General features: G+C 36.0%; 1 protein-coding gene across 8 annotated transcripts; it reads right to left on the bottom strand.

Moving 5' to 3' along the window:
• Positions 1–28,328: 28,328 nt before the first annotated feature.
• On the bottom strand, positions 28,329–122,471 carry LOC143359185 (potassium voltage-gated channel subfamily KQT member 1-like). Of its 8 annotated transcripts, none has more exons than XM_076796933.1 (14): positions 120,478–122,471; positions 103,787–104,342; positions 80,691–80,781; positions 76,041–76,167; positions 73,038–73,213; positions 72,377–72,517; positions 68,543–68,653; positions 68,121–68,327; positions 60,809–60,829; positions 52,008–52,258; positions 47,472–47,582; positions 36,626–36,782; positions 32,419–32,541; positions 28,329–28,667 (listed from the first exon to the last, which is right to left on the bottom strand). In XM_076796933.1, the coding sequence occupies exons 1-14, from the start codon at positions 120,794–120,796 to the stop codon at positions 28,566–28,568; spliced, it is 2,493 nt and encodes an 830-aa protein (XP_076653048.1). In that variant the 5' UTR covers positions 120,797–122,471; the 3' UTR covers positions 28,329–28,565. The 8 variants fall into 8 exon arrangements, with proteins under 8 accessions (XP_076653048.1, XP_076653051.1, XP_076653050.1 ...); XM_076796936.1 differs by having other exon boundaries at positions 47,472–47,564; XM_076796935.1 differs by having other exon boundaries at positions 52,008–52,243.
• Between the last annotated feature and the right edge of the window lie 10,495 nt (positions 122,472–132,966).

Raw genomic sequence — 132,966 nt, 5'->3', positions numbered from 1 at the left:
CGTATATAGAATATTTAAGGAACGATGGTTCGCGGCGTATCGCTCCACTAATTGCGGACAATGGGTACGATCTCGTTTCAATTTTATCTTGTCTCAGTCTACCATTTTCAACCGAGCAGTTTACAAACTTGAATATCTAATTGACTCTCGCTAATCAGTGACAACTTCACTGAACAATATTAATCGTAATATTAATACTGAATTAACAAGTATGCATTTTCATTGGGTTTTCTATAAATATCGGAATAAAGTAATATTTCTCTCTCTGGCTAGAACATTTACTGAACCACTTTTGTTGGTACCTGTGTTGCCTCGTATTTGAAAAATTCTACACACGCCATCAAAATTTTCAGAATAACGATTACTATATAAAATTAAATATACAGTATAAAACATTTAGTTCGAATTGTACGTTGCTCCGATATAAGAAAAATTCGACTCTATATGTAAAATTAGGGGTAGTTTAATCGGGACGTTCGAATCGTGCCATTTTTCTCTACTTTTATTTATAAACTAACAAAGATTCAAGTATTCAGGTGTAGCATGTATAAAATTAAGATGGGTTTAAGTCAGTTTACCAGCATGGGTTTCGTTTATAAAATTCAAATTTTTGAATTTTGATTTTATTGTATGATATAATTTCTGCTTAGTAAAATTATTTACTTTCGTAATTTAATGCAAGGAAATATTAAAAACAATTTAGCCGAAGAAAGTCATAGATTCACTGAATATTGCGGTGTGTGTATTAAACAACAAAGTGTAGAAAATTAATTAGACTGTCTGCGAGGGTGGTGGCCAACCGCAAAAATTGAATTATTATTAATTATATATACAGAGTGGTGTAATATTGTACACAGCCAAAAGTTTCGTTGATTTCTTAAGAAAAATATTGCAGAGAGACGAAATAATAATTGTGTCTGACTATTAACGTGAAGCAATAGTCAAATATGAGACAGTGTTGTCTCAACAATAATATGGACAGATATTGTTCCGTTAAAGACATATTATAAAAACATTTCCTTATTTTTGTGTACACGACTCATAGTGTACGGTAGAAAATTTTCTTTTCTTCTTGGGGAAAATAATTAGAGAGCGTCGAAGTAAAAATTGTGTTGACGTTGCCGATTCCACTGGTTTTCAAACACCCAGTATATTGAATGATGGTACTCGATTATGAAATTTTTGTGCCGGCAACGTCTAACGCAGGGCGATCCTTCCCAGGCCCTTGGTGGTGGCCAAAATTCCTCTTTTTTTCATCGAGCTCCACAGCGAGACCGTATTAGGAAACCTGCAGTCATTGTGCGCGGCGCGCTGAACGACGACGACGCCGACGCCGACGACACGTGCTCGCTTGGGAAAATCATCCACGATACTTCTGCGCCCTTCATCCGAGAGCAACGGTCCAGAGAAATATCTATTACAAGCTTGGATCGCGATCTATAATCTATTTCTCGGGATCCATCGCAGACACTTCTGAAATAGCATTATTACAAATTGAAATATTATTTCAAATAACACGTTATTTTATCACGTAATTGCTTCCATGCCTGTGGTCACTTTTGAAATAACATTACTTGAAGTATCATCTCAAATAACATGTTACTTTATTTCATAATAGTTTGAAATAATTATTGCAGACAATTGTGAAATTTAAAATTATGTCAGCTACCCGGATTGTCAGGTTTGAGTTCGGTTTATACCGACACCCTTTGTTGCATATTTTGAGAATTATTGCGTAACTTGAAGTAAAGAAATAATATGCTATTTGAAATTGTGAATATCTCAAATGAATTAACACTATTTTCATTTTTAGATAAACAGTATTGAAAATTACGGTGCGAATTCAATTATTTCAGATAGTTATTTCCTATTTCCATCTCAAATGAAATTTACTCGGGTCTGTACGAGACACATTTAAAAACGAAATCATAATTCTTGATCAAGAACACTTTCATAAAAAATGACTACATGTTTTGGAAAACCAAATAACTTGGTTTTTTAAGCCATCGCACATTTTGAGAAAAAATCTTTTGATTATAATAAGCTACTATGACGAATTAAGTGTAATAAATTATTATACTCCAAAGATTTTTACTACTAATAACTTGACTATTAATATATTGTCTAATTTGAGTAGACTCTGGATCTCTGCGCAAAGTAAAAAGTTTGTGCATCAATTGCAAGATACAGGGGCTAAATATAAATGAATATCTTCCACTAATAATTTTATTGCAATGAAAATAATATATCAATACTAATAAAATTTATTAAGTATCATATTTTTGTCACAAATGCATACAATCCGAAGCCTACTTGTATGTAACATACCCTGAAATAATTCGTTCAACAAATGCGCCGTATTGGTCGAAAATGTCAGGGGTAGTGTACCGCCATTTAGACAAAAGGGAACGTAGCGAACGCAGAGACACCTTACTCCAATTCGACGCCGTCGCGGCGCAGCAGCATCGAGAGACGTCTCGCTATCATAAGTCCCCTGACACTGCGCCAGCCTTACGACCCTAAGCCGGCAGGCTACTATACGCAGGTTTAAAAATAAATGTCTGCCGCGGTATTCCGCTCGCAGCGGAGTAATAAAGAATTCGCGAGGCTGTTGCTTCCTCGGACATTACATCCAGGCAAGATATCCTGCCAGGACAGGGTACGCGCGAGACAAATTGAAGTTTTTCGCAGGCGAACCTGTCCGTAGAGCCCAAACCTGTCTTCCTTCGAGGCAGCAGCCTATCCGATCCTGCTCGCTCCGAGACGCACGCTGCTGCACGTTGCATGCTGCACACGCTGCACACGTTGGCACACGTTGCACGGTTCGCGCGATTCGCGTTCTCGCTATCTTCCTCGCGTCTCGCCAGCGGCGGACGCACCTTAAATCGCCGATTTACTGGACGCGCGAACTCCTTATCTTTCCTGCCGTATAAGGGACTCGCCGAGCCGAACCGCGACGCGGACAAAGGAACGCTCGCTCGACACCGGCCCGCTTCCGACTGGAATTTCGGTGGAAATTATTCGCCACCCGGAAACTGACGGGCCCGTGCTATAAATTCGGCCCGATTTACACACCGATATGTAACTCAGCAGTTGCTGCTACAATATGCGGCAGTTTTCGAACCCTTGGCCAACCGGCTGCGCGTTTCGACGGCACTGAACTTGAATTATGACCAGGAGGTTTCACTTTCTGCAACTGTTACACCAACGGTGTATTGGTTCGGCTCGATTTTACTATTGAGTTGTGCCATAGTCACCGGCACAATGATAGGGTACCACAGGCTTCTGTGTGTTTCCATATGATATCGGAAGAGGACATTTTAGTAGATCGATTATACTGTGCACGTACCTGTAAATATTTTTATCGAGGATATATTTGTTCTAAGAAAATGATTTTAATAAATTGATTTTACTGGGTGTCGCAGCTAACTCTCCCAGCCCTAATAACTTTATTATTTATACAGATACAAAAAAGACGTGGGTTTCGTGGGTGAAGGTCATCTCAAGGTCATATTTTCCGATCATGTCTTAAAATCGTGGAAATACACTGCGCCGATATTGTACACACTGTTACTCTATTCTACATATATGTATATTTACATATCGATCAGACGTATCAGCTGATTCCTAACGAAGCGTCAAATGAGAGAATTTTATTCTTCTGTGAATCGATTGTCCACGGTATGCGGGACAGCCTGCATATGCGACAACTATAACGCTCCCGTCATTGTCGCAAAATGACAGTTTGACCCAGAGGTATACGGCGATGGCAGTCATAGGTGTCTTTTTTATTTTTATAATCTAGCCCACTTAGATGAATATGAAACTAATTCTTTTTATTGTAAGAATAAATGAATAATTGAAGACAATATTTCACCCCATATTTTGATGTTATTACAATTGTAGGTTAAGTGACCGTGATTGCCCCATTCTTCCCCACATTCACCGTACATTTGAAGTTCGAGGAACGCTAAGTGTGCAAGGATGCGCAAGGATTGTCTAGCAAAGTGTCCGGAGCATCTCTGAATGGTGACAGTCGAGGGTCCCGAGTACGGCTGGCTCGATTAAGATGCACCATGTCGTCGTGTGCTCGCGCAATTCACGTAATTCGCGCAATTAACCCCTTAAAACCGCATTCCCGGTGGTTCGCCGGTATCTCGGGGCGTTCGTTCATCGCGGTTTCGCTTAGGAACTGGTTCATGAATGAACGCGGTCCGTGGTCGGCGTGTCGACAAAAAGCCCGCTTCCCCGTTTTTTTCCCAGGGTGTTCGTCCGCCGGGTCCAGAAGAGAGGAGACAGCACGTAGAAACTGGTACCGGCACAATGCCGGCTGAATACGCTATCGGATTCCCTCTATCTGGCCGCTATTTCAGCCTCCGATCGTCAAGGGACAAGAAACAGACGCCACCGGAAATCATCATTCTCCCCGGGTACGTTTAATCGAAGGAAAACCGGAATACGCCGCGAGTTGACTGACAACATGAGCGACCTGTCCTCCGCAGGATTCCGCGCTCATATTTTTCTCATCGGACAACCGTCCGCCGTGCTCTCTCCCCATCCCCCAAACCTCCTACAAACAATTGACACATTCGTGACCCTGTCCCATCAGTCATCTTCATTCGCGACAGTGTCCTAAACTACGTCAAATTCGATTTTGTTTTACTAACCCATTGGCAGAAATTATTAATATGTACGCATAAATCAATGTTTGGGAAGTGTGTTAGCTAGGGTGGGGGTCATTCAACAGAGATATATAGATATCAATATATTGTATCGTTTTGGCACATTCGAAGAAGGGATGATCCCTGAAAATTTAGAATGACATAGTACTTGCAAAAATATTGAACACATATTTCTTTCATCGACCATCTTCTATATTGTAGGAATCAAAAATAGTCTCAAAGTTAGGGGTGAGAATCATATTTGGTCCAATATTTCAGAAACTAATGAAGCTACAGGGGTGACTTGAAAGGGAAAATTGTGTATTCTATAATCAGAAATCCAACTGAATAATCCTATTTTGACAAAATGACACTTGTTTACGAATACAAATATTCAAATGTGGATAAATTTATACGTGTATTTATGCGTTTACTATATTGAAGTACATCTAGTAATTTTAGAATTCGCAGTATATACCTAAGTAAATGGCCGCGACTGTCTACATATACTATATTGTGTATCTATATCTCATGAGATTATATCTCATGATGACAAACGTGATCTTAGAACAAATTAGTTCATTATATTGGCCCACTGTATTAATTTGACCACAAAAGAAGAATTGATTTTTACAAATAATGTTTCTGGACAAGGTAGTGTAAATGAATAAAGTTTGGCAATAAGTATCACTGTGAGATGCAAGGGGGTATAGTCAGTATGTAGTGGCTGTTGACTCCGCCAGCTGGGCCAACTTCTTGTCCATCGTCGACAGCTGCAGCGAAAACGAAAAATCTGAATCGGAATCGACGAGGGCAAGAACTCCCGATCTTTGGAGGGGATGCGAAGAATTGGAGGGCCAAGTAGGGAAAGAAGGAAGGAAAGATGCAACAGTGGTCGATGAACAGCATCTTGGAACCGGATACAACTGAAGTGAAGGGCTTAGCCTTTTAAAGTCAAACCCATTTCTTTATACTAACACCGATGCCACCACCAAACAGTGAATTATAAGCCATTTATTTTCCATTTCTCAGAACTACTCTGTGCTCCGTTTATCGCAAAAAAAAACGAGGAGAGACAATTTAATACGACAGCTACCGAGTACTAAAAATGATTGGTATTGCCTTGTAGAACTGACAATATTGAATTCGTTCAGATTTCACGAAATTTTTGTTACTAAATATTCTTGCATAGAGAAATCTGTTAAATAATATATTTAAAAGCGTCTTTATAATTTGAATAATTATGGTAGTTTTAATGTCGAAACTTTTTAAGACATTGGCTGTCCAATTACCACCCTGAAAAATCCCATATAAACAAACCAATTTAATTAAGAAAATTACTGGGGAACTATTTATAGAAAAGCAGTAACAATTATTTGACAAAATAATTTCCTAGATTTCAAGCCTAGTTTTAAAACGAAATTACATCTTTAGACACGTCTGCATAAGCAAACAATATTTTAACATTTCTGTAATATCACCAGTAACCCTGCTATGAATATGTGTGTATACAAACAAATCGCCGAAATTTTTTTTTATTATTTAGGTAAACTTGCATCTTACAAAGTCACAACAAAAATTATATGATTTGAATACAAAGTTTATATAAATTGTTCACATATTACGCTTTCTACCTTACCTTCAGCTGAACACCACTTCACAGGATTCTGAATTACCAACTCAGTAGAAAATGCCCTAGTACCACGGACGAGATATAGGAGTAGATCACCCAATGTATTTTTTTGTCTCACGTCCGCGGGGCTCTAGAGCCCCCTTACCATTTTTGTGTCACATCCTACCGTATCGGTCGCAACTAATATTGTGGAACTAATATCAGAGACGAGATGTAGGAATAGGCCAGTTCAGTCATCTCATCTTTTGCTGTTTCGTGTCGCACGACATGAAATACCGTGAGAATGTTCATGGTTTAAAAGGTATTCTGTACCTTGAATTCTATTACCTACCTTTTCTAAGAAATTAGGTGGCAACATGGTCAAAGGAGTACTTCTCGACATCATTGGAAAAAAAAGTTATTGTAAACTTTACACAGCCAGAAATAATTTAATGCGTGCGAATATTCATGGCTTAAAAGTTACTCTCTATCTCGAGTTCTATAATTTATTTTTGCTAAATAAATAGATGACGAGAGAAACTGTTATAAACATTAAACAGCCAGAAATAACAAATTTATCAACAATTACTATCACGGCGATCGAGATCTACCGAAATTAATTAGGGTGGGAGAGTTGCGCACCGCGCAACTGAACTCGGCGGCCGCGCTCAGTCAGTCAGTCGAGGTGCGCACTCAAAAGGGAGTGGGAGTGCTGCGGGACCAGAAGGCCGAAGGACCTTGAAGCTGCCCTGGCCCACCCTGACCACCCCGGCCCACTCTTGCCTACCTTCCACTTGACCAGGGATCATCCAGAGCTGCACTGGACATTACTGGCCGACCTTGGTCTACCTTTAGCTAGTTTAAGGTGGACCAACGGTCATTCAAAACTTCCCTGGTCCACCTTAAGCTAGCTCGGGGTGGGCTTCTTAGGAACGGCAAGATTCTTGGAAGTCGTCTTCGCTCACCTTGGTCAACTTTCAGCAGCTCTTTGTAAGTAACAATTCAAATATACACTTTCTGTTTTGGAATTCGTGTTCATTCAACGAACGCCGTCAATTATTATTTCTGGGTTTCTAATTCGAATTTGCGTCGGGACTTTTCAAAAGGTTCTCTCCTCGAAATTATATTATATTATATTTTTGACATAAAATTGGTATTCCTCCGAACGGAGGTCCCTCAGGGACTCACTCACGGATGGGGCCGTGGGTGAGTACGGGTATTGGCGAACCCGGGGCGACCCTAGCCTTTAGATCGTTGCGTCCCAATTTCGTTTGATTTATTTTCGATTGGAATTGTTCATCTTTCCAATTGAAATTTACTTCTGAACTTTCAAAAGTTCTTATTCTAAAATTTATATATCTGATTTAAAAATGGTATTCCTCCGAACGGAGGTCCCTCAGGGACTCACTCACGGATGGGGCCGTGGGTGAGTACGGGTATTGGCGAACCCGGGGCGACCCGAAGCGCCATTTCAGTAGTTTGAAGTTCTGACTTCAACTGCTCTTGTTGAATTCTTGTCGGTTAGGCCGCACTCGTGTGCGGGGTTAGCTTGGCTCTCGTGAGCTGGTAGTTTCGCACTCTTGTGCATGTTAGGTAGGCCGTACTCGTGTACGGGGTTAGCTTGGCTCTCGTGAGCTGGTCTTAGGTTGGCTCTCGTGAGCGGGTTAGATTCGCACCCGTGTGCAAGGTCGGTTGGCCATACTCCTGTACGTCGTATCTTTGTCATTTATTATAGGTATATTGGGCTAAGGTTCTCATGGATCTAGTTACAACATTTATTGTTCGTCAGAGTAGAGGGCGTCAGAAATCTAGATGTTGTTAACGATGTCGGTATTGCAGGTCGTGAGACGCAAAACTCCATATGGTGATTGATCTACTGCTATACCTCGTCTGCGGACTCCAAAACGTATTATACACGCGTAGTAAAAATGAAGTATATGGAATATTCAGTTCATGCTAATACATTAGTTAAAAGTCAGACGTTCGAAAATTTTTCGAAATCACTTAGTACATATTAACGACAAGCCAGACGGTCGAAAATTTTCCGAAATTTTTCGAAAAATTGAACTTTGTATTAGGAGAATATGACATCGAAAGAGGTGGCACGAATTTCAGTAATTTAAGTCAACGAAAAGTCAGGCGGTCGAAAATTTTTCGAAATCACGTAGTGCAATTCAACGACAAGCCAGACGGTCGAAATTTTTCGAAAAATTGAACTTTGTATTAGGAGAATATGATAGTAAAAGAAGTGGCACGAAGTTAATAACCATTTTTACATTTCTTTTTATCGAGAAAGTCTGAGAAGGAATATGAGTCTCTGTAGTTTGCTTTAAGGAACATACGCCGTAGTAGGGTATCAGGATAGAAAAACACTAGAGAATAGTAGACATAGTATATTCAACTTTAACTAATATCTCATAATAATAATAGTAGTAATAATAATAATAATCATCATCATGTACGCATGTATAGTCGTATAGTCGTATAGACAATGCTGGCGCGAATGTACAATATGTGACAGTTTGAATAATTACGCACGATTCGTTAAAGTAATGTTATGCAGCACTTATTCATATATGTATACAGTATAATATATTATATGCGCAACGCATACATCGTACTTCGGTTCATCCTTCGTTCCATTATTTTATAAACATATTCCACATTCAAACAATTAATTCCTTCGAACCAGTCGTTTTGCAACACACTCGTCACTCTGTTCTTCTTCTTTGTATTTTTTCTTATAACGAGAGGATGGACCGCGAGAAAATGTACAGTTTACAAGCTCGACTAATTAGTTAATACATTCGGGACGGCTGTGGTGCAGAATTTCTATGTTTTCGGTAATTAAATTGCGAATATGTTGTACACAGGCAAATATATGTTTCGTCGAATTGAAATTAAATTAAAAACAGTGTTGAACACCGTTAAGTAGCAACATCTAACAATGATGATTCTAATGGAGATGCTCGAAGACAGATTTAGAAATCTGGAAAGCAGAAATCAAAGGAAATATTCATTTCTCCAACATATTCATAAAAATCATGGCTCGATGTTACTTTTCTTTTCTTTTAAACACTGAAAGTACTAAGCTCTTACTATACTGCGGATTTTATGCATTTATAGCACATTTGATTTTCTAAAAATCAGCGTAATAAAATATCCCAAAAGAATCACTTTTATTGTTATTTTCATTGACCTATATTACATTAATTCGACTTCTATGAATTAGTCCATAAAAATGAATATTTACAATATGAGTATAAACTTACTATAAATAATTACTTACCACTAGTATGTGGATCTTTAATAGTACAATTTGTAATTTATTTGTGAATGTTCAAACCATAAGTACACGTGTATACTGACAAAACTAAACAGTATTCTTGCTTTATTTTAATCACAGTAATCGTGGATAAAAGACTCCATTGCAATTTCTACAGAACGATTTTTAGAAGATTAATATTTCATTCATATTTTCACAAAATATTCTATAAAAATCGGTACAAACTTCACACTTTTATAATCGATTTATAACTAATAATAATCGTTGCAAGGTATAACCAATAATGATAATGAAGATAATAAAGGTTTGTTAATTTTGTTAAAACGATCTATCTACCACGCCGTCCTGAATGTATTAATCAGGATCTAATAGTGTCGCTTAAATCTCTGAGAGCCGCGCTAGTCACGTTTGTTCACTGGAAGGACACTTTACAAAAACCTTTTTCCTGCTACTAGTAATTAATTATTAAGTCGCAAACGATCGACGAGCATACTACGTGTCGCTCCGTACCTCATTATAGTTCATCAGCGGTAGTTACGTTTTTGTACTGGCTGTGTTTCGGGTATATGTTTATAGATCTCCCGTAGATCTTCGAGGTGTCGCTTAACTAAGGATTTCGCTCGATCTACTTAATTATTCCATCACTTGGTACCCCAAAAAACAAAAAAAAAAGAACAAAAAACAAACATTGCGTTGACAGACGTCTCGCGTCATCGATCATGCTGCTGCTCGAACGAACTATAAATGATTCGGGTTTTTTCTCTCCTTTGCATGATGTGGTGCACTTCATTCGGATAATCGAAAATGTATGTTCGCGCGGTTCAATCTATTGTAAAGGTTAGCCTACGGAATAAACATACTACGCATCGAGTCCTTCAAATACGCTCTCAGGCATGCTCTATTTTAGCGGTTCATTAACATCATGATTCTTCTGCCTCTTTCGAATTAGAATTGTTACAGGTTCTTTTCATTGAATCGTGTATTTTTAAACGGAAACTTTTATTTTTATATTGAGTACCAAAAAACATTGCTTTTTACTGGAATTGTTACAACAATTGTAATATTTGCTCTCCTATTTTTTAATTTAATAACGATATAAACAATTTCTGAGATGGTACATTTTTGTTTATAAACTGTAAAATGAATTCTTAGTTTACACATTAATATTTTAAAATGAAAAGAGAGATTATTTTGATCATGTTTTTACGCGGTTAAAACTTTTCAGCAACATTCCTCCATTAATTACATTTTAAAACCTTATCCAACTGGTCGACATTTTTGGAATTCTGATTATTTTGATCATTTTTTTAGACGGTTAAAAATTTTCAATAACATTCTTCCATTAATTACATTTTAAAAACTTATCCAATTCGTCGAGTTTTTTGAACTTCTGATTTTTTTTTACAATATTCCCAAACGAATGTTTTAATTAGAAATCGATGAGAATATTTGGTTCCCAATTAATTCTCAATGCGGTAATGATTTTCATACTTGAAACCTGTTTCAAGCCAAAATAATTCAATGAATACATGGACCTAGAATATTTATAAAAAGGGCAGAGTGAAATCGAAGAAAATTGCAATGAAAAATCCTCTGAAACACACACGATTCAATCGCACCAAGCAGAAAACATGACTTTCGCGTATGTTCTAAACATTCGCCTAAACGTTCTGACAAACTTGCAAGCCACACTCGACGAAGAGTATTTCGATTCAGAAGTAAACGCGCCTCTACCCGTACTCGCTTATTTACACATGTCTACTCCAGTGTATACAGTAATAAATACTATGATATATTAAGTATGCACCTAATGCTTGCGCACTCGAAACTGCATAGATATACAATATCAATAACGCGAGAATTAATTCGTTTTAGACACTAGAACAGTCCGAAGCTCGTCCTTGACTTCGTAACAAAGAAAGAAGTTGATGCTTCCTTTCGAATATGTATAATAATATAATCAGCAAGCATAAAAATTGTCGTCGACTATATCTACGTTCTAATAACAACGTGTACAGTTTGGTATCATAATTCGATAATGCTAAAAGGCGGACCTGCCGCTATTTACAGAATTATTAACAGGTTCGGCGTAAATCTCCAGTGTCAATGTTAATTATCATAGAAAATAGTCGTAGAGAAGGCAAAAGAGGTTATAGAATCACGGAGGATACTCACGGAGGCGAAACTTCGTGTCTCGAAGTTAACTCTTCAAGTACTCACACGCCAGAAGCAGCATTGCCGGACCAAGACTTGTATCCCCACTCTAACTTCCCCTTCTACCGCGCTATTCCCCACGCTTCCGCCGCGGCGAGGTCACGTGACGCGTTTCGTCTCTGCCGCGCATGCGTCGCAACGTCACGTGACTAATCCGGTACTGGTAGAGAGAGGGTAACTTTTTCCCCTTAATCCGTGCTCCCTCCCCTCGTCTGGCGACAATGGCCATATTCTAGATCCAGCGTGAACATAGCTTCAAACTTGAAGAGAACATTCTGCTACACTTCTGGCACGACAGAAATAATTTTTCCGATGTTTAGTTCAGGGAATTGTGCTATTTGTATAAACACCATTTTCGAAGATTGCCGAAATTTCGCCTCTATTGTTCATACTCCGTGATAGAGCCGACGCTAACTTCGCGTCGCTACTCCTAACCGCTATATTGCTGCTAAATCATTTCTTACGCTACGTCAACGTACAGTCGCTCACAGCGAAAATTATACGCAACGTCTCGACGGATATTTAATAAATAAAAACCAAACTAAGATACGGCGAAAATTAACCTTACATTCAGTTCACACTCGTAAGTTTGAATTTCCCGCGTTTATTCGAACAAATATGTAATTTGTGTTTGATGCGATATTTTGTTGATTATTTGTTTTTTTTTCAATTTTATTTGAGACGCGCATAGTTTTGTTTCTGCTACATTTTCATCATGGAAAAGAATTTCTATTTCTTCATTTTCTGTACAGGTTATTTAAAAAAATTTTTAATTAGAAGTTGGTAATTCAATGTTAATTAATCACCCTGTCACTTAACTTGGTAAAAATATCCGTCGATACACACTGCACGATTTTCATTGTGAATGACTGTATGCACAGTCTTGCTCCGATATAAGGCGAAGTCTAGGGACCGGATTCCGCCGTATATCGGATCAGGTATGCTACTCAGCTTGACGTTGTTCTCGAGTGGGAGGAGAGAGAATGTGCGAGAGACGAGTAGCGCTATCTTTCGTTGGAAAAGGATAGAACATGACGTACCCTCTAGCTCTGACGCCAACAATAAGCGGTGTCGAGCGGACAACTTCAAAAGAAGCGGGGTAGCGATTTCCTTATTTCGAAAGAAACACCGTCGCCTTATATCGGAACAAGACTGTACGTTACATCGATTGCTTTATCACGGATCCTCCGCCTGTACGATAGTTATACAATGTGAAAGCAATCACTCGCCTAAATTCTATCGAACGGCTACAAATGAAACTTGTCTGCGTCACGCAAATGATTATCAACGAATCGCATGACACTGCGCGTTCGTTGTTCCACTAGGGCTCGTATAAAAATCCTACGTCAGACTGAACACGCGAAGTTCTTAGCTAGTAGATATACTTAGCGGTATATATATAAATATACATATACATATACATATATATATTTTTTTTAATTTCTATATGTATATGCATACATTAATTTATATATATATATATATATATATTTTAATTTCTATATGTATATGCATATATTAATTTCTATATATGTGTGTGTGTGTATATATATATATATATATATATATATATATATATATATTAATTTCTATATGTATATGCATATATTAATTTCTATATATGTGTGTATATATATATATATATATATATATATATATTAATTTATATATATGTATATGCGTATATTAATTTATACATATGTATATGTATATATATATCTCGAGAATACTAACGGTAAGGTGAAGAGTATTGCTGAATTTGTTGCTCGATTCAACGTGAAATCGTGTATCACGAATCATCCCCATATATTATCGTCCCGTATATTTCTAAGTCGTATAAAATTTCAGTGTTTGCGGTCCCGAGGTCGCTGAAAGTTGTTCCGAGATCGATTTGCGACATAACCAACGGGACAACGGTTTAACGATTTGTTATAGTCTGTTTTTCGAAAGAAGGGATGTAGCGTCATAATAGCTGTCCACCTTGGTCCCGTTGCGTAGTATGTGATTGAGAGGAGTGGGGTGGACAACTATTATGGCTGCCCGTGAATCTCAGGTCTTTTCTTTTGAAAAAGGCTATGAAACGGAAGTACAACTCACGAGAATTTTCTAAATTGAAAGTTCTGATGGGTAAAACTTGATTTAGTTACTGTGAATATTGTAAATTTTTGAGTTTGTTGTTTTAACTTGAAAGTAATTGTTTTGAATGGTCCTTCTCGTGGCGATGTCACAAATCACATGTCAATTCGAATAAAATGGTCCAAGTATGGTTAAACGAAGGGTGTATATTAAAAGTGTATTGCGTTATTTTATAACTAAAGACGTCGATATGCATTTCGAGATCATACAAAGTGTATATAATTCACAGGTACGTATGTTCTGAAATTTTTTGAAAGATATTTCAATTTGTTCATTGTAGCATGTTACAAGTTTGACGAGATTCTGCTGGTTTGTGTTTTAAAATAAGGTTACGCGTCGTCTGAACAAATTTCAAAGTTGTATGAAATAATGAAAACCATATCAATTTAAATAACTTAATAAGTCGCTTATCGTTTAAGAAAAGCTATGCAGATTGTTGACCTTTGTAACGTGTTTCAAGGTCGTTGAGGTCGATGAAGCTGTCTTAATTTTATAATCATAATTACAACGCATTTCGAAATCAGTAGAGTCTACTGAAAAAATGTCATTATTTTACATAATAATTATTCGAGAAGAAGAAATTCAAAATCAATTTTGGAAAGTTTATATGGAGGTGTACGTTCTCGAACATAATTCATAAGTAACGAGTGATTGTGTGGGGGGAATCTCGTCAATCATTCCAATTATGGGCAAAAATTCATGTTTTGCAAGTTCATTCTCGGGCAGCGCGATTTAGCGAAGCTGTCTGCGCACATTAATCATGTAGATGGGACGCATTTGTAATAATTGGGGCTTAAGCGCCAACACCAAAGTACAAATTGCAAGTGCTATGTTAACTGATCGATCGATGGAACTGACGACTGTGAGTCACATGTGCAATCTTTTCGCATGATCATCTACAATGCTTTAGTTCTTCTAAAATGTTCTTAAAAATTCTGATATCGAGTACTAGACTGTGGATTTTATGTGTTTATGAAACAAAAAATAGTATTGTATAAAAATATTGAGTTAATATTTTGCAGTTTATAATATAAGCTATTTTTAAACAATTGCGATTAATCCGGATTTATTAATTAATACATCGAAAAAAAATTCGTGCAAATGTATTATTCTATTCCTTGTCAATTTGTAATTTTTATTCATGCGAAACGACCTTTCCACTGATCGCAATATAAAATAACGAAAACTTCAAAAGTATTCCCAAATATTGTTACAAACAGGGAGAAGATAAATTTTTTATTTATATTTCATGCAAACATTTTTCATTTTGCATAATGATCTGGAGCCTACTAATTCCATTTCTTTGAAAATTGTCCAAATTTTCTATTTTATAATTTTTTATAATTTTTGTACGCTATAAATACATAAGAATCCACAGTCTTCTAGTTATATGTACAGAAAATATTGACCGCACGAACATTTCATGAGTTGTAAAGTAAATAAACCAACACTGAGTAGGTAATTTTTCGATTGAAAATGAAGCAATATACACTGACACGTGTTCTTTTGAAAGCTGATAGCTCACCATTTTGTTTCTAGTGGTAGAACCCCTTCTCTTTACACAAAACAAATAAATTCGCAATCTGTGTTACAATATATAACAATAAAACTTATTTACACTTTTCAAAAACAAACAAACTGACTGATTATTTATTAAGAAATATTAACGATTTAGGGGTAGCATTAATTATTTCCGTGGTCGTTTTCCGTCGTTTATTGTTAAAGATTTAGTAGCATTTTCGACGAACTAGTTAGTAGTAGTGGATAGTAGAGGCAACTACGGTGATATGATTGTTTTGTACAACAAATCTTAATATTTTCTTCGATTCCTAACATCGTTTAGGCGTTTCTGCCAGTTCCCGTCTGTACAAAATCTCAATTTTCATTTTTTCATTTCCTAAAAATTTACACATGTAGTTTAAACAAATCCCATAAAAACAAGTTTGATAGTTTCCATGGTAAAAAAATTCTCAAAGAAGTAGGAGAGACCGAATATGGTTGTGACTACGAAGTTTCATCAAGATAGGATGTACAGTCTCTACTCGATACATGTCCAAAACGCGGGTCTGGCTAGGGACAATTATCGACTAGAAGATACTATTCTTTCACTCCTCGGCGATCGAGGCCACGTGAGCTTCGGGGTGTACCCCGCGGCAGTGGGGATAGTTCTGGGACAATTATCGGCTAGATATTTGCGACATGTATCGAGTAGATACTGGATTATTCTTGAATAATCTCCAAGTTGGAAATTTCGAAGTTTTTGTATGAAACTGATTTCCTCGAAGTTAGAAATCCGAAAGATAGTTAAAATTTGTTGTATAGTATTATCGGAACCGTTTCTCAGATAAACAATTTAAAATCTCAGTAGGAAAGTGAGAAACATTCGCTTAACAAACCAGCATGCCTTAGAATATCAATAAATACTCTTAACTGAAGCGGCAGTTGTCGCAAGTTTCTTTAAAAGTCGTTCATCTGCGGAGAAAATTCCAAAGAATTTGTTTACACTTGTAAATTGATATTTGTTTATACCAAGGAATTTGTTATACCCGTTTCAAGTTCGTATCGATATCTCGTTCTATCGATGCAGGTCTCGTTTGATTCATATTGCTTCGAAGGTAAGACTGTGTTCAAAATACACTGTTCATTGCTTTTTTAGTTTAGATGTACTATATTGGTACCATTTCTTTAAAATGTGAATGATGACGTTGACATTGTTCGTCGTGTTTCAAATTTCGAATAGAATAAGGATATTCGAATTTATATATTTTTAGGGCAATATTTCATAAGCAAACGGCAAACATACATCCATCAATTTTATGTGTCATATTTAAAACTGCGATATCTGTATTCATTGTCGTTTAAATGTCGAAATTTATTCTAACATTTGACAGTAATTTTTTGTTGTTTCGCTGCTCGTTTCCTATAAAACGATTTCTGTGAAAATAAATTATATAAATCGTGATGATAACATTGATGCAATAAAATAAAAAACATAACGAAATATATATTCATAAATTAAATATATTCAACAAAAATATAATAAACTAAATGTATCAATAAGCAAAAACATATTTATAAATTAAATAAATTAACTGAATCCGTATTGATAAATTAAATATATTGAATGAATACATATTAATAAGCTAAATAAATTAAGTGAATACATATTGATAAATTAAATGTATTGAATTAATACATATTGAGAAATTAAATATATTAAATAAAGACAAAGGGTAAATATATATTAAATAGTATTGACTTGCTTTCTAGTGGAACGATAAATCTATACAACTCGATTTAATCAGATTAAAATGGTATCGTTTGCACCGTATTATAATTACCACAATATCCATTTGCAATATTATGAGAATACGAAGAGGAGGCATCAAAGTACATTATAGCATATTTTTTACTCAGCGGTAATCGCGAATAAAAATTTGAATAATTGTTTAGACATCAAATTAGAAACTATTATTGCAAATAAATCTTTAACTAGTAAATTTAAATATTAAGTTTAAAATTTTCAGAAATCAAAAACTAATATAACTAAAAGATGTGTCAACTCGTGTGGACCCGGTCTCGTCTAAATACATATCTTTGTATACTCATTATTATATATGCATGTATGTACATAATATACATATATGTATACGCAGTATTGTTAAATAAGAACATTATTCGTATTTTTGGCCGATTCGCGAACACTACTTGCTTTTGAAGAGTATCACGAACGTATTTTGCAATTTTTATAATTCAATAATATTATAATAATATTATTTAATTCTTTTTCTAATAATTGCAGAATACAGTCGCGCATGTATGCTTAGTACATATACACACCTTTATACATATTCGTACAATTCTTTTTTAATATAATTTTTGTTCTTGGAACAACTGTTTTCTACACGCGGGTGGATTGTTTGTCAATAAATAATTATAAGGAAAGAAAAATATTCTAATTCCAGACACACTTCCACTATTAACAGTTTCACCATTTTACCATTTTGTTTTTATACCTCTCTTTCAATATAAAAATGAGTTTGACTACATTTGATCATGTAGTTTTGTTATTACATAATTCCGTAACATTAGTTCAATTCATTTTACCCATACGAGTTTATAAAATAAATAAAAATAAGAAAAATTAAGTTTGGGAGGTTTATTTATGAACAAGACTTCGTTTTTTAAACTTAGTTGACCAATTGTTTATAGGTATTTCAGTATAATTTAGCTTAAAGGGAAAAATATTAACTTTTCTTTCATAAGATTATGCTTTTTATAATCTTAATTTTGTAATCAAATATAGTTTTGTTGCCAAGGTTCATTGTTTAAGATGCGAATCGTAAATTGGATGTTTTGTTTTATATATTAATTATTTATGAGGGTCAGTTTCGATATAGCAAATTGCCAGAGCTAGATACACGAAAGTATTCGGTCATTTGTGATTTTAAACGGATTTTACATAGAATTGTGGTCTTACAAATGAAAAAGTAAATAAAACTCTATTTTTATTGAAATTAGTTTGTCTTGTATACAAATTAATAAATGCTGACCATAAAATTTGCCTTACTTTTTATTCCTAAGTTTACAGTTCAATGCAAAATTCGTTTAACACCTGGCTGTATACTTGTGTAACCAACTCTCGGTACATTTAGTGATAAATATTTATACATCATTAAATAAAATGTTAGTATTCATTTGTTACACCCGTATCCGTGTACATTGATTGTCTCTACTTATGGTCGGTAATGAAACATCATCGACTAATATGTAACAAGTATAAAGAAAGTTTTAACATTTTAAGATTTTAATATTTTTAAAATATTGTTATTTTCAAGACTTTTTCAATTGCGATTTTCTTTCTATTTAGTTGTTGACTGATAATTTCGAAATGACTGACATAGAATTTCACAATTGTGGAAAAAGGTCGCTGTATTTTTATTTAACCATCATTTGAACTGGCCAATTTAATTGACGCTATAAAATAACGCTGATGCCTCTAATTTCTATGTATAATCCCTCCAACATAATACTATATTGCAATACTACAATATTAATATAAATAATACTACAATATTATAATATAAACAATAACAAAATAATATTATATTGCAATACTATAATATTAATATAATTAATACTATAATATTATAAACAGTAATATTATCATTATCAAATATTATAAAATGTTTTATAATATTATATTACAATACAAACTGCAATGACTATTTTTCAATAAGTGTCGAAACAACCAATAAGAGTAGGTTCGCACATAATCGAGGGAGAACGGTGTAGCGTGAACACGAAAGCGAGAGAAATTGCGCGAAGCATTGCAATATGTCGACATCTTGCCGGAGGGATTAATTTTTAGTTTTTGGACCAATAATTGTTCCTGCTGTATTTGTTCGTGTTACCATAAAAACAATTTCGTCCGTGCAATTTTCGACAATACTATATCGAATAGGTACAACGAAATACAAGTTACAATGAGACCATCAGAATTCTATCAACTATCAATTTAATTCAATTAAAGAAATTTCATCAACTATACCTTATAAAAAAAAAAGGAATCGAGACAACATTCCTTTAATTCATTGTATTTTAAAGGGGAAACAAATTTTATTGAACTCTCTTTTGGATTATAGAGACTTTTACCATATTTTGAAGATCAAAATTTTCATTAAACATTCAATTGTGAAATAATATTTTTACGGTTTTTGATTTGTCACGAGTAGAAATTTTAATTTAAAAATCGAAAATTATTTAAAATGTGTATCTGAGCATTGGACGCATGTCATATTTTTTCTGAATTTTTCAGAAACGATGAAACAAGTAACATCGATAGTATCAAAAAACCGATTTTTTCAATTTTACCCCATAACTATCATTCGAACGAAGATATAGGGTTATTCGCGGATTACTATGGATGTATCTGCAGTTTATCGACGACTGTTTTTCGTTTTTCATCTATCAGCAAGCCGAATCAACGGGAAATGTTCCGAATGCACGGATGAACGATCACTATAGCGTCGAGCGGCCATGCTTTATACTTTATGGGATTAAACAATTCGTGCCGTACCTTCGGAGCCTGTATTATACTACCTATACGGTGTAACACGACGTATAGTTTACCTACGAAGTATAGTCCGCGTTATTTACAACGCTGCCTTACGCTAGTTTCTACTTATTATAGTGAAGTTAGTCGAGTGAGAGGCACCATAGAATTGTTTATAGTATATCGTACGTTTGTACATGCTCAAGCACGTTTTATAGAGTATTTTTCGTCCCCGATAGCGGTCGAATTTTGAAAATACCGCTACTTCTACGAAACAAGCGTCCGCCGCCATCAGGGTTTCACTGTAGAAATTCGAAATCAATTTTCAATCCTCTCATTACCTTCGAATAGAATTTAAATAATTGTATTAAAATGTAAATTATTATATCGTACTGGTAATAGCAAAAATTGGTAACTTTACAATCCACATTTGCAACTATATCTATTCCTGAATAAATTTTAAACAAAACATAATTTTATTCTTAATTCAAAACATAATTTATTCTTATTTAAATTACCATATCGTGAAGTGGTTTAAAATTCAAATATATGAGGTTATTTTTTCAATCTCTATTTGCAACCAAATTTTCCTTAAATCAGCGTCAACTGAAAATAATTGAAATTAGTATATACTGCGTTAACATATAAATAATTGTAACACATGAAAATAATATGAAATAATAATGTCATTCGCAATAAAAGAAAATGAAACATTTTAATTATTATATGATAAAAATGACTCGAAACGAACACAACGATAGTAATCGAAAACGGTAGAACAAAAGCAATTTATTTCAACTAAACGAAACACACATTCATTTCGTTACATAAACAAATAACAGCAAACACAACAAAACGTAACATTTTGTTTATTCGGTCGAGAGAGCGCAATGGGTTCTGGGAACTCCGGAATGTAAAAGTATCCAGTTTAAAAAAATACTCTTAAAAGTCGCTTCGCTTAAGAAAACAGTCTCTACTGTCTGCTAATTAATTATTTACTTTATACGTTACTTGTTATGCTATATATATATATGTATGTATGTATGTACGTATGTATATATTTATATATATATATTTACAGAGTTGCATTACGATAGACTCTAATCACAATATAGATTATTTCAGTGCAATAGTTCGCTCGATCGTTATTCTAAAAGAGACTGGTCCTCCTCGCGCGTACATCGATCATGCTCTCGATCGAGCAGTCGAGATCAGAGTGTATGCAACGCATGCCTTACAAACAAAGATGTTCGTGCATTTCGAGAGCTCACGTGCGTCGCCAAGTAAACGAAAATATTCTGTACACCCGTTACATCGGTAACAGTAGAGCAACGTTACCGGATCGAAGGATATCCGGGATAATAGTAGGGGGAATGCTATAGTTAGAGCCTAGTGACGTCACCGAGCTATAGCGTAGTCTAACCCAGTTAGTGACGTCACGATTCGTACGGAGGGTGGGGATCCTATCAGGATCCTACAGTACGGGTCGTGACGTCACTCGGTACCCCCACTATTGGTAACTGCTTAACCATTCGAGCGTAAAACATTGCTTTTGTTGGTCGCGACAAGTGTTTCTCGTCAAATGTAAACAGTATTTCTCCTCCATTATCGCATTTTTCGTTGCTACGCCTTACTTATTTTCCTATTTTTTTCTTTTTAATTTTTATTACCGTTGAAACTTTCTTAAACTTTGGAATTTTTTTCAAGTTTTTATTACTTGTTAATCTGGTTTTATTACTTGTTAGTTTCGTTAATCTCGTTTAACTGTCTTACGCAAGAATTTTCGGGAAATAGATATCCTTCTGTAAAACGACCGAAGACATTTCTGTATTTCATGTAATTATTCGTTTAATTATTGCATTTGAAACAGTTTTTGTGATTGAACTTTTATCTAATTAAAAATTCTTTTTTTACTATACAATCTCTCATTCGTAGGTGAAAAAATATGCTGTCACATTCAAATAAAAATTCAGAACTATTTAATTGTTTCTGTACAATGATTCTATTTAGTTTGTTGCATTTAAAACATTTTGAAACAGCAAAATATTAGCTAAATTCAAAAATCTGTTTTTACTGCACACATTTTTGATAGGAAAATATTTCTTCTTTTTAAATTAATGTTGCAGATCATTTTTGTATCTTTTATAACGATCCCTATAATTGTTGTACTAAAATGAAGATTGAGAAACACGTACCTACATTATTTGTAATAATCCCCTTAGTTGCTGTATTTGAAAGAAATTTTTAAAGCTGCCGATATTACTTGCGATTCAAAGAACAGCAGAGGAAATACTGTTTGCAGATACCGTTGCCTCAAACTTTCGTTTCATCGCCTCGTCAGTTCTTTATAAAAAAAATATGAACTATGTGGGACAGAAATATTCGTCTCTGTTTTGTGGAACGTGGATGTAGAGCACACACTCTCGCGAACGTAGGAAAATACGATTTGAATATTTTCTGTGTGGTTGTCCACCACGTGGTACACTCGGTAAATATGGGCTGCATCTTATTGTTAGAATTAGGATGAACGGCAATTATTTTGGAGTTTCCTTTCCTCGCCGATTTCAGTGACCTTGAAACATGTTGTCGAGGTCAGCAATGTAAACAATTTTTTCCTATATGTATTCCCGTCATTCCAGAGACGTTCCCATTGTTATTTTATCAGTGATATAGATTCTGCATTTTATAACAGATATGTTATTAAAAAAATTTCTTTTGAATTGCAAGATATGGGGGTATGTGTACTAAAAGACACTGTAACTAAGTAAGTAACAGGAACATGTGTAGAAATAAGTTGTTCAGACTGATGACCTTGACAACGTATTTCAAGGTCACTAACATTGGTAAGGAGGAGAAACTTCGAAAGAATTACCGAATAAAGATATTTTCTTTTCGCGCTTGAATGGTTGACAAGGAAAGTAATGTAGAAAAAAACTGGTATTTCTGTTCTGCTACACATTCACACGTCCACGCAAAATCGCATAGAATTAGCACGACGAAACTCTGACTTATGGTGTCCATTAGAGTAGGGTAGTTTACGTGCCGTACCCGATAGCCTACGTAGAAAATATAAATATATCCCTATGCAGAATAAATCTGATTTCCATTTTCTTCCCTTCTTTTTTGGTACCGTGGGTATATACACCGCCGTTACTCCCCATTTCCATCACTATTTAGGTTGTAAAAAAGCAGCTGAATTAGGTTACATTCTGTCTGTAATCGTTTGTCCGATTTTTGTCAAATATGTCCCAATATGAGTTATTGTAGGATCTCAAGAAATCAAAAATGGCTAATATTATTTCTTCTGAAGCTTTTACGACCAAATTAAAATTTTACTTTATGCAACTTTACTTTTGTTATACTCGCATTTATAATAATTACAATAAATATTTAAGTCTTTTAAACTTGTATTTTAATTAAGCATCTTAGGAAATGAAGCTTTGACATAAAACATATGATTTAGTGATTCTATTTTTTCTAAATAAAATAAAAAACGTAAAATTTTATTTAAAAAATGATTGACACATTTTCGCATGCGATCATCGTGGAAATTGAAAATGTAATAAATCTCCTTTTTTATTGTCTTAGCAAACGAGATTTCTTTATATAGATCGGACAAACGATTTAAAAGTTGTTTAACTTTACAGTCAGTTACTTTTTACACAATTTGTATTTATAGGGTATTCGTGAAATCGTCTCGAGTTTTCTTAAAACAATGAAAAATGAAGTACTTTTTCCAATGGTCGTTAAGATACGAAGTTTTTTTTTGTGACCAATCATGAAATTATTGGTTTTTACCTTTATTAAAATCGTTGACTTTTCCACTTATGTGCGATTGTTAAATTATGTAAAGAAAAATCGAACATTAACAAATTGACTAGAAATGTTACAAAAAAGCATTGCAAAAGGTATTAGAAAAATAAAAAAGCTAGTAATTACAATGGAGATTATTCAAATGGTGAATGATTAATAATAATATAGAAATCATTGGATTCATTAAAGCATGAACCAATAAATAAAAACGAAATGTAATCTTACAATACTGAAGTCATTTGTACAATTCATCACAAACTAATAAACTTGATACAAATAAAGTGAACATAATTTTTAATTGATCGCTGTTGTCTTTTTGAAATCAACGATTCAAAAACTCAGTTGCCCATTTTACGAACACCCTATACGCTTTCAAAATTCATCTTTCAGCGTGAATAGACATGTTTACCCTCAAACAGTTTAACACTTGCAATCCCTCAAAAATGTCACCGTACACTCTCCGAAATAGAATGGCTTTTGTAAAATTGGACCAAACAACTTGACCTTTTTCGAGAAGTTGAAAATATTAATTTTCTACATCTAGATGATATGTAAAAAAATTTTGTTTTTTAAAATTATTTTTTATCCGAGTTTGCAACGAAGGTTTAACAAATACGTTTTGTAAATCTATCGATAAGTCAGTTACATTCACGCGGGAAATTTCATCGAATCTCGAAAAGCTAGAAACAGTGAAAAATCGCAGTGTTTAACGAGTATAATAAATCTAAAGATTTTTTCGATGCCTTTGTTTCTGCAACAATCGATTTCGATGTAATTTCCAGCATGTGTGCAACTGACATAACCATACGAAATGCATTTTTTCGGTGCATGTCCATTGCAAACAGAGACAAATAAGTTGCAGAAAGCATTATTACTTTCTTCGTGATTTCAATTAATTGCAATTACCATAAAATTTAAATAAATTAATCCATTAAAAGATTCGAGTCGTCTAGTTCAATTTCAAATACGTTACTCTATTTTAAGCTGTGTACAGAAACTTTTTTGATTGATTGCATATTATATTATGTAACATACATGTTTTTAACAATGTGACGTATTCATTCCCGGCTGGAAAATGTTTAAATTTCACATTTAAAACAGTTTCGTAATTGCTTCAATGAAAAGGCACTAAATTAACATCTACGTTTAATACAACTTTTCTTTTCTCGCTGCTCTTCGAAAAAAAATTGGAAACGGTCCACGCCGAAGGACAAATCGCCTAATTGCTCGTGTTGAAAATCGACAAATGTACGTTACTTACATTTGGTTCGTTCGATTCAACCGGGGAGCTTTTCTCGCAGCCAGTGTGAAGGAAACAAGCGTTCGAAGTGAGGAGGGATTATGCGAGCTCAACCCTTGCGTGGACGCCCTTTGTTATTCTGAACATTTGTTTACATTTCTGGGAGAATGCCGCAGCACCTTCACTTACACGGAACTTTTACATCAATCTCTAAAATAAAAACTCTTCACGAAATATAAATATCATTATTATTTAAGTGATTAAAATTGAATGGAAAATCGTCTCGTCCTTGAGATTAGGGGAAAAGTCGACTATCAGTTCGTGACGAATTTTTTTGGTATTAATTAACACTAGGTTTACGGAGCACTAAAAGTGACTATTTTGCACTACTTTATAAAAATACCAAGAACGTGCTACCCACATTTTGTTTCAAATAATATATACCCAAAGAAATATAAATTTGCTAAATAATTTCTCATGCATTCTTAGAATCTTAATAATTTTAAATTAAAAATATTAGAACCCGTCATTTTGACGGGTCCCGTAAACCTAGTGTTAACTAGGCGTTTGTTGTGGCAAAAACAGGACGACTTTACATTTACATTAATAATTCGAACTTTGTGTTTGCACTGGTGTGCTGATTGTAAAATGGTCCTCGGACAATTTTGACAGTAATTTTGAATTTTTCTTGTTTCTATCCCGGAATCACATTAATGTATACTGGAGTATGAAATATTGTCGAAACTATTGATTATTTGAAAAAAGACAATCAACAAAAATATATACGATTCAATAAATCGTAACATACAATTTCAGAAATGTTTCAATCTTGTGCAACGCATTCTATATTTCACCTTTATTGGTTCGTCCGCTTTAAAATTGTTTGAAAGAACGCTGAGAATTTTCCATCAAACATCGCAGCCAATTTTATGAACAATTTCGAATTCGGTCGCTCACGCAAGGGTAGAAAAGCCTGTCTTTTCGAGGTTTATGGTACGAGGGCAATCTTATTTAAGCATAGTTACTCGGCAAGTTTCGCGTTTGTGCTAGTAAATTGAAAAAATCGTACGAGTAGAGAAGTCAATCAAGTAACTCGACACCGGTTTTGTACAGCGTACCTCGCTAAATCTTAAAGTTCGTGATTAATTTAAGGCTTAATAATTGATCGTTATTACCAGCAGAGACTAGAAACGAATAGAATTCAATGATACAGTACAATATTATGTATATATATCTTTTATGCAATTATCCTCTCTGTATACGTATTATTAGTAAGCCTAATTTAGAGATAGTTATATCTGATCTAGGAAGTTTCTCTTTATTCGCTTATTGTTCCTCTATTATTCCTAGTTGGCCCGATAGATGTTCCCAATACGTTTGTGTCCGATCCTCCGTTCGCTGCCTCCGTCGCAGCCTCCCGCTGCCATAACACGATCATAATCGAATGAAACACGTTCCCCTCGAGCCGTCGTCGTCGGTCCGAAAAAAAAAATCGAATCTCTCGTCGCAGGAAAATGATTTATCTTCTTCCCTCGCGCAGAGTGTACCCAGGCTCCCCCGAACGTCGCTTCCGCTCGAAGAGAACAACACGACAATCGTTCCTGTGCGTTTAGCGCGATCGTTTTGTGAATCGTCTCCCAGGATCACCATATTCTTCACGGAAGTATCCACCGATGCCGGCTCGCCAAGCCACATAATCATCTCAATCGTCACATTTCCGGGGACTTTCGAGCTGCTCTCGATGCGGTATGGTCGAAGGGACAGCAGAGCTTCTTCTGAATTTCATTTCCCAGCGTCTCTCAATTCGTCCCTACCATTTTCTACTTTTCTGTCTTCCATTATTCACTGCTTCGATTCTTTATGGGACTAAAGAAGGATTGGTTATTATTTTTTTAATGAAACTGGTCCATTTCCAATTTTCTTTTATCACTTTGATTTCGTTTTCTAGTTTCCATGCTTCCCTCATCCTCCATCTTAGCTTTTAGCTTCCGTCGAGGTTTTCCTTAGAGATTGTGTGTGTCTTTTTTAATCAGTGAAAATAGGTTCTCATCGGTTTTGTATCGTTTCCCGTTTTTCTCGACTGTTCTTCCAAAGTGGAATTAATTCGATGCAGGATTGTTGTTTGATTAACAGCTTCTCCGCGTTGTTAACATTCTTCCAGGGTGCGGATAAAGCTGCGAGCGAAGCCCTGGAGATGTTGGCAGCTCGCGTTCTTCGCTCGGCCGTTTTGTTTCGTTTTGGTCCACGGCGAATTCTTCGGGGAACTGTGTCTCGCGAATTTAGATTGTCTGGTTTCGATATCGACGCTTTTGGTAGTCTCTTTGCTGCCATGGAAGAATATTAACGATACTGTCCCCGTTCTATTTTCTTCCTCGTGAAAAATTGAAATTGAATCGTACTTGTCCCAACGAGTATCACTTTCGCTTACGTTTTCTTCCTTGTCGCATGTTAACAATATTCTCCGTTTTATTCGTTTTCTTCCTCGCCAAAAATTCCAATAATGAAATTGGGTCGACCAGCACTGTCTCCGTCGGTTACGTCTTTTTTCATCCCACTGGAGAGAATATATTAATTTCAACCACCGTCGTCCCTGATCACTTTCGTCAAAAATTGGAATCGAATTAATTCCCAGCAGCGAAACTTGGAAGATGTCCAATCAATATCGCACATTCGACCAACAATAATCTTTCATATTTTCTTCCTCCTCAGAGACAAAAATAGATTCCCCCTCCCCCAGTGTCCCCCATCACCGTCCCTTTTGTTTACTTTCATTTTCTTCCACAAGTTCGACTAAAATCGATCAATTCCACGAATATCACTCGCGGTACCACCCTCCCGCCCCCATTCTTTCTTACCCCTTACAAAGCTATAGAAAATCACTGATTGCACTCACTCTGCTGTCTTCTATGTACAGTTTTCCCGAAATCCGAGAATTCCGACCCAATCTCCGCACCTTTCGTCCGAAACTCCACTTCCACGTTTCTATGCCCCGGTTCCTCCGATCCGTAGTTTTCGCAAATAGAATCCTCGGTGTCATGAATAATGGCGTCTCTCGCACCTCCGCGCGAGCCGCTTTCTTCCGACCACACACGACATCTCGAGAGCCTCGATATCCACTTTTTCGCATCGATATATATATAGTGTGTGTGTGTATATATATATATATATCCAGAAATTCTTCGTCCCGAATCCAGTTTTCCGGCGATCCTCCGCCATTTCCGGCACTCGATTCCATTCACAGGCTGCCGTCGGTCCCCTGGTGTCTCTGTTCGCAGCCGAGATAGAGCCGTCCGGATTGTCCAGTTCCCTCGAATTGTATTTTTATTTGTTTCGTCAGAAGCACTTTTGAGGTTCGGGCTCCCGAGAGGGAAAGAGAGAGAAAGAAAGAAAGAGGGAGAAGAGAGAAGAGCGAGAATAAAGGAGGGAGCGGTTCAGAAGCTCTCGCTGAGCATGTTCGGAGCGACGCTGGTTATGGTAACACGGGGTAAAGTCCACGGGATTGTCGGTGATCGCGAAACAGATGGCACGAGCACGCCGGGGGCTTTCTGTTACACGTCGTCTTCTATACTTCTCAGGGGTATTTGTTGCTTTTGTGCCACCGCGTTCAGCACGTAGCCCAGGTGGTCCAATTTCTTGTCCATCACGGACAACTGCGGACAGAAATGGTTCCCATGTCAGAATCAATCTTTCCACGACGAGAAACCCACCCCTTCAACCCCCGGGAGGAGGCGCGTTTTTTTCGGGAGTCCGGGGCAAAAAGGTCAATACATTGCGGGGCTCAGTGCGTGAAAATGAAAAGTTTCGCGTGTCAGATCGAGACAGACTCTCATCGGGAAACACCCTCGGCGAGCGAAACTGTTTGAACGCTTGTTATTTTACCTTCAAGGCGCCGTTTGTAAATTTTTCGAGTGCTCACAAACAAATGAAAATTTATTCCCTAAAATGATCGCTGTCACTTTCTATGCACGTGATCCCTTTCGATGAGCACACTCCGAGACAAAACGATAGCACACGCTAAAATTCAAAAATTAATTCGCGGCCCTCTCTTTGCCAATTTTTTGATTGGTTACAAACAATTAAAGTTTGTTCCCTAAAATGATCTCTGTCACTTTCTATGCGTGCGATCAATAAATACATTCCGAGACAAAACGACAGAGCACACAGTAAAATTCAAAAATTAATTCGCGGCCCTCTCTTCGCCAATTTTTTGATTGGTTACAAACAATTAAAGTTTGTTCCCTAAAATGATCTCTGTCACTTTCTATGCGTGCGATCAATAAATACATTCCGAGACAAAACGACAGAGCACACACTAAAATTCAAAAATTAATTCACGGCCCTCTCTTTGCCAATTTTTTGATTGGTTACAAACAATTAAAGTTTGTTCCCTAAAATGATCTCTGTCACTTTCTATGCGTGCGATCAATAAATACATTCCGAGACAAAACGACAGAGCACACAGTAAAATTCAAAAATTAATTCGCGGCCCTCTCTTTGCCAATTTTTTGATTGGTTACAAACAATTAAAGTTTGTTCCCTAAAATGATCTCTGTCACTTTCTATGCGTGCGATCAATAAATACATTCCGAGACAAAACGACAGAGCACACACTAAAATTCAAAAATTAATTCACGGCCCTCTCTTCGCCAATTTTTTGATTGGTTACAAACAATTAAAGTTTGTTCCCTAAAATGATCTCTGTCACTTTCTATGCGTGCGATCAATAAAGACAAAACGACAGAGCATACACTAAAATTAAAAAATTAATTCGTGACCGTTTGCACATTTTTGGAGTGCTTACAGACAATTGAAATTTATTTTCTAAACTGATCTCTGTCATTTTCTATGCATGTAATTCCTTTTATAAGCACACTCCGAGACAAAACGACAGCACACACTAAAGTTCGAAAATTAATTCGCGACCCTTTGCAAATTTTTTGATTGGTTACAAACAATTAAAATTTATTCCCCAAAATTCTGATAGTGAGAATTTAATTTGTACGTCTAATACAATAAAAATATGTTTCAAGTATGGTGTGTTTTGTCATTATTTATATCTTGGTGAAAACATTTCCATTTACAGATAACATTTGCATTCTAAAATGGGGACATTCCGTATGCGGCAACATAATTAGCTATAATGTAACCATTTGGAAGCACGATAATGAAAGTTTAAATTGTACAATCTGGTTTTACATTGTAAATGAAATCACTATTTTTGGCTGTATGTATTTTTAATGAGAGTTTTTGAGAGATTATAGGAGTAACGAGTGAGATGGGAAATATATGATGGGAATAATAACCAATAGGTTTAAATCAATATCTAATATAATCATATTAAACAGTTTTAATTAAGTAGGGAAGGATTGTCAATAGAAAGGGTTGCTCGATACGACCTTTTTGAAGCTGATGAGATTATACTGCACGGTTCTGGTAAAACCGACTATAGATAAATTACAGAAATAGTCGTCATCTGTATGACCTCGTAACAAACTTTAAACATATTTTTATCAAAAAATACACGGCGGATTAAATTGGAAATTTTTAAAGTTCATTTCCTAAAATTACATTTTGACAATATCTTTAAAATTGATATTTTTACAGAACACGAGAAATAAAAATTTTTTAGTAAAATTTAGAGTTTCTATGTTAACTTAGGAAAATGCCATACAAAAATTGGCGAAAGTCCCATAAAAAAATAATGAAAAATAATCGGTATGCCCTCCCAGTGGAGGGGATAGGCGAACTGACTAAAATCGTGTAGCTCCGTTCGGCTTATATCAAGACTTTACTGTATCAAGATATACACTGCAGAAGAATGATTTGCAAATAAAAAGGGTCAGTGGATTCTGAAAATTAAAATACTGAAAAAAAGTTAATATAAACATAAGTCGTACTTGACCTCGTTTTCGGGTTATGGCAAGTTTTATGCTGGCATAATTTTGTAGAAAGCTGGAACTGTACAGGATGGCTCAAAGTTATCAAACCATTTAAAATGCAAATTTCTTGATAAATGTGAATTTTTGAAAATAAAAGGGTTGTTCCATTTCGAAATGGTCTAGTGACTGTTGGGCCACCTTGCAGCCGAGCTAACTCTACCTATCTATTTGCAAACAGAATTCAATATCTGACGTCGGACCTGATATTCTAATTCTGTAAACACTTCCTCTTTTAGTCCTCGGGATTCTATTCAGATGCAAAGAAGTTATGTTGAACACCGCTTGTGGAGCTAAGCAGATACAGTGTGTTACCGAAGAAATTCGCTATAACTTGAAAATAAGGTCAAGTAGGCTATATGATTGTATGAACTTTTTTATTGTTTTTATTTTGCAGAATACGCGATACCTTGCACTACCGTCGTCTTCTTTAGGGTGTCGTGAATTATTTATTCGCACTAATACGATGTATTGCATTATCGACGTGTATGTTTATTAATTACAGTATTAGTGGGCTAGAACGTCGATAATGGTTCACCAATTAATCGTGCAGCCTGGAATAATGTATGAAATGGCAATCCACATGCGAATATGGCAAAGATGGCTGAATTTCCAATATGACATTTACATGAACTAAATATTGTATGTTATATACACACTGCAAGGAACTGTTCTCAAATTATTCAATAATTTCATGGAACCTTTCTAGCTTAATTTGTTGAAATTTTCGTGGAGTTTTGCTGTAGTTGCAAAAGACTTCCATCTAATAATAATTAAAATTTTTTTTAACTAATTGCTATACAATATACCAAAAAATTGAGCACACACAAATGTCTTATTTGTTCGATCAACAACAAACATATAATTTTTTCGCATATCAAAGTTTTTATACACAATGTGAGGTCCTAACAAGTAATTAGAAAAACTCAAATAATGCATTTACGTCACTTTAAGTTTTGTTAATGAAACGACATAAATATATTGCTTGAATTTTTTTAACTCTTAGCACTCGAATGGCGATTGTAAGGCACCACTAAAAATTGCTGTATCATTATTAAAAATATTTGTTACGTTATTAAATTTGTTTGTATTTAATGAATTACTGAATTACTAAAATTGTGCCATTTTCGTATGTATGACGTGACAAAAAATATACAGAAGCGAAATATTCTAGGTCGGAAGAAATGTTTCGTTTTGGAGTTAAAATAGCTTCGAGTGTAAAGGGTCAATACAAAATTACACAAATTTAACAAAAATGAATTACAAAGTAATACGGTTAATTACAAAAATTGTTTGTTTCTTGTTAACGGAACAAATAAGGCTTTCGTAGCTTGCGTTCAATTTTACGAGTGACTGTAACGTGTGCAATCAGTTCAAGGAGTTGCGAATGAAACAGTGGACCATGATTTCTAAGACGTCCATTTCGAATTTGAGAACAGGTGATGCAGGATAAGGGGTAACTCACTTGCTGCTCAACCCTGTACAGGCGCGCGCCTATCGTCATCTGCTTCACGTTGCCTGCCCGGTCGATTCCTGCCAGATAGCTGCCCGGCTTGCCCAGAGTTTGGTCCAATCTCCTTTGCAACTCCTGCGAAAAGGACACCAGTTACCCTGTCAGTTAAATGTTTCGGGACAAACAGATTTTAATATAAAATTATAAAATTTAATATATTCATTAATCATCCTACAGAGGAGTGGATATTACAGATGTCACTGTAATGGAAATAAGAAACTGTGTCAATAAATGTATAGGCTACGGGACCCAATCGCTATAGGGGTACCAATTATCGTGCCTATATTACTCATACTTATTTTTGAAGCACAACGAATATTTCAAAAGTGATGTATAACATATATATTTGAACTGGTTTTAAAGAAAAAATTTAATATCTCTTTTTTAATATTTGTTATGCTTTAAAAATAAGTATAATTATATTACATTAGCTGGGAATTTTTAAATGAATTTTTTAATAGCAATAGCAATTTCAATAACGATCCACACACTCTGATAATTTCGTTCGTGATTAATGTTTGAAACGAGATCTTTAAGCTCGCTTATATGTATAGCATAGTGATTCAGTATCCCATTAATACATAGGTTTCCGGTTAGTCAACTGTTAATAATAAATAAATCCTTTGAACAATACACATATACATCAGCAATATGAATTCAGGTCTGGTATTGATTTTGCGATTACGTGCAGCATTCGCAATAAAACTGCTGTTATATTATTATAATCAGAGATAATTACTGCTTATTTGAAGTACGAATACTAAATAAAAAACAGATAAATATTAAAAAAAAGACAAACAAGTTAATTTCAAAATGAAATTGAATTTTATCATTGATGTTTGGAAAAAGGAAGTTGACCTTCAAATAACCTTGAATGTAGCCAACAACTAAATTGATATTTGGAAGAAGGAAGTTGACCTTCAAATAACCTTGAACGTGGCCTGCAAATAATATATCGATGGGAGAGTTGAGTGTTACAAGAAATATCGGCATTAATTTATTAATGTTATAACCAAATCTTACCTAATCCTTGAAATTAAATAACAATTAGTAATTTAATAATCCTGATATCGAGGGCCAGAAAATATAATTTATAATTTTCTAAACAACGTTTTTCAAGAATTTGGAAACTACGTAATACCTGAATATTCTGATATTTCAGAATTTTGAAATTTTAATTAACAAGTTTTTCTCTGTATGTATTTGAAAATCGGCCACGTGCATGTAGGCTTTTGCGACTCCCTGTAGATTTGGGAACAAAGGAAACTATTGTATGACGTATCATTTCTCATCAGAGAAATGGAGATCGCGCGTCGACAATTATTATGTCACTGCCAATCGAGGACCGTATAAAGCTGATGTCAGCGCACGAGACAATGGGGTTGTCAATACGTGGCAAGGACCGGGTTAGTCGATTGGGTGTCGATATAATGCAATGCCAATCCGAAGCGTATCGAGCAGCATCCTCTGCGCTTTATGCTTTTTCATATTTTCAGAAAACTGACCGTGTGCGAGCAACCAACAACCAATAACCGTATGAGTAAATAATAACTAGACTAAATAAAATTTTTCAAGCGAATTGCAGAGAATAGAAATGAAATAAAAACATAACCCTTCTTCTGATAATTTTAATATAGATAATTTTAATTTAGTAACATACTTTTTGTTTGATGTCTACAGTTTTGTATTTATACCTCTTATTTTTGTCCTAAATGCATACAATCCGCAGTCCAATCTCAGAAATGAATAAAATTTGAATAATGATATACAGGGTGTCCCCCTTAAAACAAACCATATAATTATTTTATCTAGCCGTACGAGTAATATGTTTTATGTGATTTAAATTTGTGAACAATGATATACAGGGTGTTCCCTTTAAAACAAACCATATAATTATTTTATGTAGTCGTACGAGTAATGTGTTTTATGTCACTTAAATTTGTTTTATGTGCTAAATGAAATTTTTATTCAATTTACTCTTATATACATATAAGATGTTTTTGTGTTATTTGGGAGTCTAATCATACTTTCGAAATGTTTAGGGCAGTATTATTTCGAGCCATTAGGATTACAAACAGAAAGGAACAATTTTTAAATTATTTGACTTTCTTTGACTGTATATAGGGACTTTATTTCTGCGATTTTTAACGTGTGTGTGGGCTAAGAATCTCCTCGTTTCCGGTCTCCGGCGCGGTATTCAACATCTACACGTGGAAACGTAAACATTAATATTCGTATTAGCATAGGGACCGCCAAGATTTTCAAGCGCCTCAAAGCAACCGGTTTTTCCCTTAATCAAAACTCCATCCTGCCAGCTTGCGCCAGCAAACGCATCTCGAACATGCATTCCGTAACAGTTTCGTGGCCGCAAATTTCCCCGGCAGTTTGCATCACTTCAAGCAAAATGTATTTTTAACTGTTCGCGACTTCAGCGATTTCTCAAATTCCAATGACCTCTTATTGCGAAAATCTCAATTTTTAATTCGCGTCAAATTGACGTAACAGCAGAAGGCTGGACGGGTCTTAAAAAATTAACGAACTGGGAAATTCGATTACTTTAAATGGAAACTCTATGAAACCGTTTCTACAGGGTGACCCAAAAATATACTTCCTCGAAAGGGGCGAGCCCTGAGGTCATTTGGAGTAATTTTTTCCTTTACGAAAATGTCGTCCGATTTTCAGCTTATTTTTGCCGCCATATGTAATCTATAAAAATGCTATAATATTTCCGTAATAATATATCTTACTCGAACAACAAGTTATTTATATTAAGAAACCATTCAACTTTAATAAGAATTATTATTTCTTGAGTTATTTAAATGCTTCGTAGATATTTGAGAAGGCCGATTTAAATGGCAACACCCTGTATAACTAGGTTTTCTGAGCACTGCATGTTATTCGAATTATGTTTCGACAATCCTGAAATCAACATCCGTACATTTCTGAGAAGAACTATGAGCAAATTAGTCGCAGTTTTTCGTTTTGCGCTGCATTGTTACCGATGCAATCCAATTGCACGCCGTCGATGCACGTCAACCGCACGGTACTGTAAAAAGCGCTCGTTTATCTATATTCGGCGTTCGCAGCGCTGCATGGAAATCGTTCACGTAGGCCGGGGCCGATTGTAAAATACTCAACAGATTCGAGCGAGGAAAACGCAGTGCGCAGAACGCTCGTAAATATTAGATTCTGCTCGGCTATTCTCTGTGATCAACTGCTTCCACCGATGTACCGAGAGATAGAGTTACGGAGGACGTATGAAAAAATCAGGTTTCAATCCCTCCGCAAAAGATACTGAAACTGCTCCTTTGCAGACTGTGCGCTAATAGCCGTCTAACATGGCGACTAGACCGCGGATCCTTATACAAGATCAACATTTTCTGCAACAATTGCAAGAGGACGGTATTCTGGTTTCCGAAGCCGTTTTTTCACCAACATTTACAAATTTTTTTCAGATGAACCGTTACACGTTTTCTGTCAGGATTTTGCACACATATTTACGGGTATTTCAAGTTTATAAGTTATTTTTTTAAAGTAAAAAGAATCGAAATTATGTGTGTTGTATGCAGGGTGTTTGACTACAGGTGGTAGAAAATTTAAAGGGTGGATCTCCCTGACAATACAAGACGAAAATAAACAATAAAAAAATTGCGATTTCGGCTTCATTTTTTAGTTATCATCAATCAACAAAGCCGCCTAACATGCGGCAACCCTACCAACAAAGGTGTACGTTGCTTGTATACGTTAGGTATACGTTACATACATTACGTACACCGCCGTTGATCGGGTTGCCGCATTTCAGGCGGATTTTGAATTGATAACAACTAAAAAATGAAGCCGAAATCGCAATTTTTTCATTATTCATTTTCGTCTTATATGGTCATGGGGAACATCTTAAATTTTTTCCCACGTGTAGTCGAAAACCCTGTATACAACACATATAAAATTTCGATTCTTTTTACTTTAAAAAAATAACTTATAAACTTGAAATACCCTTAACTATGTGTGCAAAATCCTGACAGAAAACGTGTAACGGTTCTACTGAAAAAAATTAGTAAATGTTAACCACGGTTAACCACCATGTGCTGAGAGAGCTAACCGTCACGTGTGAAATTCAGGGTCAAGATAGACCCGTTCGCGTACCGATACGAGTACTCACTTTGATTCGCACCATCATGTTCAGGTGACCCTGGCTATACTGCTCGATGACATCGCGCACGTCGTACGGTTTGCGAGCTTGCTGGAACTTCCTCCTCGCAACGAAGTACTTGATCTTCCTGATCGCTCTTATGGCGTTTCGATGTGCTTCGGTCAATCTGGAAAAAATCAGGGAAATTCGATTTTCCAACCGGATCTGTATTCAAAGCTCTCGATCGTCCTCGAGAGAGCTCTCGATCGTCCTCGAGAGAGCTCGCGATTTCTCCAGGCACGTCTCGGAATGAGCGTTAGCCTAGAATAGCTGTCATTATTGCCGCGGTCGCAGTTTTCTCGTCGTTGATTTATGATCAAGATAATTTATTTTCCCGTGGATCAACTTCAGGAGGTCGCGATGGATGTAGCAGACGTTCAAGCCACAGCTTTTGTAGTTCGATCAATAATTCGGGAAGCGTTACAAACTGACAATGAGTGATCGACTTTGCTTGTTTCCTTTGCTGTTTAGACGTTGATACGGCACGGGGAACATTCTGTTTGTACAGGGTGATTCAGTTAAGCGTGCCATCTAAATTACATCTCAACTATTTGATATATGAAAAAATGATTGAAACGATAGTTGTATGGTTTCAAGAGTAGCATATAATGTAATAATTAGTTTTATTTTATTTTGATTTCTTATCGATATATAAGGGTCACCTTGAATTTCTATATCATGAAGTGTAAATTTTAATCTCGTCACTGAACAAGAAATCGAATCCTGAATAAAAAAACTCTAAGGGAAATAGGACGAAAAACTAATAGTTACTGAGATATTCCCTGTAAATGATTTTTAACGCACGGTATTGTCTCCGTAACTGTCGCGAAGGTCTCTACCGTAACTGTCAAGATTTGATCCCCACCACTCGAGGGATCCCCTATGGAATCAGTCAAGCGGCAAACATCGACTCGAGATTCACACTAAATTATACTGTTTTTTTAAACAAACTTATTCTAGTTCAAATATTGACAATTTCTCGAGAATCGGAAATTTAGTGTTCGAATACTTTTTGGATCCACTGTATATTTGGATGCGACCAAAGTCAGTTTCGTATACATTAGGGTTAGGGTTAGGTAACTTTATTTTTCGAAGATCAAGGTCATTTCAAGGTCGTATTATTATAGATATCTGAATGTTGTTCGATCAGTTACACGATGCAATAAAAAAAAAATGATGTAGTTATGTATAAAAAAACACCGATGACCTTGATAACTTCGAAAAAATGACCTTCAGCAAAAATATTCTTACCACATATTTGGTCCACTGACACCATGCACATTACGTAACAAATATTTTTTGCATTACAATAACCTAAAGAGATATTTAGGTGGCCTTACTTGAAAGGACCACACTGTATAACAAATTCCGAAAACGATCGTTGTCTTATTCGTTTTTGTTAGAAAGGATCCCTGAAAATGATCATTTCGTTCTAGATCGGTGCCTCTGCTTAACAACAGAAAATTCGAGATTTAAATCGTAATTCTAAATTGGGGTGGTTTGCAAAAATATTCTGTCGGCTACTTTGAGAAACGATTTCGCGTCCTATCCTCGGCAAAATGGCGACGGGGGTGGGAGAGGTGGGGGGCTAGACGTATGCAAATGAAAAGGAAACGCAGAAAGGGGGTTCTCGCGTATCAAACGCGCGAGGGATGAGTCGCGAATTCAACCGCGAAGGGGTGAGGAATAGGGGTGGGGGTGTGGTAAATCTAGCCACAACTGTCTTTGTGTTAAGGGTTCGAGTGTTGCGCGCCGCAAAGAATGTAGGCCGTCCGCCGAGCGGAGTAATGCACCGGTGAAAAAAGCACTTACGTTTCTGTACTTTTCAAGAAAAAAAGCCTTTCACCGAGAGCCGCCGCCTACACCGCGAACTATCGCGTTCCATTCCTCTTCCGAGTCCCGCGGAGTACAATGACAAACGTTGCGATTCGTTTTCGAAAATATACGTATCAGTTACCAACCCCCGATAGAAACCGTTTTAACAAAATGCCGATTCTTCTATTCCCTTTTGTTATCCAATGATCTTACATTAGCTGGCCGAAAAGTTTTCAAAATTTCTCTTATTCTTGGCAAACTTTGTTTAAACATTTCGCTTCCTTATTGCACTGAAAATTGTCTAATTGGTGCCGATGATTCCGGATTGTATACATTTGCGACTAAACTGGGTAGGTGCAATTTGAAACGAGTAAAACGTTACGAGAGTTTAGTTATTGAGTTATTGAAAATGTAAATTTATTTATATGTACGCTTTTGAGAGGAGGAATATTCATTCACTTAATTCTTTCGTATTTTCTGAAGCAAAAAATGTGAAAATTAAAAAAAAATGTATTGTTTATACTTATTTATTGCTTTTACTGCTATCAGTAAACGGATTATCACATTACGCAAGCTGATACTACAAGATAGTAACACAAAGGAAATGTTCGTCCTGTAGGAACGATGACGTAGAAATTTAGGGATGTTGATTAATTGATCGGTTCCTAAGGGCGAAACACGATGATTCCCAGTGGTGGAATCGCACGACAGTTTGGCCTAATTAAGCTGCGGTCGTTCTATGTCTATAATTTCGTGCATACTGCATCGTATTTCAATTTCCAGGCCTATCTCCTTGCGACTATCACTTATTTTCATCCCCCCTCCCCTCGTAAAATGTTTTTGCAAATAAGCGCCTTAAAAATCGATACCGAGGTCAAAGCAGCAGTTCATTTATTTTTTTGCAAGCGAGGCCTAAGATTTTTAGATTGATAGAATATAAAATGTCTTGTTGAACACGAGGACTGCTTTCTTAAATAAATTAATTCCGTAATGAATCTTTACGCGAATAACTCCGAGCAGCCAGTATTGTGTTTTGAATCGAATTGTAACTTCAAGTAATTTAACCTCTTAACTTAACAATTATTTTGTAAAAGTGTGTATTATATTATATTATAATACTCGAGTATTCTCGGGCTTTTAAGTTGAGGTTAAAAGAAAAAGAAAATGCTATGAAACAAGAGTTTATACGTGATAGTAAAATCTAATTTGTAACAGAAAGTTCGGAAAATTATGCATAGGTAGAAACAATGACAATATCGGCTCGGTCTGTGCTGTCTACTCATTGTCAGTCTTCCCGAAACATAAAATCGATTAAATCCCCGGTAGGCAGCCGCTGTTGCGGTTTACGACAATATTGTTCCCCGATTGAGGTGGTGCTTAACAGTGCACTGAAACTGGTGCATGCACCCAACCTTCGCCCGGTTAGGGTCCTCAGTGTACTTACCGTCTTGACGCTGTCAAAACGGTATAAGCTGTCTCGAATTTTCCAAATAATTTTCCAAAGTGTTACCAAAATTTTCCATAACCGTATATTCAGAATTTTTTGTTTTTATCCTGTACTCCCTAACACGATGACTTAAATTTTATACGTGTCACACTTACAAGTCTCGTCCACTTCATTTATGAAAGCAATCAGCATTATCAACGACATTTTTTCAGTCATTTGATAATGAAGACCTTACACTATAATCTAGTTAATTTCAGTATTAATCAATTGATACTTAGTAGCATTTTCTGACCATTATTTTTTAAATAATTCCGTAGCTCCAGCTTTCGTTCGACATAAGACGACGATGTTTCCTTCGCAATAAGAAAATCTCTATCCCCTCCTCTTCTTTTCAAGTTGTCCACTCTTTATGGTCTGCCGGACAACTTTATGGAACCCGGCAAACTCTCAACCCACTCAGGAACAATGTCAAGTCGAATAAGCACCCTCATCCGTAATACGTCGAACGCCGTCCCGAACCGTCGTCTTATATCGAAAGAAAACTGTAGATAACCCCCATGCACTCCAACGGGTTAATCTTTTCATTATTTTTGCCTGGAAACGTTGTTCCATTAAACATTATTACAATAAAAATATTTATCCCAAAAAATTGTTGAACGGATGTACCGTACACCACTGAATTCGCGTCAAGGTCACCTACCACGTAGGAAAAGTTGTACAGTGAATTCGCGATATATGTCGCCGAGGCCTGGATGATAAAGGTCGCGGAATTATCCCCACTACGTATATCGGTGCGAGATCAGGAGACCACTACTAATCCAATAACAAAACTTCTTTATTTTTCATTATCTTTTCATGGGACTTACACCAATATATTTGTGGAATTTTTCTGATTAAAATGATACTAAATATGATATTTACTTGTGTAATGAACGATGAAAGTTACTTCCCATTGAAATTATATTGACAGAAAATTAGTGACTCCTGGAACATAAGCGATATCAAGACCCATGCTGCTGACATATAACGCGCATTAACTGTATAGTGTTATTTAAAAAAATTGATGTGATTTTTGGTAGAAAAATTCTGTTTTTACTATTTTTATATGCACAATTTGTTTAATGTCGACTAAAGACGATTCTTTGTTTCGAGGATTTCATTCTCGCATCACCAGAAATGCCTGAAAAATTGTGACGAGTCTGTATAATATTATAGCACAATAATGAAATACTTTTCAGGAAAATTTTTCAATTGCTTTTCAATTCTGTGCTCGTAATTTGTCGCGTGGTTCGCCCGTGACGCGCGAGAACCATATTCGAACGCTTCCTTTGACCGGACTAGGAGTATTTCTGGCATTTTGTGCAGCAACAAAGAGGAGAAATCTGATCGAATTACGGAAATGTTATAGATCGAGTGCCGTCTAACGTTAACGAGATCCGGCCGTTGAATCGAATATATGTATACGTTGCGCCCGGGGCAGGGTCTACTGCAGACCGTACACGCTGCTGGACGAAAATTCTCCGGTAATATCGATTCCGCATGCAAAATGAAAGTAATTTGCATGAAGATATAGGCTCCGCGCGCGGCTTTCCTTCGCCCTGATTTTGTTCCTCTCGCTATCTACACCGAACGTAAGCGTGAAATAGCTCGCCGATACTCCTCTCGATGCCGGCCGAGCTTAGAACTTCTTCCCTTTATCTCGTTCTCCGCTTTTATTTTCCTCTCTTCTGATTTTGCTTGTTGCTGGATTTCCTCGAGAACGTTTCAACCAGCACGCGATCTTCTCTACGCGCATTTGCATATCGGGCGAAAGGAATTTTTGAATTTATTCTTATTAGGTTTGTCAAGCACGAAATCAAAACGAAATCAAAATTGATACTCTTAAACGATAATTCGAAATAGACAGACTTCTCTTACCGACAGAGTTACCCTTTCTTTATATTGAAATTTTTATAAAATGTTCAATTTCCCTATTTTTCTCATTTTTGACCTTGCATGACCTTGGAAGTGATTCTGTTGCATATGAGCGAATTCGTCGTGAAGGTCATCTCCGTTTCTCTAAATATAAAAAATTGATATAGGTTATCGTGTTGTCGGTGAAGTATACTGTAAGTTCTTCCTCTTCTAATTCTTTTTTAACACTTATTGTTTAAGAGAAAAATGCTGGTCCAGTTCACCGCGAACACCCCGTACAGTGGTGTTTTAAATCCGGAAGAAAGTCTGCAAACGAAGCGCAGATAATGGCACATTCCAGTGAAATGCCACTCTAAGTTGCCTTTGGGAACACAAAGAGTTAAGCACAATGATCTCAAGAGCTTCCAATGGTTTTTTGCGACGGTTTTTTCTGGTGTGGCTGAGAACGGAAGATGGACGGTTAACTAATCCTATTTAAATGGTATACACGAGCCACAACTCGTAAAATAGTGGTCTCGAGTTTTCCCTGGTTAATGTCGTGTTTTTATTGTTGTCGGTACTGTGGAAATAAAACGTACAGGGTGTTCGGATAAGGTGGGAGAAAATTTAAGGGGTGGTTCTCCTCAACGATATAAGACGAAAATTGACAGTAAACAATTGCGATTTGCGACAGTCACGTGAACAAATATGTGCATTTTTGTGAATACTTGACTTGAAAGGATTTCATTCAATATTTATGGCCACAATGGATATATGGAAACCATTTTAGAGCGATCCCTAGTAAATTATTTATGTTAGCCTGATTGTAAATTGAAAAAGCATTAATCCCTTCTACTCGATAATTCCATAGGGCGGATATTAGAAATGCCCTTAACGAGTTCAATGTCGTCCATCTATTAACCCTTTGCACTCGAGTGGTGACTCTGAAGCACCACTATGTAGAAACTGTTGTGGCATTATTTCAAAGAAATTGCAAAAAATGTTACAAAATATTTGTTACATTACAAAATTTGTATTTAATAAAGTGCTAAACATTTAAATATTATATGTGGAAATCGGATCAGTTTCGTACGAACAAAATGAAAATATTCTAAGACGGAAGAAAAATTTAGTTTTAGAATGAAAATAGCGCCGAGTGCAAAGGGTTAATTTGGGAATCTTTGAAACATTTTCACCTCGCTGGGGCCCCAAATGAGAACCAAGGTAAGCATGTTTTTACTCACTTGATACGTGACTGTCGCGCGCCTCTATGACGTACACAACGGACACCTTTGTTGGTCGGGTTGCCGCATGTTAGGCGGATTTTTAATTGTCGATAACTAAAAAATGAAGCCGAAATCGCAATTTTTTATTCTTCATTTTCGTCTTATATTGTCATGGAGAACCACCCCTTAAGTTTTCTCCCACCTGTAGTCGACCGCCCTGTATACCATCACCAATACTCGTCGATCCGGATCGACTAACTTTATCCTGAGACAACTTTTTAGAGGAAGAATTAATTTGCTAAGATAATATGTAAATAATTTCAAAAAATTAATGGTTCCGATTTTTAAGTTTCAAAATTTAATTCTAATCTGTAAAAAGGACCTTGTAAATATCCGTTGCAGACGCCGATAAAATACTTAAAAATCGTGACCTTTAAAAACAATTATTTAAGCCATTATCTTGTAAATTAATATCGTTCTAATAGCTCAAAAAAAGAAAATAACAAGTCGTTTGGTTCAATTTTTAAAAAAGTTATTCGTTTTCAAAGGGTTTAGGAACACTTTTTACACCCACCGTATGAACTAGATGTAACATTATATAAACATTGGTGACTCTGTAACAATGCGCTTTCTTAGAGACTTTCGATAATTCGATATGTACGGCTAGACTTGTGCGACAGATCGTATGCAAATTTTCCGTAGCAAATCCTCTGGAGGTTATTGTTACAGAGTGAAGCAGTAGTGGGACGTGTCTAGTACGGCTCGAACCTGTCAGCTTCCAAATTGATATCAGGCAGGCTGCATCAAGTCGGGAAGCGAATAGTGTTGATTAAATCTCTTATGATCTGCTGGCGTGGGAGGAAGAACTATTCCACGTGAACAATTGCAATGCGCACGGCTATTGAATCGGGACTCGGATAACTACGAGACGTTACTGTTCTGTTGCGTCACAGATACCCTAACCAATATACAGTGGGTCTAAGAAGCATTCAAACATTAAACATACCCGATTCTCGAAAAATTGCCTGTACTTAAACTGTAATAATTTCTTAAAAAATGATCGTACGACAATAAATTTCCACTCAAATTTAACAATACAATTTTTTTTCAGGATGTAGCGGGCGAGAAACTGGCAACTCGTTTTTTCCTAAAATATTGTGCCTCCAAACCTCTGAAAAAACTTTGAAAATTTTTTTAGTGACTGAAACCACCAGAGATTTAAACATTTAAAACAAAAATCCGATTCTCCTTTAAAATGACACCTTCAAAATTGATGTACGATTTTTTTTTAGTCGTTTTATCGAGTTTGGAATGAGAGGTGTGCCTTTTATCTATTTTGTAAATTCATAAAGTTCTGCAGACATTAATTTTTCTTAATAAACATCTCAGCAAACACATTTCCTCATATTTCATAAATACACAGATCTTATAAATGCATCAATATCCACAGGTTAATGATTATGGTTTCGTCACAGTATGATTGAATAAATTAAATGAATTCGAATAAATTGATGGACGTAGCAGTGAAAGAAAAATATACGTAATGGTAGGTAGTCGCAGAGTGTCACTGCAGAAGGAAATGCACTTCAGAGTTCATTCGATGAAAATGTTTCCATTCCAGGAATAACAATTCTCTGGGATACGTTTAATTAATATCCGATGTTTACAATATGCTTGATAAATTCACTTTAACTGGGGCGGATAGTATCGTTGAACCGATCGGAGATACGAGGGAAAGCGATAAGGTGAAATTGAATCGCTCTCTCGGCACTCCCCCCACCGTCCATGCACATTATCAATATTGTTAATCGACTGCGAATCTTTACGCAAAAAATTCTGAGTCGAGTGCAAGAAGCAGGAATTAAATCTCTTTTTGTTTAAATACATATTGCCAGAGTTGTCTTCGGTAACATAATTCAATAAATTCTATAATTATTTACAAGGTAATAATTATGTTTCTTTTAAATATACCAGATTTATTATACGCGGTAGACCAATGACTATGACTACCTCGAATATTCCCATTATTTGTAATAATACGAAGGAATGCTATATACAAAACTTGCATGCTATAGAGGAAGAAATATTGTGACACAAACATCAAGTCAAAATATATTGACCTTCGTGTGACCTAAATCTAGTAGTTAACGAGATACTATCGAAATCGTTTTGCATATGTACTTACCAAAGACGAAAAATACTTACGAAAAATGAGACGAATTCGATAGTAAAAGGTTTATTAAAAAAAGTTGAAATGTTTTCTTCGCTTGCATTAGTGTGTCTCACACCTCCCCCTTCCCCGCGGTAGGGATAAAATTTTGACAGTTACGGTAGAGACCTTTGCGACCGTTACGGAGATAATACTGTAGTAGGTACGTATTGACGTTAACTATTAGGTTCAGGGTTTTTTGTCGTTAGAATATAAAACACACAGAGTTAATGAAATAAAACTTACAAGCCGTCTCCACCGAAATCACGCATGATACCTTAAATCGTTTTTAATTAAGTGGAACAAGTTTGCCGAATGGTAAGCAAACAATTTATAATGTCTTTCGATCGATTGCTAGGTCATGCAGAGGGTGTTAACAAATCATTTATTCATATGACGGTTACGTATACAGCACAGTTAGCATATTAATATAATATTACATATTTTAATATAAATTAATATTATGTAAAATATTCAATATACGATATTATGCGTATCATATATCAAAGATAAAACAAGAAAATTGTGTGTACGTTAATATTTTATTAAAATGCAACTATTTGTATAATACCTTCATTCTGTTTCCTAAAGTATTATTGAAAGATTTTCTGGTCTAACGCACCTTCACATTATTAATTTAAGCTGTTTCATTTCATTGATTAAATACTGTTTGCGAATAGTAGTGATGCAATGTCATTATGGTTTCCAAAGTTTATTTAACTCGCAGTTTTTGAAGTGTAGTCTTCAACCATTTAACCAACATTTAAAAGAATTATTGTTGAGTTCAATTAGGGTTGAAATGTGTTGAAGAAAGTCGAACTGCTGAAAATAAAAATGTTTTCCAAAAAATGGAATCTCAAAAAATCACACTGTTTATGTATGTTAATAAACGCGTATGTTAATATATGACAGAAATACATATACCCCTTATTTCAGCTTTCATAAAATTAAGTATGAAAATGAAAATTTGCATAACGATCCGCAATCTATATGTTTTTATTAGATATTAATTGCTTATGTAATTAACATTTCCATTTCAATAGTTCATTGAGATTAAAAAAAAATGAATTTTCATAATGGATACTTTAGATGAATATACTATAACAAATGGACAAGAAACCATAGTTTCCTTCCGGCATATTTGTAACTTCAATCTTTTTGTTAAACAATAGTCGATTTTACGATTCTACAAACTCGTTTCTGGAAATAAATACTTTCGAAAATATATCTGTCTAAAACCTTTAGGAGCTAATTAGTGTTTTTATAATTTTCTATCGAGCAGTGCAAATTAGAATATTTATACATATTAATAGGCACTCTATATGCAAATGCGACGAATTTAATAATAATTATGAAATAGCAGGGAACGAACAATTTCGAAAACACCAACAACTTTCGCATTATCGTTATCATCGGATAATATCGTTATCAATTGAAGTTCACGCAGTGCGGAATGCATTTTTGTCTTTATACATGCGTAAAGTTACAAATCGATCAAAGAATTAATTTCCAAGCTGTGTTGCATACCAATTTAAGAAAAGTAATTTCGGGAAAAATGCTCAAAAAGTAAGAGTTCTATGAAAGGTACATCTGTTTTTTGTTAGTCCGATATTCTAGTCAAAATTTCAAAAATTTGCTTCTTCGACTGATTTTAATATGCAAAATGCCCATAATTTAAGATACCAACACAAACTACCATATACAGTGTTTACTCGATATATGTCCAAAACACGGGACTAGTCAGGGGACGTATATCGGTCAGGAGATGCTTTGATCCACGCCGAACGTAGAAAAGGACAGCGAAGCTCTGGAAGCGACAGAGGTCACTCGAGTTTCTTGACCCCTGACGGAGTAAACCCTGCGGAAGTGGGGATAGTTCTGGGACTTTTATCGGCTAGGCATTTGGGACATATATAGAGTAAACATTGTAGTTCATCCAACTATTTTTGCTGATTTTTTAGATCTGTAACCAACCTTCCATTTTCCTATACGCGTGACCATATTTGTTGTACAAATTGTTTCTACACGTATCCTTCGGAGACACATTCATAGCGTACAAACATAGGATTGGCACGTGCAGTGTTCTTGATTCACGCAAAAGAATTCGATTTTCCCAAGCTGTTATGGAGGGGTTGCTACCCTTAATCTCTTATTTACTGAAGCCATTCCGAGACGCCCTTGGGAATTTCCCGGTTGAAAACGGTAGATAGGGAAATGTCTACTTACGTGGTGACCCTCTGAGGCTCCTCCATATCAATGTCAATTTCGTCACTGGTCGCCTCCGTGACGGAGCTCGTCTGCGAGGTGAAGAGGCTTCCCCTGCCAACCGGAAACACGCTACTCACACTACCAAACTCAACAACCAGTTCCTTCGATGTTCAAAGCCGCTCTAGAGAAAGTGCTCTTCAGCCGGCTGACGTTTCCTGTCAGCCCAAGTTCCCCGATCGACTATTATTTCCCGGCGAAATTGTCAGAGGTTTTCCGCCCCGCGGCTCGCACGCGTACAGTAGAACCTCGCTCGTTGCAACGGTCGGGACCGAAGGTGCGTGCAAAAATCGAGGTTGCGCAACGATACAGCTAACCAATTTCGCGATCGGCTTTACAATTGCCCCACCACCCCCTCCCTCCTCCCCCAAGCTTTTGGTACCTATTATACGTCATTCTATTCGAAGGGCTTCAAAAGTCGAGTTTGTGCAACGAAAGAGGTAGGGTATTTGTCTCAATTACTATGCCATTATGCTAACTCGATAAATTAATGGATTAATTAATGAAGTACTTGATTTTACTCGCATCTGTTCAAAATTTACATTGATTCTCGAACCCTTTCTCTTTTTTGGAATATTTATTTCAAGTTAAAAATTTTATTATTTCTCGATAATGAATTACCGTGTCCCAAAAATGTTGCACTTGAGTGATTCCCGAGGTCATTCGAAGCAACTTTTTCCTTTGCGAAAATATTCTCCGCTGCTTCGTTAGCGAGTTATTAACGAAAAACACGGACCAATCAGGGCGCGACAGAAGCAGACGGACTCCGCCCTGAGCGGCAGGTCCTGCTGAGCGTGGCGTTGGCATTGGCCGAGCCGGAATCCGTCCACTGTAGCCGCGCCCTGATTGGTCCGTGCTTTTCGTTAATAACTCGTTAACGAAGCAGCGGAGAACATTTTTTCAAAGGAAAAAGTTCCTTCAAATGACCTTAGGAACTACCTCTTTCAAGGAAATACAACATTTTTGGGACACCCTGTATTCTTGAAGTATTAACGAACGAACAGAATTTTGGAGAACGATAGCTGCAACGTTTTGCATGTTTTTGATCACGAAATTTCGCGACAGTCGGCTGTGGACGTTTTCTTTAGAGCGATCTAACAAATTGAACATCGAAATGGAGGAAGTATGGGGAATTGAGTAATCTGGTACTCGAAATCGCAAATTTAAACTATCGAAACTATTTTGTCTGAAAACTGGGTCACCAAAATCAAGTCATATATTTATTTTCCCCAACTACTAACGTTTCGGTTCAATTGGAACCATTTTATATTCTTAAATACTGCACTAAAATTATATTACATCAGCAATAATAATTCCTATAAATCATTGACACAAGTAAATTGGTACAATTAAATAAACTGAATATTATCTTCCATGGTCGTACATATCGATCGGAACTTTTATAAAGTCTTACAAATTCTAATGTTTTAATTTTACAAATGGAGTCTCCCAATCTTCTAACGAAGGTTAATCAACCATGAAAATTGTTGCCTCATTAACCTCAGAAAGACTAAGGGTTGTTACCAATTGCAAAATATGAAACATTAATTATTTCTCTTGAAAGATTATTTATTGCTACTTATGTCTTCCAAAATAGTATAAAAAAATCATTTTGATATTATGATCATAATATGATAAATATTATAGCATTTATACCAATATCAACATTACGAGAAATAACCACAGAGAGAAATAATTAATATTACCATGAATATTAAATACTTAATACTAATATTACAAGAAACGTATTGTTTCTATAATTGAATATTATTATTCTCCTCTTATACGATTTAACCCAAAATTTAAACAGCCATCCAGTTTATGTGAAACTGGTGAAAAACAGCAACACTACCGCCTGGCAAACAGTATTTAATCAATTACCTTAAATGTTAATCATAATTGTTTTCGCATATCGGTTGCAGAAAACGTTTCTGCTGATGGAGAAAGAAACAGAACGAAAGACTCGTTTGTGTTTGAATAAAGTGTTACGAGAAAATTGAACGTAAATTTGGTTTCATTTGTTTAGTTATGTCGATGGAACATTAAAATTAAATGTTGGTAGAAAAGTATCTGTGTTCGCTTGCAAAATAGAAAATGGGAATGTGAAGCAGTGGTTGGTGGAAGTGTTCAGTCCTTTAGAAACGTGGAAGAAAGTTTTGTGATAATAACTGTTACGGGTCTTGATTGATAACAAAATTAATATTTATAGATTGTTTAGAACTGTAAATGTTTTACTACTCTTTCCAATTTCACCATATGCCACAAGAACATTAGATAATGATTGACATTTCTATGAAACGTTAATATGTTACACAAGATTTTAAAAATATTAAAAATTTATTGTATATTCCACAATTCCAATGTCTCAGTTAAATTCATAGTTTAAATTAATTCTACATCTATTTGTGATAAAGTTGCATAGTTGTTAAAGGGTTGCTAATGATCAATAGAAAAGTAGATGCAGTCTAATAAACATTATCTCACAGTTAATATATTTACAAAACTATTTATTGAACTCCTGTGTATTTTCTTGGAACAGTGTCTTGTTGCTATATGTATTTCCCTTTAATATATACACGACAATATTTTCTATGTATAAATACGTAGTTGTTAGGCTATTGTGAAAATAATGTCAATTTTTAACAAGTTTTCATACTTGTATATATCCGATTTAAAACTATTCTGACGTTGTATAATTTTGTTTTCTCTTTATTAAATTCTTTAATTCAACATCAACAAATATTTGTATTATTTTTAAAAAAGCCCCCTTTGATAAAGGGTCTTGCGGGCTTTTAAAGGGCTTTTTTGATGTATAAGGACTGTGCTACGGTATTGGAATTAATTTACATTCTAATTTATTAATATTACGAGCTCGTACTCTATTGTGCATATTATAAGAGCAAAGAACCCGAGTGGCTGCTAACTGATGATATCTATTGTCTTTATTTTTATCAATTTCTAACAATTATGTTAGAATAAAAATTAAAAAGAAAATAAATTAAATAAAAAAAAACAAAAAAACTAAACATGAACAATAAAATACAAAAAATAAAAAAACAATAAAATTCTTTCTCTCGAGCATTTTCTTTACTAAAAAGACACCTATTTCCAATGTTTCGCCTAAACCGAAGCACAGTCATTGTTAGCAGTTACTATTCATATTTTGAGTGCAAAGAATAAAAAATGTAAAAGTGTTAATAAATTGTTTACAAGGTATTAAAAGAATGTTTGATTTGAAGTTATGGTGTAATTAAAGCTAATTGCCAGTGTTATTAAAAAAGAAACGACATTACCTTCCAAAAGATCTAACAAGTGATTAATGCAATCGAATGAACTCGATGTTAATGAAGATCGATTGAATACTTTTTGCCAGGGACAGTATAGTGCAGATTCAACGTTTTGCTTGCAAGTGCTGTTTTCGGCGAGCGATCAGCAAAAAGGAGCTGTCATTGTGGCAACCGTGTCGCCAAGAACAATAGTCACGTGGCGAGAAACGCTGGTTTATGTTCCTCAACAAACATGGATTGAAATATTAAAATTGCAATTTTTCATAAATATTACATAGAAAACAATAAGCGTTCGAATATTAACGTGAAAATGTGACAAATTTCTCTTTAAACTGTATTGTATAATTAAATATTATTGTTAGAAAGAAATTACCTTTGTAGTTCTTTTCAATCAACGCGAAATGGCTCGTTTGCATAATAAGCGACACGATACATCATCCCGTCTTACACAAAGCGACAAATACAGAATATACAGGGTATTTCACCTAACTTGACCACCTTAAATATATCGCTAATTATGTATGATAGATTTTGTATGAAATTTTGTAGATATTTTGTATGAAATTGAAATACTGAAGTTACCGACAAACATTTCATAAATTCCCCGCTAAAGTTCACGTGAAGGTCAACATATTGCACCTCGTTGGATTCGTTCTTTTATAAGTTATAAGACTGTGGTGATGAAAATATGTAGTCCCGTTTACAAAGAATACGGTGACCTTGAAATCTCGAAAAAAATGACCTTGAGAAAACAATTCGGCCCACCACCGTATTGCCGCCTTCGAACAGACTATTTTCTCCCCCTGACATTTTTTCTATCATACAAAATAAGCGATATATTTAAGGTGATCAAGTTAGGTGAAATACCCTGTAGAATGGCACACAGTAATGTCTCGATAAATGTGAAAACTCAAGAACCAAAGTGTCACGTTTACAGTGTACTACACACTTATGAACAGCGTGTTCCCTTGCTGTTAGATTCGATAGTGAAACAGTGCGAGTTCGGTGACACGGTGACTTTATCAATTTTCCGAGAGTGACTTTTGCTTTCGGCGACACCGTCGCAACGGAACGATCAGCGACGTTGCTCTCGCTCGCGGGATCTGGTCGTGCACGTCCGTTACAGTTTGTTACGGCCGTAACGGCCGTTACTTGAACTAACGAACATGGATCATACCGGAATGGAACGGGGAATCAATGTCCGACTCACCGGTTGTCGCGTCTGGCGCGGTTCGGCGTGCCAGCCTTCGGCTCCTCCATGTAGAAGATAACGTCACCCTCGTTCTCCATTCGTTGATTGTCATTTTGGCCCCCGGCGTCGCCTATAGCTCCGCTGGAGACGCCGCCGGATATCGTGACCGGGGGCAGCGACTGTTGCTGCTGTTGCTGCACGTCCATCCGGTTCCTCGACTTCCGCCTCTTCAGCACGCTCGCCTTCTTTGCCACCTGGATCATCAGAGACTGAACCCCCGGTGCCCTCCCATTACAACACACGTCGAACACAACATGCACTATCCCTACTAGCGAGCGCCAGCTCGGCTCCGTATACGGATCCATCTGAAAAGCTCCCCAACAAACGTCGATCGTGTCGCCGACCGACACACCCGCTGCGCCGGGAACTTAGGCTCGTTCGCTGTCTCGACCTCTCTCGATAGAGACGTGCCAGAACCGTGGGTTAAAAACAGTTATAATATCGGTTTCGAGTCTTGAAACAGTTACGGAGATCCGATGTAATGTTACCACTGGATTGAGCATTTTGTGCGTGACAAATATGAGCAGGCGTAATTTAAAATAGTGAAAACGTTAGAATAATATTGAAATACTATTTTCAACCTGATGTACGTATTAAGAAAGAAAATTGAGAATAGTGTTATTAAGATGTCGATTATGGTTACGGTTCTATAACTGTTATTCTTCGGTTCTGCATTCTGGTTCGGGTTTGAACGGAAGAATAACAGTTATAGAACAGTAACCGTATCTTCGTGACAGCTACAACTAGGTAACAGTTATTTCGCATAAAGACCTATCCAGTTATAATTGTTATGGATGTATCCGTTACGGTTCTATAATTATTATTTTTCGGTTCTCCATTTTGGTTCAGGTTTGAACCGAAAAAGAACAGTTATAGAACAGTAACCGTATCTTCATAACAGTTATAAATAAGTAACTGTTATTTTTCATAAAGAACTGTCTAGTTGTAACTGTTGTGCTGATATCCGTTACGGTTCTATAATTATTATTTTTTGGTTCTCCATTTTGGTCCAGGTTTGATCCGAAAAAGAACAGTTATAGAACAGTAACCGTATCTTCATAACAGTTATAAATAAGTAACTGTTATTTTTCATAAAGAACTGTCTAGTTGTAACTGTTGTGCTGATATCCGTTACGGTTCTATAATTATTATTTTTTGGTTCTCCATTTTGGTCCAGGTTTGATCCGAAAAATAACAGTTATAGAACAGTAACCGTATCTTCGTAACAGTTATAACTAAGTAACTGTTATTTTTCATAAAGAACTGTCTAGTTATAACTGTTGTGCTGATATCCGTTACGGTTCTATGACTATTATTTTTCGGATCTGCATTTTGGTTCAGGTTTGAACCGAAAAAGAACAGTTATAGAACAGTAACCGTATCTTCGTAACAGTTATAACTAAGTAACTGTTATTTTTCATAAAGAACTGTCTAGTTGTTACTGTTGTGCTGATATCCGTTACGGTTCTATGACTATTATTTTTCGGATCTGCATTTTGGTTCAGGTTTGAACTGAAAAATAACAGTTATAGAACCAATATAATGTGGGTTCTCAGGAACCGTAACCGTAAAATGCCAGAACCGATATCTTCATAACAGTTATAACTAGACTTCGGATGTTCATGCAATTTCCAATTTTTGTAGGAAAATTTTAAGAAAGTGAAATCAATTAAAATCTTGTTTCCAATGTTAGTAGCCTTCGTAGATGTAAAGTTAATAAAAATCATATTGAATTCTATCAAATTTTATATTCTAGTATTTTTTTTAATTTTCAGAAGCCATAAATGCATAAAAATTCACAGTCTAGTTATAATGTTACTTCGGTTCTTCATGACTGCTTCAATCAGAACCAACATTATATGATAGTTTGAAACAGTTGTTTTCAGAATTTGGCCGGACCCGATTATTTCGGGTATCTAATACTCGGGTCAGGTCGGGTAGGGTCGGGTCGAGTTCCCGAAATTACAGCGAATTTCGATTAATTGGGACTCGTAGACTCTCGGCCCATTCTCATCTGCTCCGCAATACGTCGAAAGCGGTCCCGAGCTATCGTCTTATACGAAAGAGAACTGTACTACGCAATGTATCTCGTGATATAAAAATGGCGGGATTGCCGGAGCAAATTTTATGAATATTAAACATTTTCAATTCGCCCAAACCCAATTCGAGTAAAATAATTCCCGACCCGATCCGAGCATCAGGTACCTAAAATTTTTGGGTTGTCGCACACCTGTATCTTTCTGTTCTTCCGACAGTATCGCTTATTCAAACGACTCACAGGAGAACGACTGAGGATATACCTGGACGTACCACTTGTCTCCGTTGTTTTTGATCTTGAGGAAAAATTGTTTCCTACGGAATCACACTATATGAAAGGGCTCATGCGACAATGGCAACGAATTTCCTTTTAGTATTATTTTTCACGAGATATCAAAATTATCAGTACTACCTTTAAATTAAATATTTCTTCGTTGTCCAAGAAGACAGGTGTTTTGTTCCACTTCAGTGAGAGTAAGGGAATTAATATTCCAAGGTCATTCGTATTTTTCTTAAATCAAATATCTGTTTGCGGGCCATGAAAGTGATTAGGAAATTTTTTAACGAATTCGGATACAGGCTGCATATGACAATTCCATTTTAATCGCGTCGTGTTCTACTCGTTGCGAGAACGAAAAGTGCAAACGTAATCCTCTATCGCAATCAAACCGTTCTATTGAAAAACGACATAAAAATTTCGCTAACGACCCAACGTCGTTGGTACAGAGTGAGCGGAAAAATCATAGCGGAAAAATCATAGTGGTAAAATGACAATGTGTTTTTTTTTGTTGGAGTATTTTCAATAATTCGAAAATAATAGAAAAATATTATTAGATCCTTCTGAAGACCTTACAGTTTTCTATGTCACTTGTACATTTTCAGAAATCTATTAAAAATAACTCTGACCAAAAATTCTTTTCACCATTCCCTGCGTCCGTCGAAACGGTACAACTTTTGCTTCAATAACCTCTTGTATACAAACAGTAAATAACGGTGGATATTCAGTCGGGACACCTCGTATAGAGAGCAAAGGATTAATTGGAAAGAAGACATTGAAAGTTCCGTAATTTCGCAGAATATTTCGCGGACCTCTGAACGCCGTGTTTCCAATAAAAAAAAAGGCGAGGAGATCTATTTGTTTAAAAATGACGGTGAAACAAAGGCCCGTGACGCGTTCGCTTTTTTTCGCGTGCACGCAGGTATACTGTCTGTCTACGTCGAAACCGAAACGAGTTGCGCGAACGAACGAACGAACGAACGAACGAACAAACGAACGACGAAACTGGGTCACAGCATCAGTTTTCAAACCTGCTACCCGCGCCTGCTAACATAAACTTCGCATTAACGTCATACCCGGGATTACCGCATTAAGCGCTTGAAGGAAGATATTAGACGAAAACGCGAAACGAATATGGATCATAAATCCGGAGAATTCTCCGTAACGAAACGGCGCGACGCGACGTCAAGAGGTTTTCCAGGCGACTCTTGCGCCGGAGGAGCGATCAGAAGCTCTGGATATTCGGTTGAATTGAAAGGCGATTGAATTTCGAGAGATTATATATATCACGATGCCTGAAAAAAGGTTCCCGTGTGCATGTGTGCGCGCGGAATTATGATTTCTCGTGTATTTGCTGGCACTGTCGGGTTCGATGGAGATCTAGCCATTTTCAGTTGAATGTAATGAAACTAGTTTCGCGATCGGGAATGGTTAGTTCTTTTAGTTTAAAATTAGGTTTTGTTAGGGGTAGGAATGCGGTTACTTCTGGCAAATTGGAAATTCTGAATGGCAACTCTTTTTTTTTCGAGAATTCAAAATGTTTTCTAGATCTATGATAATGTTTTCGTTGAGTATTTCAAGTTTTTGATATTATCATTTGGTCACTGACCACTGCATCTTTTTCCATTAGATCAGTAACTGTTACTTTCATAGTCCCTATTAGGTCACTGACCATAGTTTTTGTTTTCACAAGGTCAGTGACTGTTTACTTTTACAAAATTTTATCCGGCTCTGTACTCTATAGGAAAGTGGGACATTGTGGTAATCAGAAACAGATTCTGATGGCACAATGTGGTCAGTGACCTAATAAGGTTTGCAAAATGAATGGTTAGTAACTTAACAGGGATTGTGAAGACTGTAGTCAGTAAGAATAATGGAAACTGCGGTCAGTGACCTAGTAAGAATAATGGAAACTGTGCTCAGTGACCTAGCAAGAATAATGGAAACTGTGGTCAGTGACCTAGCAAGAATAACGGAAACTGTGGTCAGTGACCCAGTACAGGTTTGCAGAAACTATGGTCAGTGATCCAGTATAGGTTTGCAAAAAGTATGGTCAGTGATCCAGTATAGGTTTGCAAAAAGTATGGTCAGTGACCTATCTATCTATTTATGATCGGTGACCTACGGGTCATCGTGGTCACTGACCTATTAACTGACAACCTGCAAAATCATACAAATATTTAACTATTTATCTATGCAAAGGCGGTGCATTTTCTATTAATGGTTTCTCCACAACATTTTACGCTTTAAAAATCTGGAATATGATTTTTCTCTGGTTGTTTTTCACAAATGTTGATCCAACATCTTGTAAAAAGCACCTCTACTTTCCCGACACTCTATAGAGCGATTCTCCATGGAAAATGCACAAAGCCGAGAACGTGTGGTGCGATACCATTGGGGAACAAGAAAAACAATCGAAGAACAGTCGACGCGACGCGACGCGACGGAAGGATCGGTATCGCGGCCGCGACAGCCAACGAGCGCAAGTTCTTACTTCTCTCCCGCTGCGTCTGTGCGAACGTTCGCTTGTTTGCTCACAGGCTGATGCGAAAATAATACAGCGACACATACGCGTACACCAAGATTCACCACACCGTGGAAGGGATGATTCTACCTCGCGCATCTTGCCCTGCGGCTGCTGCAGTTCGGCACCGGTTTTCAAAGTCCGTCCCCCGTGCTTCAGAAATGATTTTCTCGGTTGAAAGCCGCAACGAGGAAAGAATAGAAAATAAGGACCCTCTCTCGCTTGTGTTTCCGGCAGCAAAACTGGCTCGGTTTCACGGAAGAAATTCGTTTTAAAGGCTTTTCTTCTGACCAAGAGATTTTATGCGTCCGGAGAATTGTAAATGAGATGTTGTAAGGCCGAAGTTTTACTGGCGGAATTCTTCCAGCATTTTTTAAAAGCAGTTGGGCAAATTTCAATGCTTGGCATAAATTAAATTTGCTCCCATAGAGGCTTGCTTGTTTCTCTCTGAAATTTTTTCACAAGATTCTATATACATTAATATTTTATTAGATTGTACTAATTCGAGGTTGATACAAATTTAATGTAATATCGTGTTCAACGAGTACACTGTGCAATGCTAAACTTAAACATATTTCAATATTATTGTATTTCGAAGAATTGACCTTTAACGATTTGAACATAAAAAATTCTTGAAATTGATGTCCGACGAAATTTCGCTCACTTCAAAATGGGTAAGAAATATTAAAATGATTATGATATCATTAAAAAAGACTATGCTGTTGAAAAGTTAAATTACATAAACAGTGTCCTTGTTAAATCAACTTTTGACAATAATGAAATTATCTATATGTTTTTATAGAAATTCTTGTGAAAAAATGTGTAATAATAATTTTAGCTAATAAGAATTTTAGCTAATGATAATTTTATTCTCAGTTTGAAAGCTCACGATTAATGCACTATAAAGTATACCATTTGTAGCATAAAATTATATTTGAATTTTGCGAGGATTTCTCAACCTTCCATAAAATGCATTAACGCATAAACTATGCAAATTGTCTCGCATAAGCGTGCTCGTTTTGGTTCCGGAAATGTACACGAGGAAATCACTTATTTATCATTCGTATGAATTTAAATTTATATTTTAGAAATACATCCCCAAAGTAAGGAAATTATTAACTGCCAAATTAATCAACTTGGAGACACAAAACCGTGTTTGGTTGTCGCAGAATGTTTTGTTTTTAAACATTTGCTTTAATGTATCGATCAGAACCATGCCTGCCATTGTTGTAAATCCACTTATATGCAAGGTGTTAATGAAATCGAGCGAAGCTCTTCGAAATAGGTGTATAAAATATTTTCCACTTGACATAATGCCCCCCCCCCCCCAAAAAAATGTGTTATTCTGAATTACTTGCATATTTCACTGTCACAATCTGAAAAATATCTTGGAACACAATAGTTCTGGAGGACTCACCTTTCTCTGTGGCCAGCCACTTATAAACAAATAACAAATAATTTTTCCTAATAGCCTTTTTGATTTTATGAACTGCGACGCCAATATTCTCTGCATAAACATAATTGATTCAAATGTAAAAATTTTCTAATCGATTGTCTTGATTTTACCATATTTTTTTTTTCAATCAATAGCTACAACATTTAAAAATTATGATGGATAATTGCATATTGCATTCAAAGAAAACACTTTCAATCGATTTTTAATCCTCCATCTCTGCCGGTAGCGACATCAAAATCTGGATTATCTATGTTTGCCCTATTTTTCTCATGTAATAGCATGCAGAAATTCCGAAAAGATCTTGCACGTTGCGGGAACACATGCTCGGGTTTTTTTTCCGATTTTTTGCCTGAAAATTCAGCTCGCATAAATTCAAAAATACTAAAAATGCCAGACTTTTTATTCAAGCTTTGAAACAGTCACACGTTGCGTATACATTTACAAGTATATATTTACTTTTCTAGTAAAATATTATACTTTATATTATATATATAATAGTTTGGTTATTATACAAAAATAGTTCAAACATAGCTTACTTTGCAACCTAGATGAGAAATCGCCAATTTAACAATAATAATAAAAATAATGCTAATTTAATAATTAGCAATTTTCATTTTTACAACCAGAATCTTCAAACAAAATGTCTGACAAAATTCCCTAGCATTTGCTCCTTTATCTACCACCTAGCAGATTTTTGGAACTTATCATTTATGATAGTTATAGCAATTTTCATACTATTATTTTCCTAATCACAACAGAAGACTGAAATTTCATATAAATTTCTCATTTTTAAAAAGCTATTGAGTACCACAAGTTCAAAGACACTGGTACTCGTACTGTTTAAATATGTTTTTCGTATAAATCTGAGATTCGAATTCTCACTCGAGATTTTCGATTTTGTTAACACCTCGATCGTTCAAGCTCATAGCACGTACACATACACGACACATAACCAAAGCGGCATGCACGACGAGTAAACATAAAAAAGGTGACGTCACATCGCACAACAAATACTTCTAATCCCATCGAGTCAAGAACAACGACACGAAGCTGAACGGTGCACTAAACATTAATAAATACGAACGTGTGAGTCGCAAGCAGTTTGGTTTCTCGACGAACGTGCGAGTTGCGCGAGTCGAATGCGGAAAATCGTTCGAAAATCATTGGCCACGAGCAAATCAACGGAAATGGGTATTCAAGCCCGATGTTAAGAAGCGGTTGGCGCGCGTTGTCTGTCAACGCGGAATGTCGCTGCCCGTCTCCGAGAATCGATTCGGTTCAGTGAAAAAATTCCGGCGAAACAAATTCCACGGAATCTGCGATTTCGTGTCTCCGAGCTCTGTTCAAACTCGCAGGATTTATTTGAAAAATTTGAAAAATTGTAGCCGCGTGGATTCGGTTGTTTGCAAAATTTTAGAAAATTCAGATACGTGGACATTGACCAAATTAAACAAAACCTTTTTATCCAAGTCAATAATGAAAATTTAAAACGTGCCTTTTGCAGATGTAAGTTATTATACAAAGTTTCATAAAAATCGACTAAGGTTGCCACGAGCTATAATTAAAAATTACAAAAATCGCAAGACATTATAATTTAGAAAAATTTCAAATACTACATTTAGGGATTTTTCAATTTTTCAATGCCTGTAGCTTTTTATGCGAATTCGATGAAACTCTGTAAACGTATGCAAACTTATGCCGATTTACAGAAGGCGTACTTTCATCATAGGCACAGATAAAAATTGTTTAGCAATTGACACGGACGGAACGTATTTTTAAATTTTCTACATGGAGTCCCGAAAATGTCGTACTTTGTTGAACAGGACGATTCTTAAAGTCATTTGAAGCAACTTTTTCCTTTACGGAAATGTTCTCCGATGCTTCGTTAAGGAGTTATTAAAGAAAAACACGGACCAATCAGAGTGGAGCTACAGCAGACTGATGTCAGCTCGGCGACAGGTGGCGCTGAGCACGGCGTTAGCATTGGTCGAGCCAGAATCCGTCTGCTGTAGCCGCATTCTGATTGGTCCGTGTTTTTCTTTAATAACTCTTGAACGAAGCCGCGGAGAACATTTCCGTAAAGGAAATGATTATTTCAAATGACCTTAGGGATCATTCTTTTCAAGGAAAAACATTTTCGGGACACCCTGTATAGTCCCAAATTAAAAATATTGTAAAATACTTTCAGTATTTTTCCTGCAATTACAGAACTTTTGAAAATCGTTTTCACATCATGTAGTAAACTAATTGTAGCGTAGAACGGCTCGAACAGGCTCGGCGGACCGTGAACCCTTTCGAAGCGTGGGCGACGAGTCCCGAGATCGTAATAAATTGCGAGGATTGATCGTGTGTGTGGGCGTTGGTCGCGAGACGGTTCGCAGACGTGTACGAAAAAAATGTGGTAATTCGAAATAAATAAACATGCAAAAGAGTAAAAATTGAAATAAATCTAAGCCTTTACATACCATCTTCTTTACACAAATCAACTGAAATATATTAGGTACATTTTATAATCGTCCAACACAAGGAACACTGATTGTATTTACACATGTAAGTCAGAGAAAAAAAAATAAGAATCTGACGGAGTTCTCTTAGAAAAAAAACGTCGCTCGTGAAGAAATATGAGAAAAAAAAATAGGCGAGAAACGCGCCTATTATATTTTTTATTTTATTGTTTTTCTTTGGCAGCAGATGCGAGAGATACGGATGCAATTATAAAGTGCATCGTCTTTGAGAGACTAGTGATGACCAGTGTGCCGACAAATTTCATCGAAATTAGGGGTCCGATTTAGTTTTTCATTTTAGGAACGACGGTGTCTATTTTTCATTGGATATCAATTGCAGTTTTTAGTTTCGATTTTATTTATAATGTGAAAAAGTTAGCCTTTCTCACGTATTTTTCAAAATTCACAGAAAAGGGTAAATACTTAGATCGCGCATGTGTTGTATATTTTTTCAAAATTTTTCAAGATTAAAAAATTAATTCAAAATCACGGTTAAGATCTAGTTTTAAAGATTGCTTTAACTGTAAAAGTTGGGTAGTTAAATATCGGAAAATATGAAAAAATACAGTGTACTATTGTTTTTTTTTTTGAGAAATTGTAAATTAGTGACAAACGTGAGATAGATGTAGGAACGAATATAAATAGGTAGTATTATTTTAAAGAATTTTTGGGAACCTACACTTTCTAATTCTTCCACAATCAGCACTTTTTGCGAGTCTAGGAAAATACTAAGAAGCGTAAGAACTAAATTGTAAATCGAAAATAAAGAAATAAGAATCGTTTGTAATTAGTGAACCGATGCAATATTATAGATATGGCGCGTTCTTGATCAAATGCTATTTAAGCCAAGGTTCCGCAAATTTAATGGCAGCTCGATAAGTACAAGCCTGTTAAATGTTGGCAGACGCTACCAGATTTTGATAGTATTCTAGATGCAAAAGGTTTTCTATATAAACAAAATGTTCATTACCGTTCAACGGAATATTAAAAAATAACTCACTTATTTTATGTTTGAGAACGTGAAGATAATTTTTTATTCGTTCGAGAAAATAGTTTTTCATTCCAAAAATGATTGTCCAAAGGCTATGATTTATTCGAAATTGTTTACTAAAAAAGTTATGTTTTAAAAAAGGAGAAAACTGCTCTTACAGCTTTTCTAACGAATGACAAAAACTGTTTTTCATCCGTTATTTGAAATATTTATCTAAATATAGAATTTCCTGAATTCTCGAAATTTATCGCTGGGATTTATCGCTTTGTAACTGTTACACGTCCGACCCTAGAGCCCCAAGCTTGAGCATTTATCGAGCGGCCACTATACAAATTAATATAACACTCAATGTAGAGATGCATACACTGAACTGTTAAATACAGAGCATTCTCAAGACGACGGTGCATTGAAATTTACCAACTCATTTCTGATAAATAAATACCAGAAGCTCCAAGTATTACAGCTATAATATTAAAGTAATATTTTATATTGAAGGACACCGATAATGGCTAATAATCAAAATGATTATGAACAAACAAGGGGAAGCTTTTAAATAAATTTTTTAATTTCTAATTTCGGAATTTAATTTTTAAAAGAGCTTTTAAATAAGTATTTAAACGTAATTTGTAAACGTAAATAAAGTTTCATTATGAATCCATGAAACAATCATTGCATTATGAATTCGTCAATTGTTTAAGTCAGTCTATTAGAATTGATTTAAATAAACATATACACTATTGTGTAATGAATTTGTGTGGAGCAAGTTTGAATGGTTTGAATTTTATATAGAAATAGAGAAAAAAGTAATTCTTCGGAGACTTCGTTAAAAATAATTGATCACTTCTTTGCAATTATAATTTACTGAAATTTAAATCATCAGAAATTATTGTCGTCTGAAATATTTCTGCTTTTGGAGATCGAAAAAAAATTACTTTCATTTTTAAGAAGAAAATAAACAAATAAATAATATAAAAAGAGTACCACTAATTATGCAAAACCTGAAACAGAAGCAACTGAACAAATATTACAATTAATACTCTTGTTAAAAAAACTTCAACTACGCAAGCTGAGGAACTTTCATAATTCTCGAAACCGGTTTTACAAAAAAAGGAGACAAAAAGAAGCAACATTTCGATCGTGTCGCAAAACTAAGGACAACGGGATGAACAATATACAGTTAGCCACAAAAGTTTGTACACTTCATCAATTTTGTCTTTGAAATATTCAAAACAAAGAAGCCAGATTTTACATTGGGTTATTTGTTAATAGAAATTGTACAAACTCTGAATAAATGTCGAGAGGTTTCTAGATTTACAATAGTTGTAATCCTTTCATTTTCAAATTAAATGAGACAATTTTTTATGCCTCGTTTTCGAGAAAATCGAGTTTAAAAATGCAGCGAATACGCGTGCCATTAGAAAGGGACGCGTCTGACCATAACGAACCAATTCTACTTCCTGCGTATACTAGAGCACACGAGGACTTTCAAATTCTTTTTTCTCGAAAAGGAAGCCTTAAAAGAAAAAACGTTACTCTTTCTTTTCGACTTATTTTTTCATGTAGATTCACTTCCTTGCGGCTTGTACCACCAATTACATGACACCCTGTATAATCACGTCCTGATAAATACACTTATGAAGAACTTTCATTTTGCATATTTCTTCTGAACAATAAAAAATTCTAACTGTGATCTACTTCAATTTTGCTTTCAATTATTTTTCCAGCTCTACGTCGGTACCTAGAATTGATTTTTGTTTACTCTTTACATTAACATTTATTCTGGACACCCATCACTTGGCAGTGAAGTCGGACCTCGCCAATGATATACTACTGATTCGTTTAAAACTCAAATACTCAAAAAACACAAGAACTATTTTTTACGAATTTTTGTATATGCAATATGTATACTTTTTTACATTCTATTTCTTATATTTTGCTTAATGTTGACACAATTATCAATTTCGGAACCATTTTGGCACTGATATAAAGCTGGAAAAATAACATTTGTGAATTCGGTATTATCGGAATCAAAATAGGAACCATAGCCGACGTAGTTAGCTAGTTATTTTTAAAATTATAATAATTCAGTTCTTCATAAGAGTTGGTGTCAAAATGAAGATCTTCGCGAACTTTTTCATTTGGGTCATACTGTATGAACAGTGACAAAAAGTATTAAAATTTTATTGTTATAGGAATGGTACCGATCATAATAATAAACTTTATGTATTTTAACATATCATTTTTGATTCAGTGACCTAATTTACTTACGCAATATTTTCAACATTTTCATTTTTTCAGAATTTGTATAATTTTAACTGAAAAATTAATGAAAATTCCTAAATGTTGCAATACTTTGGTTCTCTTTTAATTCAGGGATTTAAGGACTGTACATATGTAAATTTGCAACTGGCTGTACACAGAAGCTTCCAAGCGTAACTCGAATTGCATCACACACGAATAATCCATGAACAACAGTTAATTATCATTTATAGTTCGATATTTAACGGCACATTGAAAACACAGAGCAAAATTCGCATTCTTTGTTCGCATCCATCCACTGCCAAATTAATTGCTTTACAGGATAATCGAAATCTCACGGTTGACTTAACCTGTCGCGGACTTCGATTATCCTAATTTAATCTATTTCATGGAAATTCACAATATTTATTATTTCATTTTTCTCTATCCCACCCCTCCTTTCCCCTTTCTTCCCGTCTTCCCACCCTTTTGTTATTTGCTGAATTTAATACGCAAATCAGCATATCATTGCTCCAATTAGGGCAATTAATCAGATTGTTTAGCAAATAACGTATAGGGTGTCTTTGAAACAATGTCAGAACATGATGAATTCTTTTTTTTCTCTTTAATTCGTTTAGGTGGCATTTCAGTTGTTATTGATCATTTGTGGGCACACAATACCTACGCAATTAATAACATTTGTAATGATATGCAATTAACTAAATTTGACAATAATACGAAATTGATTAATAAGGTGGCTGAAGCTTTTGACACAATAAAATATAATTTCGTAATATTTGTAATATAATACAGTACAGTACTTAGTAAGTTGTAATTAATAGTAGAACTTATGGCCCTGACCACTCGAAGCTATTTAACTGCAAAACGAAACATTTCTTCCGTCCTAGAGTATTTCTCTTCTACATATTTTTTCCATGTTATACATACGAAAATGGTGCAATTTACTTGTACGATACGAATTTATTAAATACAAACAAATTTAATAATGTAAAAAATATTTTGAATAATGTCACAGCAATTTTTAGTGGTGCCTTACAGTCGCCATTCGAGTGCTAAGGGTTAAGAAACCCTTTTTTAACCTTTTTTAAAGTACTGGAATTTAAGAAGTGGTAATTTAATACTGAGAATATACAATAAGAAAGTGAAAAAATTAGGTATTATCGGTTCAACTTGAAGTGGCTCGAGAGAATTATTTCAACAACGAGACATTTCAATACGTATGCACCAAAAGTGCGGTAATCCCGCGACAGTCGAGGAACTTTTGTCTTCAAAAAATGGCGGACGCGAAGGTCTATGCTTCCTGAAATTGCGCTGATAGCTGTCTCGAATAACTGCATTTTATGAAATGCGTCAATGTGTCAATTAATAAAATAGTATCTAAAGTTAAAGATTCTTTCATTGAAACTACTCGAACAGTTTAATCTTTCATGAATGAATCGGAAGAGTATAATAAAGCTTCAGGGATTAAATTGAATTTAAAAATACATTTCACGAGAACTGTTAAGAACATTAAACCTTTACAAATAAATTTTAAAAAATACAGCAATATGTATCAAATTTGAAGATTAACATTAACTTGTTTGACTTTAATCAGTTCTGAATTTTGCACAGATTGTTTTTAATGTCACTTAATACTGATCAAAATTTAAATTTTGGTAGCAATAAAAAAAAATTATTTATAAAATACCAGTTTCAAAATTATCTAATAATTAAATATATTTTAAAAGAATATTGCAATATCTATAATACTGCTCTCTCTAAAATTACTAGCTGTTATTGATAATTGTACTTAATAATTTGTATTAACTAATAATTATTAAGAAATCGCATATAGTATTATTATATTTCACAAAGGGTTTGCTAATAAAATCAAATATTATTAAAAGGTTTGTTTTGCAACATGTGCTACCTCATTTATTATTATAACTCTCAACTGTAACTTGCGTTTGAAATATTTTTGACACCATTTCAAAAACACCCTATGTACACACATACACGCGACGAGTCGCGTAATCTCGGTAAAGAAAACTATATGTTGCATATTATGCTTTACAATTTTCCTGAATCATAGTAACCGTAAGACAACTACTAATTATTATTAGATTGTGGATCTCCATACAAATTCACTGTTTTAGAACAATCTTTCAAGAATTTTTCTCGAGAATAGATTTAAAAAATGAGATAAAATTTCAGGGACTGCTAATTATTACAAATCGATTATAAGAATGAAATAAAAAAAATTCGTGAAAATTAACAAGAACAGAAAATCTTTGCAAATAAATTAAAGGAACGGAAAAGTACATCGAAAATAAAAGTTACTTGAAATATTAATTTTGTAAGAAATCAGTTTTAGAGATAAAAATAAAACAAATATGCTATTAATTTTTATTGATATGTACGGCCTTTTGTGTTTGAAAATTTTACACGTGTTATAAATGCATAAAGATCCGCATCTAATTATTATACAGGTGTTAATAATCACAAATTCGTTTGTTTTCGACAAAAAGAGCGACAATTTTTTAATTCTCGAGTGGTAGGGCTCTCGGTCTTCGCAAAGCAGACGAATGAAAAATCATTACACCCGCTTTTATACACGCTTCTACACTCTCAACGAATTCGATGTCTCGAAAGAGTGAATTTGATTTACCGAGATCAAACGAGTCTGCTGCTTTCCGCGGGAATTGAACAATTGGATGAATTTTTAATACCTAACGAGGAGCTGTTCAGAACACAATGGCCACCGTCGCGCTCGACGCCTTTTCCGCGAACGTGAACGTTACTTTACCGCGAATAAAAGAGTTCGGTGTGCTGCAGAGAATTCAACTGAAATTAATGTATCCGAAAATGGTTAATAAACATATTGACGACCACGGTTTGTTAATTAATATATTCACTGTAATACACAAAACTCGTTTATGCCGAAGAATATTTTGCAGAAACATCAATTAAAGATTGCTGTCTCTCGGTTGATTTTGCTTATTGATCATAAATCATAATAAATCATAATAAATTCTGTATTATAATGAAATACAGTAAACTCTTCATTAAATTAAATAATTACAAATTCTCTGTTAAAAGAATATTTCACTCGGACCAAATAATCATACTGTGTCAGTTGATTTTATTTATTATAATTAGACAGCGGATTTCATGCATTTACGACCAAAATGGGAAGGTGTAATTTAAAACATTAAAACAATTTAAAAATACTGCTATATCATTTTCGACCTATTAAACAATATTAAAAAAGAAAATAAATTTCTATTTCGCTCCAGTTTGTTGCAATTCAGGTAGAAAACTTTTATTTTGCATAAAGATCCGCTGTCTAATTATAGTTATATTGACATAAGATCGAGTCATTTCCTAATAATTCTTCCTCGTCAAATACAATTTTTCAGAACCAATAACGATGCAGCAATCGTCCAACCACAATAATAAGCAGAAACAATCTTTACAAGTAAACATTTTGCAGCAACATTTAATTGTATTTGCTATGCAGGATGAGCAACCTTTTAACCACCTTGACAACAAATGTCAGGGAAGAATACGATTAACGTTCTGAGCAAAAAAATTCTCTTCAAGGTCACATTCTTCGACATTCAAACTCGTTAACATTATTTAAAATAGAAACTGGTATTTTGATCATCGTAGTATAATTTTCGAGGCCATTCAACGGCCTGTCGCGAGCTTGAAATCTCGCGAAGTATAACATCGACAAACTATTTTTCTTAAAAAAAGAAAAAAAACATAAACAAGATCATCGAGTCAAGGATAGTCCCAACGGATATTTATGCGAATTCCGGGCATCGTCGTTCTGAACAGCCCGTAATAAACAAAATGAAAAGAAAAAATATATTCCCGAATCGCTGAAGCGATTTCAAATGCTAACGGCAAGAACGTAAATCGCATTGGTCGGCGTCAGTTCAGACGGCCGACTAACATCGTAAGCAACTAGAAACATCAACAATCAACGGCTAGTAGCTACTGCCACTGAACTTCGACAAACAATCGTGAATAGCTTACCTTTCCAAGAGGGGTGGATGGTTGCCCGGCCGGCGCTGGATCCTTTATATAGATCTTCCAGGTCGCCACACTGTTGATGGCTTTGTCGGCCGCGTAACATCTCCACAGACATTGTATCAACATCGCGGCAGCCGGTATCTGTCGGTTGAAGTGCTTTTGCCGTTGCTTCTGCTGAACTTTCAGCGCGAAACCAGATCCCAGAATGCCCTGAAACCAAAAGTCGTTTCCCTGTAACAGTACTATCCCCGTAACTGTCGCGAAGGTCTCCACCGTAACTGTCCAAATATTATCCCCGCCACTGGCGGGAACCAGTCAAGCGGCTAAACGCGCTGGTAACTGTCATCGAACCGAACCTTAACTAAACTGTCAACTATGTGACTCTCTATAAGAGGAGGTAACAATTTTCAGAGAATCATACTTACGGCTGGAAGTGCGAAAAAAGATATGGCGAACACGCTGAAACACGAGGCAACGATCTTCCCCATCCAGGTCTGTGGTACTGTGTCACCGTAGCCGATGGTGGTCACGGTAATCTACCAATCAGATATTCGGGCATTAACGTTTCTCTTTAAAATGAACAACACATTGACACATCGACACATCGTTTTGCCCTTTAATTTAAATTTTCACAAATCACCTTCGCAAAAATGTTCACATATTCATCTCGCACGGTGTTAAGGCCTCGTTTATTGGAATAACTGATTTGGGACTAATTGAATTGATTCACAAACACTTGTCGTCGTTTGAACACTGAATTTATTGTAAAACAAACGCTGCCTGAATGTTACGTGTACCCGTTTGCTAAGAGTCTGTCTACACCCTCCCCGGTTGGAGGACACTAAGCTTCTGCCGTTTCCCTTTTCCTTTCCGGTCGTTGTCACCTTCGAAGACCACCCCCTTCTCCCCCTTTTCCTATGTGCCTAGGGTGGGGCCTTAAGGGCGCTCCCCGATTTTCCTAGGACTCGGAAATCTGGCTGCCCCTTCCAATGCGCCCGAGGCATTGTGGGGTGGGGTTGACCGGGCCGCTCGGGTTCGCGGGTGTTCGGAAACAATAGGGAATTCCGGCTGGAACTTTATGACATTGCTTCCTGGACCTGGGTGACTAAACAATGATCATGACCTTCACAACCTTTTTTATTTCTACGTGCCACATGTTGGCTGCAGACCGATCCGCTAAAGAAATTACGATAACTAACCGCTGCTAAACTAATAATTAATTACCGCTAATTAAATTCGATGCTAGAACGAAGTCGTCGAAAAAACTCTAGGATGGTCGACCGTACCAAAAAATCATTTCTACGGTTCTTGCCTTAACACGCAGATTAATACTAACATTGCATTGCTATTGCAGAAGTCAATGCAATCGAATTAGTATTCTGAACATTTTTACAAATTGATTTTATAAAAATTGAAATTTAATTTTTTTTTATGTTTCACGTTGACATAAACGTACAACAGTGTGCAGGTATCTGTCCCCTGACAGGGAACTGTCGGTGGACAGATATCGAAAGCAGGCAATGAAAGAGTATAGCGGATAGGATGTGGGTAGAGGTGGGGAAAATTTAGGTTAGGTTATGCGTTTCAAACAGTATTCAGAATGTGGACACAACGAATAAGAATTGAGATTTCAGCGAAAAAAAAACAATTTTCTGGTTTAATTGGCCGAAAAGTGAAATGAAATGTTCCAATCTTGTCTTTCGAATCGTTTCTTATTATTTAGTGTTAATTACGTTTTACTTTCAGTACAGCTTTTATATTAAGAAGGTTTTACTTTAAAAACAGTTTTATTTTAAATGCAGTTTTTATATTAAAAAGGTTTTGTTTTAAATACAGTTTTTATATGAAAAAGGATTTACTCTAAAAACAGTTCTATTTTAAATAAAATTTTTATATTAAAAAGGTTTCGTTTTAAATACAGTTTTCATATGAAAAGGATTTACTTTAAAAACAGTTTTACTTGAAATAAAGTCTTTATATTAACAAGGTTTCATTTTAAATACAGTTTTTATATTAATAAGGTTTTATTTCAAGTACAGTCTTTCTGTTAATTAGGTTTTATTTTAAGTACAGTCTTTCTATTAATAAGATTTTATTTTAAAAACAACTTTTATATAATTACGATTTCTATGAATATCGTTTCATGTACTGTTTACATTTATATTTGTTTTTACGAAAGGCAGCAAACATTCATGCATTTATCGCTCACAAAGATGTTAAAAACCCGTAAAGTTTAAAATCCTGTGAAGTATAACACAGTTTATAGTCCCTGCACATCCATGAAAATGATTATAGAAAGAAATAAAATTCTACTAAACCTGCTTTTCTTGAAATTACATTTTAAAACCAGTAATTTGCATGAACATCCGCGAGTCTAGTTATATGGTTTTATTACGCACGTTTGTTTGAGTAGAACCATAATCTCTCATAGTTGTTTCAGACTACACTAATAAAAATTATTTTTTTTATTCTAACCGAGGTCATTTCTAGAAATGATTGAATTTCTTAAAAATTCTATTTTGTATATAACACTTCCTAGTTTGAAAACAAAACAATTTTTCATTTCAAACGTTTTGATTTCTGTCAGCAACGACGGCCATCCATTAAAAAACCAATAAATCAATAAAATACCGTTTCAAAAATTGCGAATAACTCTGTCATTTTTTAATATTCTATTCGGAAACAAATGGAGAATATAATTATAAGTTTTTTTAATATCACTGTGAAAAACCAGAATTTTCCACTTATTAATTATCCGTTAAAAAAATTGTTTCGATAGACAATGTGGTCTAGCACCTTATGTACTCTCGTCTGAGGAACAGAAGCCACGAATCACTATAAAAACACTGTTTCATTACGAAGGCATAGTACGACAATTAGGTGTTATATTAAATTTTGTCGGAAACGTGTATGTGACATATAGAGCGTTATAGTGATTGCAGCAGTGATGAAAGTCTCTAGCTAGGAATATGCGTCTTTCAGAAATTTTCTCGACAAGAAAGCAAAAGTGTCGACGACGATTGAACTAACGGCAATCCGTATAGCGAGAGGATATTCATTAATCGACACTTAAATCCTCGTTTATTCGACCTCGGCTTAATTGATCCCCCGCTGACCAATCGAGGGACTCTAAATAGAGGCATATTTTCCGAATGATTACCACCACCGCTTAATAAATATTAGCGACCGGCACACAATTAAGCCGTACATGTCGCTGAATGAAACCCATTCCGAGGTAATGAGCGAAATCGCTGGGCTAAATTAATTATTCGCGTTAATAGAAACCGAACGAGTCGGACGCTTATTACACGCTGGAAAATGAATTCGAGCCTTTGCATTTAATGCAAACAGAGTTCTTTCGTCCCAGCAGAACGTTTCATCTAGATCTTTTCTTTAATCATTTTCCTTTGAAAATATTACGAGTGTCCACGAGTGGCCAATCTTTTTAAACAAAGAAATTTTATACTGTTTATACAGAGTAGAATTGCAATGTCTTCTCACGTAACTCGTCAGCAATTCTTATTTTGATCTTCTATAAGCTCTGTTATAGTGAAGAGTAATAACTAGAAACCGGATTTTTATGCAAATTCTCACTTCTATTATATTTTATAAAAATCTGAAAATCTTTATGAGAATCTTCTTTGCGGTGAACATAGAGTAATACCGCAAATTAATTTTTATTCTGCTCACTGGGTCCACAAACGCCACTTTTAATCCATCTTAATTTGCACTGTAAATTAAATTTACTTCGATATTAAAATCTTTCAATGAACGTAACAGTTCGTACTAAATATTCATTTATAACAATACCATGAATTTAAAAATGCAAACGTATTCAGTGGGATACAGCTTAAATTAAATTTCGAATATTTATACAGCTTAAATATTCGAAATTGCAATGCAAAGCAGAGTCACCAGATCAGGGGAATCGAATTGAGGGGAATACAGTTACCCTCTCCCTGTCGTCACCGGATTAGTCACGACGCAGACGCAGACGCAACAGCGAATTGGGTGCGCGCATCACGTCACGTGACCGATCCCTGGCGGAAGAGTGGGGATGCTTGCCGCCGGAAAATGGGGGAACAGCGTCGTAGAAGGGGAAAGGTAGAATGGGAGACGAGTCTTGATCTCACGACACTGGTGCAAAATGCGCATTCGAAGGTACTGTGCAAAATGTGCGGTGTTCACCGTGATAGTTCAAGGGAAGGGAGCAAAGAGTGCCAGTAACTACACACACATGTTGAAGTAATTATATTTACCACCCCCCACCACAGTGCATCCGCGTAACTGGAAAAGTCTGTTTTTCCATCGGGCCCAACAGCATCTTTTTCGGCAAGATACACGAAGTAACTGCTGAAAATAAGACCTAGGAACCCGATGTACAATGTTGTGATCAGCTCCTGAAAAATTTCCATCGAGATGTTTTAATTATAGTCTTTGTTCGCTTGCAATAATTCGGCGTCTAACATACTTTTCTAAGGCCTCGCGAAAAATACAGTACAGACAATAACTATCTCAAAGAAGCTTTTTTTGTATGTGGTGTACAATTGCAAAATTATTACAACTGTAAATTTATTCCTGACATTTTGTTAAAAATATTATTATATAAAACGACGTTTTAATAACATGAGACCAATGTTCTGACGTTTATTTAAATTTGAATTTAAACTGTATTAAATTTGACTGTATTTTCCCCAACAAATAACAATTTGAAATTTTTCTCCAGTTTCTTAGAAGAGATTTCGAAAAATTTGTTTAAGATATTAGAGTGTGTAAGATAGAAAATCTTTTCTATACTAGTTAGTCACAAACTTGTAGTTTTATAGTTGGTTGGTAGTAAAGTGAACTAGTAAATTTATATTGCAACCGAATATCGTGAAATGCAATTTTGGGGACCGAATGGATTGTTTAACAACGTACCTGACGGTGGATGAAAACAACAGAGCCGAGAAGACGCCACGTGCCGCCTTGTCGGTCGACGTGAAGCATCCGCAATATTTGCAAAAATCGGATGCCTCTGATGGCGGAGGTGGCGAACACTTGACCATTGCTCCCCACGGACAACACCACCATGGACGCGACCACCACTATTAAATCTGGCAACAATGAAACAACGCGTCAAGATTAGAATTGTTCTACGATTATAATACGCTCGTCGTGCACATCGGAAACTGCTATCGATTGACCCCTGGGAAACGAAAGTTTCCGAATACCGTGGAGCTCGACCGTTACAGTTTCGGACTGCTCCTCAACTTTTTTAATCAGTTTAGTTCGACAATTACAGTTACAGTTCCCGACTTCTTGCGAATTTGTTTAGTCAGCTTAGCTGAGCAATTAAGGTAATTCGAGGAAAAATGTTTTCTATCCATCAGATGCCCGATTTTCTGTTAAATATGTAACAAAATTAACACTTATATTTTCACCAAATTAAATTAAATTATTTTCACCGAAATTTATTAAGATTTTATTTGTTATTTAAATTATATACTGCGAAAAGACACAGCTAAATTAACAACGGTTACATAATTTAGGAAAACAATCCAAACCGAATACATTTCACAATACACGCGGTCTTGGGACAAATTTTTATTATAAAAAATTTAGTATAAAATTCCATACTGGCAAGAAAATATTCGCTCAGAAGCAGAACGTGGCGTTAACCCTCGAAACGCGAGAAAAACTAATTGTAGTTTATAAATTAATTATTATAATTTATTTACAAGATAGATTTACAAAATTAATTTTATATATGAATTGAGTAAGAAATTTCAATTAAACAGTGTAGTGCCAACGGCAGTGGTTAAACTATTCTAAATTAATTTTAGAAATTAATCAAATATTTTTTGTACTCAATTGCTTCAAGAGATCTGTGCCCTTCTCAGTCCATCTCAGATATTAGCTTACTATCTCGTGACACGAACATTTTTTAATTAATTCCGTCTATTTTATAGGAACGCGTGCCGGTGCGTATCTGTGTCCGATGACATTTCGCTGCGTTATTGTTCCGCGAAGTTGAATATTCGATGGCAATCGAGCGCGCGTAATTGACCCTGCCGATAAGCACGCGATGCCTGATTCGATTAATGTCCGGCAACGTGTTACAATTTACTCGCTAGGTAAAGTTCGTTTAATCGCGAATCGCGTTGCGCGAACGACCGCCACCGTCGCTTCCGATGGAACGCGATATACGCTTACGCCGCCCCACGGTTTTGCGTGAATCAATTTCACGATCACTGCGAGAAACGTGATCAATATCGGGTTGATCAGTCCGGTGAATCATGGGGATCAACAGGAATATTTCGGGACGGTACGAAACGTATAATTTTGTTCGTTGTTCGCAGCAGAACGCGCCGAGTGCGAAATTAATGATGAATCAAGATCCGTTGGAATTTTCGTTCGTGCGATATGGATTACGGTATTACCTATCTATAGTCGCCCCGATTGGGAGCGGCAATGTGATTATAAAGATAGCGGGTACGTCTCTCTCTGATCGTTCCATTTATTAACAGCTCACTGCTCCCTTGTTCTCTATTTATTCATTATTAGACAGCGGATTTTAAGCTCAAAAATTACTAGGTGTAATTTAAAAGAGTGAACACATTGGAAGTATTTAAAAATATCATTTTTAACCTATTAGTCATGTTACGAGAGAAAATATATTTCTATTTCACTCCAGTTTGTTGCAATTCTGGTAGAAAATTCATCATTATTACGGATTTTAAGGGGCTATGGTTCCGTAGCTAGCGAAAGTAGTTATGCGTAATTGTATATACCGCCTGATTCAAAACAGTATAAACATTAATTTTTAAGAAATTTAATATGGATTGACAATGCATTTACAACGGTAATATACCTTTTCTTTGAGGTCCTGTATACGATTCTGTATATTTTAGTTACTGTTCGATGACAGCTTGTTCCAGAACAACTTTAAACACGCATAACTTTTGAACCAGTGAATTCCTCGCCTCAAAACTTCGATTTTTGGCATATTCTCGCCAAGATGCACAGGATTGTATAGTAAATAGTTAAAAATTTTTGGGTTTCCGAGGTGAAGTCTAACCTGTAGAATCTATGTTACTTACTCGATACAAATAAAATTGGACAGATTAAGAATTCATTAATAAGTCTTGCTTATAGAATTATAGTTACTATTAAATTAAACTAGAAGTTAAGAAATTATTGTATAATTACGATCTAAAATTCACAATATTTGCATCTGTTTATTGTACCGAAATAATAAGCGTATTAATATGCGCTATTCAATTATATTAGCAATTAAATTATATGGATTTACCATGTGTATACTGAAAGACTCTACTTACAAAATTTAAATTGTTATTATGCCTGTTGAATCATGATTTATAAAAATATTATAAGTTTTACAATTCATAATATTCCTTTTTTTCATTTCAAAATATTCGAAAAGGCAGTTTGAAATTTTGTGCACAAATAAATCAAATACGAAAAAAATTATATAAATTACATTAAACAAATTATATTTAAATAATCATGATTATTTCTCCCTATTTATGAATTAAACTTTATATCGGTGTCAAAGATTTTTTTATGCAGAATAAAATTTTCTTTACACGTCGACTGTGATAACACGTAGAATATTGCTATAGTGATCACATTCACTCATCAGGCCTGAATCAGCGACATTGTCCATAGCAATCTCGTTAGATTTCGAATCCAGTCTCCAGACTATGGACTAAGGTTAACGATCGTCGGTATTCCAAAGAATTTCATCGGTCAAATTGCAATCAACGATCGAGCCGCTTTTCGAAACACAAAGTGCCTGTCCCGGCGATCCAATTTTCGAGTAGGACAATTGCACAATGCGCATATTGGATTAGTTCAAGCATAGGCTGATTGAACTGGTCCCGATGTGCGCCTAATGCACGTCCCCTAGAACGCACTCACCTATGATACAAATCGGTTTCCGTATGAATCGCAACCTGCCGCAGCATCCCATGTACTTTGATCTGCAGCCTGCGCTCCATAATCGCACCATGTACTCCACGCCGAAGAATACCACCAAACATATTTCCTGGAAACAGAAAAACCAATACATGTTCTTCCATTTCACGACATTTACATCAGAAGATGTTCCCCATCGCTGCAGATCTTGACGATGCTCGGGTCCATTTAAACCCTTACTCATACAACCCTTAAAATATTTAACAATAGATTTACGAGACCCGTCGAAATGACGAATTCTAATATTTTTAATTTACAATTATGAGATCGTAAGATGCATCCGTTAGAAATTATTCAATTTATTTCTTTGGGAGTGAATTATTTAAAAAAAGTCTGAAAATTTAGATAGACATATTCTGGTTATTTTTACAAAGTAATGAAAAATAGTCTAATACGAAAATATTCCCATTCTTTTCAATGCTCGTAATTAGAATTAATAAATAAATAAGAAATTAATTATAACTATTTAATGAATGTTAATAGTAACTAATAAACGAAACAGAAGCATTATTGTTTTTTAGAATCTGCCTAATTTTACTAACAGATGATTAAGAAATAAAATAAATAAAAGAGAAACATTTTTCAAGTCTATTCAATCCTAGCAAATAAAACAAAAATATTGTCATTCTTTAATAATATGAACAAGAAACGAAATAATAGCATCAGCCTGATTTTATAAAACTAAATAATAAACAAATAAAAAGACAGAACAAACGAAAAATAGTAAACGATTTAATGAAATGTCAAAGACCATTGCTCCCTAATTTCAGATATTTGAAATTAATTGCACATAAATTTTCGAGACGGCCTGCAAGTGCGATATAAAGAAAAATCGTTTATTTACGCGTCGGGAAACAGCTCGAGCAACAAAAGTGGCTCGTCGCGTTTAAAAATGCAGTGGCTGGTACATGAATAAACAAATCAATACGTCAAACGTCGTGTCGGCTGGCATAATGTATAAAAAAGAAGAGGAGGAATTGCCGCGGCGCGGCGAGCCGATAATTATAATAGCAGGAGGAGGCATTTCCCGCGATGACTTTCAATGCTAGCAGAGTCATTAATTCCCAGTTCTTAAAATAAATGTGCAACGAGTGCGACGATATACAGAGGATGCTATATATCGATTGTATGACCTTTATTGTAACGCCACGACGCGACGCCCTGGAAAAATGGGAACATCGATGACAGAATCGCAATGTCCGGGAATTCCGTGGTAGATCCGCGAGATTTTGACTTTCCCCCGCAAGTCGCCGAACAATGCTGCATGCGGCCGAAAGTGATTAGGTTTTGACAACCTGTCACGCGTCGCGAAATTAGTCAATCACACCTACACCCTCTGGTATTTTTTTTTTTTTTTTTTTTTTTTTGAGAAATTGTTGATATGGGGCGACATAGAGTAAGCTTGATATTCGGACACAATTCTCACTTTGTCGCGCTACAATATTTTTTATAAAAAAGAAATTCCGGTTATCTATAATTATTAGACTGAGGCTTTTATGCATTTATTACAAAAATGAGTAGGTGTAATTTAAAACAGTGAAAAGATTAAAGGAGTTCCACAACGTCGATATACCATTTTTAACATATAAAAATTATTAATAAGCAAAATAAATATTTATTCAGCTCCTATAGGTTGCAATTGATGTATACAAATTTTATTTTTCATAAAGATCCGCAGTCTAATAATTATACAAGTACTCGCATATTTTATAATATTTGATGAATAACACGTTTTCAATGAGGCGGTGCCAACTGTAATCTATTATACTTCCAAAGAAACATGCAAATAATGCATTTATTAATTTACTTTGATCTCAAATTATTCGGAATCTTTGCTCACTTAAAGTAGTGAATCCTGAATGAAAATATATTTCAGAAATTAATAAGAAATTTAAAAAAATTTCTGAAAATCATAAAATAAGAGTCTTCATTGGTATTTATAAATAGCATCATCCGCAATGCAAAAATAGTGTATTTACAACGATTTTAGTTAATTCATTGATCAAATTGCATACAAATTGCACCTATTAATTGCAATACGTTTGTAAAAGTACTAGAAGCAGAAGCTCGGAGGAAACCATATTCAACTATATTTATAATAAACTATACGATAAAACTTACGACACAATAATAGTAAATATGGAGACTCTCTATATGTACTTTTATTACACTTTTGACCGATCCGAAAATTGTTTGCGTTGAATTAGTTTCTTCGCAAACACCTAGTACGCGCTTTTGTGACAGAATGTAGTTGCGGTGCATGCTACTCGGGAATTATGATTTATTGTGTTGACTGTCAAAGTGCTCGCTGGTGGAACTCTATCATGATGAAGTACGGCGTTCTACTTTGAACTATGCACAATGAATGTACATGCTCGTGTGTACGTATAGCTTACGGCAGATCCATTAAGAGTGAACCTGTTCGTAAATAATAACGAAATTCAATGATATGTTAATTGCGCATTTAAAATAATAAATTAATACTTTAGACAAATTCTTTAGAAATCTAGGAAGATCTGGTAATTTGATAATTTTCTAAAAATTGTGGTTCAGGCCACCTTTAGTAAGTGTTGCAAGAATTAATTAAATAAATTTACAAATTCTATAAAAATGCTGGAAGATCTGGCAATTTGGTAATTTTCTAAAAATTGTGGTTCAGGCCACCTTCCGTTAGTGTTACAAGAATTAATTAAATAAATTTACAAATTCTATAAAAATGCTGGAAGATCTGGCAATTTGGTAATTTTCTAAAAATTGTGGTTCAGGCCACCTTCCGTTAGTGTTACAAGAATTAATTAAATAAATTTACAAATTCTATAAAAATGCTGGAAGATCTGGTAATTTGGTAATTTTCTAAAAATTGTGGTTCAGACCACCTTCCGTTAGTGTTACAAGAATTAATTAAATAAATTTACAAATTCTATAAAAATGCTGGAAGATCTGGTAATTTGGTAATTTTCTAAAAATTGTGGTTCAGGCCACCTTCCGTTAGTGTTACAAGAATTAATTAAATAAATTTACAAATTCTATAAAAATGCTGGAAGATCTGGTAATTTGGTAATTTTCTAAAAATTGTGGTTCAGGCCACCTTCCGTTAGTGTTACAAGAATTAATTAAATAAATTTACAAATTCTATAAAAATGCTGGAAGATCTGGTAATTTGGTAATTTTCTAAAAATTGTGGTTCAGACCACTTTTCGTTACTATGCTATTAGCTATTACTCCCTGACGCGTCGGGGCGATACTTCGACGAGGCATTAAGGGTAGACACTAAGGGGAGCTTTCTACGCACATATTACGAGGTTTGACAAATTGGCGACTTCGCTCTAATAATACGCCCACCCTGGCTTCCTTCCGGCTTTCTCCTACGTGACGTCCTAAAAATAGGGGACTGGCCATTGTAGAGCAGTTCTTTTCGGGGAACATATCATTTTAATCTGTCTTGGCCAGCGATTGGAATGGCAGATAGATTACCGGGTAATACATCGGACAAAAGAACTCGGTGGAGCGAGATTTGTCTGGTATTAACGTCATGTCACGTTAATAATTTAATAAACTATAAACCCACAAAAATACGCTGTGATTATTTACGATTTCATACGTCCAGATTCTACAAACAACAATATGATGTCATAGCTAGACTAGATTTCAGTAATGAAATAAATTGCGGGAAACTAAGCGTCTTATAAATATAACAATATTCTTATATTTTTGACTGTTTCATATTTCACCCAGTTAGTTTCTCCTTGAACGCATAGAAATCCGAAGTCTAGTCATTTGGACAACAGGGCATTCCAATAGTAAACGTTCGACCGTAATTAATTGTTATACGAAGAAAGCAAGCATAATTAATTAGACGACCGATGTATTAGTTTAAAGTCGAACGCTATCTCATCGAGAAATCAACTGTCGGGTACAAAGAGCTGTTCGTCGAGAGTCACTGTGAGAAAATCACGAAGACCGATCTCGCTCTTCTGATATCCCAGCTCGTCCTTTAACGTTTCATTGAACTATTCGAACTGCCACGAAGATCTCGCGGAAATTGCGTTCGGCTCTCTTCTTTTCATCAGGCGCAACCGGTGGCCAGCCGAGAAAAGTCGATGCTACTCGTAACTTTCGAGAACATCGCTTGTCCTTTTCACGTCATTACCAAGAAAATGGTTATTCTAAGTATCGGACATTCCAGAGGCATTGGGTTCCTTAAAAAAATTCGCACTGTGATATTTCAATAGATATCAGTAGACACAGACATCTTGGCACTTGTGAAATTCATTGAAATATTATTTGGAATAACATGTTCTTTTATGTCGTAATTGCTTCTATGCCTGTGTTCCCTTTGAAATATCACTTGAAATAACACATTACTTTATTTTATAATTATTTAAGGTAATTATAAAATTGTTCTTCAAAATTATGTCTGATGATCCGATTATCTGGTTCGAGTCTGGTTTATAACCTCTGTCGTATATTATATGGAGGATTGTTTCTTTTGTCTTTGAAATAAAAATGATGAAGAAATAATACACTAGTCTGTAATAATTTTGATGTATCTGGGAACGTGTATGTCGAAAAATATGAATTATGGGTACTTACCATCCAAAAGAGTGTTTCGTTCGCGAAGTTACTGTACTGGTCTATGGTTGACAAAACACTAAATATGAGGCACACCAATACCACCATGAACCTGAAAACAAAAAGATAAGAATAAAATTAATTAAGTACAATATAAATGAGAACAATATAATTCACGTTTCTTCTTGGATTTATCATAAATGACAGAATGCATTATTTATGGTACCACTTATAATTACTGCAAGGACACAGATTTTACACTGCGTCCAGCTTTTGCGAGGCTAATATAATTATAATATAAATGTATTAATTATAATATAAATTAGAATTTATATTAAAGATCTCATGTTCTTGTTAGTACGAGTGGCTTGTAATTCCTGTTAAAATTTTGTTTCAATGAAAGATTAATTAAGTTGCATCTAATAATATAGAAATTATTTTTTTTAAATCTCGGTTATTCCAGGTTACACGATTGAAAAGTGTGGTAAGTTGTACAATGAATGTCCAAATCGTCAGGAAAAAGTTTCCAGGTCCATTTACCTCGTTCGTTCCACTGTGCGCCGTGTTGCGACATGATGGAATCAATTTTTATAGCTAGTTGCTCATTTATTCGAAACGTAAAGCCAGTTTCCGTTCCTACGGCCGACAATAAATTTCCAAACGTCAAACACACCCCGTTAACCTTTCTCCTTCGCCGTCGTATGAATAACTCGCGCTCCACGGGCCCCGTGCACCCATTTTGTTGACATTGGGGAAAAGAACACAGGGCGTAGCGTGTCAAAAAAAGATGGCAGTCACGCAACTGGGATTCGTCTTTGAAAAGACATCGATCGCGCCGCGCACGGAAAAGGGACGACGGAAAAATTCCAACGGAAGTTCAGATAACGCTCGAGCTTCCGGTCGACGGTAGAAAAAGATCTTTTCGGTGGCCCGAGGACACCGATGAATCATGACCTCCATTTTCCCTCGCGAATCATCAGCGTCGCGTCGGAAATTCATGAAGGGGCGGGTTCGCGCGTTACTTCGGCCGCGGCGTTCATTATCAGGCAATCACGACCAGGTCACCCGGGGGATAGGAACTTATTTACGTGCACAGGAAGTTATATGCATGTATTACGTATCGATTTTAACCGTTTTCTCATCGAGACATTTAGCCGCGGACGACTTGACGCTCCCCCGAACTAGGACGTCCGGCGACACATGCTTCCGAATTTTGCGATTCACGCCGATCCTCCGGCCAAAGGGCACTGCTGTCGTCCCCGTATTTTTAGCCCGACGTGCTTCCCATTAGGGATGTTCGATTCTCCGGAAAGAATCGATTCTCGAACAGTTCTTCGACAGCGGAGAACCGAGATTCTACCAAAAAGAAATCGTAGCCTAGATTCTGCAAGAATTGGTACCAACAGAAACGCCCCTTTCGACGGAGAGTGACTTTTTGTGGCCAAAATTCAAAATACCTTTCTATCGATTTATTTTCAACAAAAATGCCATTAATGCAACCATGAATAAAATAAAGAATATTCAAAACGAAACAATGACTGAAAATTGTGAGAATATAGCTCCGGTGCTTCGGGCACTTGTTTCTTAAAATTCGTATAACTTTAAAAGTTGCAGGTAGATAGTTGCATTTGAAATTTGCGTGTCCCATGTCTAACACTTTTAAACCTTTTTTAAAACCCTTCTCAAAATTTAAATTCTTATAAATATTGCTATTTGTACATGAATTAAATACTGCTTAGAAATTGAGTAAATAATAAATATTAATATATATCATATATTTATCGTATATATATTTATTGTATATACATTTATTATATATATATATATTTATTGTATCTAGTCTATTGTATTTGTTGTATTGTATTTTATATGTATTAATATGTATTTATAAAAGGAAAGTAACTGCTAGTGAAATATGTATCTTCCCTTATGATTGTTTACCTTATACGTTTGTATTTCAAACGTATTAATACGATTACATTTCGTTGTGTTGATTAACCCGGTTTAAAGTGTATCAATACATAGAACGGATTAAGTCTGTTATCCGTTTTCGTGTCACGATTAATTACACGATTAAAGATAGCTCTCCTGGAAATGAGTGTTTCGTAGACCGGACCTGCAGAGCTGCCAGAAAGATTAGTGTTCGAGTTTAGATTGGTGGAGCTGTACAAATGTGCCTTCAGTACGTATGCGTACATCTACTGGGGGTTATTTAATTGTTTTTAAAAATTTACGATTCCCAGATAAATCTTTTGTCGTAATTCAATTTAAGATTTAAATTATCAGTTACTTATTCGACGTATCATGAAATTTTAATAAAATGATATCGATGGTTACGTTCAGATTGTATGTATACTATCTTGAATTAAGTATACCTTTATTCGAGGACATGAACAAATATGCTCAATTAGTGAAAGAAATGTATATTTACATGGAAAATTTCGTACGCAAAATACAAATGTGTGAAATTTGTAAGATTGTCTGAAATATTCTCCGTTTTTATATCAATTTCATTTATCCGTAAAATAAACAACAATTTCATTGTTGGCATTTGTAAAATAGTACATGATGAATTATACATACTTTCACTTTATTTACATGGACTTATAAACAAATATAAACATCATTATTTTAAAAAATATCTCTAATATTAATTAATGGAATAATATCTCGTAGAATGTTGAAATAATGTTTCTTTGTTTTCAAATAGTCGTTGACAAGTGTACGCGAACATGAAAATTCTTTTGGTTCCCATGCGAATTAGTTTCCGTAATTGTCTCGCGTTCTAAAACTTGATTCTGTAGAAAGCACTGTGTTTTAATTGTCGTGTCGCGTTTCCTCTTAATTTTAATCCGCGCTGAGCCACTACGTCGACTCGACGTTGTACATACAAGAGATTAACTCTAAATCGAATTAAGGTGTATCACTTAAACGAGAGACACTCTTTAGATCTTCTTCTCTTGTTACTCCTGGCCAATTAATCAAGACCACTTTACATTTTTTAATAAATTTTAAACAGCCCAATCATACCTTAGTAGCAGTTCATTAATTACGAAATTGTCGAATAGATGCATGTTAATACCTTCACTATGCAGACGTTAATTCACTCATTATTTATAATTAAGCGGATTTTGATAATTTATGCTGTTTCCATGATTATTTACAACCAGCTTTGGTAATTAAAGGAACAATATATAGGTATACTATAATAAAGTCCACCCCATCGCTTTTAATGACCTCATAATATAATACAAAGATTAATGAGTAATTTCGCTGTGAATATGTATGAAATACTATGTACACGTATGAGTAACATGTATACAGGTACATCGAGTAATTCCATTCTTTATACCATCCACTACTTTTGTGTAAACTAGTGAAAAAATATATTGACTGTTAAACTTCGCCTTCGCAACCCAAAAATTTTTAACTCTTTCCTATGTAATCTTGTACATCTTGACGAGATAATGCCAAAAATCAAAGTTTTAAGGCGAGGAATTCACTGGTTCAAAAGTTAGGCGTGTTTAAAGTCGAGCGATTATAACACGTTAAGCGCGGGGCTTGTATCTATGGACTTTCCGTTGACGCTGCAAGTAACTGTAAGCTAAACGAGAAGCTTGAAATTTAATCTGCTTTTCTTTATCATTTTCTTTTTAATTTAAGCATTATTAACCTCCATTCGAGTAATTTTTTAATTTTCTATGACAATATTCTGTTGCCTGTCTTGTTAGAGGATACTTTCCATTTAATAGAATATTTCCAAACGGAGCGTTCGAAACGAATTGAAACAGCATCTTGATCAATGCTGATGATTTCTATGATGTGATGCCTAGAATCATTTTATTCCGGATGAAGTACAATGTATAACGTAGGTTACACAGTTACAGACACTCTGAGAACATCTCTCATACTGCTTTGCAACATGGTGGAAAGATCGATGAACGGAGCCGTTCGCTTCACACGTCATTAGTGTGCGCAACTTTTTGACCTAGAAAGCTATGGTATGACTAATTACCTGACATGCTCGTCTATTCTGGATTTCTGTGATCATTTTCTGTTCCCCAAATCGCAAAAGAAAATAAGAACTTGACGGCTCAATAATATTGTTCAAACACATAAAAGACATTTCAAGGATTTAGAACTGATTCCAGAACATCTATTGTTATCATACCACATTATAATTATTATTGTAATTATTACAGTTATTTAATAAGTAGTATATTTTATAGTATATTATAATATTTCATATTATTTTAAGTTACTGTTAGCCTAACCTTTCCCAAAGCCAATATTGACTAAGGATTACCTAAAGTCATACGGTCCTTCGTTTATTATGAAATCGATTCCGAAGTTATGACCGTAAAACGTGTCATTAATTATAATTTGATGTTACCCTCTATAATTCGTTGTTTCTACTGCGAAAGCTAATGATGGATTTGCGTGACCATAATACTGGAAATTCTTTTGCGAAAGACAATATTAGTAACAGTATTTTTGCAATAGCTATCACATATCTACATTTGTAGAATATTTTAAATTCATTATTCGATAGTTGCAATAAGTTGGTATTAGGATAATTATAGTCCTCGTCGCAACTGACGTCACCACTGTATATGTATGTCTCAATTGTCATTATCGATTATTACTGCTATTATTATTAAAACAATACAATATCGAAGGAAAGCAAGGGGCATACACTGTAGTAAGTATCAAATTTTTCTCAAGGTCATCTTTCTGTATATTTCAAGGGCATTGATGTTTTCTTTAATTTTCCTCAAGGTCACATGAAGGTCATTAAACTAGAGAATTTTAAATTCAACTTGACCTCGAAATGATCGCAGAAATCTGCATGTTCATTGTGAAAAATCTTACGATTAGTGTTTTTACAATTTATTAAGATATACTACATTTTTTTAGCCACTTTTCACATTGACATTCCATCTTTGAATAAGACAAATACTTCATCCTTAATATTCATTGAGGCATTCGTTGTGATACTTTGAAGTGTTCCTTTTAGTGTTGTATACAAAATTATGTATTATACAGATCTAAAAATTTCTGACTGAATATTTGTTAGTATTTTTGTGTAAAATCGAGTCAGGAATAAACTGCAATAAATCTAAAATTGTATGCCCTTAAGTTTCAACAAATATTGTCTTAATAATGACATAAATAATAATTTTCAGAAAATATTGTTTTATTGATTTAATTTTGCTTCTACCTGTAGGTCATGGACTGAAAGAGCGATCACACTTTTTCATCATTTTCAAGGATATATCTGAAATGTAAATCTAAATAGGAGAGCAATAAACGGCATAAATTTACAGGACGACCTAACATGCACGAAGCGTTATCATTTAGGATCTCACTTTGCGTGGATAAACGTTGAATTATATTGCAATTATGCGCTGGCTCGTCCACAACATAATCGCCCGAGATATCATTTCTAACAACTCGACTGGGGCTTGCGCGTAATGAGAAACGCATAAATCATGCGGGGTCTAAAAGGTCTAATCAACCGAATTTGCAGAATTAATGTCGGAACATTGGCTGCAACCAATCCTATCAACGTATACAAATTACTCATTCATTGTTCTCCTCTCAATTAATTGCGAATTTGCGGATAAAAGTGACGCATTTGCCAATATCATAATTAAACGCTAATTTTATGCATTTGTGAGAAAAATGAAATGAAAATACCGAAAACACGAGAAAAAATGTCAAAATGCTCAATATATTAATTGTATTATTTAAATTATTGAGAGGAGAAATATGAGATTGACGCAGAAAGGTTTATTTTTCATAAACATCCATAGTCTAGTTATGAAATGCTTGTACCACAAATGAAAAATGCGTACCGTTGTTTATTATATGCAATTTATAGCGATAAATAGAATATCTGCAGGCTGTATTGTTTTATACAAACTGAATTTTAAAGAAGCAGATAGAACTTAAGTTCTATCTAAATAAATATAATCTATATAAATATAACTATTATTAATTATGTACTAGTAAGCATTATCATTTTTGAAAGTTGAATCTCCTATACTTTACATTACCTATGCATTCCTCGCATAGTACATTAATATTCATTTCGAGGTTAAATTCAACATTCTACGAGGCGTCGAGAAGTTTTCTGAATGTGTCTGGTGAAACTTTAAAAACTGAGAGTCTCTTTCTTTTTAACGCGATCATGTTGAAAAGAATTTACGGTCAATGGAATGCAGAGAATGCACAAAAGGCAATTGAAGCCTATTGTAATAAAGTATACGGCTTTAATTGAACGCTAACCAAGATATCAAACAGTTAAACCTACATTTAAAAGAATTCTTTAAAGTTTTAAGCTTCAATTATTGCTAAAAGTCCTTTGGCCCCTTTAAAGAAGAATTTATTTTGTTTTAAGTGACTTATTCTCTTAGAAGATTTATAATATCGGTTATCAAAGTAGCACATTTTAAACAGTTTCAGAATGTAGGATAACATATTGATAATAATGAGTCATTGTAAATAGATTGTGCTTTTGGAGCATTAGAACAGTATAACTTTTGAACCAGTGAATTCCTCGCCTTGAAACTTCGATTTTTGGCATTTTCTCGTCAAAATGTATAGGATTATATAGTAAATATTTAAAAATTTCTGGGTTGCCAAGGTGAAGTTTAACCCAAGATCACTCTATCATTTGTCTAACCATGATTCGCAATGGTTCAAAGAATATTTTCGCATACTTTTCTTCGCGTAATTCGACAAAAAATGCAGAAATGAAAAACTGAAAATAATTTCCCAGCAGGGCTCGAAATAAACAAGTAACCAGAATAATCTATTGTTATAATATTATTCGTTAAATAATATTTGGCACTTTCCCTAATTTTTCACAACATTTTTCATATTAATTAAGAAAATATCTGTTCCTGTCATAGAAGATCTTTGATTTTTAGATCTGATTAATTCTATCCAAAAAATTTTATCTCAGGAATTCTTTTATAAACTGTTATCATTCGAACTTATAATATGAGAAAAATACCAGACGTAATAAATTCCACTGTAGCTGATAAAAAAGTTCTGAAACTTTTTCGAGCCCTGTTTCTCAGCGCTTCCCGGTGCCATAAATTGTAGGATGTCGGCGCGGGTCGATCAAAGCGGGATAAGTTATGCTTGCGAGGCGGGCACAACAAAATTCCGACAGTATCGTATAAAAATAGAAGGAATCGATGCCCGGGAAGCAATTAATGCGCGAAGACTTGCGGTGCAGGCTGGCGGAAAAAGGAAACAGGAAAAAGGAGAGTCGAATGTGGACAATTATCATAGTAGGTCGACGAAGGTGACCCGCAAAGCTTTAAGGTGGCCCGGGAGGGGTGCATGTCAGAATTATAGTCCACCGACACGCCATCTTAAAGCGTATTCCACGGTGAACCGACTTCGTTAACGCCGTGCTCGTCGTTACTTAACGAGGTATCGCTCGCTAATAAATTACTTATACAAGCGGACGAATCCCCTGCGCCGAGCGGAACGGAACGGAACGGAGCGGAGCGGAGCGGAGCCGAGCCGAGCCGAGCCGAGCCGTGCCACACCGCGGCAATTACCGCTCGTTCGGATTTCCTCCACTGATTCCTGCGCTCTCTCCCTATCAAATCAACCGCTGCTTGTTTCAATGTTAACACCGCGTCAGCCTTATCCAAATGATATGGAAATCTCTGCCGCATTTTAATTACCGGTCCTTTCCTCGTCCGGCACTTTCGGCGACAATTTACAACAAACGTTTTAGCAAAGGAGCCCTGTTCACCAACTTTGAAAAATCGAGTTTGCTTTGCTGTAAATAGGGTAAAATAATGTTAGGTTAGAAATATTTTCACAGATTATTTTCTAAATTGTGTTACATTGATCAACGCTTTATGTGATCATTATAATTAATACTGCATATCGGTAGCAAGTATTACTTCATTGCTGCCAGTCCTTCGCTCTAAAGACCCAACAATAATATCAATATACTCTTACTAATTTTTCACTTGTTGACTATTTTGTTTAATTTTACTCCGATGATTGTTGATGTTTTTTCATTGTTTCACGAAAGTTATATTTCGCAACATACACGATCTTTTGTCATGCTTCGAACATTTTCAATAAAACAGTTTTCACTTACGTTCTCATATTTCAGGTTTCTTTGTAAACGATATAATAGACTAATTGAAGTAAATGAGCTAAAAAATTTAATAATAGCCAATTGAATGGACAGCATACTGTGGACATTCTTGTAACCCGTGCTTAGCAGTTTCGAAACACAAGACACAATATTAATTATTAAATATCGGAAAAAGCTCGGGCTGCTCACCCATCAAAGCTTTATAACGAATTTCTCGTGGTATTTCGCAAAAATTAATAACAATAGCAATGTCGTTAGCAGGCCGTTTGATCGTTTCGTTGGTGTGCCGTGTATTCTGTTTACATTTTTACAACAAAAATTTAATTTTCCATAAATATCAATACCATCTTGCTAATAAAAAAAAAATCAAGCATTATATAAATTCATGCATTGAACAAAGAGACGTTGAAGTGGTCGCTAATGATGAACCGTAGTCGATGGGACCATAAATGAGATTAGTTGAAACAGGAAAAGCAGTTCGCAGGAATTTTTCCCGACGAAAATATCGACCACGGTACGAAAAATCCTTTCGGAGGAATCATAATCGCGGGAAGTGCTATTCGTGATACATTGGTCGCACGATACTCAATGGAGTGCTCAACCAACAAGAGATAAACCCTCGAGGGCCCTTCAACCGTCCCGCGCGATGAAGAGCCTATGAACGCTCGATGTCAAGAATACTGCAACCTATATGCGCTAGCACAGACTATAGAACTCTCAAACTGTTGCATCGGTCCCGTTTCACGTAGACGATTTTTTCATTTACGTCACAGTTGAAACCTGCGCTCCATCCAACGTATACTTTTCAATTATTGCTCCATGAGCGACGACAAATCAAACAGACAGGTCACTATTAATTTGTCAGATTTTAATTAATATGCAACGCAAACGAAGCTTACACGTACGACGAATACAGTTTCCCATTCGTTATGTCATACAAAAATATCTTAGAAAAAAATGAACTTCAAATTTTAAAATGAAATTTAATCCCTTGCAGTAGAAATTGTTTCAACCCCCAAACCAAGACATTTCTAGAATATTTCTAGTTTATTACTCATTATTTATTATTCATACTAACAGTTTAGCAAATTTTTAGATACAAACATAAAATATAAAAATTGGTGTAAATTATAGTATTGCATTTGTAGCGGCTCCTTAGAGTCGCAATTCGAGTGCAAAGCATTGCAAACGAGTGCAGATGTTTTTCGAGATACTGTATATGCATAGTCGTCAGATCAAGACTTGTTCCCCCACTCTAACTTCCCCTTCTACCGCGCTATTCCCCGCCGGCAGGGAGAGGGTAACTTTTTCCCCTCAATTCGTGCTCCCTCCCCTCACCTGGCGACACTGTGCAAATGTGACAGACTTGCTTTGACATACCTATATCGAATTTGAGCAAGTTCATATTTTTGCTACAAGTATTAGTGCACAATTTCATGGCTGCTAATCTTATCAACGCAGCGCATAAGTTATAAGCAGTGTTTCCATTGTTTCGTCAAATTGGACGGTTATCAGCGAGCATGATTCCCCCCGATCTAAAAATAACGAGCGTCGCACGCAAATAGCTTGCGCATGAATTGCAGCTAATAACGCTTTGCTATTTATGCGCCGGCGAACTAGGCCGAACCGTTCGTTCGAGTCATTTCTATTAAATGGACTCTTTCACCTGGCGGGGAAACGGGGACTGCTCATTGTGCGGCGCGGAATACGCTTTAAAAATTCGCGCGAACGACACCGTAACTTCTCTGCGTTGTCGCCGCGCGAAAGACAGTCGATTATAGCCGGAGAACAATGCAAAATCAATTCCCTTTGTTCGGCCGACAAACAATACATATTCCCAGCCAATTCCGTGTCAATTGTAACAAAATGTATGGAGCAACCCGTGAAAGGGGCTTGTAACGCACCAGACGCGGTATAAGACAGACAAATCGAAATTTTGATGTCGCGACTCCGCGAGGCCGATGCGCACTGCAATTACTGACACACTATGCAAGATTTAGAAAGATGTAGGAGTTTGCGTTACGTGAAATTAAAAATTAATATTCTGCGCCAAAGTTGTCCAGACGTAATAGCTGAGAGTTTCAGTCGAATACGATTTCCGAAGTTTACGATTTCTTAGATCGAAAAGTTATTCCTGAAGAAGAATTTAGTCAGACTGAAATGAATCCTAGTGTATTCTAATAGATTCTGGAACGAAGCACTCCTGACTGACTTTATTACTTTTGAAATATCTGCTCAGGTAAAACTGTCGGAAGTGTAACGTGCAATTTGGAAAAATTTTTAGTACGCTTCCAGTGCTAAAAAATTCAATATTTTCCTTGGTAATATATACATTAATAGTTTCATTAAATTTAAAAAAATGGCTTCGCTCTTTGTTCTTTCAAGTTATTTTTTACTGCATATTTAAATACTCAAGCTAATTAATAGGGACGATTCACTAATACCCTAAGTACCCTATTTATTACTATTGAAATAATTGGACTGTTCTTTAGTTTTGAAATAATTGGAATAAGTAAAATTAAATCAGTTGCAACATAAGGAAGAATAAAAAATAATGCCCTGATTGCCAATTTTTTTTTTTTTTTTTGTTAAATTGAAGTAGAAAAATTTCAAAAATAAAAGAAAACTACCTATTTCAGTAATTCGTACATATTTGTTATACATATTGTCGCATACAAAAGTGCACGTGCCTACGCTCGGGTGATAGTAACAAAGAAAGTAGAGCGCGTATAAACGCTAATGATGCAAATGGGTTAAATTGTCACGGAATTTAATATCGCTTTTTATTACCTCCTTTTGTGATGCACACAAGGATACAAATCGTGTCAGATATCCAAAAAGCACAGTAACGTCTCGATATATGTGAGATAGTTGCGCACCATATTTGGGAAGTGTAAACATGACGTGTAATTAGATTCCACGTCATAATTACAATTACTAAACGGCGGATTTTTATGCGAAATGAAAATGTTCTGCATCAATTGCAGAAAGCAGAGGTTATATAAAAATTTAATCTAACTTAGTTAACACTAGGTTTACGGGACCCTTCAAAATGACGGGTTCTAATATTTTTAATTTACAATTATTCTAAACATGCACCCATGAGAAATTATTCAACAAATTTGTATCTCTGGGTATATGTTACTAAAGAAAAAGAAATGGTTAAAAATTTGGGCAGCACAATTTTGTTATTTTTATAAAGTAATGTAAAATAGTCACTTTCAGTGCACCGTAAACCTAGTGTTAATTAATTATTAATGTTAATTGCCCACTGGTAGCGTTAATAAACATAACACCAGAAGAAAAGATAACACTAATAAACAGATAGTTAGTTAATAAACAGTTAACAGATCAATGTACAGAATAGGAATTATGTAGTATTAATGAAATGTAAGATTAATGAAATTCGTCACTTTTTCTGGCCATTTTCGGAACACTTTCGAGCGAGTATCCAGCTGAAGATGTCAATTGTGCAAATGCGTTAACCTTTTTCACGGATTCCTTACGATTTCTTCAACGGAAATCCGGAAGACATCAAAGGAACAGCTCCTGCTCATGACAGCCATTAGGTTGATTAATTCAGTGTTGCAACAGAAGGAGAAAGCACTCGAGCTTGATTGCCAATCGTTGTAAAGTGTGAAGCGGTTTAGGAATCGCGTACAAACGGTCGTCAAACAATTCCGGCCGTGATAAGGCAAACATATCTGCGACGATAGTGGCAGAATGATGAATACCGCATTCCTCTGATTCTCTTAGAGGTGTTTCTCGTTTAACTCGAATAACTCAAACCTGGAGAATTCGCATGATTTTTTTTCCAAAGAAAACCGTAAACCATCATTATAAATTCAATTTTTAATGGAATTAGAATTTTCAATATTTTATTCTCATGAATTGTATGATTTAATCGTTGTTCTAAGTAGTATTCGTAAAATTAAAATTAACTTCTAATAATAGCTAACTTTATAAGCGTTTATTTTTACATTAATTTTTAACCTTTAATTTTAAACATCTAAAAATTGTAATAATAATAAGTGTCACCATTGCTTACTGTGGATCCATAAAGTATTTAAAACACTATCAGATTCTCAAAAAATTGTCGATATTTAAATTGTAATAATTTCGTGAAAACGAATCATACAACCATAAGCCTGCACTCATTTTAAAGTTTGAAGCCTCCACTTTCAGAAAGTAGTGCTCATTTCCCTCTAGGATTGCAGGACATTTTTACATAATGTAGCTGGTGGAAAACGGAATACCTAATTTTCCCTAAAAAATGCTGCAAATCCAACCGTCTCCAAAAACTTTCAAAAATTTTTCAAACTTACAAAACTCTCAGATTATTGTTTAATTATACAGATTTAATCTGTTTTTTCTGATGGGTGTTTTTTAAAAGTTCAAGCTAAATTTAACAAAAATGTTTGATTACTCTGAAATCTAATCGGAAATTGAAACGAGAAATTTAGGGATTTCGATTGGTCGATTAGCTCCCGCAGATGGAAAACAATGGACGGTCTCTCTACAACAAATCGAACGCGGGACGATCTGACCCAATTAGACTAGCGATTCGAAAAAATTGACCACTCCGTGCCGCACTGTGACGAAAATCGCCTAAATCCTGATCAAAATTAACGTTTCCGATTCTAAAGTAAACAGTTAGTAAAATTATAATAAAACTAGGAGTACTTAGTTTGTTAAAGATCGAATTTGTATTTACTAGTTAATTTTAATATTAGACACACATATGAATTTTTATTTCAAAAATTATTTGTCGAATTGAATGCATGTTTTATTATTTGAATTCTTGAAGATTTTACTCGTTACAATAACATTTTTCTAAAGTGAAGTGATGAATAAATTTTGTAATAAACAGACTTATTATTTCTTTAATTTTGTTATTGGTTGATAAACGTTTAATTATTTATCGCACATAAAAAGATAAAATCACAAACTTTTTCTACGTCTATTTATCGATATTATCATTCTTCATATTTTTATTATCACTATTACTTTACCTTTTATTGGACAGCAATTTTTTAAATTCTATTTTTATAAATCATTTTTAAAAAATTAGAACAAAGGAAACTTTTCTTTTTCCAAATTGAGTATTTCTTGAGGTAAAGATAAAATAAAAATACTATCAATTTTTGTTAATGTACACGTTTCCCTGTAGATTGAAATATTATTCGTAAAGATTGTAAAAAAATGCAGACTATTAGTAGGTACTATTTCCAACACAGAATGCAGTAACCTTTCTCGGTTCACCTTTATTTAACGAGTCTTGTGCTCGTAAAACTGAAACAAGTATTCCTGTGATTCTAGATCCCAGAACATAAATACAGAAAGTCTAACAATAAAAATTTAGAATGGCCTTCTTTCAGCGTGGAGTCGTTCAAGTTTGAAATTTGCAGCTAATAAAACCGCTCTGCCTCCTTCGCAGCAAATTACGCGAGAAAACGTCCAATTGAACGCGGCACTTGCGCACCACTGCGCATCGTTTCCATTAAACCGTGGAAAATCTTCGTTCACTCGATACTATGTTATCTTAATTAGAAGTACAATCTGATAACTCTAATTTTCTCATTTACGACTACCTGCCTGTACGTGTGTGTGTGTATATGTGTACGTGTGTGTGCAAGTGGTGCGACTCTCGAAGAACCGTAATGGAATCTAATCACGTAATACCGTGGATACGTTGCACTTATTCAAGATTTCTCTAACTATGCTCGGTGCAACGTGCAACTGCAACCACTTCAGTTGCTGCGTAAGTAATGATTTCAATAGAAAATATTTCAAACAAGTTTTTAATGGTTACGAAGAGGTCGTAATTTGACGTATTTTATTGTTCTTCCGTAAGTGACTGCGATGAGGATATTTAATGGCCCAATTTGTTTATTTAAATGAAACGATATAATTAATCAGTTCATGCACTTTGTGATTCTTTGTGTCTGTGTTCTTCAATATTTTTGAATTAGCAACATACTTTGAATTTAATAACAAGATTGCTCGAACACACTATAATTTTTCAAATAACAGTGTTTGTTATTGCCCTAATCGTACTTTTCTTCACAGGGTGAGTCAATAAAAACTATTATCTAAAATTACTCGGTGTCTATTGGTTATGTCGAAAAACTTTTTAATGAATTATGTAATATATTGAGGGACACCGGATGAGTACAATTTGATTTTTTTTTAAATATTAAGGTGACCATAAGTTTTTTCAAAGTCAATGCACCTTTTCTTTCAAATTCAGCGACCTATAATATGATGACCTAGAGTTGACATTAGAAAAATGTTTGAAAAACTCGAGGTCACCTTGATATTACGTCCACTTCGAGTCCATTTAATATTTTATTTTACTTAGTTCAAACGTTTTCCACTATATAAAAGTTATTATTACGTATTTTAGTTACGAAATTGAATGAGATTTAAAAGCTGACCTCACCTAAATCTAACCCAGGCCTAACTCGGACCTTTATGTTATCATGAATTACTAACCCTGGGCTAATCTGGGTTAGATTTAGGTGAAATCTAGGTTAGATCTCTGTTAGATTTACTATGATATCGTATAGCGTACAGCGAATGTCTGTCCAGCGTTTTTTTTTCGAAAATGGTAAATATAATAAATGATAATATAAAAATTCTAATTTCCTTACATTCATAAAATGCCAACACTATGGTACATAATTTTTTAAACTCTAAGATATTCTTCGACCAAAGTAAGGTCACTTTCAATTTTTTAAATAGAGTACTATATATATTTCTTTTTTTACTATATCAAACCGACAGCCAAGACGAAATTATACAGTACACAATGACTTCTAAAGTTATGGAAGATAAGGAATACGTGAAATAGTTTGAATACGATAATACTACACATATTTGTTCTACACATATTAATCATATGTTCAAAATGGCCGTTATTATTAAGTATGCGGATCTGACCTCTTTTAATTATGCTTTCGAGAGTGTTTAAAACGTTTGATATTTTTGTCGCGGAATATGGCAATAAATCGTTAAACGATAATAATGAAAGTTCCCTTTCGTTCCTAAGCCAGCAGGTTTAACCAATCGTCTCTCTCTCCGACGGCGGCTTACCTTGGGCTTTATCTAAACGAGAATCACGTCAGGGATTCATTAAATGCTCGTCGCTATTCATGAATCGCGAGTATTTATCGTGTTCCTGCCACGTACCACGTGGTTACACGGCCAGTTAATTCGTCCAATTCGGCCGGATTTTCGCGTCGACTTTCTACAATCGAATAAATGACAAACAATATTATAACGTTCTACGTATCGATGCATCCCAGTGACAATAATATTTCAATCAGTCTATTCACAACCTTATGTTCGTTGTTTCTGGTTCCAATTTGTTTATAGGCTGGATTTAATCCTTAATGAGATATATTTTTATTAACTACTGCAAACTATCTGAATAAGTTAATAACAGAAAAAAGAAGACAAATGAATATAGTTACAAAATATTGTACCCAAGAATTAAAGAAGGAAATTTTTAAAGTTTACCTTGCACAAACTTAATTTCTTAATTTTCTCGTGAAATAATTTTACCCATAATTATTCCAATCACATTAACATCTCTAAGATGTTAGATGTACGATAATTTTGTAATTTTTGCGGTAAAACGATGTTGATTTCCTACATTTCATGAGAATTTGTAACAACAGTTATATTACATAAAATGACATCTTTATGTTATTGTGAATAACACATTCGTCCATGTTGACATCCTGAAAAGGTTCGATTGGCGAACGAGTATAATTTTATCGGATATGCATTCGGCGTGTAAAAGATTCAGGATTTAGAACAGATTCCGAGAACAAGATGAACGTGTAATATCTGCAACATGCGATCCGCTTTATTTTTGCCAGGAATAAAAAATGGGCACACGCTTCCGGAAATGAATGGCGCGTTCGTCATGGCAACAGTAGCATCGAGCGCAAGCTGAAAGACATTTCCGTGGTAATTTCCGACCATGGCGTTCCGCATCGTCAAAACTTCGATAGCGGAGTTTATTATCAGAAAGGCCGTTCGATGTTGACTCCTCGAAAAGTAACGCGTGGGACGTGGAGAAAAGTCGGGACGCTTAATAACCGGTTAAGCCCCAAGCAATGAAATAAAACGATCTTCACATAAAACATTATTTTAAACCGGTTTCAAATTACTGGAGCTCGAGCTTCTCGGTCCCTCGCGGGATATACCCCTCAGTGGAGGGGGTGGACGAACTGACCAAGATCGTGTAGCTCCGTGCGGCTTACTCGATATATGTCCAAAACACGGCTCTAGCCAGGGACATATATGGGACAGGAGGTGCTAACGTAGAAAAGGACAATGGTGAAAATAGGAAATATTGAAAAATAAGGAAATTTTGTTATTGGATTAGTAGTGGTCTCACACCCATATACCGGACCGGAATTATGTTACACTCATCGGTCTCTCGAGCTTCGTAGCCCCTCACGGGGCATAGTCCGCGGTAGTGGGGATAATTCCGCGACGTTTATCATCCAGGCCTTGGCGACATATACGGAGAAATCTCTGTGTATATTACTATGTTTTATTATTAAAGTAAAAAGTAAAAAGTATCTAAAGTATGTCAATTTTTTGTGTATATTTTGGATTTTGTGAAAAGTTTGTCATTTTCACGGTACTTATTGTTACACACTTCTAATTTACATAATAGTATCGTGTACATTCTCCTGAACAAAATGTTATAGTGATATAGCGAGGAATGTTTTGTACGTTGTTCGCAGCAGTCAACAGCGGTGCTCAACCTGCCGATCTATTGGGAAACCGCAGAGAAAAAGAAGTATGATTTCGTCAGCAGGATCGATCGACTTCGAAGTCGCTTGACCGGCACTTTGTTTTCGTAATGAATTATTTAAAGGGTTGCGGCACGTGACGCCGGCTCCGAAGAAATGAAAAATATCGACGCTGAATAATGCATCAGGCGCGAGACTATTTTGATATTTATGCGAGTGATAAATGTAGGCGGTTTAAAGACAGGATATTACGATATGAAAATGAACGGAAATAAGACACTGTTCCTGCCGAGAAAAAGGAGAAGAAAAAACAGTCTAGGGGGACGAGTATCGGTAAGGGAACATTGAATTTTTAACGTGCTTTTAAAATGTATTTTGCGTACGATGCGATTGACGATCAAAGGCGAAATAATTTAGACAATTTCTGTTTTATGCTCTCCTGTCTCCAAAGTATTCAAAAACATGTACATTTCATAATTTAAGACGTTTAAGTACGTTAAATTAAAGACCTTGAAAATCATGAAACCACAGCACATATGAGAACCGATAAGCCGTCATATGTCCAGCTTAAAATCATGCCACTTTTGAATTAAACAATTTTTTATTAGATGCATAATTTGAAAGTTATTTGAGGTATGCAAGTTATGTAAATCACCCTGTATGTCGCGTGTCTGAGTTTAGTTCGTTCCCTTAGTAGAATTAAAAAGAATAGTAATGAGGAGGGAAAGTAGTAGAAAGTAGGATAAATGAAGCGGTGATAAACTGTAGAGTTCCACTACCGACGTGACGCGTTTTGTAAAATTATTTTCTTTGTTTTTTTGGACACACAATGTGATCACCGACTTCTTTCGATGCATTGAAAGATGAAGTCAGTAAAGTGATGAACGAGTGTAGCCAACAGAGAGGATTAAAATATATTATCAAGGTCAAAATTCGAAACAAATTTTGCCTATACATGTTACCATCACTCTACTTTGATTTCTGAAGTCCAATTTGAAAAAATATATTGGACACTATACAGCGTGTCCCATTGGTAGTTTTCCATGCAATTATTTCACAAACGTAGATCGTTTCGAAAAAGGTTTCGAATAAAACTTATCCTGATTTAGGAGAGACATTTTATGGCAATTCCAGATGTCTTCCAGGTGGATGAGTTTCAATGAATTCAAGGTGACCCTTGAGTTTTCATATGGAACTGTATATTTTTATTTAAATAGGTTTGCAGCTTATGCCATGACGAATTCATTAATCTATACCTATCTTTGAAGGTCATTTAAGATCATTCAGTGCCTTTTAAGACTTACCTACGTCCTTGAAGTTATTCAGTGCATTTTGTATTCGAAGGAACAACCTTGAGGATCGGTAGAATCATTTATTCCACCCCTAAATAATAATTCCACCCCTAAGTAATAATTCCACCCACTTTTCCAGTAGAATCTTATGAAAGGAGTTCGGCACGACAAATCTACCACTCCTGATAGCATGAAGATTAAATTAAAGATGCCAGCCAGCAAATTGGATGTTGAACTTTTAACAGGTTTGAATTACCATCGAGGGATAGATTGAAGCATTGTGTTGGTGTCCAGGATCGATCTTTTGAATGCAACAGATAACGAACAACTCCAAGAACGTTTAACGAAGATAAGTTTCAAACGGCAGTGAATAATCTCGAGTGAGTTTCGAAGATCAACACAATTAGAGGTACCTGAAGTCGTCATGAAGCAGACTACACACATATGTACCTGAATAAGAACGTACAGTTCTACAAAAAAAAAGGAAAGATCACCCCAAGGGGTTTCCAAAATAGGGTGGATTATATCTGAACATTGAAGAACATTATTATTTGATTCGTATCTAATTAAAGATGTTAAAACGACAAGAAAATTTCTATTTTATTCCTGTTGTTCGCACTCGCCTCAGAAAATGTTGATTTGACGCGAAGATTTTAAATATAATGTCGAGGTGTGCATTCTGATTTGTGTTTGAAGACGTGTTCTCGAATTTATTAAATTGATGACGCACGTGTTACTTCATCCTTGACACGAAATCGACGAAATCACCGCAAGTTTGGTCGCCTTTCCACCGAAAAATCTTATCTGCACGTTAGACACGCTTCGAATATGGATGAAACTCTCGAGAACTAAAGGTCAACTGTGCAACTATCGGTTGCGGCACACCAGCTGCACACACATAGCTGAAGTGTCACACACTTTAAAGAGTTTTCCGAATCGACAGTGCTATCGGCGGGCAAGTTCGAGCTTTCTAGACAGTTACGAGTTTACGGGCCCCGCTTCATTTCAGTTTCCATATTGGAACTTACAGTAAGGAGTCTAATTACATACACGTAAAAAATAATAACTTAAAATATGTTTTGTTCAATGTTATTTATAGAATAAGGAAATGCAAAATGGAGTGACATGTCATAAATGCCCTTCAGCCGATTTTGACCGGAAGTGGCTCGTTCGATAACTTACCAAGAAAGAACCCTTTCTACCAAGTTTCAGCCCTACACCACGTCTGTAAGGGTAGATATGGGGAACAAAGGAAAACCCAGTTTTTATCCCATTTAATTGCATCTAAAAATTAAAAAAAAAATCTGACACTTTTTCCATATCGAATCACATATTCGTAAATTTTTTCAGATTTTTTAGTTGCAAACTCTGTTTGTAAAAAATGAAGAACTAGACAAATTTCGAGAAAATACAGATTTCATATTGAAGCTTAAGAGCGACCACCCTGGGAATTAATTTAATAATGTTTTGTCATCAATTACTATCTCTAATTTTTTTTTATATTTTTTGCTAGGGTGCGTTATAGTTAAAAAAAAATGAAATATGTTATACTTGATTTTTCTACATCTTATTCGCGTGACAGCACGAAAAAGATTCTAGATTTATCTCGACGGCTCTTAAGGGACGTAAAACATGAATTACTTTCAGCATTCCACTATAAAACTATTATCACAAAGCGTGAGGAAAAATACGGTTATGCAATTATAAACTGGTCGATTAGCGCGAAGTTTGTGGAAAGTTTCACGAATATTTGCGGTTAGCCAAGCGGCGGCACCGAGAATACAGAGAGGATATTATAATAAGATTCCTGGATCCGCAGGAGGTCGTTTGAAACTATTATCTCGTCAGGACAAAAAGAAAATTAACAAAGTACACCGCTTCGTAAGCTTCAACAACGATACCTATGACTGTGAAACAATTAAAGAACGGATGTTGGGAAAAAATGATTTAATACCGGTTGAAAAATAAAGAAGTACAGACAATAAAGGCTTTCAGACTAAATATTAAGTTTGCGAAAATAGAAATATTTATTAAAAATCAAATGCGGTGCAAACTTGTCATCTGCCAAAATTAATATCAGCCACATTAGTAATCGTAACACGATTGTTTTATTTATTCCAAAAGTATATTTTGTTTTTCCTTTTCATTCAAATTCTACTTTTGTGAAAGCATTTTATCGTTACTCTATGAAATTGTAATTAAAGTGTTTACTCGATATATGTCCAAAACACGGGTCTAGGCACGGACATATATGGAGCAGGAGATACTATTCTTTGATTCTTTGAATATTCCTTTCTAGGGATAGTTGTGTGACTTTTATCGGCTAGGTATTTGGGACATATATAGAGTAAATGCTGTACTCTTATAATTAAAATGTACAGTCACCAATGGAAATGAAACAATATACTACTTAGCACTTCTAATAACTTCTTTTGAGATTATCAATCGTGAAACGTTGAATTATTAATTTACTCCTCGATCTTTGCAGTAACGATGCTTTAATTCTTCAATAAGAATCAGATTTAAAAAATTATGTGTGCATTGCACTCATTTCCGTGGAGAGAATATAACGATACGACTCGAGGATCTTTGACGAGACGATAATAATTTGCATTCATGAATGATTACATTATATGGACACCCTACTTATTGGACGCAAATTGAAAGCTCGTTATTACCGTGTTTCTTCTATTCTCGATCGATTCTGTTCCGCCGGCTCAATAAATAATTCTGACAAGGAAATCACTTCAAATGTGAGATAGCACGTTGTCATACGCCTAAAAATACAGATTAAATATCGAGCAAGTACATTACATTATCTAACAAACTCTAACATTTGTTTACGTTTCGATTTTATACGTGTATAACAAAAATGAATTGATCAAACGCAAACCAGTAAACACGTTCAAAAAATTAAATATACTGCTTTATTGATAAAATTATTAAGAAAAGAAATAAGTGCTGAGTGCGATTATCGATTTTCGAGTGGGAGCGCGTTCACAAGTTTAGAATGTCAGATCAGAAACGACAGCCGACTGGCACGAGGGTCGATAACAAGCGAATCGAAGATTTTCGGTGCTGTCTGAATGGAGGTCTTTCTGCCAACAATCTTTCGACCGGCTAGCAAACATCTCGCGTGTCTTATTGTCCGTCGATTCAGCCGGTAAAACGCGGCAGAGGTGTTACATACCCGGATACCTATGGGAATTTCGATATAAAAGCCTCAGCTGTCTGCTGCCGGCTCGCGACAAGCAGCCCGCCGTTTGCCTCCATTTTTCCGGCGAGCCCACGCTGGATTTCGCACCCTATCGCGTTTAGCGGCGCGAGCTTTCGAGCTTTCGAGCTTTTGTGCACCGCGCCGCGAGTGCGTCGCTCACCGTTCAATGCTTCCTGCATTCCAGTTGAAAGCCGTCACGCCGGCATGCTAATGTCCCCCCGACGCTATTATGCGAACCGTCGAATAGGCTCGTCGATGTTTCGAAACCCGACGACACTGCTCGGGTGAAAATTCATTTTTGAGATTTCTTTTTTGCCTAAATTGTAAGACTTGGCGAGAAAACCATGTGTGCAAAATTTGAGGGCAATCGGACAACGGGAACCGTATTTGCGTTAAATGTTTTAAAATTTTTACGATTTCATGTCATTTTCAACCACTTTAATTTGTATGTTTTAGTAATTTTGGAAATGTCAAATATTATTGAGCAAAAAGCAACGCCTTAGATTAGTAATAGGAGTGCGAGGGTTTTCTAAATTTCGGGTCGGGTCAGGCCAGACCCCGAAAGTTTGTCCGACCCATAAATATCTTCGGGAGCTCGAGGATTTTGGGACCCGAAACTCATTTGGGACTCAATCGGCACCTGATACCCGCTCGGGACTCGATATTCGATTCGAAACATAATTTCTCCAGCTGATCTTTTAATTTGAAAGTATTTTATTTTCGTAACGCTCATTTGTTGCGACAACGAATCAAATTGTAATCAACGAATTAAATCATTACTGGAACAAGTTAGCGGTACGAAAATAACATGCTATTAAACGCTAATAAAAAACGAACGGTCAACCGGAAAAATGTTATTCGCTTTTTTAAAATTATTTTTGCATATAATTCGCACATGCACCCTATATAACAGTTTGAAACATTTGAGCAAAAATTCAATTTAATGGAATAGTATTCCTACGAAATGCATAAACCATTGCAAAAACGTTAAACATTGGATAATCAGAGATTAAGTAAAAATTGTCGTATGCAAGCAACCCTACAATTATTTTATTTAATAACGATTGATCCTTTGAGATGTTAGACCAAGCAGGAAAATATTGACTTGAACTACTTTTGCAGTAAACGGCTCATACCATAGTGACTCATAAAGTACTTGTCCCCCCTTTAAAAGAGAATTTTTTTTTTCAAAAGTGGGTCAAACGTCTTGCACACTTTCGAGAAACTACAAGAGTTAATTCACTAGATAATGTGAAAAAGGAATTTTAGTAAAAACTTCAATTGCAACACTTTTCTCAAAATTTCTTTCTCACGCGATGCAGTGACCTAATTGTCGTACCTTCTAAAAAAAGTACCAAGTGGTTCGGTTCAATTTTAAACAAGGTATTCCGTTTCAAAGAGCGTGCGAATATCCATGCAACCACTGTACACAATGGTACTAAATTGTGCGGAACGTGTTTCAGGAATTTCATTCTCGTTCGAAACAGTATTTCCTAGAACAATTTCGCGGCAAGCACCAAGAAACCATCCCGAACCGCATCAACAACGGAACGCAGCAAAACTCCTAATGATCTACGGACTGCAAAAAGCTGGCCACGCCTCGGGACAATATTTCATCCTGACGGAGGAGGCGAGACGAGGATCTAGAAAAAAGCTCCCGTGTGGGAAGAGGAGGCGCATACTCGATGTATACTCACACAGTGAAATGATAGACGAAGCAGATCCATCCGCCGGGATGCTCGAGGAACACGTAGAGCCTCTCCTGGAATGTCTTGCCCTTCTTGTGATGGAACAGGTACTTGGCCTTGAAGGCCTGGTCGATGGGCAGGTAGATGGGGTAATAAGGATCGGGCACCCCAGCTTGGTTCAAGCTGGCCGGCTCGATCTCCGCGGCGTTCATCTCGCTGTCGATGATGTCGTCCTTGCTCTTTTTCCGGCGGTACTTCCGCTTCATCGGCGTGGGCACCCTCTTGTGGTGGCCCTCGCCGAACCGCGGCGACCGGAACCTCCTCAGGAAAGTGAACCGGTGGGTGGGCGACACCGACTCCTCCATCTGGCCGCCGTTGTCCTCGGTGTCCTCCGTCTCGCTTCCCGGCGTCTTCAAGGCCGCGTCCTCCGACTCGAGACAATGCTCCGCCACCAGCTCGTCTTCGCTGCCCTGTAGGGCAGCGTAGGCGGCCGCGGCGCTAGGCCGCTTCTCCGTCAGCCGAGAGCATTGGTCCGTGCTTCGTGGAAGACTCTCGCGGTTCTCACCTGCGTGCACACACCGTCGCACCATATTGCCGAGAGTGTACGAAGCGGATCACGCGCCGCCGTTTCCTCGAGCGTACTATTTGCTTTTTTCGGCCGTTTTCTCTTTTTCACAGCTTTCGGGTCTCTCGGGATTTCCGCCTACTGCTAAGCTAGAAGCGCTACAGCTTCATTTCGATATAAGACGATGGCTCGGGACCGGCCTTCGTCCTATTTCGGAGCAAGGTACCTATGCTCGACGCGTGCGGAGACCTCATCCCTCGGCCGGGTGGAGACACCCCGAGGGGTTTCTCTACCCCCCGAGCGAGGGAGGAGTTCTTCGGGGGCCGCCCACCCGAGCGGCTATTTGGTGGGGGGCCCGCGCAGAGTCCTACTATAGTAGGATCACATGAGAGGAGCTTCTTTCCCACGGGATGGGGCCGTAGTTGCCGTGGGTAGGGGCTTGTCGCCGGGGAGTCCCACATACCCCTCGTTCCCCTCCCAGGGGGACAGGGGAATGCGTAATGCATTTCCCTCACGATAAAAAAAAAAAATAAAAAAAGGGTACCTATGCTCCGGGGACACATAATTCTATACACGATTGCGTGCACAAATCTTCCTCGGAAAAGGATAGAATATGACATAGGGACCCAATTACTGTGGGGGTACCAATTACTGTGCCTACATTAATTATACCTACTTTTAAAGCGTAATGAATATTTAAAGAAAAGTTATATAGCACATATAGTAACTGATTCTAATGACAAATATTTAATATCTTTTTTTTAATATTCTTTATGTTTTAAAAATAACTATAATTAATGTAGACACAGTAATTGGGACCCTTACCCTAACTGTTCTGGCACTGAGCGGTGTCGAGCGAACAATTTCATAGAAGAAGAAGAGGGGGTTGTAGTAATCTTCTTATTTCGAAACGAACATCGTCGTCTTGTATCGAGATAAAACTGCACCATCAACGGTACCGTGAACTGTGGCTAAACGCGTCGTGGTATGTATGAAACGATCAAGTTTCAAAGGATGTAGAGATTCTATTGTTGGCAGAAGGAATGACGCGCTTCAGAAATACGAGGGAGACAGTCAGTAAGTAAATTACAGCCTCCCTCGTTTGTTTTAGGAGTAGTATGGGTGAGTATACCTACAGAGCCTTCGAGATGAATCCGGCATTGGTAAATATCTGAGCAAACTTTTTAAACTAGTCAATCCATGTTTACCATAACTAACGTGAAGTAACGAACCGAGACCTAACGTAATTAACGTAAAGTACTCTGTTCAAGCCTAACTAACCCAGACCTAGCCTAGGGTACCTGATCTAAATTTCACCTGACAAAAGTGAAGTCTAATCCAGACCAAAGGCTGATCTAACAGAACTAATGTAATCTGCTAACCCAAATCCAACGTGATACTCTTTGATCCTGATCTAACTTATAATATATTGTGTATTACGCCCACATCTTTTTGCTTGATTTTAGTGATATTTTTGTGTCCATGTGATGATCGTTTCACCTTATCTCATAACTGATACTATTATGTCATAAATGTTACGTAATAATTTGACGGAAATATTATAAGAACGCAGTTTATATAATGTTGCATAAGTGCGAGGTGCAGCCAAGGGCTATTTTAAAATCCAATCCCACAGGTATACACTAGTGTGCAGACGTTCACGAGAATATTCAAACGAGTAACTATACGAAAATGCACAACTTGCGAACTGAATTGTTTAAAACAATCCAATTTAACGATATATGCAGTATACAGAATATATTTAAAATAATTCATTAAAATCACGTAAAAAATAACCCTTCTACAGTAAGAGAGAAAAAGACAGGACACCCTATTAATCTTTTTTAGTAATAAATTATTCGAGTAATAAATCTCTCCCACGTGATGAGATAAACGCCACTTTACCTCTTTTCTGTATTTTCATTTAATTGTACATAAGAATATTGAAACTGTATTTTAATGTATATGGATATACTATTGTAAGGAAAAATAATTTGTTTTAATTACTAGGAAGACAAAGTTGTTATTGGCTCCTGATGCAAAAGTGTGGCGTCTCTCCTACGTTTAACACTAAACCGGTCAAAATGACCGGTGTCATATTTTTATTTTACAATTATTGAAATAATGAAAATTATTTTATAAGAAATGATTGTATAGTAGGAGAACTTTTATCATTCACTTTTATTTTTCATCGCTCGTTACACAAGTAAATATCATCGGAATTATATCATATTTGGTTTCATTTTAATCAGAACAATGCCACGAATATGTTGGTAACTGTTTCATAAAAAAATAACGAAAAATAAAATAGTTTTGTAATTGGATTAGTAGTGGTCTTCTGGTCTCACACCGATATAGCCGACAATGTGAGGCACACTCCTCGGCGACGAGCTTCGTCGGCTTCTCCGTGCAACATTGTCATCGGACATTTTCGCAGTCTTCTTGTCACTAGCGCTTAATAGTCATACGTTTCTTATGACTTGTAGACAGATATGACTCTTAGGTTTCCAACGTGCCCTGTGTATTCCAAATGCGACGCTCGGCGAGAACCTCCGATTTCGTATTCGTGTCAGTAAAAAGAACGGCGGGACTGACATACAACGAGAATTCACTGTAAGTGTCAGCGATCGGTCCACGCCCTTTAACCCCTACGCAGAACGTACCAACGCCTGCACAAACTCTGCGGCTGTCGTCGGGGTTAGTTAAAAATTGACAAGAGCGTGCGTCGAATTGACCTTCGGAACCATGATTCCGATTTTTTTGTTACCTATCGAGCGAGGCAGCATTCTCCTCGGTGTTTACCGGAGCGGATTCGAAACGCTCCGAGCGACATCCACGGCAGAACATTTGGCTGCGGTTATTTCCGCAAAACTCATCAGCCGGCATATTGAACGGGAAAGCCACTTTCATAGTTTACGGCTATTTGACTTCCGGGCTATTCAATTGTTCTAATTTGGGACCACCGACCCCGAAACAGCTAGTCAATTTTACGCAACAACGGGCAACTATTCGCGTGGTAGACAGATGCCTCACTGTACCATTGCTACGGACACGTTGAAATCCTCGATTCTCCCGGGCAACCTTTTGTCCCGTGTCGTTTATGTGTCGCGTGTTTATCCTGCATTCATTGTGCCGCTGTTCCGGGCTGTGTAATCGACCCTTTGTCGGCGCGAATCGACAAAACGATTCTCAAGCGGCGCCCCTTTCTTGGGATGAATCACTTTCCTTCGAGCCGTATCGGCGACAAGCCGCGAGAGTGCTATTTTGTCGGCGTCGCGACGCCGCCGCCGCCGCGACGTCAGCTTCCACGTTCCCGCCGTTGACAGTTAAGCTTTCACGATAAAATGATAGACGTCCCTCGATTTTTCACGTTTCTCGAAACCGTGCTCGCAAAGATTTTCTGTTGCATACAGTCGGTGAAAAAAGTCTCCGTACACCCTTCAAAGCGGAGCAACTTTCTTATACGTGGACCAAAACGATCTCAGTTCTTCTCAAGAACACAGAATTACTTTAATACGCGACGCGTAAACAAAGTTTTAACACGTCCCATGCCATGCGGGTCGTATACCCTCTGTGCTGGACTTCCTGTTAGGTTACTTGAAATTTTCACTATTGACCCTCTCACGGCGGAGCCCGGGTCTATTTCGACCCAGAGAATCGTTATTCAATTGTCTACTCTCTGGCGAATTAATTAAATACACAGCTGTTGCGTTAGGGACAATGAATTTGAAGTAATTTTTTCCTTTGCGAAAATGTTCTCTGCAGCTTCGTTAAGGAGTTATTAACAAAAAACACGGACCAATCAGAGAGCGCCCCTACCGTGTTCGGATTCCGGCCCGACGAGAGGCCCCACTGAGCGTGGCGTTGACATTGGTCGAGCCGGGGCCCGTTTACTGTAGCCACGCTCTGATTGGTCCGCGTTTTTCGTTAATAACTCGTTAAAAAAGCCACCGAGAACATTTTCGCAAAGGAAAAAGTCATTTCAAACGACCTCAGGAATCACCACTTTGAAGGAAAAACATTTTTGGGATACCAAAAGATCGATTGAACATCTCTATAGATCGAACATCTCACCGTAAAAATTCTTGCATTTTCATGTGATGCAAAATGATAACAATTCAGAATATCGAAGCTTTCTTTTTCCACAGTCATGATTTTTAAGTTACACAACTATTGCAGCAAATAAATGGCGTGCACCTATTTACTTTTTCCTTCGTGAAAGAGATGAAGAAGGACAAGAAATCGTATCATAAGGGAAAGATCGGTAAGCCATCTATAAATTATGGCGGCCATCTGCGTATTCACATGTACACGGTCTATCCTCACCGTGTTGTGTGCTACATCAGGTTTGATTATAGGGTTCTACTACAAAGGTCAATGGCGTAAATACTCATAATCGATATCGTAATGATTGCGTTCTGATGTACACCGCATGTCTGAAGCATGCTTTCTTTTTCGAGAATTTCTTCTCCTCCAAATTTACATTATATTGTTTAATTACACTGTTCGAAAAAATTCTACCGTTCCCTTCAACGTTCTGATAATTAATGGCCGCGATACTCATAGACTTTGACGAGATAAACATAGGAAGGAAAGTTGTCTTTCTCTGAAATGTTCACATCCTTTTTGGAAAATTCAAGTCCGAAAACGAGAGTGAAATTTACAAATTTCGGAGTTTTTTGTGCTCTGCAGGGATGATAAGTTACCGAGCACCGACAAATTGAACAAACGCGAGGGGCAAGGGGACTAAGCTGCCAGCTTAACCTAATCTCCTTCAGGGATCTCCAATTTTAGGTGCTTGCGGTCACGTTACGCGGGAGTAGATTTTTCATTTCCACGATAGATAAATGAAACCGCAATACGTATAACATAGCTCTTTCAAAAGCTGTGAATTGAAATTGCTTTCATAGTTGTATTCAGCACATTAAAATCTATGAGAATCGCATATTTGTTTCAGAAATGTCTGTGCACAATATAAGTGACATTCCATTCCAGAAGTATTGTTCAATACCCATTTTACATTTGCATACATACATTATTATTGCCGGCAGCGGTGAACGTACACAAAAATAGCGAGTAAACAATACATCAATACCTGCGTGTCGATGAGATACTACCAATCCAACGATGAAACTATTTTCAATTTATTTATTTATTTATTAAACTCTAATAAGTTCCTACGAAACGTTGAATTACATATTTGTGACATTTTTCTGATTACAATGACTCCAAACACGACACAATTTAGAGCATCTGTACTTGTTTAATTCACGATACAGTAGAACCTCGATTATCCGAACCGAGGAATTTTGAACTGCTGTAACTTCGTGAGGAAAAGTCGGAGAATGTCCTATCTGGACTCATTTTAAAGCTTGAAACCTCTACTTTTGACATCATTAAATTGAATTTTTTTCATGATACTGTTGTTACAGAAACTGAAATTCGAACTAATCAGTGGTTCCTAAGAGAAGATTAGTAATTTGAGAATATCTCAGTAATTATTAATTTCTAGCCCCATATTTGTATAATACTTTCATACTTTCATACTACGGGAAAATATACTAATTATACTTTTGTACTACGAAAAATATTTTTACAAATGTTTTCTGTCATGTACTGTGGATTAAATTATTAACAGAAATTCCAACAAAATTTGATTAACCACAATCGTCTGAGGGTGAGATCGTTACTTCATGGCGTAAAGGAACTCTTTGAAACTCATTACAATTCTATAAATACAATGAGGGATAAAGCGTGACGCTTTTTGTTCCCAACTGCAGTAATTTAATAAAGTAATTCCTTTTCAGCGTAGCGACATGATATTATCATAAGTTCAGGTAGAATTTTCCATAATTTTACCTCCCAATATTCTGTTGCGCGGAAACTTGTTTGTGAACTAAAGTAGTCCAGTTAAGGATGCGTTAGCATAACGCCGGGCGAAACGGTGAATACGAATAATCCAACTTTTGAGCATCAGCTGTGGTCGTCCTTTGGAGATGAAATGTCTGCCAGCGGGAGTTCTTTGGTCACCATAAAAGCTCGAGACTGTGTAATTCTACTCGATACGGGCGGATTTTCGCTTTAGGTTTAATTAGCGCCGCGGTGAAAATTATATCGCTTTGGGTCACGTCGAAAATTGCTTTCTGCTGTCCGAGTCTTTTTTGCAGCAATGAAGTTTGAATTAGAAAATTCATTTTTAGAAAATCTATCCAACATTTTCCTTAACTGGGTTCAAAATGTCAGTGATTGAACCCTACGATGCATAACGTGGGTACTTTATAACAACTTTAATATTGTAATTATTGTGGCTGTTCTTTTAATTACGGTACACTACTATAGTGACTTGCCTTGACATCTTCGTTTGACGTCGATACTTGACGAATTTGAAAAATGTAAAAACGGAACAAGGATTTTATATATCATTGATTAATCTGTTGGCTGCACAGGGGCAAATTTTGAAAAAATGGCGACATTTTTCTCACGTCGCTTGTTGAAAATTGTTTATCCAGAGTGACATTATTGAACGTAAAATAAAACAACGACTCGACGTCGTTTTTCGCAACAACGTGATTTATTGTCATTATTAAACATATCAGTTTTCAAAAAATGACCATGTAAAAAATCATTCATCCCGTTGAAATAATTCTTATTTATTTGTTGTCCCGATGACGTCATTGTACTGCTTCAATTATTATTATTATTAGAAAGAAAAAACAAATGGTCAAAGAATTTAAAACCGTTGATATAAGAAAATAAAATTAATAAAATTTCGTGAAATATATTCGTTTCCTGCTAAACATCTTTCACATCGTTTGCTGCATTATGCGATTCTAAGATTTTATAATTCAGTGTAAGGTGATCCGTTCTATCAGGTTCGCGAAGCGATCTGCCAATTATTTTGCAACGCGATCATACTGGCATAAGTTCCAAGACGTCTTAGTTAATATCGTCATGGACCAAGAAACTGATCGTTAGATTGAAAATTTGATGCATTCATGGCAAAAATGAGAAAGGGAAATACAGAACAATGAAGATATCAGAAAAATTGAACAGCATTGCTACGTAGCTTTCAATTTATTAAGAAAAGAAATACACTTCATTCGAAATTTCGTTTTATGCAATTGTATGTAGAAAATTCTTATTTTGCATAAGATCCGCAGTCTGTTTATAACAAAAATGTTAGTTGCTTTCCTTCAATAATTTTCATAGTTTTCGTGGTTCTGTCAATTATTGTAAAACTGTCTCCGACGATTAATAAATTGTATTGTATTGTAAATTGATTGTATCATATTTTCCCCTCTTCATATTTTCAGTTATAATGTCACGTGTATTGACATTTAAATTGCGACGACGTGAAAATGCAATGTTAATTCAACTATCATCCCACCACGGCCGTTTCGGCTTTCTTATGTATTACCACCGAAAGCTTAATGGTAAGCTTCTTAATGACAATATCCCACCAGAAACGAGCGTCAATATTTAAGTAACAATCCATAAAGTAATGACGAAGCTTTCTCAAAATTGCAATTGCTGCTGCAGTCGAAAAATTCGTTTAATAATTCTCAACATTTAATCATTCAATTCTAGGGTGCCATCGAGTAATATTCAAAACGTTCCTCCTATTTCTGACCTTGCGTGACCTTACAGGTCATTGTGTCGTATACGAATGAATTTGTCTTGACACACGCTTTTATATGATATAAAAAATATGTATCGCTCCATTTAAAAAATTGAAAGTCACCTTCATTTCTAAAAAATAGTGCCAACACAATAAAATTATTAAAAATAATATTAAGTCCTAACACTTATTATTTGCAAGAAAAACGCTGAATGTTTACTAACAATATGCTTTTTTATTAAAGTGTGACGTATGTACCGTATACATATTGCACGGTTCCTTTTTAACACCCTGTGTGTGTCTGTTGGTTCTATAGGACACGTGGTTTCCTTGTGGAAAATTGCATTTTGAGAATCGAGGATAAACGTGCTTTATTTGTTAGAAATAGCTAGAATTAAGGATTCACGTATTCCATTTCCCAGAAATAGTTGGAATCCAGGATGAACGTTTTCGATCCCTTAGAAACACTCGAGAATGAACGTGTTCCATTCTCCAGGATTTGCTGGAATCAAAGATAGAAGTGTTCGACGCTTTAGAAATAGCTACCATCGAGGATGAAAGTCCCCAGAAATAGATAGTCGCAAGGATAAACTATACCTGTCAGTCTACTACCTAGAAATAGGTAGACACAAGGATCAACGAGTTTTATTTCAACGAGTTTTATTTCCTACGTACAACTAGAGTAGAATAGAGGATTGACATCTCCAACACTCCAGAGATAACTAGAATTAAGAATGGGCATTGTTTTATTGCTCGGAAATTATTATTATGTAAGATGATGGAAAGCAACCAAACCGCGAGCAAAAAAGTAAGTCTCATCAACGATAATAAGTTATTTGGAAAATAATCGTTGGGATAATGTACTATCTTATGTGGCTACATGTCATATTTTTAAAAATTATTTCATTATTTGAATTTCAAATGAAATTCTAAAAGTAATATTTAATTTAGCTACTGCAATAACCTCTTCTTGAGGTGAAATTATTTACTATTTTATTTGAATAATGGATTTGAAATGAAAAATTATTCAAACAAAATATTATTTGATTTAACCGTCAAATGAAAATAAATTTTTGTTATTTCGAAAACAAAGATATTAAAGTATTTATTATCTTATTTCAAATAAAATCTGCCCAACCCTGATTCGAAATCGAAAGGAATTCTTGTTGTCAGTAACTCGTAACTAAAAATGAATTCCGTCATCAATAATAATTGTGAATGATCAGAAAAATTTTAATCACTCGCAATGGTCATTCCTAACCAAAATCATGTAAAGAATAATATTAACTCTCGTGCCGTATCTTTTAGAAGTTTGTTTGCAATAAGTATGATCTTTCTGGAAACAATTATAATCGAGGATGAAAATGGATCTGTTCCTTAGAAATAATAATTCAAAACATGAATGATCGTACTCTGCTCTACAATAGACATAGAATCGAGGGCGAGCGTGCACTATTCCCCAGAAATAGCTAAAATCATCGGACGAACGTGTTCTATTCCCTAAAAATAACTAAAATCGAATCCGAACGTATTTTATTTCCTAGAAATAGCTAGAATTATGACTAAACGTGCTTTGTTTCCTAGAAATAGTTCAAGTTATAACTAAACTTGTTTTATTTCCTAGAAACAACTAGAACCACGACTGAACGTGTAATATCTTCCACGAGTACCTAGAATCAAGGTTGGACGTATCCTGCTCTCTAAAAATATCTGCGAAAGCATCCTACTCCTTACAAAACAGGTGGAAACGCGAATCAACGTAAATTCTCCAAACACAGTAAGAATCAAGCGTACATGTGTACTTTTCCTAAAAGTTGCTAAAATCATGAAAGTATTTTATTCCGTAGAAGTAGTAGGTACATTTTCTTTTCCCCAGAGCTTGCTATAATTAACGTCAGAACACTAAAAGCACATAGTTTGTGTTCCCTTTTGAAAGTAACTACATTTATACAAAATACAGTGTTTACTCGATGTATGTCCAAAACACGGGTATAACCAGGGACATATATCGGCCAGGAGATACTATTCTTTCGCATTCGGCTACGCGTTTGGGACATATATAGAGTAAATACTGTACGTCTAAATAAAAAACATCTTTGCAATCTCAATTATCGTAAAATATAAAATTCAAGATCCGTCATTTGAAGGGTTAAGGGCAGAAATATTATGGCAGCCTAGAAACGGATAAACTTGAGAAGATAAAAGTTTTCTCTGGAAATACTTAGAACGAAGGATGCAGGTATACACTGTTCTCTACAAATATCTACAAATCGAGGATTTTTCGTAAAATATCCTTTGTTTCGCATTGCAGAAATTTCGCAGTTCCCTATTTTTAGCTATCAAAACGGGGCATTCCCAGTACGCTCGAGGAAAGCGGCTAATAGGGTTCCTCCTTGCAATCTGCTTAGGGTCTGCAAGGAACCCTCCATCGATCCTTCAGGATTTAAGGAACTCAACGGCACGAAGAAGCGAAAATCATTCAGGCCATAGCATCGAGAATACACGGTGTCCCGTTTAATTCGCTCCACTCGAATATCTCGAAAATCATCGATGACGCAAAACAATATCTCAAACAAAAGTTGAACAATCTCAAGAAACACGTAACATGACGTACGAATTTGTTTTTTCATAGAACGATACGTAAATTACATATGAAAGTCAAATTTGTAATATTACATGGTTGATAATGCAAGTTTTCTTTAAAAAAAAATCTATTACAAAACTTATGAATATTATTAATCAGATATTTTAATAGAATATAATGAGATGTTTAAATTGAAACACTTCGCGAATTAATGGTTCTTGTCAGAATCGATTTAGTATTTTTTTTTTTTATAGAGAATTTAGGACTAAATCGACTATTGAAACATTTCTGGAAATATTTAAATTGTTATACATGTATATCCTTCTCGAAACTATTCAACTTCTGTTCGAAACATTTCTCAGTATAGTTAACAATTTTTGAGATGTTTGAGAATGTTGATTTAAGTAGGACACCCTGTATGAGAACGACAGTTTTCACATTCCCATTGTGTCAGTTACGGAAAACTGTCGTTTTAATGAACGTGCATGCCAGTACGCATCGGCTGAAAGTAAATCTCTATTATGTCACACTCGAATTGCCTTGAATACACCAAGAAACGTTTGTTATGGTATTTACTACGATTACATAAGACTAGATAATCCCCGTTAGTACATGACCTGCGACTACAGAAACAACCGCTGCGATTTTATTCGATTTGTGTCAGCATTTATCTGGAATTGAAATATACGCTCACAGTTCTTAAAAGGATTGTGTTCCAGCATACAGTCTAAAGTTCGTTTTTAGAAAGTGTTGTGGAATACATATTTCAATAAATCTTCCTGCAGTATTTGTAAATTATAAAAATATAAATTATCCGACTATATATTCGTTAATATATTTCAAATCGACATGCATTGAAACTAACAGATCCTAAGTACAAAAATGCTTTAACAATTAACAATTATTATTTCACAATGTGACGTTTGCAGAATTGTATACAGAAAATCATTAAATAAAACACGGTACAGTCATTTAAGTGTAATAAAATTCAGAATGCAACAACAATTTTAGTCAATTGACATGTACAAATTTTTGAAAAAATGTCCACGATCTACTAATTGCATTTGCAAAAGCGTAGAACAAGAGGTAACGAGTGTGTGTTACCATCTGTGAAATTTTCAATAACGAAACCGTTTTTTGTTTCCAGTTCTGGGTCGAAAAATGCACAGCGTGGGCTCGCGGCAATATTGATCGCGATTAAAATGATATTATATTATTCAACGAGTGCTCGTTTTCAGCTTGGTTTCCAATAAAGAAAACTCGACAAAACCGACCCGTCCATGTTACACACGCTACGAACGCGTGTGTTCGGGGCTGCTTCGCTGTGCACGGGTTTGTCGCATTGTACCAGTTTACGAAGAATTTAAGCGTGATAAAAATTCCACAAATATGACAAAGAGGTATATCTCTCTTTACCCAAAAATGGTTCAATGAATATGGCGTAACCGAATGCGTTGAGAGAACAACGATTCAGAACAGACGTGGTGTAAGGGGCGGAAATAGAAAGACGATTCAATAGAAAACAAGGGGGTCAAACTTTAACTCGGAAAACCAGAAATTTTTAACTTTTTTAAATGTAATCCTGTCTATTTTGGCGAGAAAATTCCGAAAATCCAAGTTTCAATGTTAGGAATTCACTGGTTCAAAAGATATGCAGTTTAATTACGAAGTCTGAAGCTTGAAAATTGATCGAAGTAGATCTTCAATCCTTTTCCGTGATGTAAATTCTCATCAAATTTGCTACACTCTGATATGTCGTGACTGAAAGTTTCTAAACCCGATCAAAGAATGACCATACACGTATTAATGTTGTTAACAATGACTTATTTGAGTCAAAGATGGGCAATATTTGAGTAGAGATCCAACTACGACCATGCAGATATCAAAGTAGAGTACTTCTTCATTTAATCGATATAAGAAATTTCTGATTAATGTCCACAGCGAGTAACCGGAAACTGAGGAAAATATAATAGTAGATTTTCGAAATGGAGGCGAAGCGACGCGAGAGCTTTTGTATTCGATAAAGAATCTTCAACGGCAGAATAAGTGAAGTCTCGGCGGCAAAGGGATGTAAAGGAAAATCCCATCCGCATCAGCATCGATCGCCACGAGCTCTATTTTTCCCGAGGCGCTCAAAAAATCGGCTCGTTTATTGGAAAATTACTCGGCGCCGTTACCCTCGACGAACGAGGAGGCGTAAAGCGAGATAAGGATCTAAAGCCCCGTCGTTTTTGCCTAGATTTTACTGTCCTGTGAAACGTGATCCTAGCGAATTCCGCGCGACGGTAGCTTCAACGATACCTTCGTGCTGCGGAACTTTTCAGTTGCGCCGATCGGTTCGAAAGCCACCGTCGCTTCGCAAGAATAACGATCGACGGGCGCGACAAATAATGTTGTTAATTAAAGTCGAGCCGAGGGCCGATCGATTCGACAAGAACTGAACTTATTAAGTACCTTTCGAGCGATACATTAAAGAAAAAGTATGAGCTCATACTGTACGACGAACAATCGCTATGAAAGTTTTTGTTGGATTTTTATGCCACTCCTCCTTCACGTTTATAAACGGTGAAATTCGAAAATATAATTGCAACCATTTATTTATATAATAGTATTATTATTGTATGTGTTATTATTACCAGTTATTTATAGTAAAAACTATATTTATGAAACTTTTTATTTGTCCTTATTTTCTACAGTAGATGTATCAACAATGGAAAGAAAGGAATAACATTGTTTCGTTTTCGAGAAAATCGTGTTGAAAAATCCGTCGGATCCGCGTGCTTTAGTCTATGCAGGAAGTAGAATAGGTCGGTAATGATCAGACGCGACGGACTCGTCAAAAACTGTTACTCTATATTTTTTTCTTATTTTTTCCTAAGGAATCACCTCGTGTCATTCGGTCGCACCCTGTATAACAGTTGTGATTGCGTTGTTACACTTTATCTTTCAAAAAGATGACAAAAAATTTGGATTGCTATGGGAGTATTTGAGTAATTTTACTAAAAATTGTTAATGGTACAGTATTTTTTAGACATTGTTAGACGCAGTATTAATACCACTTACGATTTATAGTAGAATTATTGAAATATTTCAATGGGACTTTTAATAAAGAATAAAATTACATTGTTTGGCAAAAGGTTAGCTCCACTTGTCAGTGAAATGATTTAAATATTCCACAGACAGTCCAAATTTCTAATAATTTTTTTTTAAAGATGGAGTGCAACAAACTTTACAACTACACACAACTACATTAGTCTTCTAACACATAAATAAATAGTTGTAATTATATTCTTGTATTTTACCTTATATCAAGTGACACAGTTCATTTGAATTTAAAGATGATTCGTTTTTACCAATTTATTATAATTCAAAAATTGTGTAAGGTTGTAATTAATAGTGGCGAATGTTTCGATGTCTCACCTAACTGCTTTTTGGTAAAATGTTTAATTTATCTTAAAATCGGAAAGAATTCGTGTGTCCGTACACTGTTTAATAATTATCTTAACTAATTTGTAGAGCGGTTTCAAAGTTTCAGCCGGTAGCGCATACGTGTTGAATTTAATTGGATATTCTGGAAATGTTTTAAATGTTCAAGAGAAACATAAAGTTAGCTTCGCGTTGCCTGAAGAGTTTTATTCCCGATGAATGCGGGCGAAATATAGGAAAATTAGTCGGACTAGGTACGGAGTTTCGCGAAATTAATGATCATGGTTTTAGAGGGTGATTCTGCATCCACTGATTAGCGGGTACGCCAGCTAATTGCTTATAATGTTGAAGCTTAAGCTTAAATTGCCCATTCCGCTATCTGTAGAATATCATTTACTCGAGCTTTGACTACAACAAATTTTGATCTATTTTTCAGATTTCTTATTTCGAGTAAACGTTTCTGATAGATTTTCTCAATTCTTAATATTTTTTTAAATTCTCACGCGTGGCGTTCTAAATAATCAATTATGAAAGAAAAAACAAATTTTCAACTATTAAGACATTCCGTGCTTTAACAGTAACAGTTACCACTATACGGGGTGTTCCAAAAAGGTCGGATCTCGTTCAAAAAATTTCAATGCGCAGGGTAAGCGAAATATGCGAACCGCGTAATTCCATTCAACAATGAAAAAATTCGGATAATTCTATTGTACGGTGAACCCTCAATTCCGCTGATTTATCCGACTGTTCGTTAGCCAATTAAGTCGTATTTTATCTTTTTCCAGCCTGCGGAATATTTTTATAATGTGCTTTGAAGTGAATTTTTGAATAAATCCAGAAACATTTTTGCAAGTTTCCTACGAAAATTCGCCAACGCGCTGAGAAATGACAGATCAGTAATGCATTCTCGCTTATATAAACAAATCGTTGGAAAAACTTTATCAACTTTTTGTCACGACACTCGTTTACCCGAGGTACATAACTGCCTCTGAAATTTTTCCTTCCTTGTCACGCGAAACGCATCAACTTTTGTTTGCGGCAGGTGTTGACTCTCACTCCGCGGAACTTTCTTTTAATTTTTTTTTCTTTTCTTGCCACATGATACGCCCTGATATTGCGAAAAATTTCATACGACCGTTCAATATTATCAGAAAGTGCCGATCTTTCGAATAGAAAAATAATTAAATAATTGGTCTATATTTCGATTCTAAGCACATATGGACTGCAAGACTGATATTTTAACGTTCAATAATACTTCGTTCTGAATAATTATGCGATATAAATGGCCCCTGGGAATATTGCGTCTGTTCTTGCATTTCTCAAACTAGTAAGTTTTTATTACCAAATGTAATTATTATGTATACTGGCTTCAAACACAGTAATTAGATTGTAAAATGTCGATGCAACCCACACAAATAATGTTTGCATGAATGTAGTTATGGCCTGAACCAAAAGAAATAAAAAATTTTGATTATTTACTAGATGGCGGCATTTTCAAGTCAAATTACCGGCTTTTTCAATATTTTTCGGCCCTCGGCACGATCAAAAAATTAGAAAAAAATTAACGGGAACAATTATAAAAAATATTTTATAGCCCCCAGCAGGTTATAAGTAGACTGCGGAGCTTTATGCAAAATAAAACTTGTCTGCATCTAAGCAGAATGTTATTTCTTCACTTGTTAAATTTAATAGATGAGAAACAGTATGTCGACATTTGAAATTTTTTTAATTTTCCTACAATTTCCAATTTTATCTACTCCATTTTTTAATCAATGCATAAAGATCCGCAGTCTAGTTATAAGAAAAGATTAGGTCTTTTTAGCGAGACACCTGTGAATTTACGATAGAATTGCTCCATAAATTTCAGCACACATTTGAAATAATGTTCAACGCACACACACCGCCCAAGAATAATTATAAAAAAATATTTTCTAACCGAAAGTAGGATGTAAGAAAAATCAGATCTCTTCAGCGAGACACCTGTGAATTTACGATAGAGTTACTCTATAAATTTCAGCACGAAGAGGGCATCATAAATGTTCATTCACAGGACAGGTCACCCTATCTTCGAATGCTAGAAAGCGAGCAAGAAGGCGCGAAGACTAATGATCAGACTGCGGATTTTATGCGATTATGGTAAAAATGGTTACGCAAAATTTAAAGCATTGGTCGTGATAAAAATATTGAAGGCCATACGTGTATTAGTTTCAGGTCAAAAAGATAATTGAAAGAAGGAAAATTTTGTATTTGGCTCCCGTGTCTTGCAAACATATTTTATTTTGCACAAAGATCCGCAGTCTACTGATGTAATTTTCTGTAATCCATTTTGAAATAATCCTCAGAGCCAGTACTGATGTCGGCAACGAGGGGCGTTCGTCAACGCATCAATCCCAAACCCCCAGCAATTTGGAGAAACCAAACTGAACCTAAATCGAAACTTTTCACCGGTGTATTCAAGACAGCGTTCCACCGAGCCGGCCCTCCGGGGCCAGTCGATCCGAGTGTACCTGAGTAGTGCGTGCACTTGTTATGATTCGGATGACCTTGGCAGTTAACGTGGTGTTCGTGCGAGTGGTGCGCGTGACGGTACTGCTGCCGTTGCTGATGATGATGCTGGTGCTGGCTGATCGGCGATTTGAGCACGCTGAGGACCAGGTCCTCGTGCGATGGCACGATCCTGGTCAGCTGCCGGCTCTGCCGGAATAGTGTCTCCTGTTCACCGCGGTTCATCCTGCAACCAAGTCGTCGTCGCTGCAAATAGAATCCCGGATACCATTCGTGTCTCCCTCGGCCCGGACCGCTGCCTAGCATAACAGCGTGCAGCATCCCGAGGCTGTCTTGCCGATCGTGCTCCGCGAGCGACCTTCACCGGCCACCAGGTCCCTTCTGTCCATGGTCGTCTACGGTTTGCAACCACTGCGGCCACTGTCACCGAGCCAGCTCGAGTCATCGGACACCACTAAGTCGATCGTCAGCTAGATCCTCAAGCGATCCTCACGACGCTCGTCACCGATCGATCCTCCACGGCTGCGATTACAGCTTCTCTCGCTGGTTCCTCGGCCTCTCGACCGATTTTCTCGTTGCGTCGCGCTGTCATTCTTCCGTTCGCGAAGATCCTCGACACCGGTCGCCTAATCCGCGGACCGTAAATCAACGCGCAAAATTCGACTCGAGTCTAAAAATTAGCTCCGCATCTCCTCGATGGGAATCGAACGGTCGTTCCAGTCGGCCGATGGTTTCCGGTAGAGAAATTCGAGAGCCTGAGCCTGATTGTCGTTCTGGAAAATCGCCTGTCAAGGATCAAATCTCGAGGATCCCTCCGGCTCCGGTCTCCCGTAAGATCGAAACCCCTGCTCGCCCACTTAGAAATACGTTTAGGATTGCTCGCTGGTTGATTATTGCCCTTGTACATGGATCACAGAAGCGGAAGGACCGACCCTAAGTTCCTCGTCATCCCCGGGCCTAACTTTTTGCATCTGTCGCCCCAGTTTCGAGCCGGACTGCGAGGGGAGCTCGCGTTTCCCGTTAAAAAGAGGATCGCCGGCGAAGATCGACCTCGTGTCCTCTGACCTTTGCGAGTTCAAACGGTCTCATGAATCTTTCAGCTCCGTCATTCCGTTTCGGCGATGTTCCGCATAGTCTTCGGAGTCTCACTCGGAATTAGGCCTAACGTTTTTCCTATCGTTCATGGTCCGGCTTATTTATCGTTTGTCCCGGAGGGTCGAAGAGGACGAAATTTCACGGCGCCGTTGATCAGTCGCTCGACCCTTGCGGGATCTATCGTAATCGCCATTCGGCTGGAGGGACGAAGCAGCTATTTTCATCGAATTTTGAAATGTTAATTGAACCGAGGCTTCTCTGACGTTTCTCTGTGAGCTAAATTCGAAGATCGAACCACTTCCACCGCGATGTTTCTATGCTGACGCTGGAAACGCGATTTAGGGTTGCACCCCTCCGCGACGGTCGTCGAACAACTACCACGTCGATTCCTTCGGCACCAGTGATTAACCGAAATTTCACTTGTTTCTCCAGATACAGAGAGAGAGAGAGAGAGAGGGAGAACTCGAAAAAATTAACTCGCGACACTGAAGGAGATTTTGTCACAATAGTAAATGCACTGTAGCTTCTTCACTGACAACAACCGAGCACCGCAGGGCAGGAGGGATAGGGGTTTTTTGGGGGGTGGGGGGACGAAAGTTTGTCACAGCAGTATCGAAAGAATTTCCAAAAATTTTTCACTGACGATCTCTCACTGTAGCAATTTCTCGAGGTTAACCGTTGCACTCGACGATAGGAAGCACGACACGAAGATTTCTTTTAGGGGTTAGGGGAGCGAGGCGGTGGTGGGGCGTTGAATTTAATGGGCACCTGTACGAATCACGGTGTTTTTCGAGGACACGAGGTCGCGTCGTGTAAGCCGAGGACGCGTAATGTGCTCATGACGACAGTTCGCAACCAACTGTGGCTCTTGGCCGCCCTGTAGTTCCGCCACCCACCGCAACCCCGAGAGCGGGGGTGGCCAGGCGCTTGCACGGTGCCGCGCACCGTTTAGAGATCAGAAGAAATGTTTTCATCTCATTTCCCCCTACTTCGGACGACGCACCACCCCCTCACCTGCCAACCCCTCTCCCACCACCCCCGTCGCACCACGGTGAATTGCTCTACCGAGATGCACTCGATTCCAGGTGCGGACGCGCTCGCGTTTGAATTCACTGATTCTCCGAGTAACCGACGTTGCTCGGTGACATTGTTGATGAAACGATTCCGTGCCTCGGCCGAGTCGCTGAGGTTTTTCTGTGTGGGACGAGCACAATGTAGGAGGTAGAAGGTCAGAAAATTAATTTTCCTGCCATTCATTTCTCGGAATGTATACCGAGACTAATGACACCCGTAATAATTTGTTGCGTCAGTGCGCAACTGCGATTAACGAGCTGCTGAGATACGCGGCTCGAATGGAGGCAGTAAATAAAATGAAAAGAATAATCGGGTTTCCGGATAACTGTACAGCCTTTAATAGATACAGTGAATTCTCGATTATGTCAACAACACGGGTCTTATATCGTCCAGGCGTCTCATGCTTGGTGGATCCTAACAGGGTATACCCCGCGGTAGTGGGGATAATTTCGCGACGTTTATCATCCAGGTCTTGGCGACATATATAGAGAAATCACTGTAGTGTGGTAATTATTTAGAGAAAGCAAATGTTTAAAATAGCGGTCACCCGTGCGGTGGTGACATGTATATGAAATAGTTGTTCAGAATGATGACCTTGAGTACGTATTTCAAGGTCATGGAAATCGGCGAGGACACTTTTCTAAGTAATTACCAATGTTGTGAGGAGTGGTATAGAAAGATATAAATAGAGGTTGATTATAGTAAATTCGACTTGTTCTGACTTGTGACTCCAGTTTCCGTAACTGGTCCTCGCAACGCTGGCACATGAATACAGAAACGTCGGGGATGGAATTTCCCTCCACCAAAATATTGAAAGTGGGGCGGTAGACAATAAAACAGAATAGGGGGTTTCTAAAATGAATTCTAAAAAAGGGCGACGCCCATAGACGAAATACGTCAACGCTGGTCACGACACAAAATATGGTAAATAAGACCTACAGAAGTTAATAAAATTAAAATTGAAATGTCTCTGAAATTAATGACTTTTCGACATACGTAGGTTAATACCCTTTTATAGAGAATGATAAGTTGCGTCGAATAGTGAAAAATATATGTTTCTATTCAAAAATATGAAGGTGAACTTGAAACCTCCTAAGTTCTACTTACAACAAAACTCTTGTTGTAGTATTGTAGTTCTCATTATACTGAAAAACTTTGGTTAATTATGTCTTTTGATATTTTTGAAAACAGCGGAGATAATGATGTGCTAACATGCACTGAACCACCCTGTATAATTTTGAATTTAAAACTGGCCAATTGTTAACGTTCTTGATCGAATATTTGATTGTAACGTTTCTATAGATATTACTTTAATTGATGATTGATTGATAATTGAATTTTGTTTCCGTAGTCGACCAATTAACTTCGCACATGATTAATATTTCGAATCCCATTATTGCTTTTACATTTTTGATCGTCAACGATTCTTGTACGGGCAAATTTGCATTTAAATTGCAATATTTCATTTCACGTTGATTAATATTTCGACTACAGATTACGGTGTGTTCATGACATTTGCAAATATTGGAAAAATGCAATAAATCATGCACAATGACAGACTTTAAAGATATTTTTATTTCATTCTTATAAAAATTAATGTGTTCCGCTTTTTTATATTGACGTAAATTAATATAATAAATTTTGATTGATAAAACAATTCACGAAAGTAAAATGTTGTAGAATGATGCTCCATTAATAATAAACTTGCAAGACAAAAGCAATCATAAAACTATTAGGAGGATTAAATTATTATTATTATTGGAGGATTATATAATAATAATTATTATTATTATTGAAAGGACCTAAAAACTATTTGAACACTTTTTCGTTTTTATTTATTTTTATTTTTTTTCATAATTAAACTATGATATTTTCGTGAAAAAAATAGTACAACAATTAGCCTGATCACATTTTAAAGCTTGAGTCTCCCATTTTCATAAACTATCATTCATTTTCACCTAAGAGATGTTTTCCCTCGAAAATGCTAGCAATTGATCGAAACAATTTTCCAAAGTGGAAAAATTAGTTTTCAAATACTTGTTGAATCTATACCTATTTATGAAATATTATTTTTTCACTGTTTTCACAAAATCCAGTAAATCCTATTTAATCCAAAACATTAACGTCACTGCGTAACAGCGCTGAAACGAATTTCATGTATGCATAATGCTCAGATTTCAAGAGGTGGCTTTGTTTTCTATTCTGCATGGCTAGAAAGCCGTAGCATGTTAAACATTAAGCTCCCGATAATTGAAAAATGAGATGTTGTCGAGGTTTTCCTGCGGTTTGGCCTCCGCATCGAAAACCACCGAAAGACGATGTTCTAAAATTTACTTCCCGAAGCCGGGACAACGATGATGAGACTCGTATGTGGGAAGCTGTCGCATCGACTATGTCTAAAAAATTAATAAATATTTGTCATGTTTTACAACCATTTTGTTTAACCAAATAATCTCCATTAATTTGTAAACATTCTTCTTAACAAAAAGTAAGCCATTTCTCTTTGACATTTTAATATTAATCTCAAGTTTAATAATAAATAAATACTCCTGCATGTACAGTATACATCACCCAATATTTATAATAACGTAATTATTATAATTATTATAATAACGTAATTCTTATAATTATTATAATTATAATATTAGTATAATTATTATTATACTAGAATATATTAGTATACTAGTGTCTAATATATTTAAGTATGTTTGCGTACAAGTATGCTGATATTGTTAATTACAATGCAAGTATGTTAATATAAGTAGTATACTATTGTACAACTATACATATACATTATGCTTATAAATATTCAGAAGGCACTGCGTTTAACTTGTGCATATACTATAACATTCAAAATGTACTAATTTATAGCTATACTTAAATCTTGTGATAGTTTTTTTATTGCTATCTCCTTTGCCGTAAATCGATGCTGACAATTGGTATTTTATTGTTGCTTTAAAGAAAGGAACTTTTACGGTAGGTGCTATTGGCAATTTATTTCGTATACACCAATCCGATAAAAACGATAACAACGTCTTTGTAGTCGCCATAAACAGTTTGTGCATGCATGGAGAAAATCGATATACGTGCATCTCGCTTCACGTACATCCATCACACATCCCATGGAATTAATTAAAATCCCATCGCAAGGTTCAAAGAAATTAAGGGATTGAATGATTGTGGATCCGGTATTTTTGTACGAAAAAATTTGTGAAAAAATAACGGTTGTTACTGAATTTTGTGGGGGCTGCAAAAATTATATTATCTTGCAAATGTCACGTTGGTATTGACTATGACCTTAGAAAAATATACAGTACAATTTAATATATTTATTATTATTTCAGTATATTTTTAATTTTCTCACGTTACGAACAAAAGATACGTTTAATTTTGTGTCCGATTTGAGTATTAAATTTCGAATTTTGACACTTCTCATAAGTTCAGATATTAAGTGAAATTTTTATTTTAAATGTACGATAAAAGCATATCAATTAGATATTATTTATATTGAATCCGTGAATAAATAAGAAATACCATTTGTCTAAAATTTTTTAAATGTATAGTACAAATAAAATTCTTTTTGAAAATGATCTTCACTGGATAATAGTAGTCTAGAAATTGTAACAACTTCTTTGCTGAAGTATTAGAATAAAGATAATGTAAAGCATTTTAATTTTTTACTTTTTACAATTTTTTTATTAAGATGATTTTCGACATTCAAAATTCGCAAAGAAAACTTGACTTCTGGAACGGTTCTGAATTTTTTCAACTCTTTAAAATAGGTCAACATTTCTAAAATGTCCACTCAATTTGGAAATAATTGTGAACTTCTTCTTGTTTATTATCATATCTGATTAGACTTCTGGCAAGAATTCCATTTTTTCTTTTGCACTGAACTCTCGGCTTCTGTATCATTTTATAGTCCCACGTGCAAGCGTAACCTCCAAAGTCGAATTAAAAAGTCCCTTTAGCACATTTCAACTCTACTCAGCTCGCGCATATGTCAATTATTGATTACTTCTACTTCTGTCGGTGTCAAGTAGATAACGTGTTACCACCGCGTTATAGTTCACAATGAGCAGAAGTAATACCCGATCCGCAAACACATTGCACATGATGTTCATAATTTTTTCAGTTCTCCTGGCACATTAATCCATTTCATTCCTAATGGCAGTGCTAATTGCGGAACAATACCGTGTGTGAAAAATACAGAACAAAAACAAGTGAAATATTACTTTAAGCTAAGTGCACACGTTTTGTAAACCTAAATACCAATATTACTCAACTATTTTATGACATTAAAGATAACCATACATTTATGCAACCGTGCATAATAATGTAAATCCTTGCACAAATATTTATTTCTAAAAATTTTTTTAAATTGCAATGTAATTATTTATACCACAATTTTACAAATGTTTTTTACACAATACTATATTCAATTACATATAATATGGTATTATCAAAAAAAAATAGGTTGAAAAAATATATATGTATTGTTAAGCGACCCGTGACGGTCACTACATATCAACATGGCGGTGCCCTTCTTACCTATCAAAAATCGCACATCTTTACACACACATAACTTTTAAACTAGTGATCTCCTAGGATCAAAACTTGGATTTTCGGCATTTCCTCGACAAAATCTACAGGATTGCATTTAAAAAAGTTTTAAATTTCTGGTTTCCTGAGACGAAGTTTAACCGTTAACTCTATAATGAGTTACATATTCATAATTTCGACAATTGCAAACGTTTTACGAATAGAATTAACTGCATTTCAACCTGTACCAACGGACATGTAAGCGTCACACATTTTGTCTAACGCTGAAAAATAGAAATACAGCCGATTGCGAGAAGGGAAAGCGAGCTACTGTATTGTTAATTTAAAGAAAAAGCTTTCTACTTCCGTGTGCTTACTTTCTGCGTTTCTAATTCCTCCCGCAGAATGAAGTCGTGATTGGCGGCAAAGACCTCGAGATATGAGCTAGTAATCCCACTTTTATATCGGTCGCCACTCAGCTAGCTTTTATGTTAGAGCCGCCAAAAGGTTGCACGAATCCTTCGACCAGAAGTCATTTATCAGTTGAACCCTATTCGTCGTGTTAAGCCCGCGAGCTTTATCAAATACAAAGACCACGAAATTGAACAGTGTAAATGAAGTTGTATTACGTCACGCCTAACAAATATGTCAGCACAGTACAGTCTGTCACACCAGAGGCTACCATAGACATTTGCAAGAGAGCCAGTTAAATATACAAAATTTGTATACAATAAATGTACAAACGACCAAAAAATTAAATTTCTACATATTATTATTTGGGCATTTTTTTTAGTATATACTGGATAACACTTTCAAGAATTTTCTCAGCAGTAAAAAAAAACTTCTACCTTAAAATTCTGCAACTTTAATAATATAAACATTCAGCAGCAAAAATTCTCAAACGTTGGTCAATTTATTATTACACACTTTAGACCCCTACTAATAAAATTTCAAACCCTGTATGCTTTAGAAATAATTCACAGAGAACCTCTTTCTTCTTAGCCATGACAAACATTTTAAATTTTTATTTTACTCTTTCAGATGAAAGATCCACATGCTGTTCACAAAAGTAGCGTATAATATGAGAAACTTCCCTCAAGACGAAACAGAGATTATGCGAATGAGGAATACATAAAGGTTTCATGAATTATCCAAGAGATAGGAAACGATCATAGAAAACTATTGTCAATGCATCGACGATTAAAAATAAATGTAAGAATTAATATTTCACGGCGAAGGTCGGCGTCGATAAACGACATTTCTAGTAGCATGATCTAATGCGTTGTCGAGTATAAATGCTCACGGATATTCATTATTCATTTACAGAATTTTGAATAAATATTCTGAACTATGAAATTTTCCGGAGAGTCTTTTATTGTTAATCGATCGTATAATTTTGTTCGTGTTTCATAGTGTGTTGCATCTAATGAAATATTGTGTCTACGAAGAGACCGCTATCGAAACAAATGATGGCAGCGATCATGTTAAATATTCATCAGGTGCACGTGCACTTAACTGTCTCGATTTAACCCTGCGGAGGTCATGGTTCATCGGATAGATACATGCAAAATCTTTTTATAAATATTTTTTAACAGAGCAAGAGTAATTGACAGATGTACAGTCTGCGTAAAAAGTATTCGTACAGCGACTAACTGCACGAAAACGATTTGTTTAACGACATACGTTGGTCAATTTTCGGAAAACGAACAATATTCATTAGAAATGATAGATATACCTGTACTATTTGTTTTTACGAAATTTTCACAATTTAAATATCGGGAATTTATGTCGTGTTGAAATGTAGTGTTTAAATACTATTTGGATCCAATACTATTAATGAAATCGTGAAAATTGATAGAAACAATATGTATACGTATTTCAACATTTCTTTTAAATAATTTTACCTAAAATAAAATATACATATACATATGCACGAAATATGTTAAATTAAAGTTCAAATGTTCAATAAGAATATCTGAGAAGTAGCACTTTTAAATTGTATTTACTCTTCAAGATATACAATCTGCATGATGTCCTTACGAATTCTCTTTAGGTCAGAAATCGAAGAGTTGTACGAGTAAAGAATAGGATAAAGATCAAGAGAATAGATTACAATATGGTTTCCCGAAAATAAAGTTCAAACCGGAAAATCCGTTTGAAGTCAAAGCACGAAAAATTACTCGGCTATTAAATCAATAAACAATCCGTGAATTAAACGTAAGAATTAATATTTCACATTGAAGGTTAGGGTCCAATAACGACATTATTCATGAAAATGCCGGATACAATATAGAGAAGTATTGACAGTAAAAACTATAACCGTCGATTTTTTATGAGTAATATTATATGATGCCGATTAGGGTATATAAATTACTTACTGTAATAACGTAAAATTGATACGATCTTCCACTTATTACATATCTGGAATTTTTCAAAGTATTCTAAACTTGAACAGTATTTCATAATTCATTAAAAAATAGTAATATATAATTCAACAAAAATAAAGTTGAAATATTTGTTCAATTAATAATTTTTTGACATACATAGGTCAATACTTTTTTATACAAAATGAAATCTTCAAAACACTTTCAGCTACAAATAAACTGTTATAGCCATATTGTAGTCCTCTTTATACTGAGAAACTTTGGTCAATAAAGTTTCTTCATATTTTCCAAAACAGCAAGGATAATGATGTGCTAATATATACTGAATCACTCAGTGCATACATGCAATATGCAGTACACATTTTCCGATAGAAAATTCAAATATTTAATTCTGATAAATATCGTATTCTCTCCGTTACACAATATTTGCAACGAGATATTTGATTATTGTCATGAAATCATATACTGGTTTAAGAGATTTATTTTCATACACGTTAATATTTACACCTCGAAGTTATAAGGTTGGTAAACGGATAACATTAACAACTGTAATTCTGAAGTGCACAGTTCCTCTGTTAAATACTCAACGATGATTAATTCTCGAATAAATGGAGAGAACAGTTTCTAATTCGTTAGCTGAACGAGTGAGATAGGAACAATGCATAATTAAGCACAGAAGCTCTTAGTGTTTTATTACAGTTCGCAAAAAGGGCAGACAGAACATTTGTATTACCCGGGTCATTTAAATTCCAGTTTTCAAAATAGGAATTCCGAATTCTGCAAATAACATAGGGTAAGCGTCCCAATTACTGTACCTATATTAATTATACTTATTTTGAAAGCATAATGAATATTAAATTTTTCTCATTCAAATCAGTTAATGTATATGGTACATATCTCTTTTTTAATATTGTATATGCTTTAAAAATAAGTATAATTAATATAGACACAGTAATTGGGTCCCTTACCCTACAACTTCGTGAATTAAATAACAGGTTAACTTCGAACGATTCACAAGAAGGAAAAGAAGGAAAGTGCGTTTTTCTTTGATTAAGTAGATCAAGAAGAGTAGGCCCGGGCAACTTGCGGCTCGCGAGCCACAGATCCCCCATTCTCCCTACTTCAGGGTCCCACCAACTAATTCCTGTGGAGTGTAGATGCACATGCACACATTCGCAGTCGCGCGAGAACGCGAGGCAAAGCGTGGTAGGGGCAATATGAAATAGTTAATGGTGGGGGGCTGGTACACTGGTAGTGGGAGTCTTGAAGCGACAGCGGGGAAGAAGTTGCCCGGCCTGGAATAGATCATATTTGTAACCAGACATACTCGCGGACTGACAAGTAATCTGTTTAGATGTTTGCTTGAGGGTGATTAGGCACGAACTTGTGACTCGCCTTGTATGTACAATGTCCTATGAAAACATGCGTGTGTTTATCTTCGACTGTTTTGCCTCGACTACGCCATCTTTAAACTGGATGAGTCAGCTAAAACTGAAAACCGTTTTATTTATCAATTTTTCCAACCATCAATTCAACGGTGTAACAAATTCTCACCCGTTTGCATTTTGATAACTATCAGATGATTATTATAGACGTTTTGAACAAAATTCGAAATTCATTTTTCCATCACCTTCAGTTTTTTAGAAAAAATTGAATAATCAAAACCAAATTTTCAATTGTAAGAATGTTTTCAAAGATGTACAGGGTGTCCAAAAAATGTTGTCCTTGAAAGGAGTGATTCCTCGGGTCATTTCGAGTAACTTTTTCCTTTGCGGAAATGCTCTCCGCGGCTTTGTTACGGAGTTATTAACGAAAAACACGGACCAATCAGAGAGCGACTACCGCGGCCGGATTCCGGCCCGATGAGAGGCCCCACTAAGCGTGGCGTTGACATTGGTCGAGCCGGGGTCCGTTTACTGTATCCGCGCTCTGATTGGTCCGTGTTTTTCGTTAATAGCTCCGTAACGAACCCGCGGAGAACATTTTCGCAAAGGAAAAAGTTACTGCAAATGATTTCAGGATCACCTCCTCGAAAGATGGCAGAAGATTATGGAGCAAAATGTTCACCGGGACGGACGCCACTTGCCCAACTTATCTTCGTCTTCTTCACCACTTATTTTCATTTAATTTCATATAACAAAATTTAAAACTGTTTCTTAAGTATATGGACAGACTGTTACAAGTAAAAATAAATTGGCGTTAATTATTACGAAAACAAAGTTGTTATTGGCACCTAATGAAAAAGCGTGGCGTCCCTCCTACGTTTTATTTATGGAGACTTTATGCAGTCACAGTAACGCCCAGGCACGAGTGACTCTTAAAATTCCCCTGGATCATGGATCGATCCTCTCTGATTCCGGCGGTCGTTCGAAAATAACCGTCAACCCACGGCCACGGCACGTGGGCTTTATGGTCGTTCCGCGGCACAAGTTCCTTCCGGTCACGAGTCATTCGGAAGAAATGAATGGACGCCGAAGGCTTCCCTTTAGAATCGATTAATTCTCGTTCCCGGGGCGCGGCGGAAAGAAATTCGGGGAGGAACTCGCAGGCAACCGGAAACTAAAGGGTGTGCTCGCGCAGCTTTTGGGGGGTGAGTAATGGAAAGAAAAAAGGAGAAGGGGACCACGGTTCCTACGTCCAAACAGTATCGAACTGTCCTAAAAAATCAGACCACACTGGTCCGCAAAAGTATTCGAACACTCGCCACTTTTAGGCCATGAATAATGCATAGCCTGCGCCCTTTGCATTCGGAGATCCGGTTGCAGGGAACTGCAAACTCGGCGGCCGCTTTGCTCCAAGGTCGATGAAAGTTTTCAACACGCTGGACACACTATGAGTTATATTTAAGACTGAAATACTGAATCACGTTCGGTCACGGAGTTGTATCACTGGACAAAATGATAGAACACTATTAACCCTTAATTAGTATTAATACTTTGCAGAAACGTAACTAGTACGCCGGACTCGTGGCAGGCCCGAAATAAGAAACTTTAAAAGTTAATGCGTGACACAGAGTTAATACGTTTGATTAACATGTTTTAATTATTATTACGAATGGCTAAAATTATTTTGGCCACCGGTGACCGTTAAAAATGACCAGAATGTTTTTCGTTTTTGGTTACTAGTAACTATAATCGTTCGTAGTAATATTAAAAATTAATAGTTTTTAGAAAATTTCTTCGAGGTTTAACTGGCATTCATTTAAATAAATATTAATTCTCGCTCGGTGACATTTTCAAAGATACTTGAAAAGTAACTGTTATTTCGGATCTTTGGGTTTTCTGTAAAATATGAGATTGTCGAGATATTTAGATCAGAAGTTTTCTCGCAACCACCCAGTATTCGCTAAGTAGTCACGTGGAGTATCAAGGCGACCGCGTTAATCCGGGCGACACT

Source organism: Halictus rubicundus, chromosome 11, assembly GCF_050948215.1.
Source record: "Halictus rubicundus isolate RS-2024b chromosome 11, iyHalRubi1_principal, whole genome shotgun sequence".
NCBI lineage: Eukaryota > Metazoa > Arthropoda > Insecta > Hymenoptera > Halictidae > Halictus > Halictus rubicundus.
This window is presented reverse-complemented; position numbering and strand designations above follow the sequence as displayed.

Coding starts and splice junctions, on each gene's coding strand:
- LOC143359185 (XM_076796933.1), bottom strand. CDS start 120,796: ATGCTGCACGCTGTTATGCTAGGCAGCGGTCCGGGCCGAGGGAGACAC. Junction 73,214..76,040: donor GAAACCGATTTGTATCATAG/GTGAGTGCGTTC, acceptor CATTGTTGCCAG/ATTTAATAGTGGTGGTCGCG. Junction 60,830..68,120: donor CATCCACCCCTCTTGGAAAG/GTAAGCTATTCA, acceptor AATATATTTCAG/TTGATTTGTGTAAAGAAGAT.